The sequence below is a fragment of the Petromyzon marinus genome, chromosome 23 (assembly GCF_048934315.1).
Source record: "Petromyzon marinus isolate PM22_M1 ecotype Great Lakes invasive population chromosome 23, UKy_Petmar_22M1.pri1.0, whole genome shotgun sequence".
NCBI classification, from domain to species: Eukaryota; Metazoa; Chordata; class Hyperoartia; order Petromyzontiformes; family Petromyzontidae; genus Petromyzon; species Petromyzon marinus.
In genome coordinates this window covers 31,208,308-31,352,486 of record NC_133689.1, presented here as the reverse complement: position 1 = coordinate 31,352,486, position 144,179 = coordinate 31,208,308, and positions in this window count along the sequence as shown.

Genomic DNA, 144,179 nt, shown 5'->3' with positions numbered 1-144,179 from the left:
AGGGAACGATCTCGGCTCGGGGGGTCGGGCCGACTCGCCAGGCCAGATCCTGGTTGTCCTCGGGGCAGCCAGGGTCTTCCGCCCAGAGTGCAAACACCGAGTCGTTAGAATGGCGCGCGTGCAGGGGGTGTATGGTGGCTACCGTGGTGCGTCGTCGTAGAATTTCCGGGGTACTGTGTGGGTTAAACACCCGCATAAACAGTCGGCCCTCATCTGCGTTTACCAGTGTGGCTGACCCCACAACTCCGTACGGGTCCGCCAGCTCCGGGTGAGGAGTTAGCATTACCTCGCCCGATGGTCGGTGTGTAGGGTCGGCGGAGGGTGTTGCTACGGGCACCAGCATCTCGGCAAGCGGGCCGATGGTGACGGCCGACACCAGGGTGGCGGCCATGGGTGTGAAGTGAGGGCGATTCCGTTCTTGTCCCAGGAGCGGGATCCTCTCCCCGCTGTCCTCCACGGTGGCGCATCGCTGGCCTGGCTAGTCGTTGAGCCCCAGTTTCTCCAGGAGGTCCGTACCCGCAATACACTCATGGCACAACACACTCGAGACATAGAATTCCTGTGTACACACCTGGTGTCCGAGACGGACCTCGAGGGAGATCCTTCCCAGCAACCCCATCCCGGCTCTGCTCGCTGTGTGCCTGCAGGCGGCTCACGTCAACCCCGAGCACGCTGCAGTGTGTGGCGCTCACGAGTGAAGCCACTGCCCCCGTGTCGAGTAGGATCCAGGTGCGCTGCCCGTTCACCTGTCCTACCAGTGATGTGGCCCCCGTGATCGCCGCCACCAGCTCCCATAGCCAGTCACCTGTCCTCACCGCGTCCTTGGGTGTTGTGGTCGGAATCTGTGCGGGGGTCACTCGCTCACCATTATTACTATCGTTGTTTTGTTTTGGGACCTCGTCGATTGCACCCTTAGGTGGTCCACTCTCTAGGGGGCGTTGGCGTTTAACCCTGGCGCCTGTCTAGTGCGGGCGATTTGAGGACAGTCTCTCACGAGGTTCCCGCGGCGGTCGCACAGGTAACACGCTCGGGGAAGGGCGGTGGCCCCGTAGGAGCTTCCCCGCACGCTCCCTCTTTCCCCTCCCATACGCCGCTGCTCAGACTCTGCCTCTAGTCGGGCCACCCTCCCGGCTAGCCCCCCTACCGTGGAGCGCATTTCCCCCATTTCCGACTGAATGGTCTCCACTGTGGACTGTAGTTTGGTGATATGGCCACCAACTTGGGTCACCTGGCCGACTATATCACCCATGCCGGTCTGTAGCCCTGCTACCCATCCCGGGGTTGTCTCGCGGGCTACCGGGGGCTCCCTTTCCCGACCCCTTACCGTCGTGGCGAGCTCCTGTTCCTCCTCTTCCTACTCTAACGACAGGCTTGCGATGGTGCGCTCTCTTCCCAGCCCCCGGAGCTCCGCGCGTTCGCTGGAAATTCCTTCACATTTGCGCGCGCGCTCGACAAGGGCGTTAAAGGGGAGACGTGTATAGCTCATGTCTGGCTGCCACCACGACGTGCGAGTCAAGTATCGCTGGATCTTCTCAGCGGCAAGCTCCTCAATCATCTCTGTCGTGTATCCCAGGTGTGCGATCTTTGTTAGCTCGCGCACATCCTCGGCATAATCACGCAGGTCCTCGCCGGGTTGGCGGTAGCGTGCCTCTAAGGCTGCTTTTGCCTACTCCTCATCACGCGTACCGAAACGCAGATCAAGTCGGCGCATCAGTTCCTCTAGCTGTGTCTGCGCGCTTGTGGGTAGGGCTTCCACAAAATTGGCTGCCCGCCCATCCAGGTTCATAATAAGTTGGCGTAACGCCTGCGCGTCCGTCCACCCATTAATCTCTTTAGCCCCTATGACGTTGCGGGCGAATGCCTTCCACCAAGGAGCCCCCCGGCTGGTAAATATATGCCATATTTTTGCGTGGGGTAACGCGGGGGTTCGTACCGCTTCTGACGCCAAACTGTGGGGGCTGCCGTCCCCCGCCATCACTGAATTGTCGGGGCCGTTGCCCCCTGACTCCCCCATTACATTTGTACTACTACCACCTGGCAGTTCTGTAGGGTTCGGGTTAGCGACCTCCAACTCCTCGCCTCCCGGGGCCCCTGACTTTGTTACCGACCGCGTTGGCATGGCTCAATTAGTGGGCTTGTACGCTTTACTCTTGCGGCGCGCTACGCGGGTTCAGTGGCGGCGTGCTGCGGTGAGCGCGCTCGCGAAGCAAGACTCTGTCCCGTACGTAAAAAAATGGGTACGGCGCACTGATGCGTGACTCACGTACGTAAACAAATGGGTACGGTGCGCCGACGCGTGATTTCAGTACGTAAACAAATGGGTACGGTATGCTGACACATGACTCCCTCACACACACGCTCTACGCGCCTAGGCAATAACAAACCCAACACCGATACCTGCCCAGCCCCATACACCAATCACACGCGAGGGAGTTGGGTTCGGGGGTGAGAGGGCAGGGGTGTCTGCCGTGCGCGCGCCGCTTATTGGAGGGAGTCACTCCGCTCTGATTTAAAAGGGCCGTTTAAACAGCCGCGCGTGTACGCGCACACCAGGCGCTTAGCTCTCTGCTTCGCTAGAAACAACCGCGCATGCACGCGACCGCAAGACACTCCCGTAAATAGTCGCCCAGGTATGCGAACGCTAAGCACTCCCGTAAACAGTCGCACAGGTACGCAAGCGCTAAGCACTCCCGTAAACAATCGCCCAGGTACGTGAACGCTAAGCGCTCCCGTAAACAGCCGCACGGGCACGCGAATGCTAAGCACTCCCGTAAACAGTCGCCCAGGTACGCGAACGATAAGCACTCCCGTAAACAGTCGCCCAGGCACGCGAACGCTAAGCACTCCCGTAAACAGTCGCCCAGGTACGCGAACGCTAAGCACTCCGGTAAACAGTCGCCCAGGTACGCAAACGCTAAGCACTCCCGTAAACAGTCGCCCAGGTACGCAAACGCTAAGCACTCCGGTAAACAGCCGCACGGGCACGCGAACGCTAAGCACTCCCGTAAACAGTCGCCCAGGTACGCAAACGCTAAGCACTCCGGTAAACAGCCGCACGGGCACGCGAATGCTAAGCACTCCGCCTTCCTCTTCACACTCACAAAGACCACACGACACAGTTTATCCCCCTACTAGCTATTTTATTCACCGCGAGTAACCCGCTAAACTACTCGTGATTGTGTGGGTCAGCAGACTTTAGCTTATCCCTCGGGGATCCTGGGCTGAACTTATCCTGCCTGCCTCTCCGCTTTCTTCCCTCTGATCAATTAGCCCGCACTCACCTTAGTCCCAATCTGATGCTGCAGAAGCTGTGGAACGGTGATGTTCCCGCACCCCGTGCCCCCCTGTCCAATCAGAGGTCTGGATTTTCCCGCCCTCGGATCACCGCTCTGGTGACGTCACCGCAGTGGTTTATTGGACGTCCGCTTTCCGTTCTTCCCGCTATCCGCCCACTGACTCGTGTTTGTGTGTGTGTGGTTCCACTCGCGGTGGCTAAACAGCCCCTGCCATGACCATGCCATTACAATCCCAGGTCACAGCACCGCGGTGCTCTTCAGCCTCGGGGGTAGGTCGCCCAATTTCCCGGCTGCAGGAAACCATGAAGCTTGATCTCATTAGGGGCTTCTGGATAAAAACCTGTTGGCCAGGTGACCTTCCCTCCCGGCTCTACGTGGGGTGTGTGTGCATTCGTGTGATGGGCGCGCCACGTCGGCGCCGTCACTCCCCGGTGGCTGCGTCACGGCGGTGGGCACGGCCCCGATGGAGCGGCTCCGCTGCCGCGGCACCACAACCTCTGGGTCACTGAGCCGCTTCCAAACACCCCCCATGTCAAATACATAAGCAGGAACCTGTATCGTGAGCAGCAGCATTATTTGAATACTCTGCCAAAACAATTTGAATTGTGGAGTGGTGGCACAATTCCGCAATAGCTTTATCATATCTCTGGTGATAGGAAGAATTTCTACAAGACCGAGTTCTAGAGAACCCCTTTACGCGATGTTTTGGTCTACTCTTCCACACTGGGCGGATGTTTCAGTAGAGGAAGGAGTACCCACAATTTAACGCACCGCATCCACGGCCCCTCTCCTAAGTGGGCGTCCCCAGCCCGAATGCTCGCAGGAAGCCCTCCCAGCCTCCCTGCTCGACGAACCAGGCCCCGCACACGTTCACCAACAAGGCGGCCACCACGTCCGTCACGGCCGACTTCTCCGCGTCGCTCAGACGTACGCAGTCCACCAGCCTCTTCGCGAGGGAGGAGCGAGCAGAGCACCACCAGGACCACCACGCGGCCCCAGCTCGCAGAGCCATCGCGGATGACTTCCCAGGCCACGTCCATGAGCAGCCGGCGGTGCCCTCGGTGCTCCACCCACTCCGTGTGAGGAACAGGTCCCCCAGGCAGTTGACCACCTCCTGCACCAGCTGTGCTGGCTAAACCTTCTGCAGCTGCTGGACCTGCAGCTGCTCCTGCACCTGCAGCTACTCCGTCTGTGTCACCAGGTGAGCCATGTAGCCGACGATCAGATCCGCTGTCAAGACGGTCAGCAGCTGCAGCACCTCCTTTTCCTCCCCCTCATCTTCTTCCTCCTCCTGCCCGTGTCTCATTCCTCCTCCCCGTGTCCCACTCCCTCCCCCTGTCTCCCTCCACCTCCCTGTGTCTCCCTCCTACTGTAATGTTTTGCTTTTGCAAAACACGTACTAATTTGTCAGTTACTCCCGAGATATATGGTATTTTAATTGTTTTAACAATCTTATCGATTTCAGCATTGTTGCTTTGCCATCGTGATTTGGCATTCAATGCTCTGTTAATTTGAGCATTATTGTAGCCATTCTGTCGTAGTGCTTCTTTAACGTGTTTAATCTCTCTCACGAGACTTTCACCATCTGACACTGCTTTAGCCTGATATATCAGCGTCTTGATAAGAGAGGATGTCTGAGCTGGGTGATGATGTGATTCTGCATTCAAATAGCATCAGTGTGTGCGTTCGCTTTCTGTAAACGCTGTGTGCTATTTTACCATTTAGGCCATGTCCAAGCAAAATATCTAGGAACGGGAATGTGTTATTCACCTCCATTTCCATGGTGAACTGGATGGCCGGGTTTTGTGCATTGAGATGATTTAGAAAATCATTAAGTGTATCTTTACCATGTGGCCAGGCAACCAAAGTGTCATCCACATATCTAAACCAAAAACATGGTTTCAATGTGCTCGAGACAAGTGCTCTTGTTTCAGAGTTTTCCATGTGCATATTTGCTATAGCCGGAGATAAAGGAGAGCCCATTGCTGCTCCTTCCTTTTGTTTAAATAAATCACCTCCAAAAGAAGTAAGTGTTATTTAAACAATGATGAGCCAGTTTCAGAATATATTTTGGTAAACCTGTATTCTTTACTAGTGTATCAAGTAATTTAAGTGACTCGTTCACTGGAACCTTAGTGAATAGAGAAATCACATCAAAACTCACCAGAATATCATTAGGGTAAAGTTTAATATCTTTATTCACATTCACAAGATGTTCTGAATTTCTTATGTATGAAGATGTCCTCCCGATGTAGGGATGTAATTGTTTAGTTATATGTTTTGCTAATTTATATGTGGCAGAGCGAATTGTACTGACTATGGGTCGTAATGGGATGCCGATTTCATGAATCTTTGGTAGCCCATACAGTCTAGATGGTTTTGAGGCCCTTGGAATTATTCGGTATTGCTCATTCTTAGGGATTAATGAATTTGCAATTATTGCAGTAGTCTGACGTTCTAAAGTATTAATAGGATCTCGTTTAACTTTAATGTGGGTACTTTTCTCTAGTAAATCTTTAATTTTATTATCATAATTGGCTCGTGGCATCACCACAGTAGTGCGGCCTTCATCAGCTGCCAGGATTTTAAAATCTTTATTTAAATGAATCTCTCTTAAGGCTTTTGCTTCGTTCGAGCTAATATTTATTTTTGGTACTTTGCTATTTTCAATTATTTTTTCAACCTCGTGTCTAGTCATCTCTGCCTCATTATGTGGAAGGAGTCTAACTGCTGATTCTACCTCAGCAATTATCTCATCCACTGGAATTGTGCGTGGGGTAACGGCAAAGTTAAGGCCTTTAGAAAGGACAGAGATCATGTCACTGGTTAAAACAGTGTTAGTCAAGTTCATTACGGGTTTGTTTTTAAATTGTTCGTTTTTAGTGGGTATTTGTTTATTATGAAGTCTAGATAATTTATTCATTTGGCTAGTTTTGGTTAGATTAAACACATTATCAGCCGATTGTTGTGTTATGGTCTCGATTATATTCCAATAATGCATTGATCTACTTGCTTATATCTAAGTGCAACTGCCTTAGAGATTCTGAAATGTAAGATAATTCACTCCTGTTGTGCTGTATTCTCTCTATTAATAATCATTTGCTAGCTTTGTGTAGTATTTGGTTAGCTTTAGCAGACTTTGTGATGTGTTATTTTAACTGCGTTTGGTATTAACTTCGAATCTCTGCACCTTTTGAGGAACGTCAGTGAAGATATCAATTCCATCCGCTTGATGCGGAGCTTCTCCAACTTTCTGGTTTTAAGAAAAGTATCCTCCCCATAGAGGTTAGTCAGTTTAACACGTAGGCTTTCGCGACCAATATTATTCATAATAAACGTGTTTGGGTTAGATCGCGTTATTAATAAATGTGTCGTAACCCTCCACCACCCGACACGGCCAATCAGTAAAAAAGTGTCATGTTGACAAAAGACAAAATAGTTCACTACTTTAGCCCACTGGTGTGTTGAAGAGTGAATCCACAACATTTACAATTTTTTAGTATGACGTTTCGCTGGTAATTACATCCAGCATCATCGGGCAATTCGCCAGAATGGTGAAGCCCTCACTCACTCGCGGTCTTAAATAGAGCAGCAGGGTGACATCATTTAACTCATTCAGGTGCAGTGATTTGAGGCGGAGTGGGGGGTATTTTAATTATATAATAGATTAGTAATCAGTCAAATGTTATGATCAGTAATAAGTTGTAGATTAGTAATTAGGTGTAATGTGTATTATTGTAATTATATACTACGTTAGTAATCAGTTAATTAGTATGTTTCCCCACAACGAGGGTATACAGCTGCTCTGACATGGGACGACCCTGTCGTACACCTCTTCTGAAGCTGACAGGGGCAGTGAGCGTACCGTTGACTTTGATTAGACACTGGACTTCAGTGTAGAGCAGGCGGTTCAGTCCCAGGAAGCTGGTCCCAAAACCAAACGCCCTCGGTGGTCCCATTAGGTACCCGTGGTCAAACGCCTTCTCTTGGTCGAGGGAGAGAAGCGCGAGTGGGAGCCCCCTTTCTCTCGAAGAGGGTGCTGAGGTCTCTGACGAGGAAGACGCCATCATGAATTGTTCTCACTGGGACCGTGTGGGCCTGGTCACTGCCCACCACCTGAGCCAATACAGTCTTCATCTTGGAGAATAGCGCTTTGGCCAGAATTCTTCTCTCCTTATAAACGTCTATGCCTGCCCAAGATGAAATCTGGAGAGACCTACCGCGCAGTCAGGGCCGCAGTCGCGACAGCAGCTCCCTGCGTCCCGGGAGCCGGTGCGGGTTGCCGGACCGCGTCACCGGCGCCGTTCGGAGCGCCGCGGGCGCTGTGTCGGGCGGAGTGGCGCAGCGCGTGCCCGTGGTGCCGTCGCCGGGCATTGCGCGCAAGCAGCATCACGTGTCGTGCAGTCAGGGCGGCATGGGTCGGTGGGTGGGTGTGTGGGTCGGTTTGGGTGGGTGGGTCGGTTTGGGTGGGTGGGTCGGTTTGGGTCAGTGGGTGGATGGGTGGGTCGGTGTGGGTGGGTGGGTTGGTTTGGGTCGGTGGGTGGGTTGGTCGGTCGGTGTGTGGGTCGGTGGGTGGGTGGGTCGGTCGATGGGTGGGTGGCCACTCACATTGATTGACAAACATAGAAGCTGCAACCAATATCGGTGACTCTCATGTGGCCGGCCTGAGAGAGCATCACGTTGTCCTGGACGCACACGGGGAGGCAAGGGGAGGTCACGCTCAGAGGCTGCCCTGTGAGCGGTCAGCCAGCAGTGGATCGACCCACGAACAACGACAATTACAAAGGTCCCCTCGTGTAGCCGCTAGCAGGCTGTAGGGCCAAGTGCTGTTAGAAGTAGCTAGTAGCAGCACTGCCTATGCAAGCTGACAACGTGGCACACACAGAGGGAGTGGGTGGCCAGTACCACGGCCGGCCGCCTTTGTCTCCCCCATTGGGCGATGTTTACTACACACCACCGCTACAACAGGAGCGAGCGCGAGTGCGTCGTGGGGAGCGTGCGCGCCCCCAGAGTGCCCTCCGCTATCACCGGCTTTGATGACCGCGTGGACGATGCCGCGGGACTTGGTCTGGGCCAGGAAGCGGACGATTCCACTGGTGTATGACCTCAACGCGGCGTCGTTGATGCGCCAGATCACCGCTCGCTTGCTCAAGTCGTAGAGGCAATCCCGGCGGCGGCAGCAGCAGCAACGACGACGATAGCGATGATGACGGTAATGAAGATGATGATGACGATGATGATAATGACGATAATGATGACAATGACGATGGTGATAATCACGATGACGATGGTGATGATGACGATAGTGATAATGACGATAATGATGACGATAATAACAATGGTGATGATGCGTACTTCAACAGCTGCAGCACGAGGCAGTTGTGTCCGCGGAAGTGGAACGAGTGCAGGACGCGGATGACGCCGTGCAGCTCAGCACTGCCCTCCCCTGCAGCTCCGTGATCACCTTCATCTCCATCCTCTGCATCTCCATCTTGGTAGGGCTGCGTGCACACAGCAAGTCTGTGGGTCTCTGGGTCTCTGTGGGTCTCTGTGGGTTTCTACGTGTGTCTATGGATCTCTATGGGTGTTTGGGGGTCATAGTAGTTTTACGGAGGTTATTATTATTTTTTACTATTTAACTCATTATTTTGTAACCATGTATTTACTTCCATTATCTATTATTTTCTTCATTTATAATTATTACGACTGCGGCCGCTTTGTTAAGACCACCACCACCCACACCATTTCCAACCACACCAAAACACCACCACCCACCCACACCACCATCCCCATCACCCCCGCAACAACCCACTTGATGGGCAGTGCCAGCATCTTCACAGCCACCAGGAATCCCATCTTGTGGTCCACACACCGCAGCACTACTCCCTGCCCTTCCTCGCCAAATTATTCTCTCGCACCTCGAAGTGGTATTGGAGCTGCTCCTGGGGAATATAAAATGGAGCAGATGAGGCAGCAGCGCCGCCACAAGCCAGTCAGTCACAATCACGATGTGAATGTTTAACGCTTAGTGGTAGGAGCAGCAGTGGTAGTAGTGGTTAGTAGTAGCAGTAGTGTGTGTGTGTCTGTATGTGCGAGTCTCACAGGGATATAGTTGTGGGTCTCTGTGGGTGTCTCTGTGTCTGTGCGTCTCACTGGGATGTAGCTGTGGGTCTCTATTGGTGCCTCTTTGAGTCTCAATGGGTATCTGTAGATCTCTATGGGTGTCTGTGAGTCTCACAGGGATGTAGTTGTGGGTCGTTATGGGTGTATCTATGGGTGTCTCAATGGGTGTCTCAATGAGTGTGTCTATGAGTGTCTGTCTTTGTGAGCCTCACAGGGATATATTTGTGTTCTTGGTTGTCGTAGCCATCGTTGTTGATGCAACCGCGGGATTTGCCCTCGTCCATAGAGACAAAACAAACTTGACAGACGTCGGCCAGCTCCTCCTGTCGCTCGGTCAGGCGAGGCAGGAAGAGTGCCAGGATCACTGCACACCTGACAACAACTATGGGTTTTTTTTCTTTACCGACAGAACCAGAGTGTTTCTTACACACCAATAAGCCCAGTAAATTGGCACAGTAGGGGGCACAGGTGGTGCATCAGCCACTCGTCTCAGTCGGTCGACCCGTGGCACCTGTTGGGTCTGCCCCGTGACCTCCTGCCAGCGGGAGTTCGACACTTCACTTGGCTTAAAAGTGCACATAGCCTGGCACAAGCGTCGTTATGATGTCACCGCCACTTAGTGGCGAATGGCGGTTGTTGTGTGTGTGTGTATATTCAATCAGGCCAAGAATGTGTGCACCACAGAGTGAATCTCACTGCGGTACAGTGGACAGGCCATGCCGCGCCGCTGCAACTCGAAGATGCAGCGGCGGCACGTGGCAAGGTGGCCGCCGTCGCCGTGAACCAACGTGCAGCTACGCGGCTCACACTGGCACACCACGCACCCACCCACAACACCACCACTACCCACACCACAACCACCACCCACAACACCACCACCACCCACAACACCACGCACCCACCCACAAGACCACCACCATCAGCCACACCAACACCACCCACACCACCAACACCACCAACCACACTTCCAGCACCACCACCCATGCCACCACCACCTATACCAACACCCGCACCAAAACCACCCACACCACCAGCACCACCCACAACAACACCACCACCCACAACACCACCACCACCCACACCACCACCCACACCAACGCCACCCGCACCACCAACACCACCAACCACACTACCAGCAGCACTACCCAGGCCACAACCACCCATGCCACCACTACCTACATCACCACCACCCACACCACCACCACCAACCACACCACCACCACCACCCACACCACGCACCCACCCACAACACCACCACCCACACCATCACCACCACCCACACCACCACCGCTACCGGCTGGAGTGTAAGAAGGAGAGGCAGTGGTGGAGGTGGTGTTGACGCTGGCACCTGCTCGCCTGTTGTCGGCTGTCACTACGGAGAATATCTTCATGAGCAGCGCTAATACTGAGTGTCTGAGATCTCTGAGTGAGAATCCCTCCACACCAAACACCTCCCCCAGGGGGTCCCCCGCCACACCTCACCAGGTACTGCCTCTCTTCATCGTAAAGTCGCCTCCGCTTGATGTACTGTTCCACGTAGTGGAACACCTGCTCCACAGTGAATGTGTCGCCCTCGGCACCGACCGACTGCAGCAGTGGAAGCATCCGAGGCACCGGCTTCAGGAGTGTTCCTCCGAGCTTGTCAGAGACATGGACAATTCCATGCACTGTATGTGTTCTGTATTTGTACGTGGATAGTAACGACAGTGGATGTACATTCACTCCGAGTCTTTACTGGGTCGTTAAACAGCATGGGGTACACAATGACGTGAAACTTCACATCTACCCTACCTCCGTGCTCCATGCCGAAAAGCCACTGCAGTGGTAATAAAACTGCAACGTATTTTATTCATCAACCTGCATTTTCTTATTTTTCCCAAATTTTAACCCGGGTTGGGCTGTCGCCATCCTGCCCTGGAACCAATTATTCATTCGTGTCTCTAGCAGACCATTGCAAGCCTTGTGTTAGAGAATGGCTCACTGAAGCTGATATCACAGAGCTACTTCTGAGTACCCTTCAAGTGCCCTCTGGTCCACAGTAAAGAGCAGCACCCTCCCACCTGTCCTTTAAGTCGGAGTAACGTTGGTCATAACAATGTTCTTTTCGTTGAAATTTATCCAAATTAAGTGCAGAACCACATTGCAGCAATGTGATGGTTTATTTTGTGCTGTCAATGACGACAAGGCTGAGATCATTTACTCGCTAGACTTGAGAACCCGTTTTAATCACTTGCGGGTGCCTGTATTCAAACCCAAGTACTCCGTGGTGCCAGTTCCGTGCTATGACCTCTTGGCCACTGGGCCGCCTCTAAACACCCCCCATGTCAAATACATAAGCAGCAACCTGTACCGTGAGCAGCAGCATTCTTTGAATACTCTGCCAAAATAATTTTTATCGTGGAGTGCTGACACAATTCCTCTCCTCAGTGGGCGTCCCCAGCCCAAATGCTCGCAGGAAGCGCCCCCAGCCTCCCTGCTCGACGAGCCAGTTCCCGCACGCGTTCACCAGCAGGGCGGCCACCGCGTCCGTCACGGCCGACGTCTCCTCCGCGTTGCTCAGACGTACGCATTCCACCAGCCTCTTCGCGAGGGAGGAGCGAGCAGACCACCACCAGGACCACCACGCGGCCCCAGCTCGCGGAGCCATCGCGGAGGACCTCCCAGGCCACGTCCACGAGCAGCCGGCGGGGCCCTCGGTGCTCCACCCGCTCCTCCGTGTAGCTCACCAAGTCCAGAACGGAGTCTCTGAACCGCGCGAGGGACAGGTCTCCCAGGCAGTTGACCACCTCCTGCACCAGCTGCGTTGGCTGAACCTCCTGCAGCTGCTGAACCTTCTGCACCTTCTGCAGCTGCTCCTGCACCTGCAGCCACTCCGTCTGTGTCGCTAGGTGAGCCATGAAGCCGGCGACCAGATTCGCTGGCAAGACGGTCAGCAGCTGCAGCGCCTCCTTCTCTTCCTCCCCCTCGTCTTCCTCCTCCACCTCATCATCTTCCTCCTCCCCCTCCTTAGACTCCTTCTCCTCTGTCTCCCTCTAACTCCCTGTGTGACCCTCCTCCCCCGGTCTCCTTCCTCGTCCCCGTGCGTCCCTCCTCCTTCCCCCGTCTCCCTCTTCCCTGTGTCTCCCTCTTTTTTCTTTTTGCTGATGAAGTTTTTTTTTTATTTCCACAAGGTGTAAACGCCGTATCCCTTATTTTGTAATTGTAATTCTGGGCCAAAGAGGTCCCACAAACGTAAACGTTTTGTATTTAAAATATAACACAACAACAATGAATGGCTTAGTGGGTAAAGTAAGACGCACGCCAAAACGGGTGAGTTAAATAAATCCAATCTCTCCTACCGGATTATAGGACGCAAACCAAACTTTGTTGTAACAAGAACATAAAAAAACTGATTCTCTTAATCAGGTGAATACGGTAAAGGGGCTGAGTCTGTGGTTGCCGGTGTGGTGAGTCTGTGGGTCTCTGTGTGGTGACGATGTCTATGGGTCTCTGTGGTGATGGCAATGTCGGGTGGTGGCGGGTTTAACCACACAACATTTATATATTCACGCGATCTAACCCAAACAAAACCTGTACTACGGAGTCAACAACAACGACGTGAGGGCTCTCCGACGCGCGTCTCGGTTGGGGTGAGGGTGCTTTCTGTTGTATATGTAGGTTATGAAAATTTGATGTAAATAATAAAAATTAAATGAAATTTGCATAATAATCCGACATTATGCTAATTGATGTAAGTGCATAGACTATGCTAATTCGAGAGATAATCGTATTAATTTATGCTAGTGTATGTGTGATTATGCTACTGCGAGCCGTTATGATAATTAGGCCCCGCCTCGTTGACGAGGGTCGTTTATCAATCTGGATAATGCAATTAATCGTATGCAGTTATGCAGGTACTGTGAGCATGTCACATTAAACTCGGCTGTGTTGTTTAACTTCGTATTATCGATGGGTATAATACAATTATTCTCGCTTTAACATTTACTGAGTATGTGTTAGTGTGTTCAGCCAGGTCTCCAAGTTCAGATCTCAGCACAGAATACAGTTCTTATGCATAAATTTCAGGAAAGAACACACAACACTTCCGTGTTAATCAATTTTAATGACGATAGTGATAATGACGATAATGATGACGATGGTGATAATGATGACGATGGTGATAATGATGACGATAATAACAATGGTGATGATGCGTACTTCAACAGCTCCAGCACGAGACAGTTGTGTCCGCGGAAGTGGAACGAGTGCAGGACGCGGATGACGCCGTGCAGCTCAGCACTGCCCTCCCCCTGCAGCTCCGTGATCACCTTCAGCTCCATCCTCTGCATCTCCATCTTGGTAGGGCTGCGTGCACACAGCAATTCTTTGGGTCAGTTTAACACGTAGGCTTTCGCGACCAATATCATTCATAATAAAGGTTTTTGGGTTAGATCGCGTTTATTTATAAATGCGTCGCAACCCTCCACCACCCGACACGGCCAATCAGCAAAAAAGTGTCACGTTGACAAAAGACAAACAATTCACTACTTCAGCCCACCGGTGTGTTGAAGAGTCAATCCACATTTACAGTTTGAGTACGACGTTTCGCTGGTAAATACATCCAGCATCATCAATTGCTTGATGATGGTAAATACATCCAGCATCATCAATTGCTTGATGATGCTGGATGTATTTACCAGCGAAACGTCGTACTCAAACTGTAAATGTGGATTGACTCTTCAACACACCGGTGGGCTGAAGTAGTGAATTGTTTGTCTTTTGTCAACGTGACACTTTTTTGCTGATTGGCCGTGTCGGGTGGTGGAGGGTTGCGACACATTTATAAATAAACGCGATCTAACCCAAACACCTTTATTATGAATTATTTGGGTCTCTGTGGGTCTCTATGAGTGTCTAAGGGTGTCTATGGATCTCTATGGTTGTCTCTAGTTTATAGTAGTCTTAAGAGGGTTATTATTTTAGTGAGATAGTTTCAGTTTATATTTAGAGAGTTTTACGGAGGTTATTATCATTGCTGTTTACTATTATACTCATTATTTTGTAACCATGTTGTATTTACTACCATTTATGATCTATTATTATTTTATTCATGTATAATTATTACGACTGCTCCCACTGTGTTAAGACCACCACCACCCACACCATTTCCAACCACGCCACATCACCACTACCCACCCACCCCCCCACCAACCCCATCACCCCTGCCCCAACCCACTTTCCGTGCAGTACCAGCATCTTGACAGCCACCAGGAATCCCATCTTGTGGTCCACGCACTGCAGCACCACACCCTGCCCTCTCTAGCCAATCTTCTCTTGCACCTCGAAGCCCTATTGGTGCTGATCCTGGGGTATCTAAAAAGCAGCCGAAGCAGCAGCAGCGCCGCCACAGCCAGTCAGAGTCACAATCACGATGGGAATATTTAACGCTTAGTGGTAGGAGCAGCAGTGGTCGTAGTGGTTAGTAGTTAGTAGTAGCAGTAGTGCCTGTGTGTCTGTGTGCCTTTGTGTGTGTGCCTGTGTTTGTGTGTCTGTCTGTGCGAGTCTCACAGGGATATAGTTGTGGGTCTCTGTGGGTATCTCTGTGTCTGTGCATCTCACTGATATATAGCTGTGGGTCTCGATTGGTGCCTCTGTGAGTCTCTATGAGTGTCTCTGTGGATCTCTATGGGTGTCTGAATGGGCTCTGTGGGTGTCTCTGTGAGCCTCACAGGGATGTAGTTGTGGGTCGTTATGGGTGTTATCTATGGGTCTCTATAGGTGTCTCAATGGGTGTATCTATGGATGTCTGGGTCTCTGTGAGCCTCACAGGGATGTATTTGTTTTCTTGGTCGTCGTAGCCATCGTTGTAGATGCCACCGCGGGATTTGCCCTCGTCCATAGAGAAAAACCAAACTTGACAGACGTCGGCCAGCTCCTCCTCCTGGCGCTCGGTCAGGCGAGGCTCGAAGAGAGCCAGGATCGCTGCAGACGTGACAACAACAACTTAAATCATTAACTATGTTTTTTTTATTTACCGAAACAACCAAAGAGTGTTTTTACACACACCAAAAAGCCCAGCAAGTTGGCGGTTGTTGTGTGTCTGTGTGTGTGTCTGTGTGTGTGTTCTGTAGCGGTTAGCGCGCTGCGCTATGAACCTGGCGACCCGGGTTTGATTCCCGCTCACGGCCAACACCAGTGACGATTTTCTGAACCGGTCCCGGGCTTCCCCTAGGTCGACTCAGCCTCAAATGAGTACCTGGTGCGGTGTGTAAACATTGCCACTGGGGAGACAAAGGCGGTCGGGCGTGGTGCTGGCCACCCACCCCCTCGTGTACCGTTCCGGCCTTCATAGGTGCTCGCTAACAGCACTTGCCCCTACAGTCTGTTAAGGCTATATGGGGGATCTTTATCTTTGTGTTCTGTCAGACCAGGAATGTGTGCACCACAGAGTGAATCTCCCTGCGGCACAGGGGACAGGCCATGCAGCGCCGCTGCAACTCGAAGACGCAGTGGCGGCATGTGGCAAGGTTTTCGCTGTCGCCGTGAACCAACGTGCAGCTACGTGGCTCACACCGGCACACCACGCACCCACCCACAACACCACCACCACCCACAACACCACCCACAACACCACCAGCACCACCACCCATGCCACCACTACCTACACCACCACCAACCACACCACCCACACCATCACCATCCACCACCGCTACCGGCTGGAGTGTAAGAAGGAGAGGCAGTGGTGGAGGTGGTGTTGACGCTGGCACCGGCTCGCCTGTTGTCGGCCGTCACTACGGAGAATAACTTAATGAGCAGCGCTGCCACCGAGTGTCTGAGATCTCTGAGTGAGAATCCCTCCAGACAAAACACCTCCTCCAGGGGGTCCCTGCCACACCTCACCAGGTACTGCCTCTCTTCATCGTAAAGTCGCCTCCGCTTGATGTACTGTTCCACGTAGTGGAACACCTGTACCACCGTGAATGTGTCGCCCTAGGCACCGACCGAATGCAGCAGAGGAATCATCCGAGGCACCGGCTTCAGGAGAATGTTCCTGCGAGCTTGTCAGAGACATGGACAATTCCATGCACTGTATGTGTTCTGTATTTGTACGTGGATAGTAACGAGAGTGGATGTGCATTCACTCCGAGTCTTTACTGTGTCGTTAAACAGCATGGGGTACACAATGACGTGAAACTTTACATCTACCCTACCTCTGTGCTCCATGCCGAAAAGCCACTGCAGTGGTAATAAAACTGCAACGCATTTTATTCATCAACCTGCATTTTCTTATTTTTCCCAAATTTTAACCTGGGTTGGGCTGTCGCCATCCTGCCCTGGAACCAATTATTAATTCGTGTCTCTAGCAGACCATTGCAGGCCTTGTGTTAGAGAATGGCTCACTGAAGCTGATATCACAGAGCTACTTCTAATTACCCTTCAAACGCCCTCTGGTCCACAGTAAAGAGCAGCACCCTCCCACCTGTCCTTTAAGTAGGAGTAACGTTGGTCATAACAACGTTCTTTTCGATGAAATTTATCCAAATTAAGTGCAGAACCACATTGCAGCCATGTAATGGTTTATTTTGTGCTGTCAATGACGACTGGGCTGAGATCATTAGCTCGCTAGAATTGAGAACCTGCTTTGATCACAGGCGGTGTGGATTCAAACCCAAGTACTCCGTGGTGCCTGGTCAGTGCTATGACCTCTGGGTCACTTAGCCGCCTCCAAACACCCCCCATGTCAAATACATAAGCAGCAACCTGTATCGTGGGCAGCAGCATTCTTTGAATACTCTGTCAAAAAATGTTTATTGTGGAGTGGTGGCACAATTCCGCAATTGCTTTCTCATACCTCTGGTGACAGGAAGAATTTCTACAAGACGGAGTTCTAGAGAACCCCTTTACTCGATGTTTTGGTCTACTCTTCCACACTGGGCAGATGAAGAGGAAGTAGTACCTACACTTTAACACACCGCATCCGCAGCCCCTCTCCTAAGTGGGCGTCCCCAGCCCGAATGCTCGCAGGAAGCCCTCCTAGCCTCCCTGCTCGACGAGCCAGGCCCCGCACGCGTTCACCAGCAGGGCGTCCACCGCGTCCATCACGGCCGCCGTCTTCTCCACGTCGCGCAGACGTATGCAGTCGACCAGCCTCTTTGCGAGGGAGGAGCGAGCAGAGCACCACCAGGACCACCACGCGGCTCCGGCTCGCAGAGCCGTCGTGGAGGACTTCCCAGGCCACGTCCACGAGCAGCCGGCGGGGCCCTCGGTGCTCCACCCGCTCCTCCGCGTGGCTCACCAGAACGGAGTTTCTGAACCACGCGAGGAACAGGTCTCCCAGGCAGTTGACCACCTCCTGCGCCAGCTGTGCTGGCTGAACCTTCTGCAGCTGCTGGAGCTGCAGCTGCTCCTGCACCTGCAGCTACTCCTGCACCTACATCTACTCCGTCTGTGTCGCCATGTGAGCCATGTAGCCGGCGATCAGATTCGCTATCAAGACGCTCAACAGCTGCAGCGCCTCCTTCTTTTCCTCACCTTCCTCCTCCCCCTCGTTTTCCTCCTCCCCCTCCTCCTCCTCCTCCTCCCCCTCCTCCTCCACTTTCAAAACAAAGAGTGAGGACATAATATCAATAACCCGGGAATTTTATAGTGACCTCTTCTTTCCTGATAAAACGTCTATGCCTGCCCAGAATTTCCTAAAGAGCTCGGTGAAAGTACTGTCCTCCAGCAGGGCGTTGTTGAAGTGCCAGTAGGCCTCACCACTTGGTGTTCCACGCAGCCTGAGGTCCAGCAGGATCAGGCTGTGGTCTGTTAGTGATGCAGCCCCTGATGTCAGCAGTCAGAATGCTCGAGACAAGACTTCTGGAGATGTAGAAACGGTCGATCCTGGACTGTGTAGCTGGTTCATTGCCCCGTGTCCGCGTGAAGGTGAAGCTTCGCCGCCTAGGGTGGTGCAGCCGCCACACGTCCACCAGATCGGAGGCGTCCAGAAGGGCTTGGAGCTCTCCCCGGAGATTGGCGTTGCAGTGCCCCTTCCCTGTGTGGTCGAGAGCATCCAGCGTGCAGTTGTAGTCACCTCCCGTGACCACAAACTCGTCCCCTGGAATGCCACCGAGGTGGTTCCGCAGAAGTTGCAGGAACCCGGGTCTCTCACTGTCAGTGGTGGGAGCGTACACGTTGACGAGGTGGATGGCGGTGACGCCGACCTGCACCGTGAGGTCCAGGATCCTCCCCTTGATCACCTCCACCTGGCTGACGGTGTCGGGGGAAAAGTTTGGTGACAGCACGGTTGCTACTCCTGAGGAGGTGTTGCTGAAGTGGCTGATGAAGGGCTTCGCTCTCCACTCCGTCCTCCAGGCAACGTCATTGTCCATGGCGAGATGGGTCTCCTGCACGAACAGCACGGAGACCTTATGCTGCTTTGCAAGGTATCCTACGTAGTATATTCTCAGCGCCCCTCTGCACCCATTCATGTTCAGGGAGGCGTTGCGCAACGTCATTGTGAGTGAGTCGCCCGCCTGTTCCAATGAGTCACCTTGCTGAGGAGGCTCCTTACCCTGAACGTCTCCAGGTCTCTCGATTGTTTTCCTTCCTGCTGGAGCTCTGTGAGGATGCGTCAGAGGGAGACCTCTATGGCGTCTGGCTCGCCATCTTGTCAAGGCCTCCATCACCTTGTTTGGTTTCCTGGGGGTCTCTTTGAAGAATCTCCACAGGTCTTCCTGGCAGAAGATGGGTGCCCGCGAAGATGACCTCTTTGAGACCTGGTTGGTTTCGCTACCCACACGGAGGTCATCATCCGAGTCCCCCTTCTTGCTTCCATGCCCTGCATGTGGGGGCCAAGAGTCGGGGGCCCATGGTTGGCTCCATGTGGCCTCCCCCAGGGGCCGTGGCAGGTGGAATGCTACCGCACGCCTCTTCCACATTAGCAGGGCACTCTGCGAGGCTTGCAGGGTGTCCTTATTCTGTCTTTTTAATTCTGGGCCAAAGAGGTCCCATAAACGTAAACGTGTTGTATTTAAAATATAACACAAACAACAGCAATGAATGGCTTAGTGGGTAAAGTAAGACGCACCCCAAAACCGGTGAGTTAAATAAATCTGATCTTTCCTATTACCGGATTATAGGACGCAAACCAAACTTTGTTGTAACAAGAACATAGAAAAAACTGAGTCTCTTAATCAGGTGAATACGGTAAAGGGGCTGAGTCTGTGGGTGTCAGTGTGGTGAGTCTGTGGGTCTCTGTGTGGTGATGGCCATGTCGGGTGGTGGCGGGTTTAACGACACAAAATTAATATATTCACGCGATCTAACCCAAACAAAGCCTGTACTACGGATTCAACAACAATGACATGAGGGTTCTCCGACGCGCGTCTCGGTTGGGGTGAGGGTGCGGTCGCGCCGTCTCCTCCGTACGGATTGTTTCTTCCTTTCCCAACTGCGATGTTCTCGCTCTCTCCTCTCTTTTTGTCTCCACCGTCGCCAACCGTCGGAGCTCGGCATCCGCGGCCCCTCTCCTAGGTGGGCGTCCCCAGCCCGAATTCTCGCAGGAAGCCCTCCCAGCCTCCCTGCTCGACGAACCAGGCCCAGCACGCGTTCACCAGCAGGGCGGCCACCACGTCCGTCACTGCCGCCGTCTTCTCCGCGTCACTCAGACGTACGCAGTCCACCAGCCTCTTCGCGAGGGAGGAGCGAGCAGAGCACCACCAGGACCACCACGCGGCCCCAGCTCGCGAAGACGTCACGGAGGACCTCCCAGGCCACGTCCACGAGCAGCCGGCGGGGCCCTCGGTGCTCCACGCGCTCCTCCGCGTGGCTCACCAGAACAGAGTCTCTGAACCGCGCGAGGAACAGGTCCCCAGGCAGTTGACCACCTCCTGCACCAGCTGTGCTGGCTGAACCTTCTGCAGCTGCTGGACCTGCAGCTGCTCCTGCACCTGCAGCTACTCTGTCTGTTTCGCTAGGTGAGCCATGAAGCCCGCGATCAGATTCGCTGTCAAGACAGTCAACAGCTGCAGCGCCTCCTTTTTCTTCCTCCCCCTCACCTTCTTCTTCCTCCTCCTCCACTCATAAAACAAAGAGTGAGGACATAATATCAATAACCTGGGAATTTTATAGTGACCTCTTCTCTCCTGATAAAACGTCTATGCCTGCCCAGAATTTCCTAAAGAGGTCGGTGAACGTACTGTCCTCCAGCAGGGCGTTGTTGAAGTGCCAGTAGGCCGCAGCACTTGGTGTTCCACGCAGCCTAAGGTCCAGCAGGATCAGGCTGTGGTCTGTTAGTGGTGCAGCCCTGATGTCAGCAGGCAGAATGCTCGAGACAAGACTTCTGGAGATATAGAAGCGGTCGATCCTGGACTGGGTAGCTGGTTCATTGCCCCTTGTCCTCGTGTAGGTGAAGCTTCGCCGCCTCGGGTGGTGAAGCTGCCACACGTCCACCAGATCGGAGGGGTCCAGAAGGGCTTGGAGCTCTCCCCAGAGCTTGGCGTTGCAGTGACCCTTCCCTGTACGGTCGAGAGCATCCAGCGTGCAGTTGTAGTCACCTCCCATGACCACAAACTCGTCCTCTGGAATGCCACCGAGGTGGTTCCGCAGAAGTTGCAGGAACCCGGGTCTCTCACTGTCAGTGGTGGGAGCGTACACGTTGATGAGGTGGATGGCGGTGTTGCCGACCTGCGCCCGGACGTCCAGGACCCTCCCCTTGATCACCTCCACCTGGCTGACGGTGTCAGGAGTGAAGTTTGGTGACAGCACGGTTGCTACTCCTGAGGAGGTGTTGCTGAAGTGGCTGAAAAAAGGCTCCCATTTTCCACTCCGTCCTCCAGGCAACCTCATCGTCCATGTCGAGATGGGTCTCCTGCACGAACAGCACAGAGACATTATGCTGCTTTGCAAGGGACGCTGCGTAGTATCTTCTCAGCGCCTCTCGGCACCCATTCATGTTCAGGGAGGCGATGCGCAGTGTCATTGTGAGCGAGTGGCCCGCCTGTTCCAATCAGTCACCTTGCTGAGAAGGCTCCTTACCCTGGACCTCTCCAGGTCTCTCGATTGTTGTCCTTCCTGCTGGAGCTCCCCTAGGATGCGTCTGAGGGAGACTTCTATGGCGTCTGGCTCGCCATCCTGACAAGGCCTCCATCACTTTGTTTGGTTTCCTGTGGGTCTCTTCGAAGAATCTCCACAGGTCTTCCTGGCAGAAGATGGTGCCCGCGAAGATGACCTCTTTGAGACCTGGCTGGTTTCGCTACCCACACGGAGGTCATAATCCGAGTCCCCCTTCTTGCTTCCATGCCCTGCATGTGGGGGCCAAGAGTCGGGTGCCCATGGTTGGCTCCATGTGGCCTCTGTTGTATATGTGGGTGTGTGAAAATTGATGAAAAATAATTAAAATTAAATGAAATTCGAAATTTGCATAATTAATCCGAAATTATGCTAATTTGTGTACTTATGCGTGTAACTATGCTAATTAGAGAGGTAATCGTATTAATTTATACGAGTGGGTGTGGCTGTGTTAATGATAGCCTTTATGATAATCAGGCCCCGCCTCGTTGACGAGGTTGGGTTATCAATCAGGATAACGCAATCAATCGTGTGCCGTTACGCTAGTGTCAATTCGGCCTCGTTGTCTAACTTCGTATTATTGATCAGCATAATACAATGATTCTCGCTTTAACACTCCCCGAGTGTTCATATTTTAGGTCCCATGTTCACATCGTTCGTTTTAGTTTAATGAGTGTGGATTGGTGTGTTTATAGTTTAGGTTCCCGAGTTCATATCTCGTCGCAGGATACAGATCTTATGCAAAAACTTCAGGAAAGAATCACACGACCACTTCTGTATTAATCAATTTATTTTCTAATTAAACCTTAACTATAATATGTATGTGACTCTCAATCTCGGAACTTCAAAACGGTATCCACAAGGTATCAAGACAGTATCATCAACGACTGTACGATTTCACTTTGATAACACATGGACCCCGCATAAAGCGATTGCTGTTAGTGAGAGAGAGAGTCAGAATATGCAAATGCTATGTTACACAAAAGCTTATACATTATAATATGAACGATCATTATGCTTGAAATAGTCAGCACATTATCACAGGCGACTGATTAACATGCAACGGTATTCATATAAAAAAGACAATCAAACAGTTATTATTTCCAAAGGCATGAATGTAACAACAGATCCACCGGACAGACTATAAGATTATCGAAATGGCTTAGTGTGAGGGTATGCGGCGGAATGTGTTATCTCACGGGAGATTAATTAATTAATTCGTGAATAAGAATGTATGATCAGAAAATCGGTTTAGCACGATTCCTCCCCGGGAGCGTAGCTCCGTGGCGAAGGTGCCAAGGGTTAATTCGTATTGATGGATCGGTTGGTAACTTATGCGATTAGAAGTACAGTCCAAAACAAAATATTAAAGAGGGAAATTATGAATATACTTATAAATGACGGACTGTTATCACACGATCGATGCTTCCACAGCCAGATGGTTCACGGACTTGAGTGTTCGCTTCTGGTTAAGGACTTGTGTATGTTTGAGTGATATGAATTGTTTTGAATAGTCAGTGTTTGGAATTAATTATTTGCGTTGCCATATGCTGAAGTTGGCATCGCTTGTAGGAGAAGTAGCCTCGCTCCCTTTAGAGCGGTGAGGTGTGTGGGAGTGCATCATACGAATCGCCGCCCTCCTCCACGCAGCAGCCAGCCTCTGTCCACGGGGGAGAGTTGCTTGATCGCTCTCAGTTCTGCTCAGTGGACACCTCTCTCCACTGCTGGATGAGCTGCGCGATCACGCTCGTGCTGGTTCGCTGACAGCAGTTTCTCTCCGCTGTTGGATGAGCTGCATCGGCACACTCCCTCTCTCTGGGTGGAGAACTCGAACGTGCTCGTTGCTGGTTTGCTGAAAGCAGGTTTTTCTCCACTGCTGGATGACTCAAGTCGCACCTGCTCTTGCTCTGGTTTGCAGAAGCTCTTGCTTGGTGCGTCGGTCGCTCTGCAGCTGGACTCAATGTAGAATAATCTTTCAGCAATACTCTGTCTTTCAGCTCTTGGAAATCACACTAGGTGACGCCTCACTACCTTGCGAGTCTTGCCAACGTCAGTGGGTAGCGACGGGGCCACTTTGGCTTCTGCTCGCCGCCTCCTGCTCTGCAGCTCGCCGGCTGGCGACCTGTTGCTCTCGTTCCCGATTGGAACTGCTCCTGAGCCGGCCCACTGGTCGAACTCCCCGCGTTCCGACCTCCTCCGATTCGAACTCCCCGAGTTCCGATCCCCCTGGTAGAACTCCCCGAGTTCCGACCCCTCCGAGTCGAACTGTCTCCCGAGAGTCGACCCCCCCCTGTCGAACTCTGGTGAGCCGACCCCCCCCGGGTCGAACTCTTCCGAGTTGCTCCTCCGAGGCGAACTGTCTCCCGAGAGTCGACCCCCCGGTCGAACTCTGGTGAGCCGACCCCCCCCCCCCCCCCCCCAGTCGAACTGAGGTTTCAATGCTCAGGATCCTCTTTTTATGCCCAAAAATCCTGCCCACAAGGCGAGGTTTCTTTCGATTTTTGCTGTGTCAGGGTTTGTCCGTATGTATCTGCGTCCGTGTGTGTGTCCGTACATGTGTCAGTGTGTGTCCTTGTGTGGATCACCCACGGTATATTCCGTTGTCATACTCCTACCATAAAACCCACAATTAAAACAATCAAATGTTATAAATTGTCTCGAAGGCGCCTTTCTGTCTGGGTGCACAACCTGAGGGAGGGGCGATATTCCCTCCGACTTTCACCGACGCACAAAGAAATGGTTAAAAAGTTTTAAGTTAACATTTCATTTCATCAGAGTTCCATAGTTATGATTCTGTATTAATCCAAGGTCTGAGTCAGCTTCTCGTTGTGGTGTTTGACTCGTGTTTCCCCAAGCGTATACACACTCCTACCCCGCGCTGCAGGGATACAAAGACGGTCGGGATTTGTCTTTCTCTCCGACCCTGGGTTTAACATCACCCTTTGCTTACGTTGCAGTTTTGCTGTGCGCTTGCATTTATTTTCCTCTCTACTCTTACTTTAACCCTGCATATTATTTGCGTATGGGTGGAGGCTAGAGCATTTATGTTGACTTAGGAAAACCTGATTGTTATAGGCTTCGGGTCAAGTCGTATAGACATTATTAAAATATGGAAATACATTTCATATTAAATTAATAGACGGGTGATGGTTACATTGACGTAGCTTGTGGCAGGGTTCAATTGAAGTGGGTGTGAAGATCAATAACTTTAGCCTACCCTGTCGTTAAATTCCGACTTTAAGTTACTTTAATAGTAATGCAGAACCAATTAGCTTTTTTTGACTTAACTAGATCTAGGCTAACGCAACCTCCCAGTGACCCTGGCTTTGTGTTTACGTCAGCCCTTTGCAATCCACTGCGCTCTGCTCTCTATCTGCTCCCTCTGACCCTGGGAGGGCTCTGAACGTCAAAATCGTGTTAGTGGGTCAAGGTAAATATGACCCCCACATGCCATGCTGAGGCCTGGTTTGGTGTTTTTATTCATTATTAAAATTAAAAGAAACAATAGAAATATGTATCTATATGTATTGAAAAATTACTTGTTAATATTAAGATGGAAAAGGTGCCTAGATACAACATTCCGCCCTTTTAAAAATGATCGGTGGTCAATTGGCCACGGGTCATTTTTAAAACAAAGAATCTATGTACTTTTCCATCATGAATCATCAATATTACTCAAGTAATTTTTCCTTACAATGCGCGCACGTCACAACTTATGATTACATTTGAAATAAGAAAAGAAATACTAAAAGGAAGGTAAAACAAGGGGAAATTGTTTAACTGGCTACATGTTATAGGAGATGTCGTTATTCCATGTACCCACGTTCAATACTGTCCGCAATCGAAATACATTTTCGGGTTTGACCAGTGGGAAATTCAACAAAAATCCCACCTGTCCGGTCTGGGAGTCCCCATGTATGGGTGTGGCTGTACCCATTTTAAAGTCAATTTGTATCTGTGTTGTACTGATTGTTTCCAGGGATGCTAATGGTATCACATTTTTTTTTAGTGTTGGAGTTACCAGATATGAAGGAAATTGTCCTTGGAGAAGATCACTGATGCTGCCGCTGGTGCAATGCAACAAGTCTTTGGATCAACTATTGAATTTGCTGTCGAGTATTATCTTCTTCGTACAGATCTCGGATTGCGAAACCCAATTCTTGGATTGTTAAGTTAACCATGGCGGAGTGCAGGTTAACGAGAACCACGGTGTCTCTCTGACTTTCTCATGTTACCTCTCTGCCACCTTGTACCAAGTCATTGATAACCTGACTGACTCTTTTAGTCACGAGTGTATCATATCTCTCATGGCCAGGTATCTTAGAGTTACCGATGACCCTTCCATGCAACATCATCACATCATCGTCCCGGCTCATCGTCGTGATGGCTTTGGCCTAATGAACATGGCTCACTGGTTCGTATCGGTAATTTATTTTATCACTCCCTTTCCATGTGAGATTGTGTGGCGTGAAGTTATGCTGTGCGTAACCAGGATCAACATACACCACGAGTTTCCGTACTCGACTGTTGGGGTCATTTGTATTCTCCGCAGCCCTGTGCACATCTGCTGCCTCTGGGAGTCGATTTGACTCTGGGCCACGATTCCCTTCTGCGCTACGATTCGATTCCGTGCCACGATTCGATTCTGGGTCACGATTCGATTCCGTGCTTTTGAGTATGCTGTGTTTCAACACAATTCCCGATCCGTCACGGATATTCTTCTCCTCCACTTCAACACTCTGATCTCCATCCCTCCTTAGTGTGCCCGAGCACAATTTAACATCCAAAGGCTGATGTCTGCATTCATCTGCCTCTTCCACAGTACACTCACGCACTTCCGCGACACAAGGGATGGCATTTATATTTACCAGACAATCAGGTTTTCCTTCCCCTCCCTGCGGTTGGTTATCATCTCCTGTAGGATCACACTTTAATGCAGTTATGTTTCCCTGCTCGATAGGTGTGTCAATTACGGGAGCAACACTTGCGCTCTCCACCACATTATCAGAACTGGTGCCCGACGCATTTATTGTTTCCCAATCATTGGGACCCTCCTGGTTTACCTTGTCAACCGCAGCCTGCTTAATTTTTTTAACGAGTCCATAATTTCCCTGCAGCTCCACGGACACCACTCTCACTGAAAGCTCCCTCTCAACCAATGTGATTGATTCATCACGTGCCCGTGTCATTTTTTGTGTCTCAGCCAAGCTCACGCCTGTCTCCCTATTCCTCATGCCTCTGCTCTCTCCTGGTAAAACTGGTGGGGGAATCGATCGGAAGTGGGCCGATTGTGTTTGATCCCTCGTGTGTCGTGGCATTGGGACCCGGCATGATTCTGCTCTTGGTCTACACACACCGCGATTCTCGCAAATATGCGTCCCTGCACACTGCGATCGCTCCCAGCCTGCGGGCCATTGCCTCGCTGGTGGTGCTGTGTTTCTGCTCACGTGATTTTTATTTCCCTCTGAAACGCTGGTTACATCATCCCTCTCTCTGGGTGTCGTAGAACTATTGTCTTTAGCTCTGTACAGCCAAGCTCTGTGCGCCTTATCCTCTATATGGTGTAAGGAGGCTGTTTCTGGATTCAATACCATTCCCACAATTTCTGTAATCTCTGGACTCAAAGACCCGAAAAACATAACTTTGAACCTTTTGTCACCTTCGTGATACTGATCCACATCACCCGCGTAGTACGCTCTTTTAAACCGTAGGAGGTAATCTCGCGGATCCTCGTCTGCGCACTGGGTCATAGATTTTGCAGCATTAAATCCCTCAGACCATGTTAAATATTCTCCAAACTTCCGGCTCACTGCCAGGCTCAGCTTTTTGAAATCGTTCCGAACCTTGTATGAAAGCGACTTTACCCATGGTATAGACTGCTCGTGCAAGCTTCGTCTCAGTAAACTGGCTTTCTCATTCGTTTTCCTCAAACCCCTGATCACTGCTTCTGCTTCTACCGTTGCGATGTGAGCGTGTATGTCTCTGTTCCTATCGTGTGGATCAAAGTAGGGAATTCTGACGAGAGCCTTGTCCATCAATTTCAGAGTTTTACTACTGAATGAGTATTCGGACAGTTGATCATCGTCAGAGGCGTCTGTTCCTGAGGAGTGCTCACTCGAGCTGTCACCATCACGGTGGCGCTGCTTAACATAACTTTTGTAGTGCCTTTTGCACCTGCAACGTGAGTCAACTTTGCTCGGTGACTCCTGCTTATCCCATGGCTCATGCTTGTGTGATGTGCGTCTTTCTGGAAAGTAATCTCTGCCATAGGTTCCACGTCGGTCGTGCTTGCGTGGAATGTGTCTACCAAATGAGCTGTCTCTGTCATGTCGCTCGTCTTGCCCCAGCTCCGCCCTTTTTTGCTCGATCAGTACAGAATATCCTGCTGACTTAGTGTTAATATTTTTTTCCTCTCTACCCTCGAAGTTGTCAGTCCTATGTTTTCCTATTTTCATCCGTATCTCTCCCTCCCCTCTCTCGAGTCGCGAGGGGGAATCTCTGTCAAAACCACTTTGATTGGTAGCCACACCTCCTGTGTGACCTGTCTCTGGTTTACGTCCGCGTGGCTCGGAGTGTGGTAAACTGTTACTCCCGTATGTGTTATGTGTATCAACATCTGGGGGTTTCGCTGGTGCATTCAGCGCCGACTCTTTTTCTCTCACGAGGGCGTGCAGACGCTCAACCTCCTCTATTAGGGACAGTTTCTCCTTCCTTTCCCTGTCAAATTTTTCCCCAGTCCATAATCTTTCTCTGTATGTCTGTGTGAGGAGATACGAGTCTAACCTTGCTATTTCTGCAATTTTTACGTCACGTTTGGCTTTGCTACATTTCATCACATCCTTAAGTAGTTTCCTCCTATGTGCCTTAACATCTTCTATATGTCTCCCCTCCCATACGTCTCTCTGCTCTGTCTGCTGTCTAGCAGTCCGTCCAGTACGTTTTAACACAAATTCACGATATTGTTTTTCCATAGATTCTATCTCCTCTTCGGAGGTCCATTCTGTATCAGTGTTATGCGTTGGGATGTCACCCTCAGAACGTTGCGGGTCATGTGCCATCTCTATTACGTAGTGTAGTTAATAGACCTAAGAGTGTATCTTAACTCTAGTCTCTTATGTGTGGCGTGAGTTACTCTGGAATTCCACTTCAGAGTACATATAAAAACATTCGTATCACAGGATGTGTTGGTTCAACTCGAGCAAATAATCTTACCCCCACTGTCTTTGTTATCCACTGCTACTCTGGTATTTTCCTTCAGAGTGCGTTTTTTTGTTTGTTTACACCGTTTACAGTCACAGGGCAATGTTAGTTCACAATACCTTGATTAATACAACAGTGATTCGTTCCTTAATTTAAGCATAAACTGTCTGCGAGAGATCCCGGATACGAGCCCCCAATTTGTTGTATATGTGGGTGTGTGAAAATTGATGAAAAATAATTAAAATTAAATGAAATTCGAAATTTGCATAATTAATCCGAAATTATGCTAATTTGTGTACTTATGCGTGTAACTATGCTAATTAGAGAGGTAATCGTATTAATTTATACGAGTGGGTGTGGTTGTGTTAATGATAGCCTTTATGATAATCAGGCCCCGTCTCGTTGACGAGGTGGGGTTATCAATCAGGATAACGCAATCAATCGTGTGCCGTTACGCTAGTGTCAATTCGGCCTCGTTGTCTAACTTCGTATTATTGATCAGCATAATACAATGATTCTCGCTTTAACACTCCCCGAGTGTTCATATTTTAGGTCCCATGTTCACATCGTTCGCATTAGTTTAATGAGTGTGGATTGGTGTGTTTATAGTTTAGGTTCCCGAGTTCATATCTCGTCGCAGGATACAGATCTTATGCAAAAACTTCAGGAAAGAATCACACGACCACTTCTGTATTAATCAATTTATTTTCTAATTAAACCTTAACTATAATATGTATGTGACTCTCAATCTCGGAACTTCAACACGGTATCCACACGGTATCAAGACAGTATCATCAACGACTGTACGATTTCACTTTGATAACACATGGACCCCGCATAAAGCGATTGCTGTTAGTGAGAGAGAGAGAGTCAGAACATGCAAATGCTATGTTACACAAAAGCTTATACATTATAATATGAACGATCATTATGCTTGAAATGGTCAGCACATTATCACAGGCGACTGATTAACATGCAACGGTATTCATATAAAAAGACAATCAAACAGTTATTATTTCCAAAGGCATAAATGTAACAACAGATCCACCGGACAGACTATAAGATTACCGAAATGGCTTAGTGTGAGGGTATGCGGCGGAACGTGTTATCTCACGGGAGATTAATTAATTAATTAATTCGTGAATAAGAATGTATGATCAGAAAATCGGTTTAGCACGATTCCTCCCCGGGACCGTAGCTCCGTGGCGAAGGTGCCAAGGGTTAATTCGTATTGATAGATCGGTTGGTAACTTATGCGATTAGAAGTACAGTCCAAAACAAAATATTAAAGAGGGAAATTATGAATATACTTATAAATGACGGACTGTTATCACACGATCGATGCTTCCACAGCCAGATGGTTCACGGACTTGAGTGTTCGCTTCTGGTTAAGGACCTGTGTATGTTTGAGTGATATGAATTGTTTTGAATAGTCAGTGTTTGGAATTAATTATTTGCGTTGCCATATGCTGAAGTTGGCATCGCTTGTAGGAGAAGTAGCCTCGCTCCCTTTAGAGCGGTGAGGTGTGTGGGAGTGCATCATACGAATCGCCGCCCTCCTCCACGCAGCAGCCAGCCTCTGTCCACGGGGGAGAGTTGCTTGATCGCTCTCAGTTCTGCTCAGTGGACACCTCTCTCCACTGCTGGATGAGCTGCGCGATCACGCTCGTGCTGGTTCGCTGACAGCAGTTTCTCTCCGCTGTTGGATGAGCTGCATCGGCACGCTCCCTCTCTCTGGGTGGAGAACTCGAACGTGCTCGTTGCTGGTTTGCTGAAAGCAGGTTTTTCTCCACTGCTGGATGACTCAAGTCGCACGTGCTCTTGCTCTGGTTTGCAGAAGCTCTTGCTTGGTGCGTCGGTCGCTCTGCAGCTGGACTCAATGTAGAATAATCTTTCAGCAATACTCTGTCTTTCAGCTCTTGGAAATCACACTAGATGACGCCTCACTACCTTGCGAGTCTTGCCAACGTCAGTGGGTAGCGACGGGGCCACTTTGGCTTCTGCTCGCCGCCCCCTGCTCTGCAGCTCGCCGGCTGGCGACCTGTTGCTCTCGTTCCCGATTGGAACTGCTCCTGAGCCGGCCCACTGGTCGAACTCCCTGCGTTCCGACCTCCTCCGATTCGAACTCCCCGAGTTCCGACCCCCCTGGTAGAACTCCCCGAGTTCCGACCCCTCCGAGTCGAACTGTCTCCCGAGAGTCGACCCCCCCCGGTCGAACTCTGGTGAGCCGACCCCCCCCGGGTCGAACTCTTCCGAGTTGCTCCTCCGAGTCGAACTGTCTCCCGAGAGTCGACCCCCCGGTCGAACTCTGGTGAGCCGACCCCCCCCCCAAGTCGAACTGAGGTTTCAATGCTCAGGATCCTCTTTTTATGCCCAAAAATCCCTTCACTCGGATCCTGCCCACAAGGCGAGGTTTCTTTCGATTTTTGCTGTGTAAGGATTTGTCCGTATGTATCTGCGTCCGTGTGTGTGTGTCCGTACATGTGTCAGTGTGTGTCCTTGTGTAGATCACCCACGGTATATTCCGTTGTCATACTCCTACCATAAAACCCACAAGTAAAACAATCAAATGTTATAAATTGTCTCGAAGGCGCCTCTCTGTCTGGGTGCACAACCTGGAGGGAGGGGTGATATTCCCTCCGACTTTCACCGACGCACAAAGAAATGGTTAAAAAGTTTTAAGTTAACATTTCATTTCATCAGAGTTCCATAGTTATGATTCTGTATTAATCCAAGGTCTGAGTCAGCTTCTCGTTGTGGTGTTTGACTCGTGTTTCCCCAAGCGTATACACACTCCTACCCCGCGCTGCAGGGATACAAAGACGGCCGGGATTTCCCTTTCTCTCCGACCCTGGGTTTAACATCGCCCTTTGCTTACGTTGCAGTTTTGCTGTGCGCTTGCATTTCTTTTCCTCTCTACTCTTACTTTAACCCTGCTTATTATTTGCGTATGGGTGGAGGCTAGAGCATTTATGTTGACTTAGGAAAACCTGATTGTTATAGGCTTCGGGTCAAGTCGTATAGACATTATTAAAATATGGAAATACATTTCATATTAAATTAATAGACGGGTGATGGTTACATTGACGTAGCTTGTGGCAGGGTTCAATTGAAGTGGGTGTGAAGATCAATAACTTTAGCCTACCCTGTCGTTAAATTCCGACTTTAAGTTGCTTTAATAGTAATGCAGCACCAATTAGCTTTTTTGACTTAACTAGATCTAGGCTAACGCAACCTCCCAGTGACCCTGGCTTTGTGTTTACGTCAGCCCTTTGCAATCCACTGCGCTCTGCTCTCTATCTGCTCCCTCTGACCCTGGGAGGGCTCTGAACGTCAAAATCGTGTTAGTGGGTCAAGGTAAATATGACCCCCACATGCCATGCTGAGGCCTGGTTTGGTGTTTTTATTCATTATTAAAATTAAAAGAAACAATAGAAATATGTATCTATATGTATTGAAAAATTACTTGTTAATATTAAGATGGAAAAGGGGCCTAGATACAACACCTCCCCCAGGGGCCGTGGCAGGTGGAATGCTACCACACGCCTCTTCCACAGTAGCAGAGCACTCTGCGAGGCTTGCAGTGTGTCCTTATTCTGTCTTTTTAATTCTGGGCCAAAGAGGTCCCATAAACGTAAACGTGTTGTATTTAAAATATAACACAAACATAACAACAATGATGAATGGCTTAGTGGGTAAAGTAAGACGCACCCCAAAACGGGTGAGCTTAATAAATCCGATATCTCCTATTACCGGATTATAGGATGCAAACCAAACTTTGTTGTATCAGTGTGGTGAGTCTGTGGGTCTTTGTGTGGTGACGATCTCTCTGGGTCTCTGTGTGATGATGGCCGTGTCGGGTGGTGGCGGGTTTAACAACACAACATTATGAGATTCACGAGATCTAACCCAAACAAGACCTGTACTACGGAGTCAACAACAACGACATGAGGGCTCTCCGACGCGCGTCGCGGTTGGGGTGAGGGTGAGGTCGCGCCGTCTCCTCCGTACGGATTGTTTCTTCTTTTCCCAACTGCGACGTTCTCGCTCTCTCCTCTCTTTTTGTCTCCACCGTCGCCAATCGTCGGAGCTCGGCATCCGCGGCCGCTCTCCTAGGTGGGCGACCCCAGCCCGAATTCTCGCCTGAAGCCCTCCCAGCCTCCCTGCTCAACGAGCCAGGCCCCGCACGCGTTCACCAGCAGGGCGGCCACCGCGTCCGTCACGGCCACCGTCTTCTCCGCGTCGCTCAGACGTAAGCAGTCCACCAGCCTCTTCGCGAGGGAGGAGCGAGCAGAGCACCACCAGGACCACCACGCGGCCCCAGCTCGCGGAGCCATCGCGGAGGACCTCCCAGGCCACGTCCACGAGCAGCCGGAGGAGCCCTCGGTGCACCACCCGCTCCTCCGTGTGGCTCACCAAGTCCAGAACGGAGTCTCTGAACCGCACGAGGAACAGGTCTGCCAGGCAGTTGACCACCTCCTGCACCAGCTGTGCTGGCTGAACCTCCTGCAGCTGCTGAACCTTCTGCACCTTCTGCAGCTGCTCCTGCAACTGCAGCCACTCCGTCTGTGTCGCTAGGTGAGCCATGAAACCGGCGATCAGATTCGCTGTCAAGAAGGTCAGCAGCTGCAGCACCTCCTTCTCTTCCTCCCCCTCATTTCCCTCCTCCTCCTCCTCCCCCTGTCTCCTTCCACCTCCCTGTGTCTCCCTCCTCCCCCGGTCTCCTTCCTGCTCCCCGTGTTTCCCTCCTTCCCCCGTCTCCCTCCTCCCTGTGTCTCCCTCCTCCTTTTCCTTTTTTGCTGATGAAGTTTTTCTATTTCCACGAGGTGGTAACACCATATCCCTTATTCTGTAATTGTAATTCTGGGCCAAAGAGGTCCCCCAAATGTAAACATTTTGTATTTAAAATATAACACAAACATAACAACAATGAATAGCTTAGTGGGTAAAGTAAGACGCACCCCAAAACGGGTGAGTTAAATCAATCCGATCTATCCTACTACCGGATTATAGGACGCAAACCATACTTTGTTGTAACAAGAACATAAAAAAACTGAGTCTCTTAATCAGGTGAATACGGTAAAGGGGCTGAGTCTGTGGTTGACAGTGTGGTGAGTCTGTGGGTCTCTGTGTGGTGACGATGTCTATGGGTCTCTGTGTGGTGATGGCCGTGTCGGGTGGTGGCGAGGTATAACAACACAACATTTATATATTCACGCGATCTAACCCAAACAAAACCTGTACTACGGAGTCAACAACAACGACATGAGGGCTCTCCGACACGCGTCACGGTTGGGGTGAGGTTGCGGTCTGTTGTATATGTAGGTTATGAAAATTTGATGAAAATAATAAAAATTAAATCAAATTTGAAATTTGCATAATTATCCGAAAAAATGTTAATTTGCTGTAATTTATGCGCATAAACTATGCGAATGCGAGAGAGAATCGTATTAATTTATGCTAGTGTATGTGTGATTATGCTACTGCGAGCCGTTATGATAATTAGGCCCCGCCTCGTTGACGAGGGTCGGTTTTCAATCGGGATAATGCAATTAATCATATGCAGTTATGCAGGTACTTGAGCATGTCAGATTAAACTCGGCTGTGTTGTTTAACTTTGTACTATCGATCAGTATAATACAATTATTCCCGCTTTAACATTTACTGAGTATGTGGTAGTGTGTTCAGCCAGGTCTCCAAGTTCAGATCTCAGCACAGAATACAGTTCTTATGCATAAATGTCACGAAAGAACACAACACTTCTGTGTTAATCAATTTTAATGACGATAGTGATAATGACGATAATGATGACGATGGTGATAATGATGATAATGATGACAATAATAACAATGGTGATGATGCGTACTTCAACAGCTCCAGCACGAGACAGTTGTGTCCGCGGAAGTGGAACGAGTGCAGGACGCGGATGACGCCGTGCAGCTCAGCACTGCCCTCCCCCTGCAGCTCCGTGATCACCTTCAACTCCATCCTCTGCATCTCTATTTTGGTAGGGCTGTGTGCACACAGCAAGTCTGTGGGTCTCTGTGGGTCTCTAGTTCATAGTAGTTTTACGACGGTTAATTTTTTAGTGAGATAGTTTCAGTTTATAGTTAGAGATAGTTTTGCAGAGGTTATTATCATTGTTGTTTACTATTATACTCATTATTTTGTAACCATGTTGTATTTACTTGCATTTATTATCTATTATTGTATTCATTTATAATTATGACCATGGCCGCTGTGTTAAGACCACCAGCACCCACCCACACCACCACCACCACCAACCCAATCACCCCTGCCCCAACCTACTGGATGGGCAGTGCCAGCATCTTGACAGCCACCAGGAATCCCATATTGTGGTCCACGCACCGCAGCACCACTCCCTGCTCTCCCTCGCCAATCTTCTCTCGCACCTCGAAGCGGCATTGGAGCTGCTCCTGGGGTATCTAAGAAGCAGCAGCAGCAGCGCCGCAACGGCCAGTCAGAGTCACAATCACGATGGGAATGTTTTACGCTTAGTGGTAGCAGCAGTGGTAGTACTGAGTAGTAGTTAGTAGCAGTAGTGTCTGTGTGCGCCTGTGTGCCTGTTTGTGTGCGCATCTGCGTGTGTGTGTGTCTGTCTGTGCGAGTTTCACAGGGATATTTCTGCTTGCAAGCTTTGACTTTAACATAGCCATTTCTGTGACCAGACACAAGCTAATCACTCAGCAATTTCAATGCTAAATTATCCTGTTTGATTTGTACTAGGTGCCTCTGTGGATGTGTAGGCTTTGACTTTAACATAGCCATTTCTGTGACCAGTCACAAGCTAATCACTCAGCTCTTTCAATGCTAAATTTTATGCTAATTCGTTTGTCAAGGCGCTCTGTTTCTTCTCACACAGCTTAAAGGTCGCGGTCTGAGCTTGGCTGTGTTCACTCCAGCGCTTTCCTCCAGACAGTCTCGTCCCTTCACCTGATGAAGGCCGCTTGTGTTGTGGCCGAAACGTCGTGAGAATTTTATTGTGTTATTTTATTTGATCAATGTATTATTTTATTCTCATTCTACGCTACTTTACCGAAAGAACCAAAGAAGATGAATCCTTGCAGCCAAGATAGCTTTAAATCGAAATTTAACAGAATGGTATTGAACCTTTTTCTTTACAGGGTGGCCCTGGGGCTTGCCACGTGGCAGGTGTCGTCCATTGTCCATACCAGACCCCTCCAGCTCTCTCACCCTGGGTCAGCTGCCCCTTCCATGTCCTGGAAACCATGGCAAGGTCATCCTATGAGGACTGCCTGGATGAAAACCAGCATGGAAGGGGCCCAGGGTGGGACCGGCTATGCTTTTGGGCTAGTCCCGTTTGTGTGTGGTGTGCGGTGTCTTCGTAGCAATCGTTCTCCACTGTAGTCCTGGCATCTGCTGCTCAGCTTCATTCCACAGCTGTGGTTCCAGTGGCGCGGTCTCTCCGGGGACCCATGTGGTGTGTGTGTGGGTGTGACATGTATCACGGGGTGGGTGGATAGTATCGTGATAGTGGTCATGGTAGGCACCGATCCACGACCTCCATCACCCCTACTGAGTGGTGGACATGCCACCACAAAGCAGCATGCGGCGGAGGAGTGAGGTGACCGCTCTCGCCTCACGAGCGAGGCCCTCTCGCTTCCTCTTCATTCCCTGCATCACCACCTCCATCTCCTCCTTTGTCTCATCCTCCTCCACCTCCTCTTAATCCTCCACCACCATCTTCTCCCCCTCTTCTGTTTTCTCCATTCTCTCTTCATGCTCCTCAACCTCCGAGGTGGCGTCGGTGGCATCGGTGGTGGCAGCGGAGGTGCTGGAGGTGATGGCCGTGGTGGCGGTGGCAATGGTGGTGATGGTGGCAGCGGAGGTGGCGGTGGCGGCAGCGGTAATGGCGGTGGCGCCAGCGGTGGTGGGGCGGAGGTGGCAGCGTTGGTGGTGGTGATGGTAGTAGTCCTGGCGAGGCACCGCTCTTCCTCCATGAGGCGCTTCTCCTCCTCGACGCTCTTCACGTTGGCGAGACACTTCTCCTCCACCAGACGCTTCTCTTCCGTGAAGCACTTCACTTTAACGAGGCGCTTCTTGAGGAAATAGTCTCTGAAGCAGTTCTCCTCTGTGCGGCGCTTCACCCTGGCAAGGCGCTGCACCTCAAAGAGGTGCTCCTCTACCATGTGGCGTTTCTCTGTCGCATGGTCCTTCTCCTCCTGGAGATGCTTCACCCCGCTGAGATCCTTCAACTCCCCAATTATCCTCTGTTCAAGCAAAGATAATCACATGAATATACAGACATGCAAGCAGAAATTCATTTAAGTTTTTCAGATTCATTTATTTGGTATAACCCTGTGAGCTATGTTGCTCTTGACTCGGGTGCAACCGCAACAAACAAAAACATGATCAAGGAATATCTTAAAGCGACTACACGCAACAGAAAAATCCAGGAAAAGACAGCAAAGTCTTCCAGAAAAGCACCGTATATCAACACTGTGTGCAAAAATCCCGGTGGGATGCAAGTCGAATAATAACAATCATAAGACAATTTAGATTAAAGTTATCAGGCTAACTCTGTACTACAAAAAACAAACATGGCTAAACCAAAACGTTTTCAAAATCACCAAAATAAAGCTATAAAAACAATGTAACAGTGATCATAGGAACTGTGATTCAAATTTAACAATTAACGATATATACATAACATGTACGACCAAACTTTGCAGCCATAGCTGGCTGTATGAGTCACTCCATAACAGCAGGATTATGAGTCGCAGTATGTAAAAAAATATTCAATACACCTTTAAAGATCAGCACACTATTCAAGTGTACATCTATGGTACAATTTAGTGAAAATAAGTTTTGGGAACAGAAACTTATTTCTTTTAAACAACAGACAAATATTAACAAGCACTGTTTATTACATTAACTTTGTTTAACTTTTTTGGTCCCAGTTGAGACATTCAGAACTATGACAAAACAAATAATTGTGCTCTGATCTAATGTGCAATCTGTGGCATATGAATTTGTTAAGGTGATGTTGTCCGGTCCTGTACATATCAAGTACAGTGAGGGAAAAAAATATTTGATCCCCTGCTGATTTTGTACATTTGCCCACTGACAAAGAAATGAACAGAATATAATTTTAATGGTAGGTTTATTTGAACAGTGAGAGGCAGAATAACAACAAAAACATCCAGAAAAACATGTCAAAAATGTTATAATTTGATTTCCATTATCCTCCTAGCGAGGCCACGCTAGGAGGATAAAAGGGGACCCCGGGCAAAGGTTTGGGGCTGTTGCTTGGAGTGGAATCTCGTCGGACTGCTGGAGTCATCGTCACCATCTGCATTTTCTCGGCGGTGTCAGACAGGCAGTCTGTTAGCTCTCTTGACTGAAAGTGTAGTGACCCCTTGTACCCTGTGAAGGCTATAATAAATAGAGTACCTCCTGCTCCTCGTGTCTCTGCGTGTATCGCTAGACGTGGATCATAACGACAGTAGATGTACACTCACTCTGAGTTTTTACTCAATGACGTTAAACTTCACATCTACCCTACCTCCATGCTACATGCCGACAACCCACTGCTTTGGTAACCAAACTGCAACGTATTTTATTAGTAAACCTGCATTTTCTAATTTTACCCAAATCTTAACCTCGGTTGGATGTTGCCATCCTGCCGTGGAAACAACGAATCATTCGTGTCTCGAGCAGAAGATTGCAAGCCTTGTGTTAGAGAATGGCCCACTGAAGCTGTAATCACGGAGCTACTTCTGAGTACATTTCAAGTGCCCTCTCATCCACGTAATAAAGAGCAGGATCCTCCCTCCTGTAACGTTGGTCGTAACAATGTTCTTACTTCTTTGTGCTGTCAAGGACAACCGGGCTCACCTTGGTCTGTCTCACTGTCACACTCACCTCTATTCGTACACTCACTCATCTGGGTCTGTCTCACTGTCATACTCACCTCATCCACACGCACTGACGTAGGTCTGTCTCACTGTCACACTCACATCACTAGTCACACTCACCCACCTGGGTCTGTCTCACTGTTACACTCACCTCTCTACCACACTCACCTGGGTTTGTCTTACTTTAACACCACATTCCACAGACACTTACATTGGTCTGTCTCAATGTCACACTCACCTCTACCCACACACACTCACCAGAGTCTGTTTCACTCTCTCACTCATTTGTCTTCCTACACTCACTCACTTGGGTCTGTCTTACTGTCACACTCACCACTCTACCCACACTAACCTGGGTCTCACTGTCTCACCTCTCTTCAAAAACACTGAATTCCTGCTGAACAACACGCGGTTCAACCCACAAGCACTTGGGAGAGCTACAGGGCTCACATGCCATGTCCTTCACAGTCCTGTAATTCGTTTTATTATTATTGCTGCCATAATTGAGTTTGGCAAAAGCCTGTGCGAGACTTTGAACAATGTACACACAGGACCGTCCATAAGGGTGCTAGGCCAGGGGAAAATCCCAGCATGTGGGCCTCCGACGCGTTCAAATTCCACCGCAAGTATTACATCTGACACCCCCGTGACATTGAAGCGCAGGGCCCCCCCAATGCCCGCGGACCTGGGCGGTCGCTCCGATTCTCCGTATCCAAGGGGCGATTCTATGTGCACAATGCAGACCTTCTTGTAAAAACATGGTTTTACGAGGGCCTCCTCACGCAAATTAAGTAGAGAACCACATTACTGCCATGTGATGGTTTATGTTTCGCAGTCATTGACGACCAGGCTGAGATCATGAACTCGCTAGACTTGACAACCCACTTTGATCACAGGCGGGTGCCTGGATTCAGACCCAGTTACTCCGTGGTCCCACTTCAGTGCTCTGACCTCTCGGTCACTGGGCCGCCTCTAAACACCCCCCATGTTAAATACATAAGTAGCAAACCTGTATCGTGAGCAGCAGCATTCTTTGAATACTCTGCCAAAACAATTTGAATTGTGGAGTGTTGACCCAATTTCGCAATTGCTTTATCATACCTCTGGTTGCAGGAATAATTTCTACAAGACCGAGTTCTATAGAGCCCCTTTACACGATGTTTTGTTCTACTCTTACACACTGAGCAGATATTTTAGAAGATGGAGTACCCACACTTTAACACACCACATGCACCTTGCTGCTCGATTGTGGCTTACCCATTTCTACTGATTGGTGGACAGAGGCAGGGGGGGTTAAGAAACTCAAACGTTTGTTTCAACTGCTGTTACAGAAGGGGAACAGATGGGCAGTGGAGCAGGGAGGTAGAGGGGCAGTGGAGTAGAAGGGCAGTGGAGCATTGGAGTAGTTGAGCAGTAGGGCAATTGAGCAGATGGGCAGTGGGACAGCGGAGCAGAAGAGCAGTGGGCCAAATGGGTAGTAGGGCAGTGGAGTAGTGGAGCAAAGGGACAGTTGGGCAGAGGGGCAATGGATCAATTGAGCAGTGGGACAGTGGGACAGTGGGGCAGTGGAGCAGTGGATCAGTGGGGCAGTGGAGTAGAGTGGCAGTGTTGTGAAGGAGGCGAATCACCTGAATATCTTTTCCCACCGACATTTGTATGTGCTCTAAAGAAGGACCATCTCTCAAAACGGCGATCATTCTATATTTGTCCTTGTACCTCCACACACAGCTGGAAAACCGCACACCTGAGCCAAGGCACATTTAACCAACTCAGGCAGCACTTGCAAGCAATTCAAATATATTTTTTGTCATCATGGGTTTATTTCAAAGAGTTTATAGTACCAATAAGAACAATGGTATTTAACCGTATTATTTGCAGGGTGGCCCTGGGGCTTGCCATGTGGCAGGTGTCGTCCATTGGCCGATCCAGACCCCTCCAGCTCTCTCACCCTGGCTTTTCTGCCCCTTCCATGTCCTGGAAACCATAGCAAGGTCATCCCATGAGGACTGCCTGGATAAAAACCAGCATGGAAGGGGCCCAGAGTGGGGCCGGCTATGCTTTTGGGCTAGTCCCGTGTGTGTGTGGTGTGCGTGGTGTCTTGGTAGCAATCGTTCTCCACTTCAACAGCTGTGGTCCCACTGGCAACGTTTCTCTGGGGAACCGTGTGGTAAGTGTGTTTCATGTATCACGGGGTGGGTGGGTGTGGCATGTATCACAGGGTGGGTGGGTAGTATGGTGATAGTGGTCATGGTTGGCACCAATCCACGACCACCACCATCACCCCTACTGAGTGGTTGACATGCTACCACAAAGCAGCACGCGGCGGAGGAGTGAGGTGATCGCTCTTGCAACGCGAGCGAGGCCCCCTCGCTTCCTCTTCTTTCCCTGCATCACCACCTCCACCACCTGCACCTCTTCCATCTCCTGCTCCTTTGTCTCGTCCTCCATTTCATCTTCATCCTCCACCACCATCGTATCCCCCTTCTCTGTTTTCTCAATTCTCTCCTCATCCTCCTCAACCTCCTCGTCCTCGGAGGTGGCAGAAGTGGTGGCAGTGGTGTCGGTGGTGGTGGTGTTGGCTGAGGTGGCAGTGCTGGTGATGTCAGTGGCGGTGGTGGTGGTGGTGGCGGTAGTGGTGGTGTTGGTTGCGTTGGTAGCGGCAGAGGTGGTGGTTGCCATGGTGGTGGCAGTGGTGGTGGCGTTAGCGGCAGGGCGGTCGGTGGTGATGATGGCGGTGGACGTGGTGGAGTTGGTGGAGGTGGTTGCGGTAGCGTCAAAGGTGTCGGTGGTGGCGGTGGCAGCAGTGGTGGTGGCGCTGGCAGTGGAGTAAGTTGTGGTGGTGGCAGAGGTGGTGGTTGCCGCGGTGGTGGCGGTGACGGTGACGGTGGCGGTGGTGGCAGTCGTGTCAGTGGTGGCAGTGATGGCGGGGGTGGCAGCGGTGGTGGTGGTTGCAGCGTTGCTGGCAGTGGTGGTGATGGCAGCGGTCCTGACGGGGCACTGCTCCTCCTCAAGGTACTTCTCATCCTCCTCCAGACGCTTCTCCTCAAGATGCTTCATCTCACGAAGTCGCTTCTCCTCCGCGAAGCACTGCACTATAACGAGTCGCTTCTTGAGGAGATGGTCTCTGAAGCAATGCTCCACTGTGCGGCACTTTTCCCTGGCCAGGCGCTGCACCTCAAAGAGGCGCTCCTCTACCAGGAGGCGTTTCAGCGTCCCAAGGTCCTTCTCCTGAAGACGCTTCACCCCGCTGAAGTCTTTTAACTCCCCAATTATCCTCTGTTCAAGCAAAGATCACCACATTAATATTCAGACATGCACATGCAAACAAAAATTAATACCCACATGCATGCAAACATAAACGTGCACATAAACCCAACACAAATGCATACTCACACATCTTTGTACAGATGCAGACATCCACGTTCACTCATTCAAACTCGCTTTTTACACTCGCATGAATATACACAGTCAAGAAAATTTCAAATCAAGATTGAATATATAAAATCACCTGATAACATAACACCTTATCCATCAATACTTTTATCACATTGTACGTGTAGCCCTAACCCTTAATAATCCCAACCCCTACATAATCAAAATACATGTTACATCCTCATATATCCTCACACACCCCATACATGCACTTAAGTCTGTGATCGACTGGGAATATTTCATAGCAATTGTTGGCAACAATCATCACTGGCAATAGTTTCCACAGAATGTTACATTATAAAGATCTCGTAGCCCATAATCTCGACAAATTTCACGCAGTGCCCATAGTGGGCAACTGGAATGGCTACTTCCAATCAACTGAACTAGCAGACGTAATTAATGTGACTGATTTATATCATTTCGTCCTCAATGGTAATAAATGACCAATGCATGAGTGGGATGGTGGAGAGATTGGCTGATGGTGTCTGGAGCTGGTTTTGATATACAGAGAGGTGAAGCAGAGGAATGTTCCAGAGAGATGGTGTCTTGTGATGTTATAGATTCATGATAAGGCTATATGATGGTCTATTTAATTGGTGGTGGTGTGGTGAGAAAGGTAATGTGGAGAGATGGTGTGCCAGTTTTGTAGATAATGTGTATTTGACCCCCACAGACCCCATACACACCTTTGGGGAGCGATGCTTGTAACCTTGGCCTGGGAAAGGGTCCACTTTATCCATAATGTCACCCCAGGTGGTCGACTGGCGCGACGATTCCCGGCCTGCGAAGAGCAGACAGGTAATTCAAAGGACGAGTAATGAATTAGAGAACGAAGAACATGGAGTTTCACAGAACGAATTTTAAGATCCCTGTAATTAGCTCTTTCCACACAACAGGAGCTGCTATTGAGAAATATTCATCACATGGCAGTAAAACTTTACAAGTCATGTTTTTGTGGGCATGCTGAGACCATTAATTCCATAAGCTTGAGACCCCAGTTTAAACAAAAATGGCTGAAATTCAGATATAAACCCATCGTTTCTGGAACACTCGATCATTACGTCTTCCCATCACAACCAAGCCATGTCTTCTCAAAGTAATTGATAAAGGAGCCTCCTTCTCTGTATATAAGCCACGTGATGCAGGTATCTGGGACTTACCCTCATAGTCATCCACAATCTCAGCCCACTTGATATGGCTATCCATGTTGTTGGGAAAGAGTAGATTCTGCGTGAAGTTGGATGGCCTGTGGAGTTTGGAACAACGCTAAGATTTAGCAACAATTTGAATCACTCATCCTCTAAAATATTACATATTTGGCCACTCACTGTACCAATCCCATCACTTCCATGCCTGTTGCTTTCAAGCCAACGCCCGCACTTGTTTGCCACTCATACGTGCTTCTGATCACTCACTCATCGATCCACACAAACATGTTTATTCCACCAGCCTATTACATTAAACATAATCGCCAAACTTAATGATATTTAATCCACACATGCATGTTAATGTACAGCCCATTTGCATTAATCGAATTCTTGATAAACACCCCCCCCCCCCCTATGCCTTGTAGGTCATGAGGGTCATATGACCTTACTTAAATTATTTGTTATAAACCGAGCATGACGTCGTGGGTCACGTGATGTCAGAGACACCACCCATGTGGCTGTGACATCACAGATTAGAGACAACTATGGCAGCAGCTGGGGTCTGAACAAGAAGGCAGACTCCTCCCCAATGTTGAATAACATTCAATACATAAAATGTAGGGCACAATTGTGCCAGCAATCAGAAAACAATAATTGTAGACATGTTATTCATACTCTGAGATTTAAACAAGTTAGTTATTAATTTTAAAATGCTGACTCGCTTATGTCTAAACAGTGACAGTAAAAGCAACATATCAGGGCATGCCAAGTAACCTATCTAGCAGTCCTAATTTGATTGCAGAAAATAAAAATACCAACATATCAACAATAATGAGGCTTTAATTTGCGGTCAAAATGTAAAATAAAGATAAACAACACTCATAGTCAACAGGGACGCTCACCTCGTTGAGGATTCGCTCTCCAACGTCGTCTGCAGCTGCTCCCTCGTGCGCATTCCTCTCGACTGGCGGTGGAGGCGTGGCTATGACGTACCAGAAAAGACGTCACTTCTGCGAGGCTCCGCCCCCACGCGCACAGCTGCCGCACCACGTGGTGCAGTGCGGGTGGTGGCCGTGGGTGGTGATGATGATGGGTGATGATGATGGGTGGTGGTGGTTGATGATGGTGGGTGGTGATGATGGTTATAGATGACGATGGGTGGTGATTATGATGGGTGCTGATGGCTGTTGATGATGATGGTTGATGGGTGATGATGTGTGTTGATGATGGTCGGTGGTGGTGGTGTTGATAGGTGGTTGATGATGATCGGTGGTGATGATTGTGATAGATGGTGATAATGATGGTTGGTGATGATGGTGGGTGTTCATGCTGATAATTGGTGTTAATGATGTAAGGTGGTGATCACGATGGGTGGTGATTATGATGGGTGATGATGCTGATTTGTGGTGAGGATAATGATGGGTGATGGTGATGTTGGGTGGTTGGTGGCAATGATGATGATGGTGGTCCGTGATAATGGGTGGTGGTGATGATTAGTCATGGTGATGATCATGGTTTATGGGTGGTGGTTATGATAGGTAAAAGTGATGATGGGTGGTGCTGATGATTGGTCATGGTGATAATGATGGTTGATTGGTGGTGGTTTTGATAGTTGGAAGTGATGAAGGGTGGTAGTGATGAAGGGTGGTGATCATGATGGGTGGTGATGATGGGTGATGATGATGATTGGTGGTGATTGGTGGTGATTGGAGATTGGTGGTGATTGGAGATTGGTGGTGATTGGAGATTGGTGGTGATTAGTGGTGATTGGTGATTGTTGTGATTGGTGGTGATTGGTGATGATTGGTGATTGGTGGTGATTTGTGATTGGTGGTGATTGGTGATTGGTGGTGAAAGGTGATTGGAGATTGGTGGTTATGGATGGTGTTTGGTGGTGATTGATGGTGATTGGTGATTCATGGTGATTGGTGGTGATTGATGGTGATTGGTGATTCATGATGAGTGGTGGTGATTGGTGATTGTTTTTGATTGGTGATTCGTGGTGAATGTTTGTTATTGGTGTTTGGAGATTGGTGTTGTTTGGTGGTGATTGGTGATTAACAGTGATTGGTGGTGATTGGTGTTTGGCGGTTGGTGGTTATTGGTTGTGATTGGTGATTAACGGTGATTGGTAATTTGTGGTATTTAGCGATTAGTGGTGATTGGTGGTTCTTGGGTGGCGGTTGTGGTTGCTTGGGGGTGGTGGTGGGTGGTGGTGGTTGGAGGGTGGTGGTGGGTGGGTGGTTGTGGGTGAGTGGTTGTGGGTGGTGGTGGTGGTTGGTGGTGGTGGTTGGTGATATTGGGTGATTGATCATGATGGGTGGTGGTGATGATGGGTCTGTGGTGGTGGTGATGATAGGTGATGGGTGGTTGTGATGAAGGATGCTGGTCATGATGGGTGGTGATGTGTGACGATGATGTTGGGTGGCGATGATGATGGATGATGATGATGGATGATGATTATGTGATGATGAGGGTAGGTGGTGGTTGTGGTTGGTGGTGGTTGTAGTTGCTGGTGGTTGTGGTTGGATGAGTTGGTCGTTGGTTGTGGATGGTGGTGGTTGGTGGTGATTGGTTGTGGGTGGTGGGTGGGGGTGGGTGGTGGTGGGGATGGGTGGTGGTGGGTGGTGGTGGGTGGTGGTGGTTGGTGGGTGGGGATGGGTGGTGGTGGGTGGTGGTGGTTGGTGGGTGGTGGTGGTGGTAGTGTTTGGTGGGTGGTGGTGGTTGGTGGTAGGTGGTAGTTGGTGGGTGTTTGTGGGTAGTGGTGGTTATGGTGGTTGGTGGGTGGTGGTTTGTGGGTGGTGGTTTGTGGGTGGTGTTGGTGGATGGTAGTGGTTGGTGGGTGGTGGTGGTGGGTGGTGGTGGTTGGTGGTAGGTGGTAGTTGGTGGGTGTTTGTGGGTAGTGGTGGTTATGGTGGTTGGTGGGTGGTGGTTTGTGGGTGGTGGTTTGTGGGTGGTGGTTGGTGGATGGTAGTGGTTGGTGGGTGGTGGTGGTGGTTGGTGGGTGAGGGAGGTGGTTGGAGGGTGGTGGTGGTGGTTTGTGGGTGGTGGTTGGTGGATGGTAGTGGTTGGTGGGTGGTTGTGGTGGTTGGTGGGTGGTGGAGGTGGTAGTGGGTGGTGGTGGGTGGTTGGTGGATGTGGGTGGTTGGTGGTTTGGTGGTGGTGGGCGGTGGGTGGTTGGTGGAGATCGGTGGTGGGTGATGGTGGGTGGTGGGTGGTGATGCGTGGTGGTGGGTGGTGCTGGGTGGTGCGTGGTGCTAGGTGGTGGTGGATGGTGGTGGGTAGTGGTGGGTGGTGGGTGGTCGTGGGTGGTGGTTAGTGGTGGTGGGTGGTGGGTGGCGGGTGGTGGTGGAGGTGCGTGGTTGGTAGTGGGTTGTCGTGGCTCGTGGTTGGTGGTGGGTGGTGGTGGGTGGTGGCTAGTGGTTGGTGGGTAGTGGGTGGTGGTGGTGGTTGGTGGTGAGTGGTGGATGGTGGAGGTGAGTGGTGGTGGGTGGTGTTGGGTGGTGGTGGGTGGTTGGTGATGATGATTTATAATTGGTGCTGTTGATGATAATGATGATTGGTGCTGGTGATGATGATTGCTGCTGGTGATGATGATGATTGGTGCTGGTGCTGGTCATAACGCTGATTCGTGCTGGTGATAATGATGATGATTGGTGCTGGTGATGACGACTGATGATTGGTGATGACAATGATGATTATTGGTGATGCTGGTGATGATGATTGGTGCTGGTGATGATGATTGGTAATGAAGATGATGATTGTTGCTGGTGATGATGATTGGTGCTGGTGATGAGCATGATGATGAGTGCTGGTGCTGGTTATGATGATGATGATGATGATTCGTGCTGGTGAAGATGATCATGATTGGTGCTGGTGATGATGATTATTTGTGCTGGTCATGATGATGATGGTTCGTGCTGGTCATGGTGATGATGATGATTGGTCCTGGTGCTGGGGATGATGATGATGATTGGTGCTGGCCATGATGATGATTATTGGTGCTGGTTATGATGATAATGGTTCGTGCTGGTGCTGGTGATGATTATTGGTGCTGGTGATAATGAAAGGTTGGGTTCATAATTGCCCGGTAGAATGAGTATATAATGGCCAGGTAGGGTGGGGTCACTCACTAACTCATCCACTCATCTTGTGTGTGGTGATCCACCAACCCCCGCCTAGATTTCAGGCGCCTTCCCAAAACCGCAATTCAATCACTCACGCACCCACTCCTTTACTCACCCACCCCCTCATTCACTCACCCACGCACTCATTCACTCGCCCATGCACTCATCAACGTACACACCCACTCATTCACTCACCCATACACTCATCAACTTACAGACCCACTCATTCACTCGCCCACGAACTCATTCACTCACTCACCCACTCATTAACTCACCCACCCACTCATTCACTCACCCACCCACTCACTCATTCACTCACCCATACACTCATCAACTTATCCACCTACTATTTCACTCACCCACTACTCATCCACTCACTCACCAACTCGTTCACTCACCCATTAATCATTAACTCACCCACCCACTCATTCACCCCCCCCCCCCACTCATTCGCTCACCCACCCACCCACACATTCACTCACCCAACTATTCATTCACTCACCTACCCACTCATTCACTAACTCAACCACTCACCCACCCACTCATTCACTCACCCACCCACTCACTTATTCACCAACCCATCCACTCATTCACACAACTGCCCTTCTGTCCACTAACCCACCCTATCCACTCATTCACTCACCCACCCATTCACTCACCCACCCTTTCACTCACACACCCATCTACTCATTCACCATCACATCTACTCATTAACTCAACCACCCACCCATTCACTCACCCAACCACTCATCCACTCACTCATTCACCCAACCACTCATTCCTCGACATCAGGAGGAAACAAGGAGGTGGAAAGGTGCTGATGCAGGCCGTTTTAAAAGTCTTTGATGACCGCTTTTGTTGCAATCGAAACGTCGTAGTTTTTTGTTATTTTTTGCTACTTTCTCTGAACCTATCTACGTGGTGACTTTACCGAAAGACCCAAAAATACAAATACAACTTATTGGGTAGTCAGAATTCATCAGCACCAACCTGTATGTTGAACCTCTTTCGCACCGTACGTAGCCAACCGTGCAAATCTGTAGGTCTCTCTGGGTGTCTATAATGAGTGACCCATTGTTACTTAAAACTATTTTGGCAATGAAGTGATACGTGATATAATTGAATAGATTTTAAGCACTACAATTTTGAAAAAAAAAAATATTGAATAAATTAAAAATAAAGAATAAAAGTAAGTACATGGTAATAAAAGCAACAGTTAAAATGTGTTGGATTTAGTAATAGCATGCCAAATGATGAGTTATTTAGCCTGAAAAATAGTGCAAATACAAATAGATTTTACAAGGAAAAGTGATTTATATTTACTAAATGTCTGAGCAATGGTAATTTAGATTTACTAAATATTTGGAGGAATCTGATTAATATTTATTAATGATCTGGCTGAAATTGATTTACATGTACTAATTGCCTGGGTGAAATTGATATAAGCTTACTAAATATCTGGTTCAATGATTTGGATTTACTAAATAAAATACTTATATTGAATGTCTGTTGCCATAACATTTATATTTCTAATCCACCCAATAGCATGCCTTCATGGTGCCACAATTCACTTACGTTAAGTCAACCGAGCACCATCAAAAAGATAAGAACTATGAAAAGGAACAGCAGATTGACATGTATTTGTGCAATTTTGTCTCAACATGTTTATCCAACATATTACAAGTACAAAAGAAAGAGTGGCTATGAAAAAACAAAGACAGAAACCATGTATCTGTACAATAGGGATACAATACCTGAAGTCTATTAATAATTTGTGGGCATTACAGGCACAGATTCCTTTTTTGGATGTGATTCAAGGTTTTAGTCTTGTTAGTGCATTTAAATTACGACAATTAAAAAAAATATGTAAAGATACTTTCATAATATTTCTTTCTTATGTGCGCAAATTGAAATCCTAAGGGCCAATATGTTTATAAAACAGCTAAAAGAGATTAAAACATCACGTGAATTGATCCACAATCCAGGTGGACCTATCTTTTTTAACATGCACAATTACAAGCATGGCTTCCTAACAAGTAAACTAGCACAACCTTCAGATGTTCCATGCATCTTACATCTATTCCTTTCGAAACGTCGTGAGAATTTTTATTGTTTTATATATATTTATTATTTTATTGTTTCCCTTCAACGTGACTTTACCGAAAGAGCTAAGAATATGAATTACTGCAGTCACGAAAGCTTTAAATGAAAATTTTACCGCCTCTACGGGGAGGGTTTCCACGTCACTTTAAGATCCTTCAACAAACTCCGGGATAAGAAGGCTCAGCTGATCGAGTCTCTCACCTTTCTGAAGAGATGCCGCGACTCTGGGGTAATTCCAATCGCATTTACACTGACCTCTGCTGCTGTAACTTCTTCTAATGCGAAACGAATTCTTTTCAAAACTAGCTTAGCTCTTATCTCAGAGAAAATCAGACTTATACGCACCGAACTAGATCAGTTAGACAAGACACTCTACAAATCACACTTATCATTGACGGCAACAATGTCCAGGTGACCGTCCCTCCCGCCTCTACATGGTGTGTGCGTGCATTCGTGCGAGGGGGGCGCCGCGTCGGCGCCGTCACTCCCAAGTGGCGGCGTCACGGCGGTGGGCACGGCCCCGACGGAGAGGCTCCGCTGCGGCAGCACCACAACTGTGTAGAGACTAAACAGCGGACGTCTGCGAGAGCACCGGCCTCGGGAGAGTGGCGGGAAATCCGAGGCACCGGTGGCGGCGTCACGGCGGTGGGTATGGCCCCGACGGAGTGGCTCAGATGTGGCAGCACCACACAGCCCCCCGAGGTGTCAGTCCTCGTCCCGGGTTGACTGGAGCACCTCGCCTGGGTTGCCCCTACAAGGTAGCGCCGCGGGGTCCGCGGGACTCGTCCGGCTCTCGTGGCTGGCCTTGGCGGTGGTGGCTCCACCTCTCGGGGTTCCGGCGGCGGTCTCCTCCTCCACTCCAGTGGTTCTCACCGGTCCTGGGTACGTGCGAGCTGGAAGACAAACTCGGTAGCGGTAGGGTGCAGGGGCCATCGTACCCGTCTCTCCTGGCTCGGGTCGGGACCCCCTGGGGCCCGGGGCTCCGTGGGGCCCATACACTGTGCAAGGCCCCCGGGTATGGGGGGGGGGGGGGGGTGTGGGGACCCCGGGGTATCGGGGTCCTCGAACGGCGGGGTTCTCCCTCGCTGGGGCCGCCCTCCATGGTTTTATTCGCCGGACATTGACCACCATCTCCCGGCCTCTCTCCCCCCCTTGAATCAGTACCGTCCAGGGGGAGATCTGTCGCCCCACGGTCCAGGGTCCCCGCCAGTAGGTGGTTAGCTTCCCCATCTGTCCGGCCCCGACGCGAGGGGTGTGCAGCCACACCTTGGAGCCCGCCGACTAGAAGGGGGCTCCATCCGGGGTCGGGCGCCCTGCTCCTGCCGCTGGTGTGCGGCCTCGCCTTGCAGGTAGGCCCGGACCCTAGCTCCGCATAGGGTCGAACTCACTACCCTGGTCAGTAATGACTCGTTCGGGGATCCCGTGCTTAAGTACGTAGTGTTCCACGAATGTTCGGGCCACTATGAGGGTTGTCTTATCGGGGATGGCCACCGCTATGGGATAGCGTGTGAAGTACAACACCGCTACAAGAATATATCGGTTGCCCCGGTGGGATCGCGGGAATGGCCCCTGCAGGTCGATCCCAACCAGCTGATTCGTCCGACTGACGCGGAACGGTCTCAGGGGGACCTGGTATCGCGCTGGTTTGGGCCCGCATTACTGACACGCGCGGCAGCCCTGCACCCAGGCGGCCACGTCTTGTGCTAACTTGGGCCAGAGATATTGGCGATGCAGGGTCTCCCCGTCGTGGCCCCCGAGCAGGTGGTCATGCACTAGTCTTAGCAGCTGGGGTCGCACCTGGGCGGGAACACAGATGCACCCAGGCTGGCCGGCTTCGGTGAGCTCCCATACCACCCCGTTCTGCATGCACAACCGGGCGTACAAACCACGCCAGGGTCCTGGTAGGGTGTCCCTCTTCTCCCGTAGGGCCGCTTCCACCGCCGCCAGATCTGGATCCTCGCAGCTGGGTCCGTCTCAGCTACTCGTCGTCCAGGCCTGGGAAGGCGCAGCCGATGTTCTCCTGGATCCGATTGGGTGGGATTAAGCGACCCGTTGGGCCCCGGGGCGTGGGCTCCGCGTCCGCCGGGTGGTCCCCCGGTTCCCTGGTTCCCCCTGCCGGGGTTTCTGTGGCACATATTGCACTCTCCCCCGCGAGGGGGGGTTTTAGTTTCGGCGCGCCCTCGGTGGTCCGCTGTTTGCTGGCAGCGTCCCCCCGTGAAGCACGGGCAGACTTCCTCCGCCCTTGTCTCGGCGCACACCGCGGGTCGCCTCGACAAGGCGTCCGCGTTTGCATGTGTACGCCCAGCTCTGTACTCGATTTGCAATTTGTACTCATGCAACTCCGCTAACCATCGGGCCATCTGCCCCCGTGGTTCCTTGAACGTAAGGAGGAAATGCAGGGCATGATGGTCGGTGCGCACCCGACATTTCCTGCCATACATATACGGTCGGAACTGTTTACACGCGAAGATCACGGCATACAGTTCTTGACGGGTCATGCAATAATTCAGCTCGGCCCCACTCAGGGTCCGACTGGCATATGCGATGACCCGCTCCGTCCCACCCTGCACCTGCGACAGCACCGCGCTCAGCCCACTGCTGCAGGCATCGGTGTCTAAAATAAAATTAGTGGTGAAATTGGGGAAAGCTAGAGTGGGGGTGTGGGCGAGGTGGTCTTTGAGGGTGGTGAAGGCCGTCTGGCAGGCCTCCGTCCACTGATAGGGGTTCTTAGGGGAGGTGAGTTGGGTGAGGGGGCATGCAATCTCGCTGAATCCCTTTACAGATCGACGATAATAGGTGGCGAGCCCCAAGAATGATCTCCGTCAGGTTCCTTGGCCGTGGCCATTCCACTACGGCGCGTACCTTCTCCGGATCGGTGCACACCCCGCCTCGCTGACTCGGTGTCCGAGGTATGCCACCTCGCACTGCGCAATGTAGCACTTACGCGGCTTGAGCTTGAGATGGGCTGCTCGCAATCGCTGGAACACCTCTCGCAGCCTGGACCAGTGTTCCGACAGATCTACTGAACACTGTCACCTCGTCCAGGTAAATCAGGCACTGTTCCCACTGCAAGCCCCGCATCACCAACTCCATCAATCGCTGGAACGTTGCGGGCGCGTTAGTGAGTCCGAACGGAAGCACTCGAAACTCGAACAGTCCAATTGGGGTGGTGAATGCGGTTTTTGGCCGATCCTCCTCTGCCATCTCCACCTGCCAGTACCCGGACCCCAGATCGAGGGTGGAAAAATACTGTGCTATTGCGAGGCTGTCAGAGGTGTCGTCGATGCACGGTATGGGGAAGGCGTCGCCGAGGGTGACTGCGTTCAACTTTCGGTAATCAACACAGAATCGGGTCGACCCATCCTTTTTCGTCACTAGCACTACCTGGGAAGACCAGGGGCTCGCCGAGGGCTGGATTATGTTATCACGTAGCATATCCGCGACTGCCTCTTTGATCTGGGTCCGATCAGGCGCGCCCACTCGGTATGCGGGGAGTTTGATGGGTCGGGCTGCACCTGTGTTAATTTGGTGCTTAACAAGGTCTGTCCGGCCCATATCTGAATCGTGCTCACTAAACACGTTGGCGTGCTCCTGCAACAATCCGCACAGTTGATCGGCCTCCCCCTTAGGTAAATCTGCCCAAGGCACATGTAACGCATCATGCAAGGGAACGATCTCGGCTCGGGGGGTCGGGCCGACTCGCCAGGCCAGATCCTGGTTGTCCTCGGGGCAGCCAGGGTCTTCCGCCCAGAGTGCAAACACCGAGTCGTTAGAATGGCGCGCGTGCAGGGGGTGTATGGTGGCTACCGTGGTGCGTCGTCGTAGAATTTCCGGGGTACTGTGTGGGTTAAACACCCGCATAAACAGTCGGCCCTCATCTGCGTTTACCAGTGTGGCTGACCCCACAACTCCGTACGGGTCCGCCAGCTCCGGGTGAGGAGTTAGCATTACCTCGCCCGATGGTCGGTGTGTGGGGTCGGCGGAGGGTGTTGCTACGGGCACCAGCATCTCGGCAAGCGGGCCGATGGTGACGGCCGACACCAGGGTGGCGGCCATGGGTGTGAAGTGAGGGCGATTCCGTTCTTGTCCCAGGAGCGGGATCCTCTCCCCGCTGTCCTCCACGGTGGCGCATCGCTGGCCTGGCTAGTCGTTGAGCCCCAGTTTCTCCAGGAGGTCCGTACCCGCAATACACTCATGGCACAACACACTCGAGACATAGAATTCCTGTGTACACACCTGGTGTCCGAGACGGACCTCGAGGGAGATCCTTCCCAGCAACCCCATCCCGGCTCTGCTCGCTGTGTGCCTGCAGGCGGCTCACGTCAACCCCGAGCACACTGCAGTGTGTGGCGCTCACGAGTGAAGCCACTGCCCCCGTGTCGAGTAGGATCCAGGTGCGCTGCCCGTTCACCTGTCCTACCAGTGATGTGGCCCCCGTGATCGCCGCCACCAGCTCCCATAGCCAGTCACCTGTCCTCACCGCGTCCTTGGGTGTTGTGGTCGGAATCTGTGCGGGGGTCACTCGCTCACCATTATTACTATCGTTGTTTTGTTTTGGGACCTCGTCGATTGCACCCTTAGGTGGTCCACTCTCTAGGGGGCGTTGGCGTTTAACCCTGGCGCCTGTCTAGTGCGGGCGATTTGAGGACAGTCTCTCACGAGGTTCCCGCGGCGGTCGCACAGGTAACACGCTCGGGGAAGGGCGGTGGCCCCGTAGGAGCTTCCCCGCACGCTCCCTCTTTCCCCTCCCGTACGCCGCTGCCCAGACTCTGCCTCTAGTCGGGCCACCCTCCCGGCTAGCCCCCCTACCGTGGAGCGCATTTCCCCCATTTCCGACTGAATGGTCTCCACTGTGGACTGTAGTTTGGTGATATGGCCACCAACTTGGGTCACCTGGCCGACTATATCACCCATGCCGGTCTGTAGCCCTGCTACCCATCCCGGGGTTGTCTCGCGGGCTACCGGGGGCTCCCTTTCCCGACCCCTTACCGTCGTGGCGAGCTCCTGTTCCTCCTCTTCCTACTCTAACGACAGGCTTGCGATGGTGCACTCTCTTCCCAGCCCCCGGAGCTGCGCGCGTTCGCTGGAAATTCCTTCACATTTGCGCGCGCGCTCGACAAGGGCGTTAAAGGGGAGACGTGTATAGCTCATGTCTGGCTGCCACCACGACGTGCGAGTCAAGTATCGCTGGATCTTCTCAGCGGCAAGCTCCTCAATCATCTCTGTCGTGTATCCCAGGTGTGCGATCTTTGTTAGCTCGCGCACATCCTCGGCATAATCACGCAGGTCCTCGCCGGGTTGGCGGTAGCGTGCCTCTAAGGCTGCTTTTGCCTACTCCTCATCACGCGTACCGAAACGCAGATCAAGTCGGCGCATCAGTTCCTCTAGCTGTGTCTGCGCGCTTGTGGGTAGGGCTTCCACAAAATTGGCTGCCCGCCCATCCAGGTTCATAATAAGTTGGCGTAACGCCTGCGCGTCCGTCCACCCATTAATCTCTTTAGCCCCTATGACGTTGCGGGCGAATGCCTTCCACCAAGGAGCCCCCCGGCTGGTAAATATATGCCATATTTTTGCGTGGGGTAACGCGGGGGTTCGTACCGCTTCTGACGCCAAACTGTGGGGGCTGCCGTCCCCCGCCATCACTGAATTGTCGGGGCCATTGCCCCCTGACTCCCCCATTACATTTGTACTACTACCACCTGGCAGTTCTGTAGGGTTCGGGTTAGCGACCTCCAACTCCTCGCCCCCCGGGGCCCCTGACTTTGTTACCGACCGCGTTGGCATGGCTCAATTAGTGGGCTTGTACGCTTTACTCTTGCGGCGCGCTACGCGGGTTCAGTGGCGGCGTGCTGCGGTGAGCGCGCTCGCGAAGCAAGACTCTGTCCCGTACGTAAAAAAATGGGTACGGCGCACTGATGCGTGACTCACGTACGTAAACAAATGGGTACGGTGCGCCGACGCATGATTTCAGTACGTAAACAAATGGGTACGGTATGCTGACACATGACTCCCTCACACACACGCTCTACGCGCCTAGGCAATAACAAACCCAACACCGATACCTGCCCAGCCCCATACACCAATCACACGCGAGGGAGTTGGGTTCGGGGGTGAGAGGGCAGGGGTGTCTGCCGTGCGCGCGCCGCTTATTGGAGGGAGTCACTCCGCTCTGATTTAAAAGGGCCGTTTAAACAGCCGCGCGTGTACGCGCACACCAGGCGCTTAGCTCTCTGCTTCGCTAGAAACAACCGCGCATGCACGCGACCGCAAGACACTCCCGTAAATAGTCGCCCAGGTATGCGAACGCTAAGCACTCCCGTAAACAGTCGCACAGGTACGCAAGCGCTAAGCACTCCCGTAAACAATCGCCCAGGTACGTGAACGCTAAGCGCTCCCGTAAACAGCCGCACGGGCACGCGAATGCTAAGCACTCCCGTAAACAGTCGCCCAGGTACGCGAACGATAAGCACTCCCGTAAACAGTAGCCCAGGCACGCGAACGCTAAGCACTCCCGTAAACAGTCGCCCAGGTACGCGAACGCTAAGCACTCCGGTAAACAGTCGCCCAGGTACGCAAACGCTAAGCACTCCCGTAAACAGTCGCCCAGGTACGCAAACGCTAAGCACTCCAGTAAACAGCCGCACGGGCACGCGAACGCTAAGCACTCCCGTAAACAGTCGCCCAGGTACGCAAACGCTAAGCACTCCGGTAAACAGCCGCACGGGCACGCGAATGCTAAGCACTCCGCCTTCCTCTTCACACTCACAAAGACCACACGACACAGTTTATCCCCCTACTAGCTATTTTATTCACCGCGAGTAACCCGCTAAACTACTCGTGATTGTGTGGGTCAGCAGACTTTAGCTTATCCCTCGGGGATCCTGGGCTGAACTTATCCTGCCTGCCTCTCCGCTTTCTTCCCTCTGATCAATTAGCCCGCACTCACCTTAGTCCCAATCTGATGCTGCAGAAGCTGTGGAACGGTGATGTTCCCACACCCCGTGCCCCCCTGTCCAATCAGAGGTCTGGATTTTCCCGCCCTCGGATCACCGCTCTGGTGACGTCACCGCAGTGGTTTATTGGACGTCCGCTTTCCGTTCTTCCCGCTATCCGCCCACTGACTCGTGTTTGTGTGTGTGTGGTTCCACTCGCGGTGGCTAAACAGCCCCTGCCATGACCATGCCATTACAATCCCAGGTCACAGCACCGCGGTGCTCTTCAGCCTCGGGGGTAGGTCGCCCAATTTCCCGGCTGCAGGAAACCATGAAGCTTGATCTCATTAGGGGCTTCTGGATAAAAACCTGTTGGCCAGGTGACCTTCCCTCCCGGCTCTACGTGGGGTGTGTGTGCATTCGTGTGATGGGCGCGCCACGTCGGCGCCGTCACTCCCCGGTGGCTGCGTCACGGCGGTGGGCACGGCCCCGATGGAGCGGCTCCGCTGCCGCGGCACCACAACCTCTGGGTCACTGAGCCGCTTCCAAACACCCCCCATGTCAAATACATAAGCAGGAACCTGTATCGTGAGCAGCAGCATTATTTGAATACTCTGCCAAAACAATTTGAATTGTGGAGTGGTGGCACAATTCCGCAATAGCTTTATCATATCTCTGGTGATAGGAAGAATTTCTACAAGACCGAGTTCTAGAGAACCCCTTTACGCGATGTTTTGGTCTACTCTTCCACACTGGGCGGATGTTTCAGTAGAGGAAGGAGTACCCACAATTTAACGCACCGCATCCACGGCCCCTCTCCTAAGTGGGCGTCCCCAGCCCGAATGCTCGCAGGAAGCCCTCCCAGCCTCCCTGCTCGACGAACCAGGCCCCGCACACGTTCACCAACAAGGCGGCCACCACGTCCGTCACGGCCGACTTCTCCGCGTCGCTCAGACGTACGCAGTCCACCAGCCTCTTCGCGAGGGAGGAGCGAGCAGAGCACCACCAGGACCACCACGCGGCCCCAGCTCACAGAGCCATCGCGGATGACTTCCCAGGCCACGTCCATGAGCAGCCGGCGGTGCCCTCGGTGCTCCACCCACTCCGTGTGAGGAACAGGTCCCCCAGGCAGTTGACCACCTCCTGCACCAGCTGTGCTGGCTAAACCTTCTGCAGCTGCTGGACCTGCAGCTGCTCCTGCACCTGCAGCTACTCTGTCTGTGTCACCAGGTGAGCCATGTAGCCGACGATCAGATCCGCTGTCAAGATGGTCAGCAGCTGCAGCACCTCCTTTTCCTCCCCCTCATCTTCTTCCTCCTCCTGCCCGTGTCTCATTCCTCCTCCCCGTGTCCCACTCCCTCCCCCTGTCTCCCTCCACCTCCCTGTGTCTCCCTCCTACTGTAATGTTTTGCTTTTGCAAAACACGTACTAATTTGTCAGTTACTCCCGAGATATATGGTATTTTAATTGTTTTAACAATCTTATCGATTTCAGCATTGTTGCTTTGCCATCGTGATTTGGCATTCAATGCTCTGTTAATTTGAGCATTATTGTAGCCATTCTGTCGTAGTGCTTCTTTAACGTGTTTAATCTCTCTCACGAGACTTTCACCATCTGACACTGCTTTAGCCTGATATATCAGCGTCTTGATAAGAGAGGATGTCTGAGCTGGGTGATGATGTGATTCTGCATTCAAATAGCATCAGTGTGTGCGTTCGCTTTCTGTAAACGCTGTGTGCTATTTTACCATTTAGGCCATGTCCAAGCAAAATATCTAGGAACGGGAATGTGTTATTCACCTCCATTTCCATGGTGAACTGGATGGCCGGGTTTTGTGCATTGAGATGATTTAGAAAATCATTAAGTGTATCTTTACCATGTGGCCAGGCAACCAAAGTGTCATCCACATATCTAAACCAAAAACATGGTTTCAATGTGCTCGAGACAAGTGCTCTTGTTTCAGAGTTTTCCATGTGCATATTTGCTATAGCCGGAGATAAAGGAGAGCCCATTGCTGCTCCTTCCTTTTGTTTAAATAAATCACCTCCAAAAGAAGTAAGTGTTATTTAAACAATGATGAGCCAGTTTCAGAATATATTTTGGTAAACCTGTATTCTTTACTAGTGTATCAAGTAATTTAAGTGACTCGTTCACTGGAACCTTAGTGAATAGAGAAATCACATCAAAACTCACCAGAATATCATTAGGGTAAAGTTTAATATCTTTATTCACATTCACAAGATGTTCTGAATTTCTTATGTATGAAGATGTCCTCCCGATGTAGGGATGTAATTGTTTAGTTATATGTTTTGCTAATTTATATGTGGCAGAGCGAATTGTACTGACTATGGGTCGTAATGGGATGCCGATTTCATGAATCTTTGGTAGCCCATACAGTCTAGATGGTTTTGAGGCCCTTGGAATTATTCGGTATTGCTCATTCTTAGGGATTAATGAATTTGCAATTATTGCAGTAGTCTGACGTTCTAAAGTATTAATAGGATCTCGCTTAACTTTAATGTGGGTACTTTTCTCTAGTAAATCTTTAATTTTATTATCATAATTGGCTCGTGGCATCACCACAGTAGTGCGGCCTTCATCAGCTGCCAGGATTTTAAAATCTTTATTTAAATGAATCTCTCTTAAGGCTTTTGCTTCGTTCGAGCTAATATTTATTTTTGGTACTTTGCTATTTTCAATTATTTTGGCAACCTCGTGTCTAGTCATCTCTGCCTCATTATGTGGAAGGAGTCTAACTGCTGATTCTACCTCAGCAATTATCTCATCCACTGGAATTGTGCGTGGGGTAACGGCAAAGTTAAGGCCTTTAGAAAGGACAGAGATCATGTCACTGGTTAAAACAGTGTTAGTCAAGTTCATTACGGGTTTGTTTTTAAATTGTTCGTTTTTAGTGGGTATTTGTTTATTATGAAGTCTAGATAATTTATTCATTTGGCTAGTTTTGGTTAGATTAAACACATTATCAGCCGATTGTTGTGTTATGGTCTCGATTATATTCCAATAATGCATTGATCTACTTGCTTATATCTAAGTGCAACTGCCTTAGAGATTCTGAAATGTAAGATAATTCACTCCTGTTGTGCTGTATTCTCTCTATTAATAATCATTTGCTAGCTTTGTGTAGTATTTGGTTAGCTTTAGCAGACTTTGTGATGTGTTATTTTAACTGCGTTTGGTATTAACTTCGAATCTCTGCACCTTTTGAGGAACGTCAGTGAAGATATCAATTCCATCCGCTTGATGCGGAGCTTCTCCAACTTTCTGGTTTTAAGAAAAGTATCCTCCCCATAGAGGTTAGTCAGTTTAACACGTAGGCTTTCGCGACCAATATTATTCATAATAAACGTGTTTGGGTTAGATCGCGTTATTAATAAATGTGTCGTAACCCTCCACCACCCGACACGGCCAATCAGTAAAAAAGTGTCATGTTGACAAAAGACAAAATAGTTCACTACTTTAGCCCACTGGTGTGTTGAAGAGTGAATCCACAACATTTACAATTTTTTAGTATGACGTTTCGCTGGTAATTACATCCAGCATCATCGGGCAATTCGCCAGAATGGTGAAGCCCTCACTCACTCGCGGTCTTAAATAGAGCAGCAGGGTGACATCATTTAACTCATTCAGGTGCAGTGATTTGAGGCGGAGTGGGGGGTATTTTAATTATATAATAGATTAGTAATCAGTCAAATGTTATGATCAGTAATAAGTTGTAGATTAGTAATTAGGTGTAATGTGTATTATTGTAATTATATACTACGTTAGTAATCAGTTAATTAGTATGTTTCCCCACAACGAGGGTATACAGCTGCTCTGACATGGGACGACCCTGTCGTACACCTCTTCTGAAGCTGACAGGGGCAGTGAGCGTACCGTTGACTTTGATTAGACACTGGACTTCAGTGTAGAGCAGGCGGTTCAGTCCCAGGAAGCTGGTCCCAAAACCAAACGCCCTCGGTGGTCCCATTAGGTACCCGTGGTCAAACGCCTTCTCTTGGTCGAGGGAGAGAAGCGCGAGTGGGAGCCCCCTTTCTCTCGAAGAGGGTGCTGAGGTCTCTGACGAGGAAGACGCCATCATGAATTGTTCTCACTGGGACCGTGTGGGCCTGGTCACTGCCCACCACCTGAGCCAATACAGTCTTCATCTTGGAGAATAGCGCTTTGGCCAGAATTCTTCTCTCCTTATAAACGTCTATGCCTGCCCAAGATGAAATCTGGAGAGACCTACCGCGCAGTCAGGGCCGCAGTCGCGACAGCAGCTCCCTGCGTCCCGGGAGCCGGTGCGGGTTGCCGGACCGCGTCACCGGCGCCGTTCGGAGCGCCGCGGGCGCTGTGTCGGGCGGAGTGGCGCAGCGCGTGCCCGTGGTGCCGTCGCCGGGCATTGCGCGCAAGCAGCATCACGTGTCGTGCAGTCAGGGCGGCATGGGTCGGTGGGTGGGTGTGTGGGTCGGTTTGGGTGGGTGGGTCGGTTTGGGTGGGTGGGTCGGTTTGGGTCAGTGGGTGGATGGGTGGGTCGGTGTGGGTGGGTGGGTTGGTTTGGGTCGGTGGGTGGGTTGGTCGGTCGGTGTGTGGGTCGGTGGGTGGGTGGGTCGGTCGATGGGTGGGTGGCCACTCACATTGATTGACAAACATAGAAGCTGCAACCAATATCGGTGACTCTCATGTGGCCGGCCTGAGAGAGCATCACGTTGTCCTGGACGCACACGGGGAGGCAAGGGGAGGTCACGCTCAGAGGCTGCCCTGTGAGCGGTCAGCCAGCAGTGGATCGACCCACGAACAACGACAATTACAAAGGTCCCCTCGTGTAGCCGCTAGCAGGCTGTAGGGCCAAGTGCTGTTAGAAGTAGCTAGTAGCAGCACTGCCTATGCAAGCTGACAACGTGGCAAACACAGAGGGAGTGGGTGGCCAGTACCACGGCCGGCCGCCTTTGTCTCCCCCATTGGGCGATGTTTACTACACACCACCGCTACAACAGGAGCGAGCGCGAGTGCGTCGTGGGGAGCGTGCGCGCCCCCAGAGTGCCCTCCGCTATCACCGGCTTTGATGACCGCGTGGACGATGCCGCGGGACTTGGTCTGGGCCAGGAAGCGGACGATTCCACTGGTGTATGACCTCAACGCGGCGTCGTTGATGCGCCAGATCACCGCTCGCTTGCTCAAGTCGTAGAGGCAATCCCGGCGGCGGCAGCAGCAGCAACGACGACGATAGCGATGATGACGGTAATGAAGATGATGATGACGATGATGATAATGACGATAATGATGACAATGACGATGGTGATAATCACGATGACGATGGTGATGATGACGATAGTGATAATGACGATAATGATGACGATAATAACAATGGTGATGATGCGTACTTCAACAGCTGCAGCACGAGGCAGTTGTGTCCGCGGAAGTGGAACGAGTGCAGGACGCGGATGACGCCGTGCAGCTCAGCACTGCCCTCCCCTGCAGCTCCGTGATCACCTTCAGCTCCATCCTCTGCATCTCCATCTTGGTAGGGCTGCGTGCACACAGCAAGTCTGTGGGTCTCTGGGTCTCTGTGGGTCTCTGTGGGTTTCTACGTGTGTCTATGGATCTCTATGGGTGTTTGGGGGTCATAGTAGTTTTACGGAGGTTATTATTATTTTTTACTATTTTACTCATTATTTTGTAACCATGTATTTACTTCCATTATCTATTATTTTCTTCATTTATAATTATTACGACTGCGGCCGCTTTGTTAAGACCACCACCACCCACACCATTTCCAACCACACCAAAACACCACCACCCACCCACACCACCATCCCCATCACCCCCGCAACAACCCACTTGTTGGGCAGTGCCAGCATCTTCACAGCCACCAGGAATCCCATCTTGTGGTCCACACACCGCAGCACTACTCCCTGCCCTTCCTCGCCAAATTATTCTCTCGCACCTCGAAGTGGTATTGGAGCTGCTCCTGGGGAATATAAAATGGAGCAGATGAGGCAGCAGCGCCGCCACAAGCCAGTCAGTCACAATCACGATGTGAATGTTTAACGCTTAGTGGTAGGAGCAGCAGTGGTAGTAGTGGTTAGTAGTAGCAGTAGTGTGTGTGTGTCTGTATGTGCGAGTCTCACAGGGATATAGTTGTGGGTCTCTGTGGGTGTCTCTGTGTCTGTGCGTCTCACTGGGATGTAGCTGTGGGTCTCTATTGGTGCCTCTTTGAGTCTCAATGGGTATCTGTAGATCTCTATGGGTGTCTGTGAGTCTCACAGGGATGTAGTTGTGGGTCGTTATGGGTGTATCTATGGGTGTCTCAATGGGTGTCTCAATGAGTGTGTCTATGAGTGTCTGTCTTTGTGAGCCTCACAGGGATATATTTGTGTTCTTGGTTGTCGTAGCCATCGTTGTTGATGCAACCGCGGGATTTGCCCTCGTCCATAGAGACAAAACAAACTTGACAGACGTCGGCCAGCTCCTCCTGTCGCTCGGTCAGGCGAGGCAGGAAGAGTGCCAGGATCACTGCACACCTGACAACAACTATGGGTTTTTTTTCTTTACCGACAGAACCAGAGTGTTTCTTACACACCAATAAGCCCAGTAAATTGGCACAGTAGGGGGCACAGGTGGTGCATCAGCCACTCGTCTCAGTCGGTCGACCCGTGGCACCTGTTGGGTCTGCCCCGTGACCTCCTGCCAGCGGGAGTTCGACACTTCACTTGGCTTAAAAGTGCACATAGCCTGGCACAAGCGTCGTTATGATGTCACCGCCACTTAGTGGCGAATGGCGGTTGTTGTGTGTGTGTGTATATTCAATCAGGCCAAGAATGTGTGCACCACAGAGTGAATCTCACTGCGGTACAGTGGACAGGCCATGCCGCGCCGCTGCAACTCGAAGATGCAGCGGCGGCACGTGGCAAGGTGGCCGCCGTCGCCGTGAACCAACGTGCAGCTACGCGGCTCACACTGGCACACCACGCACCCACCCACAACACCACCACTACCCACACCACAACCACCACCCACAACACCACCACCACCCACAACACCACGCACCCACCCACAAGACCACCACCATCAGCCACACCAACACCACCCACACCACCAACACCACCAACCACACTTCCAGCACCACCACCCATGCCACCACCACCTATACCAACACCCGCACCAAAACCACCCACACCACCAGCACCACCCACAACAACACCACCAACCACAACACCACCACCACCCACACCACCACCCACACCAACGCCACCCGCACCACCAACACCACCAACCACACTACCAGCAGCACTACCCAGGCCACAACCACCCATGCCACCACTACCTACATCACCACCACCCACACCACCACCACCAACCACACCACCACCACCACCCACACCACGCACCCACCCACAACACCACCACCCACACCATCACCACCACCCACACCACCACCGCTACCGGCTGGAGTGTAAGAAGGAGAGGCAGTGGTGGAGGTGGTGTTGACGCTGGCACCTGCTCGCCTGTTGTCGGCTGTCACTACGGAGAATATCTTCATGAGCAGCGCTAATACTGAGTGTCTGAGATCTCTGAGTGAGAATCCCTCCACACCAAACACCTCCCCCAGGGGGTCCCCCGCCACACCTCACCAGGTACTGCCTCTCTTCATCGTAAAGTCGCCTCCGCTTGATGTACTGTTCCACGTAGTGGAACACCTGCTCCACAGTGAATGTGTCGCCCTCGGCACCGACCGACTGCAGCAGTGGAAGCATCCGAGGCACCGGCTTCAGGAGTGTTCCTCCGAGCTTGTCAGAGACATGGACAATTCCATGCACTGTATGTGTTCTGTATTTGTACGTGGATAGTAACGACAGTGGATGTACATTCACTCCGAGTCTTTACTGGGTCGTTAAACAGCATGGGGTACACAATGACGTGAAACTTCACATCTACCCTACCTCCGTGCTCCATGCCGAAAAGCCACTGCAGTGGTAATAAAACTGCAACGTATTTTATTCATCAACCTGCATTTTCTTATTTTTCCCAAATTTTAACCCGGGTTGGGCTGTCGCCATCCTGCCCTGGAACCAATTATTCATTCGTGTCTCTAGCAGACCATTGCAAGCCTTGTGTTAGAGAATGGCTCACTGAAGCTGATATCACAGAGCTACTTCTGAGTACCCTTCAAGTGCCCTCTGGTCCACAGTAAAGAGCAGCACCCTCCCACCTGTCCTTTAAGTCGGAGTAACGTTGGTCATAACAATGTTCTTTTCGTTGAAATGTATCCAAATTAAGTGCAGAACCACATTGCAGCAATGTGATGGTTTATTTTGTGCTGTCAATGACGACAAGGCTGAGATCATTTACTCGCTAGACTTGAGAACCCGTTTTAATCACTTGCGGGTGCCTGTATTCAAACCCAAGTACTCCGTGGTGCCAGTTCCGTGCTATAACCTCTTGGCCACTGGGCCGCCTCTAAACACCCCCCATGTCAAATACATAAGCAGCAACCTGTACCGTGAGCAGCAGCATTCTTTGAATACTCTGCCAAAATAATTTTTATCGTGGAGTGCTGACACAATTCCTCTCCTCAGTGGGCGTCCCCAGCCCAAATGCTCGCAGGAAGCGCCCCCAGCCTCCCTGCTCGACGAGCCAGTTCCCGCACGCGTTCACCAGCAGGGCGGCCACCGCGTCCGTCACGGCCGACGTCTCCTCCGCGTTGCTCAGACGTACGCATTCCACCAGCCTCTTCGCGAGGGAGGAGCGAGCAGACCACCACCAGGACCACCACGCGGCCCCAGCTCGCGGAGCCATCGCGGAGGACCTCCCAGGCCACGTCCACGAGCAGCCGGCGGGGCCCTCGGTGCTCCACCCGCTCCTCCGTGTAGCTCACCAAGTCCAGAACGGAGTCTCTGAACCGCGCGAGGGACAGGTCTCCCAGGCAGTTGACCACCTCCTGCACCAGCTGCGTTGGCTGAACCTCCTGCAGCTGCTGAACCTTCTGCACCTTCTGCAGCTGCTCCTGCACCTGCAGCCACTCCGTCTGTGTCGCTAGGTGAGCCATGAAGCCGGCGACCAGATTCGCTGGCAAGACGGTCAGCAGCTGCAGCGCCTCCTTCTCTTCCTCCCCCTCGTCTTCCTCCTCCACCTCATCATCTTCCTCCTCCCCCTCCTTAGACTCCTTCTCCTCTGTCTCCCTCTAACTCCCTGTGTGACCCTCCTCCCCCGGTCTCCTTCCTCGTCCCCGTGCGTCCCTCCTCCTTCCCCCGTCTCCCTCTTCCCTGTGTCTCCCTCTTTTTTCTTTTTGCTGATGAAGTTTTTTTTTTATTTCCACAAGGTGTAAACGCCGTATCCCTTATTTTGTAATTGTAATTCTGGGCCAAAGAGGTCCCACAAACGTAAACGTTTTGTATTTAAAATATAACACAACAACAATGAATGGCTTAGTGGGTAAAGTAAGACGCACGCCAAAACGGGTGAGTTAAATAAATCCAATCTCTCCTACCGGATTATAGGACGCAAACCAAACTTTGTTGTAACAAGAACATAAAAAAACTGATTCTCTTAATCAGGTGAATACGGTAAAGGGGCTGAGTCTGTGGTTGCCGGTGTGGTGAGTCTGTGGGTCTCTGTGTGGTGACGATGTCTATGGGTCTCTGTGGTGATGGCAATGTCGGGTGGTGGCGGGTTTAACCACACAACATTTATATATTCACGCGATCTAACCCAAACAAAACCTGTACTACGGAGTCAACAACAACGACGTGAGGGCTCTCCGACGCGCGTCTCGGTTGGGGTGAGGGTGCTTTCTGTTGTATATGTAGGTTATGAAAATTTGATGTAAATAATAAAAATTAAATGAAATTTGCATAATAATCCGACATTATGCTAATTGATGTAAGTGCATAGACTATGCTAATTCGAGAGATAATCGTATTAATTTATGCTAGTGTATGTGTGATTATGCTACTGCGAGCCGTTATGATAATTAGGCCCCGCCTCGTTGACGAGGGTCGTTTATCAATCTGGATAATGCAATTAATCGTATGCAGTTATGCAGGTACTGTGAGCATGTCACATTAAACTCGGCTGTGTTGTTTAACTTCGTATTATCGATGGGTATAATACAATTATTCTCGCTTTAACATTTACTGAGTATGTGTTAGTGTGTTCAGCCAGGTCTCCAAGTTCAGATCTCAGCACAGAATACAGTTATTATGCATAAATTTCAGGAAATAACACACAACACTTCCGTGTTAATCAATTTTAATGACGATAGTGATAATGACGATAATGATGACGATGGTGATAATGATGACGATGGTGATAATGATGACGATAATAACAATGGTGATGATGCGTACTTCAACAGCTCCAGCACGAGACAGTTGTGTCCGCGGAAGTGGAACGAGTGCAGGACGCGGATGACGCCGTGCAGCTCAGCACTGCCCTCCCCCTGCAGCTCCGTGATCACCTTCAGCTCCATCCTCTGCATCTCCATCTTGGTAGGGCTGCGTGCACACAGCAATTCTTTGGGTCAGTTTAACACGTAGGCTTTCGCGACCAATATCATTCATAATAAAGGTTTTTGGGTTAGATCGCGTTTATTTATAAATGCGTCGCAACCCTCCACCACCCGACACGGCCAATCAGCAAAAAAGTGTCACGTTGACAAAAGACAAACAATTCACTACTTCAGCCCACCGGTGTGTTGAAGAGTCAATCCACATTTACAGTTTGAGTACGACGTTTCGCTGGTAAATACATCCAGCATCATCAATTGCTTGATGATGGTAAATACATCCAGCATCATCAATTGCTTGATGATGCTGGATGTATTTACCAGCGAAACGTCGTACTCAAACTGTAAATGTGGATTGACTCTTCAACACACCGGTGGGCTGAAGTAGTGAATTGTTTGTCTTTTGTCAACGTGACACTTTTTTGCTGATTGGCCGTGTCGGGTGGTGGAGGGTTGCGACACATTTATAAATAAACGCGATCTAACCCAAACACCTTTATTATGAATTATTTGGGTCTCTGTGGGTCTCTATGAGTGTCTAAGGGTGTCTATGGATCTCTATGGTTGTCTCTAGTTTATAGTAGTCTTAAGAGGGTTATTATTTTAGTGAGATAGTTTCAGTTTATATTTAGAGAGTTTTACGGAGGTTATTATCATTGCTGTTTACTATTATACTCATTATTTTGTAACCATGTTGTATTTACTACCATTTATGATCTATTATTATTTTATTCATGTATAATTATTACGACTGCTCCCACTGTGTTAAGACCACCACCACCCACACCATTTCCAACCACGCCACATCACCACTACCCACCCACCCCCCCACCAACCCCATCACCCCTGCCCCAACCCACTTTCCGTGCAGTACCAGCATCTTGACAGCCACCAGGAATCCCATCTTGTGGTCCACGCACTGCAGCACCACACCCTGCCCTCTCTAGCCAATCTTCTCTTGCACCTCGAAGCCCTATTGGTGCTGATCCTGGGGTATCTAAAAAGCAGCCTAAGCAGCAGCAGCGCCGCCACAGCCAGTCAGAGTCACAATCACGATGGGAATATTTAACGCTTAGTGGTAGGAGCAGCAGTGGTCGTAGTGGTTAGTAGTTAGTAGTAGCAGTAGTGCCTGTGTGTCTGTGTGCCTTTGTGTGTGTGCCTGTGTTTGTGTGTCTGTCTGTGCGAGTCTCACAGGGATATAGTTGTGGGTCTCTGTGGGTATCTCTGTGTCTGTGCATCTCACTGATATATAGCTGTGGGTCTCGATTGGTGCCTCTGTGAGTCTCTATGAGTGTCTCTGTGGATCTCTATGGGTGTCTGAATGGGCTCTGTGGGTGTCTCTGTGAGCCTCACAGGGATGTAGTTGTGGGTCGTTATGGGTGTTATCTATGGGTCTCTATAGGTGTCTCAATGGGTGTATCTATGGATGTCTGGGTCTCTGTGAGCCTCACAGGGATGTATTTGTTTTCTTGGTCGTCGTAGCCATCGTTGTAGATGCCACCGCGGGATTTGCCCTCGTCCATAGAGAAAAACCAAACTTGAAAGACGTCGGCCAGCTCCTCCTCCTGGCGCTCGGTCAGGCGAGGCTCGAAGAGAGCCAGGATCGCTGCAGACGTGACAACAACAACTTAAATCATTAACTATGTTTTTTTTATTTACCGAAACAACCAAAGAGTGTTTTTACACACACCAAAAAGCCCAGCAAGTTGGCGGTTGTTGTGTGTCTGTGTGTGTGTCTGTGTGTGTGTTCTGTAGCGGTTAGCGCGCTGCGCTATGAACCTGGCGACCCGGGTTTGATTCCCGCTCACGGCCAACACCAGTGACGATTTTCTGAACCGGTCCCGGGCTTCCCCTAGGTCGACTCAGCCTCAAATGAGTACCTGGTGCGGTGTGTAAACATTGCCACTGGGGAGACAAAGGCGGTCGGGCGTGGTGCTGGCCACCCACCCCCTCGTGTACCGTTCCGGCCTTCATAGGTGCTCGCTAACAGCACTTGCCCCTACAGTCTGTTAAGGCTATATGGGGGATCTTTATCTTTGTGTTCTGTCAGACCAGGAATGTGTGCACCACAGAGTGAATCTCCCTGCGGCACAGGGGACAGGCCATGCCGCGCCGCTGCAACTCGAAGACGCAGTGGCGGCATGTGGCAAGGTTTTCGCTGTCGCCGTGAACCAACGTGCAGCTACGTGGCTCACACCGGCACACCACGCACCCACCCACAACACCACCACCACCCACAACACCACCCACAACACCACCAGCACCACCACCCATGCCACCACTACCTACACCACCACCAACCACACCACCCACACCATCACCATCCACCACCGCTACCGGCTGGAGTGTAAGAAGGAGAGGCAGTGGTGGAGGTGGTGTTGACGCTGGCACCGGCTCGCCTGTTGTCGGCCGTCACTACGGAGAATAACTTAATGAGCAGCGCTGCCACCGAGTGTCTGAGATCTCTGAGTGAGAATCCCTCCAGACAAAACACCTCCTCCAGGGGGTCCCTGCCACACCTCACCAGGTACTGCCTCTCTTCATCGTAAAGTCGCCTCCGCTTGATGTACTGTTCCACGTAGTGGAACACCTGTACCACCGTGAATGTGTCGCCCTAGGCACCGACCGAATGCAGCAGAGGAATCATCCGAGGCACCGGCTTCAGGAGAATGTTCCTGCGAGCTTGTCAGAGACATGGACAATTCCATGCACTGTATGTGTTCTGTATTTGTACGTGGATAGTAACGAGAGTGGATGTGCATTCACTCCGAGTCTTTACTGTGTCGTTAAACAGCATGGGGTACACAATGACGTGAAACTTTACATCTACCCTACCTCTGTGCTCCATGCCGAAAAGCCACTGCAGTGGTAATAAAACTGCAACGCATTTTATTCATCAACCTGCATTTTCTTATTTTTCCCAAATTTTAACCTGGGTTGGGCTGTCGCCATCCTGCCCTGGAACCAATTATTAATTCGTGTCTCTAGCAGACCATTGCAGGCCTTGTGTTAGAGAATGGCTCACTGAAGCTGATATCACAGAGCTACTTCTAATTACCCTTCAAACGCCCTCTGGTCCACAGTAAAGAGCAGCACCCTCCCACCTGTCCTTTAAGTAGGAGTAACGTTGGTCATAACAACGTTCTTTTCGATGAAATTTATCCAAATTAAGTGCAGAACCACATTTCAGCCATGTAATGGTTTATTTTGTGCTGTCAATGACGACTGGGCTGAGATCATTAGCTCGCTAGAATTGAGAACCTGCTTTGATCACAGGCGGTGTGGATTCAAACCCAAGTACTCCGTGGTGCCTGGTCAGTGCTATGACCTCTGGGTCACTTAGCCGCCTCCAAACACCCCCCATGTCAAATACATAAGCAGCAACCTGTATCGTGGACAGCAGCATTCTTTGAATACTCTGTCAAAAAATGTTTATTGTGGAGTGGTGGCACAATTCCGCAATTGCTTTCTCATACCTCTGGTGACAGGAAGAATTTCTACAAGACGGAGTTCTAGAGAACCCCTTTACTCGATGTTTTGGTCTACTATTCCACACTGGGCAGATGAAGAGGAAGTAGTACCTACACTTTAACACACCGCATCCGCAGCCCCTCTCCTAAGTGGGCGTCCCCAGCCCGAATGCTCGCAGGAAGCCCTCCTAGCCTCCCTGCTCGACGAGCCAGGCCCCGCACGCGTTCACCAGCAGGGCGTCCACCGCGTCCATCACGGCCGCCGTCTTCTCCACGTCGCGCAGACGTATGCAGTCGACCAGCCTCTTTGCGAGGGAGGAGCGAGCAGAGCACCACCAGGACCACCACGCGGCTCCGGCTCGCAGAGCCGTCGTGGAGGACTTCCCAGGCCACGTCCACGAGCAGCCGGCGGGGCCCTCGGTGCTCCACCCGCTCCTCCGCGTGGCTCACCAGAACGGAGTTTCTGAACCACGCGAGGAACAGGTCTCCCAGGCAGTTGACCACCTCCTGCGCCAGCTGTGCTGGCTGAACCTTCTGCAGCTGCTGGAGCTGCAGCTGCTCCTGCACCTGCAGCTACTCCTGCACCTACATCTACTCCGTCTGTGTCGCCATGTGAGCCATGTAGCCGGCGATCAGATTCGCTATCAAGACGCTCAACAGCTGCAGCGCCTCCTTCTTTTCCTCACCTTCCTCCTCCCCCTCGTTTTCCTCCTCCCCCTCCTCCTCCTCCCCCTCCTCCTCCACTTTCAAAACAAAGAGTGAGGACATAATATCAATAACCCGGGAATTTTATAGTGACCTCTTCTTTCCTGATAAAACGTCTATGCCTGCCCAGAATTTCCTAAAGAGCTCGGTGAAAGTACTGTCCTCCAGCAGGGCGTTGTTGAAGTGCCAGTAGGCCTCACCACTTGGTGTTCCACGCAGCCTGAGGTCCAGCAGGATCAGGCTGTGGTCTGTTAGTGATGCAGCCCCTGATGTCAGCAGTCAGAATGCTCGAGACAAGACTTCTGGAGATGTAGAAACGGTCGATCCTGGACTGTGTAGCTGGTTCATTGCCCCGTGTCCGCGTGAAGGTGAAGCTTCGCCGCCTAGGGTGGTGCAGCCGCCACACGTCCACCAGATCGGAGGCGTCCAGAAGGGCTTGGAGCTCTCCCCGGAGATTGGCGTTGCAGTGCCCCTTCCCTGTGTGGTCGAGAGCATCCAGCGTGCAGTTGTAGTCACCTCCCGTGACCACAAACTCGTCCCCTGGAATGCCACCGAGGTGGTTCCGCAGAAGTTGCAGGAACCCGGGTCTCTCACTGTCAGTGGTGGGAGCGTACACGTTGACGAGGTGGATGGCGGTGACGCCGACCTGCACCGTGAGGTCCAGGATCCTCCCCTTGATCACCTCCACCTGGCTGACGGTGTCGGGGGAAAAGTTTGGTGACAGCACGGTTGCTACTCCTGAGGAGGTGTTGCTGAAGTGGCTGATGAAGGGCTTCGCTCTCCACTCCGTCCTCCAGGCAACGTCATTGTCCATGGCGAGATGGGTCTCCTGCACGAACAGCACGGAGACCTTATGCTGCTTTGCAAGGTATCCTACGTAGTATATTCTCAGCGCCCCTCTGCACCCATTCATGTTCAGGGAGGCGTTGCGCAACGTCATTGTGAGTGAGTCGCCCGCCTGTTCCAATGAGTCACCTTGCTGAGGAGGCTCCTTACCCTGGACGTCTCCAGGTCTCTCGATTGTTTTCCTTCCTGCTGGAGCTCTGTGAGGATGCGTCAGAGGGAGACCTCTATGGCGTCTGGCTCGCCATCTTGTCAAGGCCTCCATCACCTTGTTTGGTTTCCTGGGGGTCTCTTTGAAGAATCTCCACAGGTCTTCCTGGCAGAAGATGGGTGCCCGCGAAGATGACCTCTTTGAGACCTGGTTGGTTTCGCTACCCACACGGAGGTCATCATCCGAGTCCCCCTTCTTGCTTCCATGCCCTGCATGTGGGGGCCAAGAGTCGGGGGCCCATGGTTGGCTCCATGTGGCCTCCCCCAGGGGCCGTGGCAGGTGGAATGCTACCGCACGCCTCTTCCACATTAGCAGGGCACTCTGCGAGGCTTGCAGGGTGTCCTTATTCTGTCTTTTTAATTCTGGGCCAAAGAGGTCCCATAAACGTAAACGTGTTGTATTTAAAATATAACACAAACAACAGCAATGAATGGCTTAGTGGGTAAAGTAAGACGCACCCCAAAACCGGTGAGTTAAATAAATCTGATCTTTCCTATTACCGGATTATAGGACGCAAACCAAACTTTGTTGTAACAAGAACATAGAAAAAACTGAGTCTCTTAATCAGGTGAATACGGTAAAGGGGCTGAGTCTGTGGGTGTCAGTGTGGTGAGTCTGTGGGTCTCTGTGTGGTGAGTCTGTGGGTCTCTGTGTGGTGATGGCCATGTCGGGTGGTGGCGGGTTTAACGACACAAAATTAATATATTCACGCGATCTAACCCAAACAAAGCCTGTACTACGGATTCAACAACAATGACATGAGGGTTCTCCGACGCGCGTCTCGGTTGGGGTGAGGGTGCGGTCGCGCCGTCTCCTCCGTACGGATTGTTTCTTCCTTTCCCAACTGCGATGTTCTCGCTCTCTCCTCTCTTTTTGTCTCCACCGTCGCCAACCGTCGGAGCTCGGCATCCGCGGCCCCTCTCCTAGGTGGGCGTCCCCAGCCCGAATTCTCGCAGGAAGCCCTCCCAGCCTCCCTGCTCGACGAACCAGGCCCAGCACGCGTTCACCAGCAGGGCGGCCACCACGTCCGTCACTGCCGCCGTCTTCTCCGCGTCACTCAGACGTACGCAGTCCACCAGCCTCTTCGCGAGGGAGGAGCGAGCAGAGCACCACCAGGACCACCACGCGGCCCCAGCTCGCGAAGACGTCACGGAGGACCTCCCAGGCCACGTCCACGAGCAGCCGGCGGGGCCCTCGGTGCTCCACGCGCTCCTCCGCGTGGCTCACCAGAACAGAGTCTCTGAACCGCGCGAGGAACAGGTCCCCAGGCAGTTGACCACCTCCTGCACCAGCTGTGCTGGCTGAACCTTCTGCAGCTGCTGGACCTGCAGCTGCTCCTGCACCTGCAGCTACTCTGTCTGTTTCGCTAGGTGAGCCATGAAGCCCGCGATCAGATTCGCTGTCAAGACAGTCAACAGCTGCAGCGCCTCCTTTTTCTTCCTCCCCCTCACCTTCTTCTTCCTCCTCCTCCACTCATAAAACAAAGAGTGAGGACATAATATCAATAACCTGGGAATTTTATAGTGACCTCTTCTCTCCTGATAAAACGTCTATGCCTGCCCAGAATTTCCTAAAGAGGTCGGTGAACGTACTGTCCTCCAGCAGGGCGTTGTTGAAGTGCCAGTAGGCCGCAGCACTTGGTGTTCCACGCAGCCTAAGGTCCAGCAGGATCAGGCTGTGGTCTGTTAGTGGTGCAGCCCTGATGTCAGCAGGCAGAATGCTCGAGACAAGACTTCTGGAGATATAGAAGCGGTCGATCCTGGACTGGGTAGCTGGTTCATTGCCCCTTGTCCTCGTGTAGGTGAAGCTTCGCCGCCTCGGGTGGTGAAGCTGCCACACGTCCACCAGATCGGAGGGGTCCAGAAGGGCTTGGAGCTCTCCCCAGAGCTTGGCGTTGCAGTGACCCTTCCCTGTACGGTCGAGAGCATCCAGCGTGCAGTTGTAGTCACCTCCCATGACCACAAACTCGTCCTCTGGAATGCCACCGAGGTGGTTCCGCAGAAGTTGCAGGAACCCGGGTCTCTCACTGTCAGTGGTGGGAGCGTACACGTTGACGAGGTGGATGGCGGTGTTGCCGACCTGCGCCCGGACGTCCAGGACCCTCCCCTTGATCACCTCCACCTGGCTGACGGTGTCAGGAGTGAAGTTTGGTGACAGCACGGTTGCTACTCCTGAGGAGGTGTTGCTGAAGTGGCTGAAAAAAGGCTCCCATTTTCCACTCCGTCCTCCAGGCAACCTCATCGTCCATGTCGAGATGGGTCTCCTGCACGAACAGCACAGAGACATTATGCTGCTTTGCAAGGGACGCTGCGTAGTATCTTCTCAGCGCCTCTCGGCACCCATTCATGTTCAGGGAGGCGATGCGCAGTGTCATTGTGAGCGAGTGGCCCGCCTGTTCCAATCAGTCACCTTGCTGAGAAGGCTCCTTACCCTGGACCTCTCCAGGTCTCTCGATTGTTGTCCTTCCTGCTGGAGCTCCCCTAGGATGCGTCTGAGGGAGACTTCTATGGCGTCTGGCTCGCCATCCTGACAAGGCCTCCATCACTTTGTTTGGTTTCCTGTGGGTCTCTTCGAAGAATCTCCACAGGTCTTCCTGGCAGAAGATGGTGCCCGCGAAGATGACCTCTTTGAGACCTGGCTGGTTTCGCTACCCACACGGAGGTCATAATCCGAGTCCCCCTTCTTGCTTCCATGCCCTGCATGTGGGGGCCAAGAGTCGGGTGCCCATGGTTGGCTCCATGTGGCCTCTGTTGTATATGTGGGTGTGTGAAAATTGATGAAAAATAATTAAAATTAAATGAAATTCGAAATTTGCATAATTAATCCGAAATTATGCTAATTTGTGTACTTATGCGTGTAACTATGCTAATTAGAGAGGTAATCGTATTAATTTATACGAGTGGGTGTGGCTGTGTTAATGATAGCCTTTATGATAATCAGGCCCCGCCTCGTTGACGAGGTTGGGTTATCAATCAGGATAACGCAATCAATCGTGTGCCGTTACGCTAGTGTCAATTCGGCCTCGTTGTCTAACTTCGTATTATTGATCAGCATAATACAATGATTCTCGCTTTAACACTCCCCGAGTGTTCATATTTTAGGTCCCATGTTCACATCGTTCGTTTTAGTTTAATGAGTGTGGATTGGTGTGTTTATAGTTTAGGTTCCCGAGTTCATATCTCGTCGCAGGATACAGATCTTATGCAAAAACTTCAGGAAAGAATCACACGACCACTTCTGTATTAATCAATTTATTTTCTAATTAAACCTTAACTATAATATGTATGTGACTCTCAATCTCGGAACTTCAACACGGTATCCACACGGTATCAAGACAGTATCATCAACGACTGTACGATTTCACTTTGATAACACATGGACCCCGCATAAAGCGATTGCTGTTAGTGAGAGAGAGAGTCAGAACATGCAAATGCTATGTTACACAAAAGCTTATACATTATAATATGAACGATCATTATGCTTGAAATGGTCAGCACATTATCACAGGCGACTGATTAACATGCAACGGTATTCATATAAAAAGACAATCAAACAGTTATTATTTCCAAAGGCATAAATGTAACAACAGATCCACCGGACAGACTATAAGATTACCGAAATGGCTTAGTGTGAGGGTATGCGGCGGAACGTGTTATCTCACGGGAGATTAATTAATTAATTAATTCGTGAATAAGAATGTATGATCAGAAAATCGGTTTAGCACGATTCCTCCCCGGGACCGTAGCTCCGTGGCGAAGGTGCCAAGGGTTAATTCGTATTGATAGATCGCTTGGTAACTTATGCGATTAGAAGTACAGTCCAAAACAAAATATTAAAGAGGGAAATTATGAATATACTTATAAATGACGGACTGTTATCACACGATCGATGCTTCCACAGCCAGATGGTTCACGGACTTGAGTGTTCGCTTCTGGTTAAGGACCTGTGTATGTTTGAGTGATATGAATTGTTTTGAATAGTCAGTGTTTGGAATTAATTATTTGCGTTGCCATATGCTGAAGTTGGCATCGCTTGTAGGAGAAGTAGCCTCGCTCCCTTTAGAGCGGTGAGGTGTGTGGGAGTGCATCATACGAATCGCCGCCCTCCTCCACGCAGCAGCCAGCCTCTGTCCACGGGGGAGAGTTGCTTGATCGCTCTCAGTTCTGCTCAGTGGACACCTCTCTCCACTGCTGGATGAGCTGCGCGATCACGCTCGTGCTGGTTCGCTGACAGCAGTTTCTCTCCGCTGTTGGATGAGCTGCATCGGCACGCTCCCTCTCTCTGGGTGGAGAACTCGAACGTGCTCGTTGCTGGTTTGCTGAAAGCAGGTTTTTCTCCACTGCTGGATGACTCAAGTCGCACGTGCTCTTGCTCTGGTTTGCAGAAGCTCTTGCTTGGTGCGTCGGTCGCTCTGCAGCTGGACTCAATGTAGAATAATCTTTCAGTAATACTCTGTCTTTCAGCTCTTGGAAATCACACTAGGTGACGCCTCACTACCTTGCGAGTCTTGCCAACGTCAGTGGGTAGCGACGGGGCCACTTTGGCTTCTGCTCGCCGCCCCCTGCTCTGCAGCTCGCCGGCTGGCGACCTGTTGCTCTCGTTCCCGATTGGAACTGCTCCTGAGCCGGCCCACTGGTCGAACTCCCCGCGTTCCGACCTCCTCCGATTCGAACTCCCCGAGTTCCGACCCCCCTGGTAGAACTCCCCGAGTTCCGACCCCTCCGAGTCGAACTGTCTCCCGAGAGTCGACCCCCCCCGGTCGAACTCTGGTGAGCCGACCCCCCCCGGGTCGAACTCTTCCGAGTTGCTCCTCCGAGTCGAACTGTCTCCCGAGAGTCGACCCCCCGGTCGAACTCTGGTGAGCCGACCCCCCCCCCCCAAGTCGAACTGAGGTTTCAATGCTCAGGATCCTCTTTTTATGCCCAAAAATCCCTTCACTCGGATCCTGCCCACAAGGCGAGGTTTCTTTCGATTTTTGCTGTGTAAGGATTTGTCCGTATGTATCTGCGTCCGTGTGTGTGTGTCCGTACATGTGTCAGTGTGTGTCCTTGTGTAGATCACCCACGGTATATTCCGTTGTCATACTCCTACCATAAAACCCACAAGTAAAACAATCAAATGTTATAAATTGTCTCGAAGGCGCCTCTCTGTCTGGGTGCACAACCTGGAGGGAGGGGTGATATTCCCTCCGACTTTCACCGACGCACAAAGAAATGGTTAAAAAGTTTTAAGTTAACATTTCATTTCATCAGAGTTCCATAGTTATGATTCTGTATTAATCCAAGGTCTGAGTCAGCTTCTCGTTGTGGTGTTTGACTCGTGTTTCCCCAAGCGTATACACACTCCTACCCCGCGCTGCAGGGATACAAAGACGGCCGGGATTTCCCTTTCTCTCCGACCCTGGGTTTAACATCGCCCTTTGCTTACGTTGCAGTTTTGCTGTGCGCTTGCATTTCTTTTCCTCTCTACTCTTACTTTAACCCTGCTTATTATTTGCGTATGGGTGGAGGCTAGAGCATTTATGTTGACTTAGGAAAACCTGATTGTTATAGGCTTCGGGTCAAGTCGTATAGACATTATTAAAATATGGAAATACATTTCATATTAAATTAATAGACGGGTGATGGTTACATTGACGTAGCTTGTGGCAGGGTTCAATTGAAATGGGTGTGAAGATCAATAACTTTAGCCTACCCTGTCGTTAAATTCCGACTTTAAGTTGCTTTAATAGTAATGCAGCACCAATTAGCTTTTTGACTTAACTAGATCTAGGCTAACGCAACCTCCCATTGACCCTGGCTTTGTGTTTACGTCAGCCCTTTGCAACCCACTGCGCTCTGCTCTCTATCTGCTCCCTCTGACCCTGGGAGGGCTCTGAACGTCAAAATCGTGTTAGTGGGTCAAGGTAAATATGACCCCCACATGCCATGCTGAGGCCTGGTTTGGTGTTTTTATTCATTATTAAAATTAAAAGAAACAATAGAAATATGTATCTATATGTATTGAAAAATTACTTGTTAATATTAAGATGGAAAAGGGGCCTAGATACAACACCTCCCCCAGGGGCCGTGGCAGGTGGAATGCTACCACACGCCTCTTCCACAGTAGCAGAGCACTCTGCGAGGCTTGCAGTGTGTCCTTATTCTGTCTTTTTAATTCTGGGCCAAAGAGGTCCCATAAACGTAAACGTGTTGTATTTAAAATATAACACAAACATAACAACAATGATGAATGGCTTAGTGGGTAAAGTAAGACGCACCCCAAAACGGGTGAGCTTAATAAATCCGATATCTCCTATTACCGGATTATAGGATGCAAACCAAACTTTGTTGTATCAGTGTGGTGAGTCTGTGGGTCTTTGTGTGGTGACGATCTCTCTGGGTCTCTGTGTGATGATGGCCGTGTCGGGTGGTGGCGGGTTTAACAACACAACATTATGAGATTCACGAGATCTAACCCAAACAAGACCTGTACTACGGAGTCAACAACAACGACATGAGGGCTCTCCGACGCGCGTCGCGGTTGGGGTGAGGGTGAGGTCGCGCCGTCTCCTCCGTACGGATTGTTTCTTCTTTTCCCAACTGCGACGTTCTCGCTCTCTCCTCTCTTTTTGTCTCCACCGTCGCCAATCGTCGGAGCTCGGCATCCGCGGCCGCTCTCCTAGGTGGGCGACCCCAGCCCGAATTCTCGCCTGAAGCCCTCCCAGCCTCCCTGCTCAACGAGCCAGGCCCCGCACGCGTTCACCAGCAGGGCGGCCACCGCGTCCGTCACGGCCACCGTCTTCTCCGCGTCGCTCAGACGTAAGCAGTCCACCAGCCTCTTCGCGAGGGAGGAGCGAGCAGAGCACCACCAGGACCACCACGCGGCCCCAGCTCGCGGAGCCATCGCGGAGGACCTCCCAGGCCACGTCCACGAGCAGCCGGAGGAGCCCTCGGTGCACCACCCGCTCCTCCGTGTGGCTCACCAAGTCCAGAACGGAGTCTCTGAACCGCACGAGGAACAGGTCTGCCAGGCAGTTGACCACCTCCTGCACCAGCTGTGCTGGCTGAACCTCCTGCAGCTGCTGAACCTTCTGCACCTTCTGCAGCTGCTCCTGCAACTGCAGCCACTCCGTCTGTGTCGCTAGGTGAGCCATGAAACCGGCGATCAGATTCGCTGTCAAGAAGGTCAGCAGCTGCAGCACCTCCTTCTCTTCCTCCCCCTCATTTCCCTCCTCCTCCTCCTCCCCCTGTCTCCTTCCACCTCCCTGTGTCTCCCTCCTCCCCCGGTCTCCTTCCTGCTCCCCGTGTTTCCCTCCTTCCCCCGTCTCCCTCCTCCCTGTGTCTCCCTCCTCCTTTTCCTTTTTTGCTGATGAAGTTTTTCTATTTCCACGAGGTGGTAACACCATATCCCTTATTCTGTAATTGTAATTCTGGGCCAAAGAGGTCCCACAAATGTAAACATTTTGTATTTAAAATATAACACAAACATAACAACAATGAATAGCTTAGTGGGTAAAGTAAGACGCACCCCAAAACGGGTGAGTTAAATCAATCCGATCTATCCTACTACCGGATTATAGGACGCAAACCATACTTTGTTGTAACAAGAACATAAAAAAACTGAGTCTCTTAATCAGGTGAATACGGTAAAGGGGCTGAGTCTGTGGTTGACAGTGTGGTGAGTCTGTGGGTCTCTGTGTGGTGACGATGTCTATGGGTCTCTGTGTGGTGATGGCCGTGTCGGGTGGTGGCGAGGTATAACAACACAACATTTATATATTCACGCGATCTAACCCAAACAAAACCTGTACTACGGAGTCAACAACAACGACATGAGGGCTCTCCGACACGCGTCACGGTTGGGGTGAGGTTGCGGTCTGTTGTATATGTAGGTTATGAAAATTTGATGAAAATAATAAAAATTAAATCAAATTTGAAATTTGCATAATTATCCGAAAAAATGTTAATTTGCTGTAATTTATGCGCATAAACTATGCGAATGCGAGAGAGAATCGTATTAATGTATGCTAGTGTATGTGTGATTATGCTACTGCGAGCCGTTATGATAATTAGGCCCCGCCTCGTTGACGAGGGTCGGTTTTCAATCGGGTTAATGCAATTAATCATATGCAGTTATGCAGGTACTTGAGCATGTCAGATTAAACTCGGCTGTGTTGTTTAACTTTGTACTATCGATCAGTATAATACAATTATTCCCGCTTTAACATTTACTGAGTATGTGGTAGTGTGTTCAGCCAGGTCTCCAAGTTCAGATCTCAGCACAGAATACAGTTCTTATGCATAAATGTCACGAAAGAACACAACACTTCTGTGTTAATCAATTTTAATGACGATAGTGATAATGACGATAATGATGACGATGGTGATAATGATGATAATGATGACAATAATAACAATGGTGATGATGCGTACTTCAACAGCTCCAGCACGAGACAGTTGTGTCCGCGGAAGTGGAACGAGTGCAGGACGCGGATGACGCCGTGCAGCTCAGCACTGCCCTCCCCCTGCAGCTCCGTGATCACCTTCAACTCCATCCTCTGCATCTCCATTTTGGTAGGGCTGTGTGCACACAGCAAGTCTGTGGGTCTCTGTGGGTCTCTAGTTCATAGTAGTTTTACGACGGTTAATTTTTTAGTGAGATAGTTTCAGTTTATAGTTAGAGATAGTTTTGCAGAGGTTATTATCATTGTTGTTTACTATTATACTCATTATTTTGTAACCATGTTGTATTTACTTGCATTTATTATCTATTATTGTATTCATTTATAATTATGACCATGGCCGCTGTGTTAAAACCACCAGCACCCACCCACACCACCACCACCACCAACCCCATCACCCCTGCCCCAACCTACTGGATGGGCAGTGCCAGCATCTTGACAGCCACCAGGAATCCCATATTGTGGTCCACGCACCGCAGCACCACTCCCTGCCCTCCCTCGCCAATCTTCTCTCGCACCTCGAAGCGGCATTGGAGCTGCTCCTGGGGTATCTAAGAAGCAGCAGCAGCAGCGCCGCAACGGCCAGTCAGAGTCACAATCACGATGGGAATGTTTTACGCTTAGTGGTAGCAGCAGTGGTAGTACTGAGTAGTAGTTAGTAGCAGTAGTGTCTGTGTGCGCCTGTGTGCCTGTTTGTGTGCGCATCTGCGTGTGTGTGTGTCTGTCTGTGCGAGTTTCACAGGGATATTTCTGCTTGCAAGCTTTGACTTTAACATAGCCATTTCTGTGACCAGACACAAGCTAATCACTCAGCAATTTCAATGCTAAATTATCCTGTTTGATTTGTACTAGGTGCCTCTGTGGATGTGTAGGCTTTGACTTTAACATAGCCATTTCTGTGACCAGTCACAAGCTAATCACTCAGCTCTTTCAATGCTAAATTTTATGCTAATTCGTTTGTCAAGGCGCTCTGTTTCTTCTCACACAGCTTAAAGGTCGCGGTCTGAGCTTGGCTGTGTTCACTCCAGCGCTTTCCTCCAGACAGTCTCGTCCCTTCACCTGATGAAGGCCGCTTGTGTTGTGGCCGAAACGTCGTGAGAATTTTATTGTGTTATTTTATTTGATCAATGTATTATTTTATTCTCATTGCAGCCAAGATAGCTTTAAATCGAAATTTAACAGAATGGTATTGAACCTTTTTCTTTACAGGGTGGCCCTGGGGCTTGCCACGTGGCAGGTGTCGTCCATTGTCCATACCAGACCCCTCCAGCTCTCTCACCCTGGGTCAGCTGCCCCTTCCATGTCCTGGAAACCATGGCAAGGTCATCCTATGAGGACTGCCTGGATGAAAACCAGCATGGAAGGGGCCCAGGGTGGGACCGGCTATGCTTTTGGGCTAGTCCCGTTTGTGTGTGGTGTGCGGTGTCTTCGTAGCAATCGTTCTCCACTGTAGTCCTGGCATCTGCTGCTCAGCTTCATTCCACAGCTGTGGTTCCAGTGGCGCGGTCTCTCCGGGGACCCATGTGGTGTGTGTGTGGGTGTGACATGTATCACGGGGTGGGTGGATAGTATCGTGATAGTGGTCATGGTAGGCACCGATCCACGACCTCCATCACCCCTACTGAGTGGTGGACATGCCACCACAAAGCAGCATGCGGCGGAGGAGTGAGGTGACCGCTCTCGCCTCACGAGCGAGGCCCTCTCGCTTCCTCTTCATTCCCTGCATCACCACCTCCATCTCCTCCTTTGTCTCATCCTCCTCCACCTCCTCTTAATCCTCCACCACCATCTTCTCCCCCTCTTCTGTTTTCTCCATTCTCTCTTCATGCTCCTCAACCTCCGAGGTGGCGTCGGTGGCATCGGTGGTGGCAGCGGAGGTGCTGGAGGTGATGGCCGTGGTGGCGGTGGCAATGGTGGTGATGGTGGCAGCGGAGGTGGCGGTGGCGGCAGCGGTAATGGCGGTGGCGCCAGCGGTGGTGGGGCGGAGGTGGCAGCGTTGGTGGTGGTGATGGTAGTAGTCCTGGCGAGGCACCGCTCTTCCTCCATGAGGCGCTTCTCCTCCTCGACGCTCTTCACGTTGGCGAGACACTTCTCCTCCACCAGACGCTTCTCTTCCGTGAAGCACTTCACTTTAACGAGGCGCTTATTGAGGAAATAGTCTCTGAAGCAGTTCTCCTCTGTGCGGCGCTTCACCCTGGCAAGGCGCTGCACCTCAAAGAGGTGCTCCTCTACCATGTGGCGTTTCTCTGTCGCATGGTCCTTCTCCTCCTGGAGATGCTTCACCCCGCTGAGATCCTTCAACTCCCCAATTATCCTCTGTTCAAGCAAAGATAATCACATGAATATACAGACATGCAAGCAGAAATTCATTTAAGTTTTTCAGATTCATTTATTTGGTATAACCCTGTGAGCTATGTTGCTCTTGACTCGGGTGCAACCGCAACAAACAAAAACATGATCAAGGAATATCTTAAAGCGACTACACGCAACAGAAAAATCCAGGAAAAGACAGCAAAGTCTTCCAGAAAAGCACCGTATATCAACACTGTGTGCAAAAATCCCGGTGGGATGCAAGTCGAATAATAACAATCATAAGACAATTTAGATTAAAGTTATCAGACTAACTCTGTACTACAAAAAACAAACATGGCTAAACCAAAACGTTTTCAAAATCACCAAAATAAAGCTATAAAAACAATGTAACAGTGATCATAGGAACTGTGATTCAAATTTAACAATTAACGATATATACATAACATGTACGACCAAACTTTGCAGCCATAGCTGGCTGTATGAGTCACTCCATAACAGCAGGATTATGAGTCGCAGTATGTAAAAAAATATTCAATACACCTTTAAAGATCAGCACACTATTCAAGTGTACATCTATGGTACAATTTATTGAAAATAAGTTTTGGGAACAGAAACTTATTTCTTTTAAACAACAGACAAATATTAACAAGCACTGTTTATTACATTAACTTTGTTTAACTTTTTTGGTCCCAGTTGAGACATTCAGAACTATGACAAAACAAATAATTGTGCTCTGATCTAATGTGCAATCTGTGGCATATGAATTTGTTAAGGTGATGTTGTCCGGTCCTGTACATATCAAGTACAGTGAGGGAAAAAAATATTTGATCCCCTGCTGATTTTGTACATTTGCCCACTGACAAAGAAATGAACAGAATATAATTTTAATGGTAGGTTTATTTGAACAGTGAGAGGCAGAATAACAACAAAAACATCCAGAAAAACATGTCAAAAATGTTATAATTTGATTTCCATTATCCTCCTAGCGAGGCCACGCTAGGAGGATAAAAGGGGACCCCGGGCAAAGGTTTGGGGCTGTTGCTTGGAGTGGAATCTCGTCGGACTGCTGGAGTCATCGTCACCATCTGCATTTTCTCGGCGGTGTCAGACAGGCAGTCTGTTAGCTCTCTTGACTGAAAGTGTAGTGACCCCTTGTACCCTGTGAAGGCTATAATAAATAGAGTACCTCCTGCTCCTCGTGTCTCTGCGTGTATCGCTAGACGTGGATCATAACGACAGTAGATGTACACTCACTCTGAGTTTTTACTCAATGACGTTAAACTTCACATCTACCCTACCTCCATGCTACATGCCGACAACCCACTGCTTTGGTAACCAAACTGCAACGTATTTTATTAGTAAACCTGCATTTTCTAATTTTACCCAAATCTTAACCTCGGTTGGATGTTGCCATCCTGCCGTGGAAACAACGAATCATTCGTGTCTCGAGCAGAAGATTGCAAGCCTTGTGTTAGAGAATGGCCCACTGAAGCTGTAATCACGGAGCTACTTCTGAGTACATTTCAAGTGCCCTCTCATCCACGTAATAAAGAGCAGGATCCTCCCTCCTGTAACGTTGGTCGTAACAATGTTCTTACTTCTTTGTGCTGTCAAGGACAACCGGGCTCACCTTGGTCTGTCTCACTGTCACACTCACCTCTATTCGTACACTCACTCATCTGGGTCTGTCTCACTGTCATACTCACCTCATCCACACGCACTGACGTAGGTCTGTCTCACTGTCACACTCACATCACTAGTCACACTCACCCACCTGGGTCTGTCTCACTGTTACACTCACCTCTCTACCACACTCACCTGGGTTTGTCTTACTTTAACACCACATTCCACAGACACTTACATTGGTCTGTCTCAATGTCACACTCACCTCTACCCACACACACTCACCAGAGTCTGTTTCACTCTCTCACTCATTTGTCTTCCTACACTCACTCACTTGGGTCTGTCTTACTGTCACACTCACCACTCTACCCACACTAACCTGGGTCTCACTGTCTCACCTCTCTTCAAAAACACTGAATTCCTGCTGAACAACACGCGGTTCAACCCACAAGCACTTGGGAGAGCTACAGGGCTCACATGCCATGTCCTTCACAGTCCTGTAATTCGTTTTATTATTATTGCTGCCATAATTGAGTTTGGCAAAAGCCTGTGCGAGACTTTGAACAATGTACACACAGGACCGTCCATAAGGGTGCTAGGCCAGGGGAAAATCCCAGCATGTGGGCCTCCGACGCGTTCAAATTCCACCGCAAGTATTACATTTGACACCCCCGTGACATTGAAGCGCAGGGCCCCCCCAATGCCCGCGGACCTGGGCGGTCGCTCCGATTCTCCGTATCCAAGGGGCGATTCTATGTGCACAATGAAGACCTTCTTGTAAAAACATGGTTTTACGAGGGCCTCCTCACGCAAATTAAGTAGAGAACCACATTACTGCGATGTGATGGTTTATGTTTCGCAGTCATTGACGACCAGGCTGAGATCATGAACTCGCTAGACTTGACAACCCACTTTGATCACAGGCGGGTGCCTGGATTCAGACCCAGTTACTCCGTGGTCCCACTTCAGTGCTCTGACCTCTCGGTCACTGGGCCGCCTCTAAACACCCCCCATGTTAAATACATAAGTAGCAAACCTGTATCGTGAGCAGCAGCATTCTTTGAATACTCTGCCAAAACAATTTTAATTGTGGAGTGTTGACCCAATTTCGCAATTGCTTTATCATACCTCTGGTTGCAGGAATAATTTCTACAAGACCGAGTTCTAGAGAGCCCCTTTACACGATGTTTTGTTCTACTCTTCCACACTGAGCAGATATTTTAGAAGATGGAGTACCCACACTTTAACACACCACATGCACCTTGCTGCTCGATTGTGGCTTACCCATTTCTACTGATTGGTGGACAGAGGCAGGGGGGGTTAAGAAACTCAAACGTTTGTTTCAACTGCTGTTACAGAAGGGGAACAGATGGGCAGTGGAGCAGGGAGGTAGAGGGGCAGTGGAGTAGAAGGGCAGTGGAGCATTGGAGTAGTTGAGCAGTAGGGCAATTGAGCAGATGGGCAGTGGGACAGCGGAGTAGAAGAGCAGTGGGCCAAATGGGTAGTAGGGCAGTGGAGTAGTGGAGCAAAGGGACAGTTGGGCAGAGGGGCAATGGATCAATTGAGCAGTGGGACAGTGGGACAGTGGGGCAGTGGAGCAGTGGATCAGTGGGGCAGTGGAGTAGAGTGGCAGTGTTGTGAAGGAGGCGAATCACCTGAATATCTTTTCCCACCGACATTTGTATGTGCTCTAAAGAAGGACCATCTCTCAAAACGGCGATCATTCTATATTTGTCCTTGTACCTCCACACACAGCTGGAAAACCGCACACCTGAGCCAAGGCACATTTAACCAACTCAGGCAGCACTTGCAAGCAATTCAAATATATTTTTTGTCATCATGGGTTTATTTCAAAGAGTTTATAGTACCAATAAGAACAATGGTATTTAACCGTATTATTTGCAGGGTGGCCCTGGGGCTTGCCATGTGGCAGGTGTCGTCCATTGGCCGATCCAGACCCCTCCAGCTCTCTCACCCTGGCTTTTCTGCCCCTTCCATGTCCTGGAAACCATAGCAAGGTCATCCCATGAGGACTGCCTGGATAAAAACCAGCATGGAAGGGGCCCAGAGTGGGGCCGGCTATGCTTTTGGGCTAGTCCCGTGTGTGTGTGGTGTGCGTGGTGTCTTGGTAGCAATCGTTCTCCACTTCAACAGCTGTGGTCCCACTGGCAACGTTTCTCTGGGGAACCGTGTGGTAAGTGTGTTTCATGTATCACGGGGTGGGTGGGTGTGGCATGTATCACAGGGTGGGTGGGTAGTATGGTGATAGTGGTCATGGTTGGCACCAATCCACGACCACCACCATCACCCCTACTGAGTGGTTGACATGCTACCACAAAGCAGCACGCGGCGGAGGAGTGAGGTGATCGCTCTTGCAACGCGAGCGAGGCCCCCTCGCTTCCTCTTCTTTCCCTGCATCACCACCTCCACCACCTGCACCTCTTCCATCTCCTGCTCCTTTGTCTCGTCCTCCATTTCATCTTCATCCTCCACCACCATCGTATCCCCCTTCTCTGTTTTCTCAATTCTCTCCTCATCCTCCTCAACCTCCTCGTCCTCGGAGGTGGCAGAAGTGGTGGCAGTGGTGTCGGTGGTGGTGGTGTTGGCTGAGGTGGCAGTGCTGGTGATGTCAGTGGCGGTGGTGGTGGTGGCGGTAGTGGTGGTGTTGGTTGCGTTGGTAGCGGCAGAGGTGGTGGTTGCCATGGTGGTGGCAGTGGTGGTGGCGTTAGCGGCAGGGCGGTCGGTGGTGATGATGGCGGTGGACGTGGTGGAGTTGGTGGAGGTGGTTGCGGTAGCGTCAAAGGTGTCGGTGGTGGCGGTGGCAGCAGTGGTGGTGGCGCTGGCAGTGGAGTAAGTTGTGGTGGTGGCAGAGGTGGTGGTTGCCGCGGTGGTGGCGGTGACGGTGACGGTGGCGGTGGTGGCAGTCGTGTCAGTGGTGGCAGTGATGGCGGGGGTGGCAGCGGTGGTGGTGGTTGCAGCGTTGCTGGCAGTGGTGGTGATGGCAGCGGTCCTGACGGGGCACTGCTCCTCCTCAAGGTACTTCTCATCCTCCTCCAGACGCTTCTCCTCAAGATGCTTCATCTCACGAAGTCGCTTCTCCTCCGCGAAGCACTGCACTATAACGAGTCGCTTCTTGAGGAGATGGTCTCTGAAGCAATGCTCCACTGTGCGGCACTTTTCCCTGGCCAGGCGCTGCACCTCAAAGAGGCGCTCCTCTACCAGGAGGCGTTTCAGCGTCCCAAGGTCCTTCTCCTGAAGACGCTTCACCCCGCTGAAGTCTTTTAACTCCCCAATTATCCTCTGTTCAAGCAAAGATCACCACATTAATATTCAGACATGCACATGCAAACAAAAATTAATACCCACATGCATGCAAACATAAACGTGCACATAAACCCAACACAAATGCATACTCACACATCTTTGTACAGATGCAGACATCCACGTTCACTCATTCAAACTCGCTTTTTACACTCGCATGAATATACACAGTCAAGAAAATTTCAAATCAAGATTGAATATATAAAATCACCTGATAACATAACACCTTATCCATCAATACTTTTATCACATTGTACGTGTAGCCCTAACCCTTAATAATCCCAACCCCTACATAATCAAAATACATGTTACATCCTCATATATCCTCACACACCCCATACATGCACTTAAGTCTGTGATCGACTGGGAATATTTCATAGCAATTGTTGGCAACAATCATCACTGGCAATAGTTTCCACAGAATGTTACATTATAAAGATCTCGTAGCCCATAATCTCGACAAATTTCACGCAGTGCCCATAGTGGGCAACTGGAATGGCTACTTCCAATCAACTGAACTAGCAGACGTAATTAATGTGACTGATTTATATCATTTCGTCCTCAATGGTAATAAATGACCAATGCATGAGTGGGATGGTGGAGAGATTGGCTGATGGTGTCTGGAGCTGGTTTTGATATACAGAGAGGTGAAGCAGAGGAATGTTCCAGAGAGATGGTGTCTTGTGATGTTATAGATTAATGATAAGGCTATATGATGGTCTATTTAATTGGTGGTGGTGTGGTGAGAAAGGTAATGTGGAGAGATGGTGTGCCAGTTTTGTAGATAATGTGTATTTGACCCCCACAGACCCCATACACACCTTTGGGGAGCGATGCTTGTAACCTTGGCCTGGGAAAGGGTCCACTTTATCCATAATGTCACCCCAGGTGGTCGACTGGCGCGACGATTCCCGGCCTGCGAAGAGCAGACAGGTAATTCAAAGGACGAGTAATGAATTAGAGAACGAAGAACATGGAGTTTCACAGAACGAATTTTAAGATCCCTGTAATTAGCTCTTTCCACACAACAGGAGCTGCTATTGAGAAATATTCATCACATGGCAGTAAAACTTTACAAGTCATGTTTTTGTGGGCATGCTGAGACCATTAATTCCATAAGCTTGAGACCCCAGTTTAAACAAAAATGGCTGAAATTCAGATATAAACCCATCGTTTCTGGAACACTCGATCATTACGTCTTCCCATCACAACCAAGCCATGTCTTCTCAAAGTAATTGATAAAGGAGCCTCCTTCTCTGTATATAAGCCACGTGATGCAGGTATCTGGGACTTACCCTCATAGTCATCCACAATCTCAGCCCACTTGATATGGCTATCCATGTTGTTGGGAAAGAGTAGATTCTGCGTGAAGTTGGATGGCCTGTGGAGTTTGGAACAACGCTAAGATTTAGCAACAATTTGAATCACTCATCCTCTAAAATATTACATATTTGGCCACTCACTGTACCAATCCCATCACTTCCATGCCTGTTGCTTTCAAGCCAACGCCCGCACTTGTTTGCCACTCATACGTGCTTCTGATCACTCACTCATCGATCCACACAAACATGTTTATTCCACCAGCCTATTACATTAAACATAATCGCCAAACTTAATGATATTTAATCCACACATGCATGTTAATGTACAGCCCATTTGCATTAATCGAATTCTTGATAAACACCCCCCCCCCCCCCCTATGCCTTGTAGGTCATGAGGGTCATATGACCTTACTTAAATTATTTGTTATAAACCGAGCATGACGTCGTGGGTCACGTGATGTCAGAGACACCACCCATGTGGCTGTGACATCACAGATTAGAGACAACTATGGCAGCAGCTGGGGTCTGAACAAGAAGGCAGACTCCTCCCCAATGTTGAATAACATTCAATACATAAAATGTAGGGCACAATTGTGCCAGCAATCAGAAAACAATAATTGTAGACATGTTATTCATACTCTGAGATTTAAACAAGTTAGTTATTAATTTTAAAATGCTGACTCGCTTATGTCTAAACAGTGACAGTAAAAGCAACATATCAGGGCATGCCAAGTAACCTATCTAGCAGTCCTAATTTGATTGCAGAAAATAAAAATACCAACATATCAACAATAATGAGGCTTTAATTTGCGGTCAAAATGTAAAATAAAGATAAACAACACTCATAGTCAACAGGGACGCTCACCTCGTTGAGGATTCGCTCTCCAACGTCGTCTGCAGCTGCTCCCTCGTGCGCATTCCTCTCGACTGGCGGTGGAGGCGTGGCTATGACGTACCAGAAATGACGTCACTTCTGCGAGGCTCCGCCCCCACGCGCACAGCTGCCGCACCACGTGGTGCAGTGCGGGTGGTGGCCGTGGGTGGTGATGATGATGGGTGATGATGATGGGTGGTGGTGGTTGATGATGGTGGGTGGTGATGATGGTTATAGATGACGATGGGTGGTGATTATGATGGGTGCTGATGGCTGTTGATGATGATGGTTGATGGGTGATGATGTGTGTTGATGATGGTCGGTGGTGGTGGTGTTGATAGGTGGTTGATGATGATCGGTGGTGATGATTGTGATAGATGGTGATAATGATGGTTGGTGATGATGGTGGGTGTTCATGCTGATAATTGGTGTTAATGATGTAAGGTGGTGATCACGATGGGTGGTGATTATGATGGGTGATGATGCTGATTTGTGGTGAGGATAATGATGGGTGATGGTGATGTTGGGTGGTTGGTGGCAATGATGATGATGGTGGTCCGTGATAATGGGTGGTGGTGATGATTAGTCATGGTGATGATCATGGTTTATGGGTGGTGGTTATGATAGGTAAAAGTGATGATGGGTGGTGCTGATGATTGGTCATGGTGATAATGATGGTTGATTGGTGGTGGTTTTGATAGTTGGAAGTGATGAAGGGTGGTAGTGATGAAGGGTGGTGATCATGATGGGTGGTGATGATGGGTGATGATGATGATTGGTGGTGATTGGTGGTGATTGGAGATTGGTGGTGATTGGAGATTGGTGGTGATTGGAGATTGGTGGTGATTAGTGGTGATTGGTGATTGTTGTGATTGGTGGTGATTGGTGATGATTGGTGATTGGTGGTGATTTGTGATTGGTGGTGATTGGTGATTGGTGGTGAAAGGTGATTGGAGATTGGTGGTTATGGATGGTGTTTGGTGGTGATTGATGGTGATTGGTGATTCATGGTGATTGGTGGTGATTGATGGTGATTGGTGATTCATGATGAGTGGTGGTGATTGGTGATTGTTTTTGATTGGTGATTCGTGGTGAATGTTTGTTATTGGTGTTTGGAGATTGGTGTTGTTTGGTGGTGATTGGTGATTAACAGTGATTGGTGGTGATTGGTGTTTGGCGGTTGGTGGTTATTGGTTGTGATTGGTGATTAACGGTGATTGGTAATTTGTGGTATTTAGCGATTAGTGGTGATTGGTGGTTCTTGGGTGGCGGTTGTGGTTGCTTGGGGGTGGTGGTGGGTGGTGGTGGTTGGAGGGTGGTGGTGGGTGGGTGGTTGTGGGTGAGTGGTTGTGGGTGGTGGTGGTGGTTGGTGGTGGTGGTTCGTGATATTGGGTGATTGATCATGATGGGTGGTGGTGATGATGGGTCTGTGGTGGTGGTGATGATAGGTGATGGGTGGTTGTGATGAAGGATGCTGGTCATGATGGGTGGTGATGTGTGACGATGATGTTGGGTGGCGATGATGATGGATGATGATGATGGATGATGATTATGTGATGATGAGGGTAGGTGGTGGTTGTGGTTGGTGGTGGTTGTAGTTGCTGGTGGTTGTGGTTGGATGAGTTGGTCGTTGGTTGTGGATGGTGGTGGTTGGTGGTGATTGGTTGTGGGTGGTGGGTGGGGGTGGGTGGTGGTGGGGATGGGTGGTGGTGGGTGGTGGTGGGTGGTGGTGGTTGGTGGGTGGGGATGGGTGGTGGTGGGTGGTGGTGGTTGGTGGGTGGTGGTGGTGGTAGTGTTTGGTGGGTGGTGGTGGTTGGTGGTAGGTGGTAGTTGGTGGGTGTTTGTGGGTAGTGGTGGTTATGGTGGTTGGTGGGTGGTGGTTTGTGGGTGGTGGTTTGTGGGTGGTGTTGGTGGATGGTAGTGGTTGGTGGGTGGTGGTGGTGGGTGGTGGTGGTTGGTGGTAGGTGGTAGTTGGTGGGTGTTTGTGGGTAGTGGTGGTTATGGTGGTTGGTGGGTGGTGGTTTGTGGGTGGTGGTTTGTGGGTGGTGGTTGGTGGATGGTAGTGGTTGGTGGGTGGTGGTGGTGGTGGTTGGTGGGTGAGGGAGGTGGTTGGAGGGTGGTGGTGGTGGTTTGTGGGTGGTGGTTGGTGGATGGTAGTGGTTGGTGGGTGGTTGTGGTGGTTGGTGGGTGGTGGAGGTGGTAGTGGGTGGTGGTGGGTGGTTGGTGGATGTGGGTGGTTGGTGGTTTGGTGGTGGTGGGCGGTGGGTGGTTGGTGGAGATCGGTGGTGGGTGATGGTGGGTGATGGTGGGTGGTGGGTGGTGATGCGTGGTGGTGGGTGGTGCTGGGTGGTGCGTGGTGCTAGGTGGTGGTGGATGGTGGTGGGTAGTGGTGGGTGGTGGGTGGTCGTGGGTGGTGGTTAGTGGTGGTGGGTGGTGGGTGGCGGGTGGTGGTGGAGGTGCGTGGTTGGTAGTGGGTTGTCGTGGCTCGTGGTTGGTGGTGGGTGGTGGTGGGTGGTGGCTAGTGGTTGGTGGGTAGTGGGTGGTGGTGGTGGTTGGTGGTGAGTGGTGGATGGTGGAGGTGAGTGGTGGTGGGTGGTGTTGGGTGGTGGTGGGTGGTTGGTGATGATGATTTATAATTGGTGCTGTTGATGATAATGATGATTGGTGCTGGTGATGATGATTGTTGCTGGTGATGATGATGATTGGTGCTGGTCATAACGCTGATTCGTGCTGGTGATAATGATGATGATTGGTGCTGGTGATGACGACTGATGATTGGTGATGACAATAATGATTATTGGTGATGCTGGTGATGATGATTGGTGCTGGTGATGATGATTGGTAATGAAGATGATGATTGTTGCTGGTGATGATGATTGGTGCTGGTGATGAGCATGATGATGAGTGCTGGTGCTGGTTATGATGATGATGATGATTCGTGCTGGTGAAGATGATCATGATTGGTGCTGGTGATGATGATTATTTGTGCTGGTCATGATGATGATGGTTCGTGCTGGTCATGGTGATGATGATGATTGGTCCTGGTGCTGGGGATGATGATGATGATTGGTGCTGGCCATGATGATGATTATTGGTGCTGGTTATGATGATAATGGTTCGTGCTGGTGCTGGTGATGATTATTGGTGCTGGTGATAATGAAAGGTTGGGTTCATAATTGCCCGGTAGAATGAGTATATAATGGCCAGGTAGGGTGGGGTCACTCACCAACTCATCCACTCATCTTGTGTGTGGTGATCCACCAACCCCCGCCTAGATTTCAGGCGCCTTCCCAAAACCGCAATTCAATCACTCACGCACCCACTCCTTTACTCACCCACCCCCTCATTCACTCACCCACGCACTCATTCACTCGCCCATGCACTCATCAACGTACACACCCACTCATTCACTCACCCATACACTCATCAACTTACAGACCCACTCATTCACTCGCCCACGAACTCATTCACTCACTCACCCACTCATTAACTCACCCACCCACTCATTCACTCACCCACCCACTCACTCATTCACTCACCCATACACTCATCAACTTATCCACCTACTATTTCACTCACCCACTACTCATCCACTCACTCACCAATCGTTCACTCACCCATTAATCATTAACTCACCCACCCACTCATTCACCCCCCCCCCCACTCATTCGCTCACCCACCCACCCACACATTCACTCACCCAACTATTCATTCACTCACCTACCCACTCATTCACTAACTCAACCACTCACCCACCCACTCATTCACTCACCCACCCACTCACTTATTCACCAACCCATCCACTCATTCACACAACTGCCCTTCTGTTCACTAACCCACCCTATCCACTCATTCACTCACCCACCCATTCACTCACCCACCCTTTCACTCACACACCCATCTACTCATTCACCATCACATCTACTCATTAACTCAACCACCCACCCATTCACTCACCCAACCACTCATCCACTCACTCATTCACCCACCCACTCATTCCTCGACATCAGGAGGAAACAAGGAGGTGGAAAGGTGCTGATGCAGGCCGTTTTAAAAGTCTTTGATGACCGCTTTTGTTGCAATCGAAACGTCGTAGTTTTTTGTTATTTTTTGCTACTTTCTCTGAACCTATCTACGTGGTGACTTTACCGAAAGACCCAAGAATACAAATACAACTTATTGGGTAGTCAGAATTCATCAGCACCAACCTGTATGTTGAACCTCTTTCGCACCGTACGTAGCCAACCGTGCAAATCTGTAGGTCTCTCTGGGTGTCTATAATGAGTGACCCATTGTTACTTAAAACAATTTTGGCAATGAAGTGATACGTGATATAATTGAATAGATTTTAAGCACTACAATTTTGAAAAAAAAAATATTGAATAAATTAAAAATAAAGAATAAAAGTAAGTACATGGTAATAAAAGCAACAGTTAAAATGTGTTGGATTTAGTAATAGCATGCCAAATGATGAGTTATTTAGCCTGAAAAATAGTGCAAATACAAATAGATTTTACAAGGAAAAGTGATTTATATTTACTAAATGTCTGAGCAATGGTAATTTAGATTTACTAAATATTTGGAGGAATCTGATTAATATTTATTAATGATCTGGCTGAAATTGATTTACATGTACTAATTGCCTGGGTGAAATTGATATAAGCTTACTAAATATCTGGTTCAATGATTTGGATTTACTAAATAAAATACTTATATTGAATGTCTGTTGCCATAACATTTATATTTCTAATCCACCCAATAGCATGCCTTCATGGTGCCACAATTCACTTACGTTAAGTCAACCGAGCACCATCAAAAAGATAAGAACTATGAAAAGGAACAGCAGATTGACATGTATTTGTGCAATTTTGTCTCAACATGTTTATCCAACATATTACAAGTACAAAAGAAAGAGTGGCTATGAAAAAACAAAGACAGAAACCATGTATCTGTACAATAGGGATACAATACCTGAAGTCTATTAATAATTTGTGGGCATTACAGGCACAGATTCCTTTTTTGGATGTGATTCAAGGTTTTAGTCTTGTTAGTGCATTTAAATTACGACAATTAAAAAAATATGTAAAGATACTTTCATAATATTTCTTTCTTATGTGCGCAAATTGAAATCCTAAGGGCCAATATGTTTATAAAACAGCTAAAAGAGATTAAAACATCACGTGAATTGATCCACAATCCAGGTGGACCTATCTTTTTTAACATGCACAATTACAAGCATGGCTTCCTAACAAGTAAACTAGCACAACCTTCAGATGTTCCATGCATCTTACATCTATTCCTTTCGAAACGTCGTGAGAATTTTTATTGTTTTATATATATTTATTATTTTATTGTTTCCCTTCAACGTGACTTTACCGAAAGAGCTAAGAATATGAATTACTGCAGTCACGAAAGCTTTAAATGAAAATTTTACCGCCTCTACGGGGAGGGTTTCCACGTCACTTTAAGATCCTTCAACAAACTCCGGGATAAGAAGGCTCAGCTGATCGAGTCTCTCACCTTTCTGAAGAGATGCCGCGACTCTGGGGTAATTCCAATCGCATTTACACTGACCTCTGCTGCTGTAACTTCTTCTAATGCGAAACGAATTCTTTTCAAAACTAGCTTAGCTCTTATCTCAGAGAAAATCAGACTTATACGCACCGAACTAGATCAGTTAGACAAGACACTCTACAAATCACACTTATCATTGACGGCAACAATGTCCAGGTGACCGTCCCTCCCGCCTCTACATGGTGTGTGCGTGCATTCGTGCGAGGGGGGCGCCGCGTCGGCGCCGTCACTCCCAAGTGGCGGCGTCACGGCGGTGGGCACGGCCCCGACGGAGAGGCTCCGCTGCGGCAGCACCACAACTGTGTAGAGACTAAACAGCGGACGTCTGCGAGAGCACCGGCCTCGGGAGAGTGGCGGGAAATCCGAGGCACCGGTGGCGGCGTCACGGCGGTGGGTATGGCCCCGACGGAGTGGCTCAGCTGTGGCAGCACCACACAGCCCCCCGAGGTGTCAGTCCTCGTCCCGGGTTGACTGGAGCACCTCGCCTGGGTTGCCCCTACAAGGTAGCGCCGCGGGGTCCGCGGGACTCGTCCGGCTCTCGTGGCTGGCCTTGGCGGTGGTGGCTCCACCTCTCGGGGTTCCGGCGGCGGTCTCCTCCTCCACTCCAGTGGTTCTCACCGGTCCTGGGTACGTGCGAGCTGGAAGACAAACTCGGTAGCGGTAGGGTGCAGGGGCCATCGTACCCGTCTCTCCTGGCTCGGGTTGGGACCCCCTGGGGCCCGGGGCTCCGTGGGGCCCATACACTGTGCAAGGCCCCCGGGTATGGGGGGGGGGGGGGGTGTGGGGACCCCGGGGTATCGGGGTCCTCGAACGGCGGGGTTCTCCCTCGCTGGGGCCGCCCTCCATGGTTTTATTCGCCGGACATTGACCACCATCTCCCGGCCTCTCTCCCCCCCTTGAATCAGTACCGTCCAGGGGGAGATCTGTCGCCCCACGGTCCAGGGTCCCCGCCAGTAGGTGGTTAGCTTCCCCATCTGTCCGGCCCCGACGCGAGGGGTGTGCAGCCACACCTTGGAGCCCGCCGACTAGAAGGGGGCTCCATCCGGGGTCGGGCGCCCTGCTCCTGCCGCTGGTGTGCGGCCTCGCCTTGCAGGTAGGCCCGGACCCTAGCTCCGCATAGGGTCGAACTCACTACCCTGGTCAGTAATGACTCGTTCGGGGATCCCGTGCTTAAGTACGTAGTGTTCCACGAATGTTCGGGCCACTATGAGGGTTGTCTTATCGGGGATGGCCACCGCTATGGGATAGCGTGTGAAGTACAACACCGCTACAAGAATATATCGGTTGCCCCGGTGGGATCGCGGGAATGGCCCCTGCAGGTCGATCCCAACCAGCTGATTCGTCCGACTGACGCGGAACGGTCTCAGGGGGACCTGGTATCGCGCTGGTTTGGGCCCGCATTACTGACACGCGCGGCAGCCCTGCACCCAGGCGGCCACGTCTTGTGCTAACTTGGGCCAGAGATATTGGCGATGCAGGGTCTCCCCGTCGTGGCCCCCGAGCAGGTGGTCATGCACTAGTCTTAGCAGCTGGGGTCGCACCTGGGCGGGAACACAGATGCACCCAGGCTGGCCGGCTTCGGTGAGCTCCCGTACCACCCCGTTCTGCATGCACAACCGGGCGTACAAACCAGGCCAGGGTCCTGGTAGGGTGTCCCTCTTCTCCCGTAGGGCCGCTTCCACCGCCGCCAGATCTGGATCCTCGCAGCTGGGTCCGTCTCAGCTACTCGTCGTCCAGGCCTGGGAAGGCGCAGCCGATGTTCTCCTGGATCCGATTGGGTGGGGTTAAGCGACCCGTTGGGCCCCGGGGCGTGGGCTCCGCGTCCGCCGGGTGGTCCCCCGGTTCCCTGGTTCCCCCTGCCGGGGTTTCTGTGGCACATATTGCACTCTCCCCCGCGAGGGGGGGGTTTAGTTTCGGCGCGCCCTCGGTGGTCCGCTGTTTGCTGGCAGCGTCCCCCCGTGAAGCACGGGCAGACTTCCTCCGCCCTTGTCTCGGCGCACACCGCGGGTCGCCTCGACAAGGGCGTCCGCGTTTGCATGTGTACGCCCAGCTCTGTACTCGATTTGCAATTTGTACTCATGCAACTCCGCTAACCATCAGGCCATCTGCCCCCGTGGTTCCTTGAACGTAAGGAGGAAATGCAGGGCATGATGGTCGGTGCGCACCCGACATTTCCTGGCATACATATACGGTCGGAACTGTTTACACGCGAAGATCACGGCATACAGTTCTTGACGGGTCATGCAATAATTCAGCTCGGCCCCACTCAGGGTCCGACTGGCATATGCGATGACCCGCTCCGTCCCACCCTGCACCTGCGACAGCACCGCGCTCAGCCCACTGCTGCAGGCATCGGTGTCTAAAATAAAATTAGTGGTGAAATTGGGGAAAGCTAGAGTGGGGGTGTGGGCGAGGTGGTCTTTGAGGGTGGTGAAGGCCGTCTGGCAGGCCTCCGTCCACTGATAGGGGTTCTTAGGGGAGGTGAGTTGGGTGAGGGGGCATGCAATCTCGCTGAATCCCTTTACAGATCGACGATAATAGGTGGCGAGCCCCAAGAATGATCTCCGTCAGGTTCCTTGGCCGTGGCCATTCCACTACGGCGCGTACCTTCTCCGGATCGGTGCACACCCCGCCTCGCTGACTCGGTGTCCGAGGTATGCCACCTCGCACTGCGCAATGTAGCACTTACGCGGCTTGAGCTTGAGATGGGCTGCTCGCAATCGCTGGAACACCTCTCGCAGCCTGGACCAGTGTTCCGACAGATCTACTGAACACTGTCACCTCGTCCAGGTAAATCAGGCACTGTTCCCACTGCAAGCCCCGCATCACCAACTCCATCAATCGCTGGAACGTTGCGGGCGCGTTAGTGAGTCCGAACGAAAGCACTCGAAACTCGAACAGTCCAATTGGGGTGGTGAATGCGGTTTTTGGCCGATCCTCCTCTGCCATCTCCACCTGCCAGTACCCGGACCCCAGATCGAGGGTGGAAAAATACTGTGCTATTGCGAGGCTGTCAGAGGTGTCGTCGATGCACGGTATGGGGAAGGCGTCGCCGAGGGTGACTGCGTTCAACTTTCGGTAATCAACACAGAATCGGGTCGACCCATCCTTTTTCGTCACTAGCACTACCTGGGAAGACCAGGGGCTCGCCGAGGGCTGGATTATGTTATCACGTAGCATATCCGCGACTGCCTCTTTGATCTGGGTCCGATCAGGCGCGCCCACTCGGTATGCGGGGAGTTTGATGGGTCGGGCTGCACCTGTGTTAATTTGGTGCTTAACAAGGTCTGTCCGGCCCATATCTGAATCGTGCTCACTAAACACGTTGGCGTGCTCCTGCAACAATCCGCACAGTTGATCGGCCTCCCCCTTAGGTAAATCTGCCCAAGGCACATGTAACGCATCATGCAAGGGAACGATCTCGGCTCGGGGGGTCGGGCCGACTCGCCAGGCCAGATCCTGGTTGTCCTCGGGGCAGCCAGGGTCTTCCGCCCAGAGTGCAAACACCGAGTCGTTAGAATGGCGCGCGTGCAGGGGGTGTATGGTGGCTACCGTGGTGCATCGTCGTAGAATTTCCGGGGTACTGTGTGGGTTAAACACCCGCATAAACAGTCGGCCCTCATCTGCGTTTACCAGTGTGGCTGACCCCACAACTCCGTACGGGTCCGCCAGCTCCGGGTGAGGAGTTAGCATTACCTCGCCCGATGGTCGGTGTGTGGGGTCGGCGGAGGGTGTTGCTACGGGCACCAGCATCTCGGCAAGCGGGCCGATGGTGACGGCCGACACCAGGGTGGCGGCCATGGGTGTGAAGTGAGGGCGATTCCGTTCTTGTCCCAGGAGCGGGATCCTCTCCCCGCTGTCCTCCACGGTGGCGCATCGCTGGCCTGGCTAGTCGTTGAGCCCCAGTTTCTCCAGGAGGTCCGTACCCGCAATACACTCATGGCACAACACACTCGAGACATAGAATTCCTGTGTACACACCTGGTGTCCGAGACGGACCTCGAGGGAGATCCTTCCCAGCAACCCCATCCCGGCTCTGCTCGCTGTGTGCCTGCAGGCGGCTCACGTCAACCCCGAGCACGCTGCAGTGTGTGGCGCTCACGAGTGAAGCCACTGCCCCCGTGTCGAGTAGGATCCAGGTGCGCTGCCCGTTCACCTGTCCTACCAGTGATGTGGCCCCCGTGATCGCCGCCACCAGCTCCCATAGCCAGTCACCTGTCCTCACCGCGTCCTTGGGTGTTGTGGTCGGAATCTGTGCGGGGGTCACTCGCTCACCATTATTACTATCGTTGTTTTGTTTTGGGACCTCGTCGATTGCACCCTTAGGTGGTCCACTCTCTAGGGGGCGTTGGCGTTTAACCCTGGCGCCTGTCTAGTGCGGGCGATTTGAGGACAGTCTCTCACGAGGTTCCCGCGGCGGTCGCACAGGTAACACGCTCGGGGAAGGGCGGTGGCCCCGTAGGAGCTTCCCCGCACGCTCCCTCTTTCCCCTCCCGTACGCCGCTGCCCAGACTCTGCCTCTAGTCGGGCCACCCTCCCGGCTAGCCCCCCTACCGTGGAGCGCATTTCCCCCATTTCCGACTGAATGGTCTCCACTGTGGACTGTAGTTTGGTGATATGGCCACCAACTTGGGTCACCTGGCCGACTATATCACCCATGCCGGTCTGTAGCCCTGCTACCCATCCCGGGGTTGTCTCGCGGGCTACCGAGGGCTCCCTTTCCCGACCCCTTACCGTCGTGGCGAGCTCCTGTTCCTCCTCTTCCTACTCTAACGACAGGCTTGCGATGGTGCGCTCTCTTCCCAGCCCCCGGAGCTGCGCGCGTTCGCTGGAAATTCCTTCACATTTACGCGCGCGCTCGACAAGGGCGTTAAAGGGGAGACGTGTATAGCTCATGTCTGGCTGCCACCACGACGTGCGAGTCAAGTATCGCTGGATCTTCTCAGCGGCAAGCTCCTCAATCATCTCTGTCGTGTATCCCAGGTGTGCGATCTTTGTTAGCTCGCGCACATCCTCGGCATAATCACGCAGGTCCTCGCCGGGTTGGCGGTAGCGTGCCTCTAAGGCTGCTTTTGCCTACTCCTCATCACGCGTACCGAAACGCAGATCAAGTCGGCGCATCAGTTCCTCTAGCTGTGTCTGCGCGCTTGTGGGTAGGGCTTCCACAAAATTGGCTGCCCGCCCATCCAGGTTCATAATAAGTTGGCGTAACGCCTGCGCGTCCGTCCACCCATTAATCTCTTTAGCCCCTATGACGTTGCGGGCGAATGCCTTCCACCAAGGAGCCCCCCGGCTGGTAAATATATGCCATATTTTTGCGTGGGGTAACGCGGGGGTTCGTACCGCTTCTGACGCCAAACTGTGGGGGCTGCCGTCCCCCGCCATCACTGAATTGTCGGGGCCGTTGCCCCCTGACTCCCCCATTACATTTGTACTACTACCACCTGGCAGTTCTGTAGGGTTCGGGTTAGCGACCTCCAACTCCTCGCCCCCCGGGGCCCCTGACTTTGTTACCGACCGCGTTGGCATGGCTCAATTAGTGGGCTTGTACGCTTTACTCTTGCGGCGCGCTACGCGGGTTCAGTGGCGGCGTGCTGCGGTGAGCGCGCTCGCGAAGCAAGACTCTGTCCCGTACGTAAAAAAATGGGTACGGCGCACTGATGCGTGACTCACGTACGTAAACAAATGGGTACGGTGCGCCGACGCATGATTTCAGTACGTAAACAAATGGGTACGGTATGCTGACACATGACTCCCTCACACACACGCTCTACGCGCCTAGGCAATAACAAACCCAACACCGATACCTGCCCAGCCCCATACACCAATCACACGCGAGGGAGTTGGGTTCGGGGGTGAGAGGGCAGGGGTGTCTGCCGTGCGCGCGCCGCTTATTGGAGGGAGTCACTCCGCTCTGATTTAAAATGGCCGTTTAAACAGCCGCGCGTGTACGCGCACACCAGGCGCTTAGCTCTCTGCTTCGCTAGAAACAACCGCGCATGCACGCGACCGCAAGACACTCCCGTAAATAGTCGCCCAGGTATGCGAACGCTAAGCACTCCCGTAAACAGTCGCACAGGTACGCAAGCGCTAAGCACTCCCGTAAACAATCGCCCAGGTACGTGAACGCTAAGCGCTCCCGTAAACAGCCGCACGGGCACGCGAATGCTAAGCACTCCCGTAAACAGTCGCCCAGGTACGCGAACGATAAGCACTCCCGTAAACAGTCGCCCAGGCACGCGAACGCTAAGCACTCCCGTAAACAGTCGCCCAGGTACGCGAACGCTAAGCACTCCGGTAAACAGTCGCCCAGGTACGCAAACGCTAAGCACTCCCGTAAACAGTCGCCCAGGTACGCAAACGCTAAGCACTCCGGTAAACAGCCGCACGGGCACGCGAACGCTAAGCACTCCCGTAAACAGTCGCCCAGGTACGCAAACGCTAAGCACTCCGGTAAACAGCCGCACGGGCACGCGAATGCTAAGCACTCCGCCTTCCTCTTCACACTCACAAAGACCACACGACACAGTTTATCCCCCTACTAGCTATTTTATTCACCGCGAGTAACCCGCTAAACTACTCGTGATTGTGTGGGTCAGCAGACTTTAGCTTATCCCTCGGGGATCCTGGGCTGAACTTATCCTGCCTGCCTCTCCGCTTTCTTCCCTCTGATCAATTAGCCCGCACTCACCTTAGTCCCAATCTGATGCTGCAGAAGCTGTGGAACGGTGATGTTCCCGCACCCCGTGCCCCCCTGTCCAATCAGAGGTCTGGATTTTCCCGCCCTCGGATCACCGCTCTGGTGACGTCACCGCAGTGGTTTATTGGACGTCCGCTTTCCGTTCTTCCCGCTATCCGCCCACTGACTCGTGTTTGTGTGTGTGTGGTTCCACTCGCGGTGGCTAAACAGCCCCTGCCATGACCATGCCATTACAATCCCAGGTCACAGCACCGCGGTGCTCTTCAGCCTCGGGGGTAGGTCGCCCAATTTCCCGGCTGCAGGAAACCATGAAGCTTGATCTCATTAGGGGCTTCTGGATAAAAACCTGTTGGCCAGGTGACCTTCCCTCCCGGCTCTACGTGGGGTGTGTGTGCATTCGTGTGATGGGCGCGCCACGTCGGCGCCGTCACTCCCCGGTGGCTGCGTCACGGCGGTGGGCACGGCCCCGATGGAGCGGCTCCGCTGCCGCGGCACCACAACCTCTGGGTCACTGAGCCGCTTCCAAACACCCCCCATGTCAAATACATAAGCAGGAACCTGTATCGTGAGCAGCAGCATTATTTGAATACTCTGCCAAAACAATTTGAATTGTGGAGTGGTGGCACAATTCCGCAATAGCTTTATCATATCTCTGGTGATAGGAAGAATTTCTACAAGACCGAGTTCTAGAGAACCCCTTTACGCGATGTTTTGGTCTACTCTTCCACACTGGGCGGATGTTTCAGTAGAGGAAGGAGTACCCACAATTTAACGCACCGCATCCACGGCCCCTCTCCTAAGTGGGCGTCCCCAGCCCGAATGCTCGCAGGAAGCCCTCCCAGCCTCCCTGCTCGACGAACCAGGCCCCGCACACGTTCACCAACAAGGCGGCCACCACGTCCGTCACGGCCGACTTCTCCGCGTCGCTCAGACGTACGCAGTCCACCAGCCTCTTCGCGAGGGAGGAGCGAGCAGAGCACCACCAGGACCACCACGCGGCCCCAGCTCGCAGAGCCATCGCGGATGACTTCCCAGGCCACGTCCATGAGCAGCCGGCGGTGCCCTCGGTGCTCCACCCACTCCGTGTGAGGAACAGGTCCCCCAGGCAGTTGACCACCTCCTGCACCAGCTGTGCTGGCTAAACCTTCTGCAGCTGCTGGACCTGCAGCTGCTCCTGCACCTGCAGCTACTCCGTCTGTGTCACCAGGTGAGCCATGTAGCCGACGATCAGATCCGCTGTCAAGACGGTCAGCAGCTGCAGCACCTCCTTTTCCTCCCCCTCATCTTCTTCCTCCTCCTGCCCGTGTCTCATTCCTCCTCCCCGTGTCCCACTCCCTCCCCCTGTCTCCCTCCACCTCCCTGTGTCTCCCTCCTACTGTAATGTTTTGCTTTTGCAAAACACGTACTAATTTGTCAGTTACTCCCGAGATATATGGTATTTTAATTGTTTTAACAATCTTATCGATTTCAGCATTGTTGCTTTGCCATCGTGATTTGGCATTCAATGCTCTGTTAATTTGAGCATTATTGTAGCCATTCTGTCGTAGTGCTTCTTTAACGTGTTTAATCTCTCTCACGAGACTTTCACCATCTGACACTGCTTTAGCCTGATATATCAGCGTCTTGATAAGAGAGGATGTCTGAGCTGGGTGATGATGTGATTCTGCATTCAAATAGCATCAGTGTGTGCGTTCGCTTTCTGTAAACGCTGTGTGCTATTTTACCATTTAGGCCATGTCCAAGCAAAATATCTAGGAACGGGAATGTGTTATTCACCTCCATTTCCATGGTGAACTGGATGGCCGGGTTTTGTGCATTGAGATGATTTAGAAAATCATTAAGTGTATCTTTACCATGTGGCCAGGCAACCAAAGTGTCATCCACATATCTAAACCAAAAACATGGTTTCAATGTGCTCGAGACAAGTGCTCTTGTTTCAGAGTTTTCCATGTGCATATTTGCTATAGCCGGAGATAAAGGAGAGCCCATTGCTGCTCCTTCCTTTTGTTTAAATAAATCACCTCCAAAAGAAGTAAGTGTTATTTAAACAATGATGAGCCAGTTTCAGAATATATTTTGGTAAACCTGTATTCTTTACTAGTGTATCAAGTAATTTAAGTGACTCGTTCACTGGAACCTTAGTGAATAGAGAAATCACATCAAAACTCACCAGAATATCATTAGGGTAAAGTTTAATATCTTTATTCACATTCACAAGATGTTCTGAATTTCTTATGTATGAAGATGTCCTCCCGATGTAGGGATGTAATTGTTTAGTTATATGTTTTGCTAATTTATATGTGGCAGAGCGAATTGTACTGACTATGGGTCGTAATGGGATGCCGATTTCATGAATCTTTGGTAGCCCATACAGTCTAGATGGTTTTGAGGCCCTTGGAATTATTCGGTATTGCTCATTCTTAGGGATTAATGAATTTGCAATTATTGCAGTAGTCTGACGTTCTAAAGTATTAATAGTATCTCGTTTAACTTTAATGTGGGTACTTTTCTCTAGTAAATCTTTAATTTTATTATCATAATTGGCTCGTGGCATCACCACAGTAGTGCGGCCTTCATCAGCTGCCAGGATTTTAAAATCTTTATTTAAATGAATCTCTCTTAAGGCTTTTGCTTCGTTCGAGCTAATATTTATTTTTGGTACTTTGCTATTTTCAATTATTTTGGCAACCTCGTGTCTAGTCATCTCTGCCTCATTATGTGGAAGGAGTCTAACTGCTGATTCTACCTCAGAAATTATCTCATCCACTGGAATTGTGCGTGGGGTAACGGCAAAGTTAAGGCCTTTAGAAAGGACAGAGATCATGTCACTGGTTAAAACAGTGTTAGTCAAGTTCATTACGGGTTTGTTTTTAAATTGTTCGTTTTTAGTGGGTATTTGTTTATTATGAAGTCTAGATAATTTATTCATTTGGCTAGTTTTGGTTAGATTAAACACATTATCAGCCGATTGTTGTGTTATGGTCTCGATTATATTCCAATAATGCATTGATCTACTTGCTTATATCTAAGTGCAACTGCCTTAGAGATTCTGAAATGTAAGATAATTCACTCCTGTTGTGCTGTATTCTCTCTATTAATAATCATTTGCTAGCTTTGTGTAGTATTTGGTTAGCTTTAGCAGACTTTGTGATGTGTTATTTTAACTGCGTTTGGTATTAACTTCGAATCTCTGCACCTTTTGAGGAACGTCAGTGAAGATATCAATTCCATCCGCTTGATGCGGAGCTTCTCCAACTTTCTGGTTTTAAGAAAAGTATCCTCCCCATAGAGGTTAGTCAGTTTAACACGTAGGCTTTCGCGACCAATATTATTCATAATAAACGTGTTTGGGTTAGATCGCGTTATTAATAAATGTGTCGTAACCCTCCACCACCCGACACGGCCAATCAGTAAAAAAGTGTCATGTTGACAAAAGACAAAATAGTTCACTACTTTAGCCCACTGGTGTGTTGAAGAGTGAATCCACAACATTTACAATTTTTTAGTATGACGTTTCGCTGGTAATTACATCCAGCATCATCGGGCAATTCGCCAGAATGGTGAAGCCCTCACTCACTCGCGGTCTTAAATAGAGCAGCAGGGTGACATCATTTAACTCATTCAGGTGCAGTGATTTGAGGCGGAGTGGGGGGTATTTTAATTATATAATAGATTAGTAATCAGTCAAATGTTATGATCAGTAATAAGTTGTAGATTAGTAATTAGGTGTAATGTGTATTATTGTAATTATATACTACGTTAGTAATCAGTTAATTAGTATGTTTCCCCACAACGAGGGTATACAGCTGCTCTGACATGGGACGACCCTGTCGTACACCTCTTCTGAAGCTGACAGGGGCAGTGAGCGTACCGTTGACTTTGATTAGACACTGGACTTCAGTGTAGAGCAGGCGGTTCAGTCCCAGGAAGCTGGTCCCAAAACCAAACGCCCTCGGTGGTCCCATTAGGTACCCGTGGTCAAACGCCTTCTCTTGGTCGAGGGAGAGAAGCGCGAGTGGGAGCCCCCTTTCTCTCGAAGAGGGTGCTGAGGTCTCTGACGAGGAAGACGCCATCATGAATTGTTCTCACTGGGACCGTGTGGGCCTGGTCACTGCCCACCACCTGAGCCAATACAGTCTTCATCTTGGAGAATAGCGCTTTGGCCAGAATTCTTCTCTCCTTATAAACGTCTATGCCTGCCCAAGATGAAATCTGGAGAGACCTACCGCGCAGTCAGGGCCGCAGTCGCGACAGCAGCTCCCTGCGTCCCGGGAGCCGGTGCGGGTTGCCGGACCGCGTCACCGGCGCCGTTCGGAGCGCCGCGGGCGCTGTGTCGGGCGGAGTGGCGCAGCGCGTGCCCGTGGTGCCGTCGCCGGGCATTGCGCGCAAGCAGCATCACGTGTCGTGCAGTCAGGGCGGCATGGGTCGGTGGGTGGGTGTGTGGGTCGGTTTGGGTGGGTGGGTCGGTTTGGGTGGGTGGGTCGGTTTGGGTCAGTGGGTGGATGGGTGGGTCGGTGTGGGTGGGTGGGTTGGTTTGGGTCGGTGGGTGGGTTGGTCGGTCGGTGTGTGGGTCGGTGGGTGGGTGGGTCGGTCGATGGGTGGGTGGCCACTCACATTGATTGACAAACATAGAAGCTGCAACCAATATCGGTGACTCTCATGTGGCCGGCCTGAGAGAGCATCACGTTGTCCTGGACGCACACGGGGAGGCAAGGGGAGGTCACGCTCAGAGGCTGCCCTGTGAGCGGTCAGCCAGCAGTGGATCGACCCACGAACAACGACAATTACAAAGGTCCCCTCGTGTAGCCGCTAGCAGGCTGTAGGGCCAAGTGCTGTTAGAAGTAGCTAGTAGCAGCACTGCCTATGCAAGCTGACAATGTGGCACACACAGAGGGAGTGGGTGGCCAGTACCACGGCCGGCCGCCTTTGTCTCCCCCATTGGGCGATGTTTACTACACACCACCGCTACAACAGGAGCGAGCGCGAGTGCGTCGTGGGGAGCGTGCGCGCCCCCAGAGTGCCCTCCGCTATCACCGGCTTTGATGACCGCGTGGACGATGCCGCGGGACTTGGTCTGGGCCAGGAAGCGGACGATTCCACTGGTGTATGACCTCAACGCGGCGTCGTTGATGCGCCAGATCACCGCTCGCTTGCTCAAGTCGTAGAGGCAATCCCGGCGGCGGCAGCAGCAGCAACGACGACGATAGCGATGATGACGGTAATGAAGATGATGATGACGATGATGATAATGACGATAATGATGACAATGACGATGGTGATAATCACGATGACGATGGTGATGATGACGATAGTGATAATGACGATAATGATGACGATAATAACAATGGTGATGATGCGTACTTCAACAGCTGCAGCACGAGGCAGTTGTGTCCGCGGAAGTGGAACGAGTGCAGGACGCGGATGACGCCGTGCAGCTCAGCACTGCCCTCCCCTGCAGCTCCGTGATCACCTTCAGCTCCATCCTCTGCATCTCCATCTTGGTAGGGCTGCGTGCACACAGCAAGTCTGTGGGTCTCTGGGTCTCTGTGGGTCTCTGTGGGTTTCTACGTGTGTCTATGGATCTCTATGGGTGTTTGGGGGTCATAGTAGTTTTACGGAGGTTATTATTATTTTTTACTATTTTACTCATTATTTTGTAACCATGTATTTACTTCCATTATCTATTATTTTCTTCATTTATAATTATTACGACTGCGGCCGCTTTGTTAAGACCACCACCACCCACACCATTTCCAACCACACCAAAACACCACCACCCACCCACACCACCATCCCCATCACCCCCGCAACAACCCACTTGTTGGGCAGTGCCAGCATCTTCACAGCCACCAGGAATCCCATCTTGTGGTCCACACACCGCAGCACTACTCCCTGCCCTTCCTCGCCAAATTATTCTCTCGCACCTCGAAGTGGTATTGGAGCTGCTCCTGGGGAATATAAAATGGAGCAGATGAGGCAGCAGCGCCGCCACAAGCCAGTCAGTCACAATCACGATGTGAATGTTTAACGCTTAGTGGTAGGAGCAGCAGTGGTAGTAGTGGTTAGTAGTAGCAGTAGTGTGTGTGTGTCTGTATGTGCGAGTCTCACAGGGATATAGTTGTGGGTCTCTGTGGGTGTCTCTGTGTCTGTGCGTCTCACTGGGATGTAGCTGTGGGTCTCTATTGGTGCCTCTTTGAGTCTCAATGGGTATCTGTAGATCTCTATGGGTGTCTGTGAGTCTCACAGGGATGTAGTTGTGGGTCGTTATGGGTGTATCTATGGGTGTCTCAATGGGTGTCTCAATGAGTGTGTCTATGAGTGTCTGTCTTTGTGAGCCTCACAGGGATATATTTGTGTTCTTGGTTGTCGTAGCCATCGTTGTTGATGCAACCGCGGGATTTGCCCTCGTCCATAGAGACAAAACAAACTTGACAGACGTCGGCCAGCTCCTCCTGTCGCTCGGTCAGGCGAGGCAGGAAGAGTGCCAGGATCACTGCACACCTGACAACAACTATGGGTTTTTTTTCTTTACCGACAGAACCAGAGTGTTTCTTACACACCAATAAGCCCAGTAAATTGGCACAGTAGGGGGCACAGGTGGTGCATCAGCCACTCGTCTCAGTCGGTCGACCCGTGGCACCTGTTGGGTCTGCCCCGTGACCTCCTGCCAGCGGGAGTTCGACACTTCACTTGGCTTAAAAGTGCACATAGCCTGGCACAAGCGTCGTTATGATGTCACCGCCACTTAGTGGCGAATGGCGGTTGTTGTGTGTGTGTGTATATTCAATCAGGCCAAGAATGTGTGCACCACAGAGTGAATCTCACTGCGGTACAGTGGACAGGCCATGCCGCGCCGCTGCAACTCGAAGATGCAGCGGCGGCACGTGGCAAGGTGGCCGCCGTCGCCGTGAACCAACGTGCAGCTACGCGGCTCACACTGGCACACCACGCACCCACCCACAACACCACCACTACCCACACCACAACCACCACCCACAACACCACCACCACCCACAACACCACGCACCCACCCACAAGACCACCACCATCAGCCACACCAACACCACCCGCACCACCAACACCACCAACCACACTACCAGCAGCACCACCCATGCCACCACCACCTATACCAACACCCGCACCAAAACCACCCACACCACCAGCACCACCCACAACAACACCACCACCCACAACACCACCACCACCCACACCACCACCCACACCAACGCCACCCGCACCACCAACACCACCAACCACACTACCAGCAGCACTACCCAGGCCACAACCACCCATGCCACCACTACCTACATCACCACCACCCACACCACCACCACCAACCACACCACCACCACCACCCACACCACGCACCCACCCACAACACCACCACCCACACCATCACCACCACCCACACCACCACCGCTACCGGCTGGAGTGTAAGAAGGAGAGGCAGTGGTGGAGGTGGTGTTGACGCTGGCACCTGCTCGCCTGTTGTCGGCTGTCACTACGGAGAATATCTTCATGAGCAGCGCTAATACTGAGTGTCTGAGATCTCTGAGTGAGAATCCCTCCACACCAAACACCTCCCCCAGGGGGTCCCCCGCCACACCTCACCAGGTACTGCCTCTCTTCATCGTAAAGTCGCCTCCGCTTGATGTACTGTTCCACGTAGTGGAACACCTGCTCCACAGTGAATGTGTCGCCCTCGGCACCGACCGACTGCAGCAGTGGAAGCATCCGAGGCACCGGCTTCAGGAGTGTTCCTCCGAGCTTGTCAGAGACATGGACAATTCCATGCACTGTATGTGTTCTGTATTTGTACGTGGATAGTAACGACAGTGGATGTACATTCACTCCGAGTCTTTACTGGGTCGTTAAACAGCATGGGGTACACAATGACGTGAAACTTCACATCTACCCTACCTCCGTGCTCCATGCCGAAAAGCCACTGCAGTGGTAATAAAACTGCAACGTATTTTATTCATCAACCTGCATTTTCTTATTTTTCCCAAATTTTAACCCGGGTTGGGCTGTCGCCATCCTGCCCTGGAACCAATTATTCATTCGTGTCTCTAGCAGACCATTGCAAGCCTTGTGTTAGAGAATGGCTCACTGAAGCTGATATCACAGAGCTACTTCTGAGTACCCTTCAAGTGCCCTCTGGTCCACAGTAAAGAGCAGCACCCTCCCACCTGTCCTTTAAGTAGGAGTAACGTTGGTCATAACAATGTTCTTTTCGTTGAAATTTATCCAAATTAAGTGCAGAACCACATTGCAGCAATGTGATGGTTTATTTTGTGCTGTCAATGACGACAAGGCTGAGATCATTTACTCGCTAGACTTGAGAACCCGTTTTAATCACTTGCGGGTGCCTGTATTCAAACCCAAGTACTCCGTGGTGCCAGTTCCGTGCTATGACCTCTTGGCCACTGGGCCGCCTCTAAACACCCCCCATGTCAAATACATAAGCAGCAACCTGTACCGTGAGCAGCAGCATTCTTTGAATACTCTGCCAAAATAATTTTTATCGTGGAGTGCTGACACAATTCCTCTCCTCAGTGGGCGTCCCCAGCCCAAATGCTCGCAGGAAGCGCCCCCAGCCTCCCTGCTCGACGAGCCAGTTCCCGCACGCGTTCACCAGCAGGGCGGCCACCGCGTCCGTCACGGCCGACGTCTCCTCCGCGTTGCTCAGACGTACGCATTCCACCAGCCTCTTCGCGAGGGAGGAGCGAGCAGACCACCACCAGGACCACCACGCGGCCCCAGCTCGCGGAGCCATCGCGGAGGACCTCCCAGGCCACGTCCACGAGCAGCCGGCGGGGCCCTCGGTGCTCCACCCGCTCCTCCGTGTAGCTCACCAAGTCCAGAACGGAGTCTCTGAACCGCGCGAGGGACAGGTCTCCCAGGCAGTTGACCACCTCCTGCACCAGCTGCGTTGGCTGAACCTCCTGCAGCTGCTGAACCTTCTGCACCTTCTGCAGCTGCTCCTGCACCTGCAGCCACTCCGTCTGTGTCGCTAGGTGAGCCATGAAGCCGGCGACCAGATTCGCTGGCAAGACGGTCAGCAGCTGCAGCGCCTCCTTCTCTTCCTCCCCCTCGTCTTCCTCCTCCACCTCATCATCTTCCTCCTCCCCCTCCTTAGACTCCTTCTCCTCTGTCTCCCTCTATCTCCCTGTGTGACCCTCCTCCCCCGGTCTCCTTCCTCGTCCCCGTGCGTCCCTCCTCCTTCCCCCGTCTCCCTCTTCCCTGTGTCTCCCTCTTTTTTCTTTTTGCTGATGAAGTTTTTTTTTTATTTCCACAAGGTGTAAACGCCGTATCCCTTATTTTGTAATTGTAATTCTGGGCCAAAGAGGTCCCACAAACGTAAACGTTTTGTATTTAAAATATAACACAACAACAATGAATGGCTTAGTGGGTAAAGTAAGACGCACGCCAAAACGGGTGAGTTAAATAAATCCAATCTCTCCTACCGGATTATAGGACGCAAACCAAACTTTGTTGTAACAAGAACATAAAAAAACTGATTCTCTTAATCAGGTGAATACGGTAAAGGGGCTGAGTCTGTGGTTGCCGGTGTGGTGAGTCTGTGGGTCTCTGTGTGGTGACGATGTCTATGGGTCTCTGTGGTGATGGCAATGTCGGGTGGTGGCGGGTTTAACCACACAACATTTATATATTCACGCGATCTAACCCAAACAAAACCTGTACTACGGAGTCAACAACAACGACGTGAGGGCTCTCCGACGCGCGTCTCGGTTGGGGTGAGGGTGCTTTCTGTTGTATATGTAGGTTATGAAAATTTGATGTAAATAATAAAAATTAAATGAAATTTGCATAATAATCCGACATTATGCTAATTGATGTAAGTGCATAGACTATGCTAATTCGAGAGATAATCGTATTAATTTATGCTAGTGTATGTGTGATTATGCTACTGCGAGCCGTTATGATAATTAGGCCCCGCCTCGTTGACGAGGGTCGTTTATCAATCGGGATAATGCAATTAATCGTATGCAGTTATGCAGGTACTGTGAGCATGTCACATTAAACTCGGCTGTGTTGTTTAACTTCGTATTATCGATGGGTATAATACAATTATTCTCGCTTTAACATTTACTGAGTATGTGTTAGTGTGTTCAGGAAGGTCTCCAAGTTCAGATCTCAGCACAGAATACAGTTCTTATGCATAAATTTCAGGAAAGAACACACAACACTTCCGTGTTAATCAATTTTAATGACGATAGTGATAATGACGATAATGATGACGATGGTGATAATGATGACGATGGTGATAATGATGACGATAATAACAATGGTGATGATGCGTACTTCAACAGCTCCAGCACGAGACAGTTGTGTCCGCGGAAGTGGAACGAGTGCAGGACGCGGATGACGCCGTGCAGCTCAGCACTGCCCTCCCCCTGCAGCTCCGTGATCACCTTCAGCTCCATCCTCTGCATCTCCATCTTGGTAGGGCTGCGTGCACACAGCAATTCTTTGGGTCAGTTTAACACGTAGGCTTTCGCGACCAAAATCATTCATAATAAAGGTTTTTGGGTTAGATCGCGTTTATTTATAAATGTGTCGCAACCCTCCACCACCCGACACGGCCAATCAGCAAAAAAGTGTCACGTTGACAAAAGACAAACAATTCACTACTTCAGCCCACCGGTGTGTTGAAGAGTCAATCCACATTTACAGTTTGAGTACGACGTTTCGCTGGTAAATACATCCAGCATCATCAATTGCTTGATGATGGTAAATACATCCAGCATCATCAATTGCTTGATGATGCTGGATGTATTTACCAGCGAAACGTCGTACTCAAACTGTAAATGTGGATTGACTCTTCAACACACCGGTGGGCTGAAGTAGTGAATTGTTTGTCTTTTGTCAACGTGACACTTTTTTGCTGATTGGCCGTGTCGGGTGGTGGAGGGTTGCGACACATTTATAAATAAACGCGATCTAACCCAAACACCTTTATTATGAATTATTTGGGTCTCTGTGGGTCTCTATGAGTGTCTAAGGGTGTCTATGGATCTCTATGGTTGTCTCTAGTTTATAGTAGTCTTAAGAGGGTTATTATTTTAGTGAGATAGTTTCAGTTTATATTTAGAGAGTTTTACGGAGGTTATTATCATTGCTGTTTACTATTATACTCATTATTTTGTAACCATGTTGTATTTACTACCATTTATGATCTATTATTATTTTATTCATGTATAATTATTTCGACTGCTCCCACTGTGTTAAGACCACCACCACCCACACCATTTCCAACCACGCCACATCACCACTACCCACCCACCCCCCCACCAACCCCATCACCCCTGCCCCAACCCACTTTCCGTGCAGTACCAGCATCTTGACAGCCACCAGGAATCCCATCTTGTGGTCCACGCACTGCAGCACCACACCCTGCCCTCTCTAGCCAATCTTCTCTTGCACCTCGAAGCCCTATTGGTGCTGATCCTGGGGTATCTAAAAAGCAGCCTAAGCAGCAGCGCCGCCACAGCCAGTCAGAGTCACAATCACGATGGGAATATTTAACGCTTAGTGGTAGGAGCAGCAGTGGTCGTAGTGGTTAGTAGTTAGTAGTAGCAGTAGTGCCTGTGTGTCTGTGTGCCTTTGTGTGTGTGCCTGTGTTTGTGTGTCTGTCTGTGCGAGTCTCACAGGGATATAGTTGTGGGTCTCTGTGGGTATCTCTGTGTCTGTGCATCTCACTGATATATAGCTGTGGGTCTCGATTGGTGCCTCTGTGAGTCTCTATGAGTGTCTCTGTGGATCTCTATGGGTGTCTGAATGGGCTCTGTGGGTGTCTCTGTGAGCCTCACAGGGATGTAGTTGTGGGTCGTTATGGGTGTTATCTATGGGTCTCTATAGGTGTATCAATGGGTGTATCTATGGATGTCTGGGTCTCTGTGAGCCTCACAGGGATGTATTTGTTTTCTTGGTCGTCGTAGCCATCGTTGTAGATGCCACCGCGGGATTTGCCCTCGTCCATAGAGAAAAACCAAACTTGACAGACGTCGGCCAGCTCCTCCTCCTGGCGCTCGGTCAGGCGAGGCTCGAAGAGAGCCAGGATCGCTGCAGACGTGACAACAACAACTTAAATCATTAACTATGTTTTTTTTCTTTACCGAAACAACCAAAGAGTGTTTTTACACACACCAAAAAGCCCAGCAAGTTGGCGGTTGTTGTGTGTCTGTGTGTGTGTCTGTGTGTGTGTTCTGTAGCGGTTAGCGCGCTGCGCTATGAACCTGGCGACCCGGGTTTGATTCCCGCTCACGGCCAACACCAGTGACGATTTTCTGAACCGGTCCCGGGCTTCCCCTAGGTCGACTCAGCCTCAAATGAGTACCTGGTGCGGTGTGTAAATATTGCCACTGGGGAGACAAAGGCGGTCGGGCGTGGTGCTGGCCACCCACCCCCTCGTGTACCGTTCCGGCCTTCATAGGTGCTCGCTAACAGCACTTGCCCCTACAGTCTGTTAAGGCTATATGGGGGATCTTTATCTTTGTGTTCTGTCAGACCAGGAATGTGTGCACCACAGAGTGAATCTCCCTGCGGCACAGGGGACAGGCCATGCCGCGCCGCTGCAACTCGAAGACGCAGTGGCGGCATGTGGCAAGGTTTTCGCTGTCGCCGTGAACCAACGTGCAGCTACGTGGCTCACACCGGCACACCACGCACCCACCCACAACACCACCACCACCCACAACACCACCCACAACACCACCAGCACCACCACCCATGCCACCACTACCTACACCACCACCAACCACACCACCCACACCATCACCATCCACCACCGCTACCGGCTGGAGTGTAAGAAGGAGAGGCAGTGGTGGAGGTGGTGTTGACGCTGGCACCGGCTCGCCTGTTGTCGGCCGTCACTACGGAGAATAACTTAATGAGCAGCGCTGCCACCGAGTGTCTGAGATCTCTGAGTGAGAATCCCTCCAGACAAAACACCTCCTCCAGGGGGTCCCTGCCACACCTCACCAGGTACTGCCTCTCTTCATCGTAAAGTCGCCTCCGCTTGATGTACTGTTCCACGTAGTGGAACACCTGTACCACCGTGAATGTGTCGCCCTAGGCACCGACCGAATGCAGCAGAGGAATCATCCGAGGCACCGGCTTCAGGAGAATGTTCCTGCGAGCTTGTCAGAGACATGGACAATTCCATGCACTGTATGTGTTCTGTATTTGTACGTGGATAGTAACGAGAGTGGATGTGCATTCACTCCGAGTCTTTACTGTGTCGTTAAACAGCATGGGGTACACAATGACGTGAAACTTTACATCTACCCTACCTCTGTGCTCCATGCCGAAAAGCCACTGCAGTGGTAATAAAACTGCAATGCATTTTATTCATCAACCTGCATTTTCTTATTTTTCCCAAATTTTAACCTGGGTTGGGCTGTCGCCATCCTGCCCTGGAACCAATTATTAATTCGTGTCTCTAGCAGACCATTGCAGGCCTTGTGTTAGAGAATGGCTCACTGAAGCTGATATCACAGAGCTACTTCTAATTACCCTTCAAACGCCCTCTGGTCCACAGTAAAGAGCAGCACCCTCCCACCTGTCCTTTAAGTAGGAGTAACGTTGGTCATAACAACGTTCTTTTCGATGAAATTTATCCAAATTAAGTGCAGAACCACATTGCAGCCATGTAATGGTTTATTTTGTGCTGTCAATGACGACTGGGCTGAGATCATTAGCTCGCTAGAATTGAGAACCTGCTTTGATCACAGGCGGTGTGGATTCAAACCCAAGTACTCCGTGGTGCCTGGTCAGTGCTATGACCTCTGGGTCACTTAGCCGCCTCCAAACACCCCCCATGTCAAATACATAAGCAGCAACCTGTATCGTGGGCAGCAGCATTCTTTGAATACTCTGTCAAAAAATGTTTATTGTGGAGTGGTGGCACAATTCCGCAATTGCTTTCTCATACCTCTGGTGACAGGAATAATTTCTACAAGACGGAGTTCTAGAGAACCCCTTTACTCGATGTTTTGGTCTACTCTTCCACACTGGGCAGATGAAGAGGAAGTAGTACCTACACTTTAACACACCGCATCCGCAGCCCCTCTCCTAAGTGGGCGTCCCCAGCCCGAATGCTCGCAGGAAGCCCTCCTAGCCTCCCTGCTCGACGAGCCAGGCCCCGCACGCGTTCACCAGCAGGGCGTCCACCGCGTCCGTCACGGCCGCCGTCTTCTCCACGTCGCGCAGACGTATGCAGTCGACCAGCCTCTTTGCGAGGGAGGAGCGAGCAGAGCACCACCAGGACCACCACGCGGCTCCGGCTCGCAGAGCCGTCGTGGAGGACTTCCCAGGCCACGTCCACGAGCAGCCGGCGGGGCCCTCGGTGCTCCACCCGCTCCTCCGCGTGGCTCACCAGAACGGAGTTTCTGAACCGCGCGAGGAACAGGTCTCCCAGGCAGTTGACCACCTCCTGCGCCAGCTGTGCTGGCTGAACCTTCTGCAGCTGCTGGAGCTGCAGCTGCTCCTGCACCTGCAGCTACTCCTGCACCTACATCTACTCCGTCTGTGTCGCCATGTGAGCCATGTAGCCGGCGATCAGATTCGCTATCAAGACGCTCAACAGCTGCAGCGCCTCCTTCTTTTCCTCACCTTCCTCCTCCCCCTCGTTTTCCTCCTCCCCCTCCTCCTCCTCCTCCCCCTCCTCCTCCACTTTCAAAACAAAGAGTGAGGACATAATATCAATAACCCGGGAATTTTATAGTGACCTCTTCTTTCCTGATAAAACGTCTATGCCTGCCCAGAATTTCCTAAAGAGCTCGGTGAAAGTACTGTCCTCCAGCAGGGCGTTGTTGAAGTGCCAGTAGGCCTCACCACTTGGTGTTACACGCAGCCTGAGGTCCAGCAGGATCAGGCTGTGGTCTGTTAGTGATGCAGCCCCTGATGTCAGCAGTCAGAATGCTCGAGACAAGACTTCTGGAGATGTAGAAACGGTCGATCCTGGACTGTGTAGCTGGTTAATTGCCCCGTGTCCGCGTGAAGGTGAAGCTTCGCCGCCTAGGGTGGTGAAGCCGCCACACGTCCACCAGATCGGAGGCGTCCAGAAGGGCTTGGAGCTCTCCCCGGAGATTGGCGTTGCAGTGCCCCTTCCCTGTGTGGTCGAGAGCATCCAGCGTGCAGTTGTAGTCACCTCCCGTGACCACAAACTCGTCCCCTGGAATGCCACCGAGGTGGTTCCGCAGAAGTTGCAGGAACCCGGGTCTCTCACTGTCAGTGGTGGGAGCGTACACGTTGACGAGGTGGATGGCGGTGACGCCGACCTGCACCGTGAGGTCCAGGATCCTCCCCTTGATCACCTCCACCTGGCTGACGGTGTCAGGGGAAAAGTTTGGTGACAGCACGGTTGCTACTCCTGAGGAGGTGTTGCTGAAGTGGCTGATGAAGGGCTTCGCTCTCCACTCCGTCCTCCAGGCAACGTCATTGTCCATGGCGAGATGGGTCTCCTGCACGAACAGCACGGAGACCTTATGCTGCTTTGCAAGGTATCCTACGTAGTATATTCTCAGCGCCCCTCTGCACCCATTCATGTTCAGGGAGGCGTTGCGCAACGTCATTGTGAGTGAGTCGCCCGCCTGTTCCAATGAGTCACCTTGCTGAGGAGGCTCCTTACCCTGGACGTCTCCAGGTCTCTCGATTGTTTTCCTTCCTGCTGGAGCTCTGTGAGGATGCGTCAGAGGGAGACCTCTATGGCGTCTGGCTCGCCATCTTGTCAAGGCCTCCATCACCTTGTTTGGTTTCCTGGGGGTCTCTTTGAAGAATCTCCACAGGTCTTCCTGGCAGAAGATGGGTGCCCGCGAAGATGACCTCTTTGAGACCTGGTTGGTTTCGCTACCCACACGGAGGTCATCATCCGAGTCCCCCTTCTTGCTTCCATGCCCTGCATGTGGGGGCCAAGAGTCGGGGGCCCATGGTTGGCTCCATGTGGCCTCCCCCAGGGGCCGTGGCAGGTGGAATGCTACCGCACGCCTCTTCCACATTAGCAGGGCACTCTGCGAGGCTTGCAGGGTGTCCTTATTCTGTCTTTTTAATTCTGGGCCAAAGAGGTCCCATAAACGTAAACGTGTTGTATTTAAAATATAACACAAACAACAGCAATGAATGGCTTAGTGGGTAAAGTAAGACGCACCCCAAAACCGGTGAGTTAAATAAATCTGATCTTTCCTATTACCGGATTATAGGACGCAAACCAAACTTTGTTGTAACAAGAACATAGAAAAAACTGAGTCTCTTAATCAGGTGAATACGGTAAAGGGGCTGAGTCTGTGGGTGTCAGTGTGGTGAGTCTGTGGGTCTCTGTGTGGTGATGGCCATGTCGGGTGGTGGCGGGTTTAACGACACAAAATTAATATATTCACGCGATCTAACCCAAACAAAGCCTGTACTACGGATTCAACAACAATGACATGAGGGTTCTCCGACGCGCGTCTCGGTTGGGGTGAGGGTGCGGTCGCGCCGTCTCCTTCGTACGGATTGTTTCTTCCTTTCCCAACTGCGATGTTCTCGCTCTCTCCTCTCTTTTTGTCTCCACCGTCGCCAACCGTCGGAGCTCGGCATCCGCGGCCCCTCTCCTAGGTGGGCGTCCCCAGCCCGAATTCTCGCAGGAAGCCCTCCCAGCCTCCCTGCTCGACGAACCAGGCCCAGCACGCGTTCACCAGCAGGGCGGCCACCACGTCCGTCACTGCCGCCGTCTTCTCCGCGTCACTCAGACGTACGCAGTCCACCAGCCTCTTCGCGAGGGAGGAGCGAGCAGAGCACCACCAGGACCACCACGCGGCCCCAGCTCGCGAAGACGTCACGGAGGACCTCTCAGGCCACGTCCACGAGCAGCCGGCGGGGCCCTCGGTGCTCCACGCGCTCCTCCGCGTGGCTCACCAGAACAGAGTCTCTGAACCGCGCGAGGAACAGGTCCCCAGGCAGTTGACCACCTCCTGCACCAGCTGTGCTGGCTGAACCTTCTGCAGCTGCTGGACCTGCAGCTGTTCCTGCACCTGCAGCTACTCTGTCTGTTTCGCTAGGTGAGCCATGAAGCCCGCGATCAGATTCGCTGTCAAGACAGTCAACAGCTGCAGCGCCTCCTTTTTCTTCCTCCCCCTCACCTTCTTCTTCCTCCTCCTCCACTCATAAAACAAAGAGTGAGGACATAATATCAATAACCTGGGAATTTTATAGTGACCTCTTCTCTCCTGATAAAACGTCTATGCCTGCCCAGAATTTCCTAAAGAGGTCGGTGAACGTACTGTCCTCCAGCAGGGCGTTGTTGAAGTGCCAGTAGGCCGCAGCACTTGGTGTTCCACGCAGCCTAAGGTCCAGCAGGATCAGGCTGTGGTCTGTTAGTGGTGCAGCCCTGATGTCAGCAGGCAGAATGCTCGAGACAAGACTTCTGGAGATATAGAAGCGGTCGATCCTGGACTGGGTAGCTGGTTCATTGCCCCTTGTCCTCGTGTAGGTGAAGCTTCGCCGCCTCGGGTGGTGAAGCTGCCACACGTCCACCAGATCGGAGGGGTCCAGAAGGGCTTGGAGCTCTCCCCAGAGCTTGGCGTTGCAGTGACCCTTCCCTGTACGGTCGAGAGCATCCAGCGTGCAGTTGTAGTCACCTCCCATGACCACAAACTCGTCCTCTGGAATGCCACCGAGGTGGTTCCGCAGAAGTTGCAGGAACCCGGGTCTCTCACTGTCAGTGGTGGGAGCGTACACGTTGACGAGGTGGATGGCGGTGTTGCCGACCTGCGCCCAGACGTCCAGGACCCTCCCCTTGATCACCTCCACCTGGCTGACGGTGTCAGGAGTGAAGTTTGGTGACAGCACGGTTGCTACTCCTGAGGAGGTGTTGCTGAAGTGGCTGAAAAAAGGCTCCCATTTTCCACTCCGTCCTCCAGGCAACCTCATCGTCCATGTCGAGATGGGTCTCCTGCACGAACAGCACAGAGACATTATGCTGCTTTGCAAGGGACGCTGCGTAGTATCTTCTCAGCGCCTCTCGGCACCCATTCATGTTCAGGGAGGCGATGCGCAGTGTCATTGTGAGCGAGTGGCCCGCCTGTTCCAATCAGTCACCTTGCTGAGAAGGCTCCTTACCCTGGACCTCTCCAGGTCTCTCGATTGTTGTCCTTCCTGCTGGAGCTCCCCTAGGATGCGTCTGAGGGAGACTTCTATGGCGTCTGGCTCGCCATCCTGACAAGGCCTCCATCACTTTGTTTGGTTTCCTGTGGGTCTCTTCGAAGAATCTCCACAGGTCTTCCTGGCAGAAGATGGTGCCCGCGAAGATGACCTCTTTGAGACCTGGCTGGTTTCGCTACCCACACGGAGGTCATAATCCGAGTCCCCCTTCTTGCTTCCATGCCCTGCATGTGGGGGCCAAGAGTCGGGTGCCCATGGTTGGCTCCATGTGGCCTCTGTTGTATATGTGGGTGTGTGAAAATTGATGAAAAATAATTAAAATTAAATGAAATTCGAAATTTGCATAATTAATCCGAAATTATGCTAATTTGTGTACTTATGCGTGTAACTATGCTAATTAGAGAGGTAATCGTATTAATTTATACGAGTGGGTGTGGCTGTGTTAATGATAGCCTTTATGATAATCAGGCCCCGCCTCGTTGACGAGGTTGGGTTATCAATCAGGATAACGCAATCAATCGTGTGCCGTTACGCTAGTGTCAATTCGGCCTCGTTGTCTAACTTCGTATTATTGATCAGCATAATACAATGATTCTCGCTTTAACACTCCCCGAGTGTTCATATTTTAGGTCCCATGTTCACATCGTTCGTTTTAGTTTAATGAGTGTGGATTGGTGTGTTTATAGTTTAGGTTCCCGAGTTCATATCTCGTCGCAGGATACAGATCTTATGCAAAAACTTCAGGAAAGAATCACACGACCACTTCTGTATTAATCAATTTATTTTCTAATTAAACCTTAACTATAATATGTATGTGACTCTCAATCTCGGAACTTCAAAACGGTATCCACAAGGTATCAAGACAGTATCATCAACGACTGTACGATTTCACTTTGATAACACATGGACCCCGCATAAAGCGATTGCTGTTAGTGAGAGAGAGAGTCAGAATATGCAAATGCTATGTTACACAAAAGCTTATACATTATAATATGAACGATCATTATGCTTGAAATAGTCAGCACATTATCACAGGCGACTGATTAACATGCAACGGTATTCATATAAAAAAGACAATCAAACAGTTATTATTTCCAAAGGCATGAATGTAACAACAGATCCACCGGACAGACTATAAGATTATCGAAATGGCTTAGTGTGAGGGTATGCGGCGGAATGTGTTATCTCACGGGAGATTAATTAATTAATTCGTGAATAAGAATGTATGATCAGAAAATCGGTTTAGCACGATTCCTCCCCGGGAGCGTAGCTCCGTGGCGAAGGTGCCAAGGGTTAATTCGTATTGATGGATCGGTTGGTAACTTATGCGATTAGAAGTACAGTCCAAAACAAAATATTAAAGAGGGAAATTATGAATATACTTATAAATGACGGACTGTTATCACACGATCGATGCTTCCACAGCCAGATGGTTCACGGACTTGAGTGTTCGCTTCTGGTTAAAGACCTGTGTATGTTTGAGTGATATGAATTGTTTTGAATAGTCAGTGTTTGGAATTAATTATTTGCGTTGCCATATGCTGAAGTTGGCATCGCTTGTAGGAGAAGTAGCCTCGCTCCCTTTAGAGCGGTGAGGTGTGTGGGAGTGCATCATACGAATCGCCGCCCTCCTCCACGCAGCAGCCAGCCTCTGTCCACGGGGGAGAGTTGCTTGATCGCTCTCAGTTCTGCTCAGTGGACACCTCTCTCCACTGCTGGATGAGCTGCGCGATCACGCTCGTGCTGGTTCGCTGACAGCAGTTTCTCTCCGCTGTTGGATGAGCTGCATCGGCACGCTCCCTCTCTCTGGGTGGAGAACTCGAACGTGCTCGTTGCTGGTTTGCTGAAAGCAGGTTTTTCTCCACTGCTGGATGACTCAAGTCGCACGTGCTCTTGCTCTGGTTTGCAGAAGCTCTTGCTTGGTGCGTCGGTCGCTCTGCAGCTGGACTCAATGTAGAATAATCTTTCAGCAATACTCTGTCTTTCAGCTCTTGGAAATCACACTAGGTGACGCCTCACTACCTTGCGAGTCTTGCCAACGTCAGTGGGTAGCGACGGGGCCACTTTGGCTTCTGCTCGCCGCCTCCTGCTCTGCAGCTCGCCGGCTGGCGACCTGTTGCTCTCGTTCCCGATTGGAACTGCTCCTGAGCCGGCCCACTGGTCGAACTCCCCGCGTTCCGACCTCCTCCGATTCGAACTCCCCGAGTTCCGATCCCCCTGGTAGAACTCCCCGAGTTCCGACCCCTCCGAGTCGAACTGTCTCCCGAGAGTCGACCCCCCCCGGTCGAACTCTGGTGAGCCGACCCCCCCCGGGTCGAACTCTTCCGAGTTGCTCCTCCGAGGCGAACTGTCTCCAGAGAGTCGACCCCCCGGTCGAACTCTGGTGAGCCGACCCCCCCCCCCCCCAGTCGAACTGAGGTTTCAATGCTCAGGATCCTCTTTTTATGCCCAAAAATCCTGCCCACAAGGCGAGGTTTCTTTCGATTTTTGCTGTGTCAGGGTTTGTCCGTATGTATCTGCGTCCGTGTGTGTGTCCGTACATGTGTCAGTGTGTGTCCTTGTGTGGATCACCCACGGTATATTCCGTTGTCATACTCCTACCATAAAACCCACAATTAAAACAATCAAATGTTATAAATTGTCTCGAAGGCGCCTCTCTGTCTGGGTGCACAACCTGAGGGAGGGGCGATATTCCCTCCGACTTTCACCGACGCACAAAGAAATGGTTAAAAAGTTTTAAGTTAACATTTCATTTCATCAGAGTTCCATAGTTATGATTCTGTATTAATCCAAGGTCTGAGTCAGCTTCTCGTTGTGGTGTTTGACTCGTGTTTCCCCAAGCGTATACACACTCCTACCCCGCGCTGCAGGGATACAAAGACGGTCGGGATTTGTCTTTCTCTCCGACCCTGGGTTTAACATCACCCTTTGCTTACGTTGCAGTTTTGCTGTGCGCTTGCATTTCTTTTTCTCTCTACTCTTACTTTAACCCTGCATATTATTTGCGTATGGGTGGAGGCTAGAGCATTTATGTTGACTTAGGAAAACCTGATTGTTATAGGCTTCGGGTCAAGTCGTATAGACATTATTAAAATATGGAAATACATTTCATATTAAATTAATAGACGGGTGATGGTTACATTGACGTAGCTTGTGGCAGGGTTCAATTGAAGTGGGTGTGAAGATCAATAACTTTAGCCTACCCTGTCGTTAAATTCCGACTTTAAGTTACTTTAATAGTAATGCAGAACCAATTAGCTTTTTTTGACTTAACTAGATCTAGGCTAACGCAACCTCCCAGTGACCCTGGCTTTGTGTTTACGTCAGCCCTTTGCAATCCACTGCGCTCTGCTCTCTATCTGCTCCCTCTGACCCTGGGAGGGCTCTGAACGTCAAAATCGTGTTAGTGGGTCAAGGTAAATATGACCCCCACATGCCATGCTGAGGCCTGGTTTGGTGTTTTTATTCATTATTAAAATTAAAAGAAACAATAGAAATATGTATCTATATGTATTGAAAAATTACTTGTTAATATTAAGATGGAAAAGGTGCCTAGATACAACATTCCGCCCTTTTAAAAATGATCGGTGGTCAATTGGCCACGGGTCATTTTTAAAACAAAGAATCTATGTACTTTTCCATCATGAATCATCAATATTACTCAAGTAATTTTTCCTTACAACGCGCGCACGTCACAACTTATGATTACATTTGAAATAAGAAAATAAATACTAAAAGGAAGGTAAAACAAGGGGAAATTGTTTAACTGGCTACATGTTATAGGAGATGTCGTTATTCCATGTACCCACGTTCAATACTGTCCGCAATCGAAATACATTTTCGGGTTTGACCAGTGGGAAATTCAACAAAAATCCCACCTGTCCGGTCTGGGAGTCCCCATGTATGGGTGTGGCTGTACCCATTTTAAAGTCAATTTGTACCTCTGTTGTACTGATTGTTTCCAGGGATGCTAATGGTATCACATTTTTTTTTAGTGTTGGAGTTACCAGATATGAAGGAAATTGTCCTTGGAGAAGATCACTGATGCTGCCGCTGGTGCAATGCAACAAGTCTTTGGATCAACTATTGAATTTGCTGTCGAGTATTCTCTTCTTTGTACAGATCTCGGATTGCGAAACCCAATTCTTGGATTGTTAAGTTAACCATGGCGGAGTGCAGGTTAACGAGAACCACGGTGTCTCTCTGACTTTCTCATGTTACCTCTCTGCCACCTTGTACCAAGTCATTGATAACCTGACTGACTCTTTTAGTCACGAGTGTATCATATCTCTCATGGCCAGGTATCTTAGAGTTACCGATGACCCTTCCATGCAACATCATCACATCATCGTCCCGGCTCATTGTCGTGATGGCTTTGGCCTAATGAACATGGCTCACTGGTTCGTATCGGTAATTTATTTTATCACTCCCTTTCCATGTGAGATTGTGTGGCGTGAAGTTATGCTGTGCGTAACCAGGATCAACATACACCACGAGTTTCCGTACTCGACTGTTGGGGTCATTTGTATTCTCCGCAGCCCTGTGCACATCTGCTGCCTCTGGGAGTCGATTTGACTCTGGGCCACGATTCCTTTCTGCGCTACGATTCGATTCCGTGCCACGATTCGATTCTGGGTCACGATTCGATTCCGTGCTTTTGAGTATGCTGTGTTTCAACACAATTCCCGATCCGTCACGGATATTCTTCTCCTCCACTTCAACACTCTGATCTCCATCCCTCCTTAGTGTGCCCGAGCACAATTTAACATCCAAAGGCTGATGTCTGCATTCATCTGCCTCTTCCACAGTACACTCACGCACTTCCGCGACACAAGGGATGGCATTTATATTTACCAGACAATCAGGTTTTCCTTCCCCTCCCTGCGGTTGGTTATCATCTCCTGTAGGATCACACTTTAATGCAGTTATGTTTCCCTGCTCGATAGGTGTGTCAATTACGGGAGCAACACTTGCGCTCTCCACCACATTATCAGAACTGGTGCCCGACGCATTTATTGTTTCCCAATCATTGGGACCCTCCTGGTTTACCTTGTCAACCGCAGCCTGCTTAATTTTTTTAACGGGTCCATAATTTCCCTGCAGCTCCACGGACACCACTCTCACTGAAAGCTCCCTCTCAACCAATGTGATTGATTCATCACGTGCCCGTGTCATTTTTTGTGTCTCAGCCAAGCTCACGCCTGTCTCCCTATTCCTCATGCCTCTGCTCTCTCCTGGTAAAACTGGTGGGGGAATCGATCGGAAGTGGGCCGATTGTGTTTGATCCCTCGTGTGTCGTGGCATTGGGACCCGGCATGATTCTGCTCTTGGTCTACACACACCGCGATTCTCGCAAATATGCGTCCCTGCACACTGCGATCGCTCCCAGCCTGCGGGCCATTGCCTCGCTGGTGGTGCTGTGTTTCTGCTCACGTGATTTTTATTTCCCTCTGAAACGCTGGTTACATCATCCCTCTCTCTGGGTGTCGTAGAACTATTGTCTTTAGCTCTGTACAGCCAAGCTCTGTGCGCCTTATCCTCTATATGGTGTAAGGAGGCTGTTTCTGGATTCAATATCATTCCCACAATTTCTGTAATCTCTGGACTCAAAGACCCGAAAAACATAACTTTGAACCTTTTGTCACCTTCGTGATACTGATCCACATCACCCGCGTAGTACGCTCTTTTAAACCGTAGGAGGTAATCTCGCGGATCCTCGTCTGCGCACTGGGTCATAGATTTTGCAGCATTAAATCCCTCAGACCATGTTAAATATTCTCCAAACTTCCGGCTCACTGCCAAGCTCAGCTTTTTGAAATCGTTCCGAACCTTGTATGAAAGCGACTTTACCCATGGTATAGACTGCTCGTGCAAGCTTCGTCTCAGTAAACTGGCTTTCTCATTCGTTTTCCTCAAACCCCTGATCACTGCTTCTGCTTCTACCGTTGCGATGTGAGCGTGTATGTCTCTGTTCCTATCGTGTGGATCAAAGTAGGGAATTCTGACGAGAGCCTTGTCCATCAATTTCAGAGTTTTACTACTGAATGAGTATTCGGACAGTTGATCATCGTCAGAGGCGTCTGTTCCTGAGGAGTGCTCACTCGAGCTGTCACCATCACGGTGGCGCTGCTTAACATAACTTTTGTAGTGCCTTTTGCACCTGCAACGTGAGTCAACTTTGCTCGGTGACTCCTGCTTATCCCATGGCTCATGCTTGTGTGATGTGCGTCTTTCTGGAAAGTAATCTCTGCCATAGGTTCCACGTCGGTCGTGCTTGCGTGGAATGTGTCTACCAAATGAGCTGTCTCTGTCATGTCGCTCGTCTTGCCCCAGCTCCGCCCTTTTTTGCTCGATCAGTACAGAATATCCTGCTGACTTAGTGTTAATATTTTTTTCCTCTCTACCCTCGAAGTTGTCAGTCCTATGTTTTCCTATTTTCATCCGTATCTCTCCCTCCCCTCTCTCGAGTCGCGAGGGGGAATCTCTGTCAAAACCACTTTGATTGGTAGCCACACCTCCTGTGTGACCTGTCTCTGGTTTACGTCCGCGTGGCTCGGAGTGTGGTAAACTGTTACTCCCGTATGTGTTATGTGTATCAACATCTGGGGGTTTCGCTGGTGCATTCAGCGCCGACTCTTTTTCTCTCACGAGGGCGTGCAGACGCTCAACCTCCTCTATTAGGGACAGTTTCTCCTTCCTTTCCCTGTCAAATTTTCCCCCAGTCCATAATCTTTCTCTGTATGTCTGTGTGAGGAGATACGAGTCTAACCTTGCTATTTCTGCAATTTTTACGTCACGTTTGGCTTTGCTACATTTCATCACATCCTTAAGTAGTTTCCTCCTATGTGCCTTAACATCTTCTATATGTCTCCCCTCCCATACGTCTCTCTGCTCTGTCTGCTGTCTAGCAGTCCGTCCAGTACGTTTTAACACAAATTCACGATATTGTTTTTCCATAGATTCTATCTCCTCCTCGGAGGTCCATTCTGTATCAGTGTTATGCGTTGGGATGTCACCCTCAGAACGTTGCGGGTCATGTGCCATCTCTATTACGTAGTGTAGTTAATAGACCTAAGAGTGTATCTTAACTCTAGTCTCTTATGTGTGGCGTGAGTTACTCTGGAATTCCACTTCAGAGTACATATAAAAACATTCGTATCACAGGATGTGTTGGTTCAACTCGAGCAAATAATCTTACCCCCACTGTCTTTGTTATCCACTGCTACTCTGGTATTTTCCTTCAGAGTGCGTTTTTTTGTTTGTTTACACCGTTTACAGTCACAGGGCAATGTTAGTTCACAATACCTTGATTAATACAACAGTGATTCGTTCCTTAATTTAAGCATAAACTGTCTGCGAGAGATCCCGGATACGAGCTCCCAATTTGTTGTATATGTGGGTGTGTGAAAATTGATGAAAAATAATTAAAATTAAATGAAATTCGAAATTTGCATAATTAATCCGAAATTATGCTAATTTGTGTACTTATGCGTGTAACTATGCTAATTAGAGACGATAGTAATAATGACGATAATGATGACGATGGTGATAATGATGATAATGATGACAATAATAACAATGGTGATGATGCGTACTTCAACAGCTCCAGCACGAGACAGTTGTGTCCGCGGAAGTGGAACGAGTGCAGGACGCGGATGACGCCGTGCAGCTCAGCACTGCCCTCCCCCTGCAGCTCCGTGATCACCTTTAACTCCATCCTCTGCATCTCCATTTTGGTAGGGCTGTGTGCACACAGCAAGTCTGTGGGTCTCTGTGGGTCTCTAGTTCATAGTAGTTTTACGACGGTTAATTTTTTAGTGAGATAGTTTCAGTTTATAGTTAGAGATAGTTTTGCAGAGGTTATTATCATTGTTGTTTACTATTATACTCATTATTTTGTAACCATGTTGTATTTACTTGCATTTATTATCTATTATTGTATTCATTTATAATTATGACCATGGCCGCTGTGTTAAGACCACCAGCACCCACCCACACCACCACCACCACCAACCCCATCACCCCTGCCCCAACCTACTGGATGGGCAGTGCCAGCATCTTGACAGCCACCAGGAATCCCATATTGTGGTCCACGCACCGCAGCACCACTCCCTGCCCTCCCTCGCCAATCTTCTCTCGCACCTCGAAGCGGCATTGGAGCTGCTCCTGGGGTATCTAAGAAGCAGCAGCAGCAGCGCCGCAACGGCCAGTCAGAGTCACAATCACGATGGGAATGTTTTACGCTTAGTGGTAGCAGCAGTGGTAGTACTGAGTAGTAGTTAGTAGCAGTAGTGTTTGTGTGCGCCTGTGTGCCTGTTTGTGTGCGCATCTGCGTGTGTGTGTGTCTGTCTGTGCGAGTTTCACAGGGATATTTCTGCTTGCAAGCTTTGACTTTAACATAGCCATTTCTGTGACCAGACACAAGCTAATCACTCAGCAATTTCAATGCTAAATTATCCTGTTTGATTTGTACTAGGTGCCTCTGTGGATGTGTAGGCTTTGACTTTAACATAGCCATTTCTGTGACCAGTCACAAGCTAATCACTCAGCTCTTTCAATGCTAAATTTTATGCTAATTCGTTTGTCAAGGCGCTCTGTTTCTTCTCACACAGCTTAAAGGTCGCGGTCTGAGCTTGGCTGTGTTCACTCCAGCGCTTTCCTCCAGACAGTCTCGTCCCTTCACCTGATGAAGGCCGCTTGTGTTGTGACCGAAACGTCGTGAGAATTTTATTGTGTTATTTTATTTGATCAATGTATTATTTTATTCTCATTCTACGCTACTTTACCGAAAGAACCAAAGAAGATTAATCCTTGCAGCCAAGATAGCTTTAAATCGAAATTTAACAGAATGGTATTGAACCTTTTTCTTTACAGGGTGGCCCTGGGGCTTGCCACGTGGCAGGTGTCGTCCATTGTCCATACCAGACCCCTCCAGCTCTCTCACCCTGGGTCAGCTGCCCCTTCCATGTCCTGGAAACCATGGCAAGGTCATCCTATGAGGACTGCCTGGATGAAAACCAGCATGGAAGGGGCCCAGGGTGGGACCGGCTATGCTTTTGGGCTAGTCCCGTTTGTGTGTGGTGTGCGGTGTCTTCGTAGCAATCGTTCTCCACTGTAGTCCTGGCATCTGCTGCTCAGCTTCATTCCACAGCTGTGGTTCCAGTGGCGCGGTCTCTCCGGGGACCCATGTGGTGTGTGTGTGGGTGTGACATGTATCACGGGGTGGGTGGATAGTATCGTGATAGTGGTCATGGTAGGCACCGATCCACGACCTCCATCACCCCTACTGAGTGGTGGACATGCCACCACAAAGCAGCATGCGGCGGAGGAGTGAGGTGACCGCTCTCGCCTCACGAGCGAGGCCCTCTCGCTTCCTCTTCATTCCCTGCATCACCACCTCCATCTCCTCCTTTGTCTCATCCTCCTCCACCTCCTCTTAATCCTCCACCACCATCTTCTCCCCCTCTTCTGTTTTCTCCATTCTCTCTTCATGCTCCTCAACCTCCGAGGTGGCGTCGGTGGCATCGGTGGTGGCAGCGGAGGTGCTGGAGGTGATGGCCGTGGTGGCGGTGGCAATGGTGGTGATGGTGGCAGCGGAGGTGGCGGTGGCGGCAGCGGTAATGGCGGTGGCGCCAGCGGTGGTGGGGCGGAGGTGGCAGCGTTGGTGGTGGTGATGGTAGTAGTCCTGGCGAGGCACCGCTCTTCCTCCATGAGGCGCTTCTCCTCCTCGACGCTCTTCACGTTGGCGAGACACTTCTCCTCCACCAGACGCTTCTCTTCCGTGAAGCACTTCACTTTAACGAGGCGCTTCTTGAGGAAATAGTCTCTGAAGCAGTTCTCCTCTGTGCGGCGCTTCACCCTGGCAAGGCGCTGCACCTCAAAGAGGTGCTCCTCTACCATGTGGCGTTTCTCTGTCGCATGGTCCTTCTCCTCCTGGAGATGCTTCACCCCGCTGAGATCCTTCAACTCCCCAATTATCCTCTGTTCAAGCAAAGATAATCACATGAATATACAGACATGCAAGCAGAAATTCATTTAAGTTTTTCAGATTCATTTATTTGGTATAACCCTGTGAGCTATGTTGCTCTTGACTCGGGTGCAACCGCAACAAACAAAAACATGATCAAGGAATATCTTAAAGCGACTACACGCAACAGAAAAATCCAGGAAAAGACAGCAAAGTCTTCCAGAAAAGCACCGTATATCAACACTGTGTGCAAAAATCCCGGTGGGATGCAAGTCGAATAATAACAATCATAAGACAATTTAGATTAAAGTTATCAGGCTAACTCTGTACTACAAAAAACAAACATGGCTAAACCAAAACGTTTTCAAAATCACCAAAATAAAGCTATAAAAACAATGTAACAGTGATCATAGGAACTGTGATTCAAATTTAACAATTAACGATATATACATAACATGCACGACCAAACTTTGCAGCCATAGCTGGCTGTATGAGTCACTCCATAACAGCAGGATTATGAGTCGCAGTATGTAAAAAAATATTCAATACACCTTTAAAGATCAGCACACTATTCAAGTGTACATCTATGGTACAATTTATTGAAAATAAGTTTTGGGAACAGAAACTTATTTCTTTTAAACAACAGACAAATATTAACAAGCACTGTTTATTACATTAACTTTGTTTAACTTTTTTGGTCCCAGTTGAGACATTCAGAACTATGACAAAACAAATAATTGTGCTCTGATCTAATGTGCAATCTGTGGCATATGAATTTGTTAAGGTGATGTTGTCCGGTCCTGTACATATCAAGTACAGTGAGGGAAAAAAATATTTGATCCCCTGCTGATTTTGTACATTTGCCCACTGACAAAGAAATGAACAGAATATAATTTTAATGGTAGGTTTATTTGAACAGTGAGAGGCAGAATAACAACAAAAACATCCAGAAAAACATGTCAAAAATGTTATAATTTGATTTCCATTATCCTCCTAGCGAGGCCACGCTAGGAGGATAAAAGGGGACCCCGGGCAAAGGTTTGGGGCTGTTGCTTGGAGTGGAATCTCGTCGGACTGCTGGAGTCATCGTCACCATCTGCATTTTCTCGGCGGTGTCAGACAGGCAGTCTGTTAGCTCTCTTGACTGAAAGTGTAGTGACCCCTTGTACCCTGTGAAGGCTATAATAAATAGAGTACCTCCTGCTCCTCGTGTCTCTGCGTGTATCGCTAGACGTGGATCATAACGACAGTAGATGTACACTCACTCTGAGTTTTTACTCAATGACGTTAAACTTCACATCTACCCTACCTCCATGCTACATGCCGACAACCCACTGCTTTGGTAACCAAACTGCAACGTATTTTATTAGTAAACCTGCATTTTCTAATTTTACCCAAATCTTAACCTCGGTTGGATGTTGCCATCCTGCCGTGGAAACAACGAATCATTCGTGTCTCGAGCAGAAGATTGCAAGCCTTGTGTTAGAGAATGGCCCACTGAAGTTGTAATCACGGAGCTACTTCTGAGTACATTTCAAGTGCCCTCTCATCCACGTAATAAAGAGCAGGATCCTCCCTCCTGTAACGTTGGTCGTAACAATGTTCTTACTTCTTTGTGCTGTCAAGGACAACCGGGCTCACCTTGGTCTGTCTCACTGTCACACTCACCTCTATTCGTACACTCACTCATCTGGGTCTGTCTCACTGTCATACTCACCTCATCCACACGCACTGACGTAGGTCTGTCTCACTGTCACACTCACATCACTAGTCACACTCACCCACCTGGGTCTGTCTCACTGTTACACTCACCTCTCTACCACACTCACCTGGGTTTGTCTTACTTTAACACCACATTCCACAGACACTTACATTGGTCTGTCTCAATGTCACACTCACCTCTACCCACACACACTCACCAGAGTCTGTTTCACTCTCTCACTCATTTGTCTTCCTACACTCACTCACTTGGGTCTGTCTTACTGTCACACTCACCACTCTACCCACACTAACCTGGGTCTCACTGTCTCACCTCTCTTCAAAAACACTGAATTCCTGCTGAACAACACGCGGTTCAACCCACAAGCACTTGGGAGAGCTACAGGGCTCACATGCCATGTCCTTCACAGTCCTGTAATTCGTTTTATTATTATTGCCATAATTGAGTTTGGCAAAAGCCTGTGCGAGACTTTGGACAATGTACACACAGGACCGTCCATAAGGGTGCTAGGCCAGGGGAAAATCCCAGCATGTGGGCCTCCGACGCGTTCAAATTCCACCGCAAGTATTACATCTGACACCCCCGTGACATTGAAGCGCAGGGCCCCCCCAATGCCCGCGGACCTGGGCGGTCGCTCCGATTCTCCGTATCCAAGGGGCGATTCTATGTGCACAATGCAGACCTTCTTGTAAAAACATGGTTTTACGAGGGCCTCCTCACGCAAATTAAGTAGAGAACCACATTACTGCCATGTGATGGTTTATGTTTCGCAGTCATTGACGACCAGGCTGAGATCATGAACTCGCTAGACTTGACAATCCACTTTGATCACAGGCGGGTGCCTGGATTCAGACCCAGTTACTCCGTGGTCCCACTTCAGTGCTCTGACCTCTCGGTCACTGGGCCGCCTCTAAACACCCCCCATGTTAAATACATAAGTAGCAACCTGTATCGTGAGCAGCAGCATTCTTTGAATACTCTGCCAAAACAATTTGAATTGTGGAGTGTTGACCCAATTTCGCAATTGCTTTATCATACCTCTGGTTGCAGGAATAATTTCTACAAGACCGAGTTCTAGAGAGCCCCTTTACACGATGTTTTGTTCTACTCTTCCACACTGAGCAGATATTTTAGAAGATGGAGTACCCACACTTTAACACACCACATGCACCTTGCTGCTCGATTGTGGCTTACCCATTTCTACTGATTGGTGGACAGAGGCAGGGGGGGTTAAGAAACTCAAACGTTTGTTTCAACTGCTGTTACAGAAGGGGAACAGATGGGCAGTGGAGCAGGGAGGTAGAGGGGCAGTGGAGTAGAAGGGCAGTGGAGCATTGGAGTAGTTGAGCAGTAGGGCAATTGAGCAGATGGGCAGTGGGACAGCGGAGCAGAAGAGCAGTGGGCCAAATGGGTAGTAGGGCAGTGGAGTAGTGGAGCAAAGGGACAGTTGGGCAGAGGGGCAATGGATCAATTGAGCAGTGGGACAGTGGGACAGTGGGGCAGTGGAGCAGTGGATCAGTGGGGCAGTGGAGTAGAGTGGCAGTGTTGTGAAGGAGGCGAATCACCTGAATATCTTTTCCCACCGACATTTGTATGTGCTCTAAAGAAGGACCATCTCTCAAAACGGCGATCATTCTATATTTGTCCTTGTACCTCCACACACAGCTGGAAAACCGCACACCTGAGCCAAGGCACATTTAACCAACTCAGGCAGCACTTGCAAGCAATTCAAATATATTTTTTGTCATCATGGGTTTATTTCAAAGAGTTTATAGTACCAATAAGAACAATGGTATTTAACCGTATTATTTGCAGGGTGGCCCTGGGGCTTGCCATGTGGCAGGTGTCGTCCATTGGCCGATCCAGACCCCTCCAGCTCTCTCACCCTGGCTTTTCTGCCCCTTCCATGTCCTGGAAACCATAGCAAGGTCATCCCATGAGGACTGCCTGGATAAAAACCAGCATGGAAGGGGCCCAGAGTGGGGCCGGCTATGCTTTTGGGCTAGTCCCGTGTGTGTGTGGTGTGCGTGGTGTCTTGGTAGCAATCGTTCTCCACTTCAACAGCTGTGGTCCCAGTGGCAACGTTTCTCTGGGGAACCGTGTGGTAAGTGTGTTTCATGTATCACGGGGTGGGTGGGTGTGGCATGTATCACAGGGTGGGTGGGTAGTATGGTGATAGTGGTCATGGTTGGCACCAATCCACGACCACCACCATCACCCCTACTGAGTGGTTGACATGCTACCACAAAGCAGCACGCGGCGGAGGAGTGAGGTGATCGCTCTTGCAACGCGAGCGAGGCCCCCTCGCTTCCTCTTCTTTCCCTGCATCACCACCTCCACCACCTGCACCTCTTCCATCTCCTGCTCCTTTGTCTCGTCCTCCATTTCATCTTCATCCTCCACCACCATCGTATCCCCCTTCTCTGTTTTCTCAATTCTCTCCTCATCCTCCTCAACCTCCTCGTCCTCGGAGGTGGCAGAAGTGGTGGCAGTGGTGTCGGTGGTGGTGGTGTTGGCTGAGGTGGCAGTGCTGGTGGTGTCAGTGGCGGTGGTGGTGGTGGTGGCGGTAGTGGTGGTGTTGGTTGCGTTGGTAGCGGCAGAGGTGGTGGTTGCCATGGTGGTGGCAGTGGTGGTGGCGTTAGCGGCAGGGCGGTCGGTGGTGATGATGGCGGTGGACGTGGTGGAGTTGGTGGAGGTGGTTGCGGTAGCGTCAAAGGTGTCGGTGGTGGCGGTGGCAGCAGTGGTGGTGGCGCTGGCAGTGGAGTAAGTTGTGGTGGTGGCAGAGGTGGTGGTTGCCGCGGTGGTGGCGGTGACGGTGACGGTGGCGGTGGTGGCAGTCGTGTCAGTGGTGGCAGTGATGGCGGGGGTGGCAGCGGTGGTGGTGGTTGCAGCGTTGCTGGCAGTGGTGGTGATGGCAGCGGTCCTGACGGGGCACTGCTCCTCCTCAAGGTACTTCTCATCCTCCTCCAGACGCTTCTCCTCAAGATGCTTCATCTCACGAAGTCGCTTCTCCTCCGCGAAGCACTGCACTATAACGAGTCGCTTCTTGAGGAGATGGTCTCTGAAGCAATGCTCCTCTGTGCGGCACTTTTCCCTGGCCAGGCGCTGCACCTCAAAGAGGCGCTCCTCTACCAGGAGGCGTTTCAGCGTCCCAAGGTCCTTCTCCTGAAGACGCTTCACCCCGCTGAAGTCTTTTAACTCCCCAATTATCCTCTGTTCAAGCAAATATCACCACATTAATATTCAGACATGCACATGCAAACAAAAATTAATACCCACATGCATGCAAACATAAACGTGCACATAAACCCAACACAAATGCATACTCACACATCTTTGTACAGATGCAGACATCCACGTTCACTCATTCAAACTCGCTTTTTACACTCGCATGAATATACACAGTCAAGAAAATTTCAAATCAAGATTGAATATATAAAATCACCTGATAACATAACACCTTATCCATCAATACTTTTATCACATTGTACGTGTAGCCCTAACCCTTAATAATCCCAACCCCTACATAATCAAAATACATGTTACATCCTCATATATCCTCACACACCCCATACATGCACTTAAGTCTGTGATCGACTGGGAATATTTCATAGCAATTGTTGGCAACAATCATCACTGGCAATAGTTTCCACAGAATGTTACATTATAAAGATCTCGTAGCCCATAATCTCGACAAATTTCACGCAGTGCCCATAGTGGGCAACTGGAATGGCTACTTCCAATCAACTGAACTAGCAGACGTAATTAATGTGACTGATTTATATCATTTCGTCCTCAATGGTAATAAATGACCAATGCATGAGTGGGATGGTGGAGAGATTGGCTGATGGTGTCTGGAGCTGGTTTTGATATACAGAGAGGTGAAGCAGAGGAATGTTCCAGAGAGATGGTGTCTTGTGATGTTATAGATTCATGATAAGGCTATATGATGGTCTATTTAATTGGTGGTGGTGTGGTGAGAAAGGTAATGTGGAGAGATGGTGTGCCAGTTTTGTAGATAATGTGTATTTGACCCCCACAGACCCCATACACACCTTTGGGGAGCGATGCTTGTAACCTTGGCCTGGGAAAGGGTCCACTTTATCCATAATGTCACCCCAGGTGGTCGACTGGCGCGACGATTCCCGGCCTGCGAAGAGCAGACAGGTAATTCAAAGGACGAGTAATGAATTAGAGAACGAAGAACATGGAGTTTCACAGAACGAATTTTAAGATCCCTGTAATTAGCTCTTTCCACACAACAGGAGCTGCTATTGAGAAATATTCATCACATGGCAGTAAAACTTTACAAGTCATGTTTTTGTGGGCATGCTGAGACCATTAATTCCATAAGCTTGAGACCCCAGTTTAAACAAAAATGGCTGAAATTCAGATATAAACCCATCGTTTCTGGAACACTCGATCATTACGTCTTCCCATCACAACCAAGCCATGTCTTCTCAAAGTAATTGATAAAGGAGCCTCCTTCTCTGTATATAAGCCACGTGATGCAGGTATCTGGGACTTACCCTCATAGTCATCCACAATCTCAGCCCACTTGATATGGCTATCCATGTTGTTGGGAAAGAGTAGATTCTGCGTGAAGTTGGATGGCCTGTGGAGTTTGGAACAACGCTAAGATTTAGCAACAATTTGAATCACTCATCCTCTAAAATATTACATATTTGGCCACTCACTGTACCAATCCCATCACTTCCATGCCTGTTGCTTTCAAGCCAACGCCCGCACTTGTTTGCCACTCATACGTGCTTCTGATCACTCACTCATCGATCCACACAAACATGTTTATTCCACCAGCCTATTACATTAAACATAATCGCCAAACTTAATGATATTTAATCCACACATGCATGTTAATGTACAGCCCATTTGCATTAATCGAATTCTTGATAAACACCCCCCCCCCCTATGCCTTGTAGGTCATGAGGGTCATATGACCTTACTTAAATTATTTGTTATAAACCGAGCATGACGTCGTGGGTCACGTGATGTCAGAGACACCACCCATGTGGCTGTGACATCACAGATTAGAGACAACTATGGCAGCAGCTGGGGTCTGAACAAGAAGGCAGACTCCTCCCCAATGTTGAATAACATTCAATACATAAAATGTAGGGCACAATTGTGCCAGCAATCAGAAAACAATAATTGTAGACATGTTATTCATACTCTGAGATTTAAACAAGTTAGTTATTAATTTTAAAATGCTGACTCGCTTATGTCTAAACAGTGACAGTAAAAGCAACATATCAGGGCATGCCAAGTAACCTATCTAGCAGTCCTAATTTGATGGCAGAAAATAAAAATACCAACATATCAACAATAATGAGGCTTTAATTTGCGGTCAAAATGTAAAATAAAGATAAACAACACTCATAGTCAACAGGGACGCTCACCTCGTTGAGGATTCGCTCTCCAACGTCGTCTGCAGCTGCTCCCTCGTGCGCATTCCTCTCGACTGGCGGTGGAGGCGTGGCTATGACGTACCAGAAATGACGTCACTTCCGCGAGGCTCCGCCCCCACGCGCACAGCTGACGCACCACGTGGTGCAGTGCGGGTGGTGGCCGTGGGTGGTGATGATGATGGGTGATGATGATGGGTGGTGGTGGTTGATGATGGTGGGTGGTGATGATGGTTATAGATGACGATGGGTGGTGATTATGATGGGTGCTGATGGCTGTTGATGATGATGGTTGATGGGTGATGATGTGTGTTGATGATGGTCGGTGGTGGTGGTGTTGATAGGTGGTTGATGATGATCGGTGGTGATGATTGTGATAGATGGTGATAATGATGGTTGGTGATGATGGTGGGTGTTCATGCTGATAATTGGTGTTAATGATGTAAGGTGGTGATCACGATGGGTGGTGATTATGATGGGTGATGATGCTGATTTGTGGTGAGGATAATGATGGGTGATGGTGATGTTGGGTGGTTGGTGGCAATGATGATGATGGTGGTCCGTGATAATGGGTGGTGGTGATGATTAGTCATGGTGATGATCATGGTTTATGGGTGGTGGTTATGATAGGTAAAAGTGATGATGGGTGGTGCTGATGATTGGTCATGGTGATAATGATGGTTGATTGGTGGTGGTTTTGATAGTTGGAAGTGATGAAGGGTGGTAGTGATGAAGGGTGGTGATCATGATGGGTGGTGCTGATGGGTGATGATGATGATTGGTGGTGATTGGTGGTGATTGGAGATTGGTGGTGATTGGAGATTGGTGGTGATTGGAGATTGGTGGTGATTAGTGGTGATTGGTGATTGTTGTGATTGGTGGTGATTGGTGATGATTGGTGATTGGTGGTGATTTGTGATTGGTGGTGATTGGTGATTGGTGGTGAAAGGTGATTGGAGATTGGTGGTTATGGATGGTGTTTGGTGGTGATTGATGGTGATTGGTGATTCATGGTGATTGGTGGTGATTGGTGATTCATGATGAGTGGTGGTGATTGGTGATTGTTTTTGATTGGTGATTCGTGGTGAATGTTTGTTATTGGTGTTTGGAGATTGGTGTTGTTTGGTGGTGATTGGTGATTAACAGTGATTGGTGGTGATTGGTGTTTGGCGGTTGGTGGTTATTGGTTGTGATTGGTGATTAACGGTGATTGGTAATTTGTGGTATTTAGCGATTAGTGGTGATTGGTGGTTCTTGGGTGGCGGTTGTGGTTGCTTGGGGGTGGTGGTGGGTGGTGGTGGTTGGAGGGTGGTGGTGGGTGGGTGGTTGTGGGTGAGTGGTTGTGGGTGGTGGTGGTGGTTGGTGGTGGTGGTTGGTGATATTGGGTGATTGATCATGATGGGTGGTGGTGATGATGGGTCTTAGGTGGTGGTGATGATAGGTGATGGGTGGTTGTGATGAAGGATGCTGGTCATGATGGGTGGTGATGTGTGACGATGATGTTGGGTGGCGATAATGATGGATGATGATGATGGATGATGATTATGTGATGATGAGGGGAGGTGGTGGTTGTGGTTGGTGGTGGTTGTAGTTGCTGGTGGTTGTGGTTGGATGAGTTGGTCGTTGGTTGTGGATGGTGGTGGTTGGTGGTGATTGGTTGTGGGTGGTGGGTGGGGGTGGGTAGTGGTGGGGATGGGTGGTGGTGGGTGGTGGTGGGTGGTGGTGGTTGGTGGGTGGGGATGGGTGGTGGTGGGTGGTGGTGGTTGGTGGGTGGTGGTGGTGGTAGTGTTTGGTGGGTGGTGGTGGTTGGTGGTAGGTGGTAGTTGGTGGGTGTTTGTGGGTAGTGGTGGTTATGGTGGTTGGTGGGTGGTGGTTTGTGGGTGGTGGTTTGTGGGTGGTGTTGGTGGATGGTAGTGGTTGGTGGGTGGTGGTGGTGGGTGGTGGTGGTTGGTGGTAGGTGGTAGTTGGTGGGTGTTTGTGGGTAGTGGTGGTTATGGTGGTTGGTGGGTGGTGGTTTGTGGGTGGTGGTTTGTGGGTGGTGGTTGGTGGATGGTAGTGGTTGGTGGTGGTGGTTGGTGGGTGATGGAGGTGGTTGGAGGGTGGTGGTGGTGGTTTGTGGGTGGTGGTTGGTGGATGGTAGTGGTTGGTGGGTGGTTGTGGTGGTTGGTGGGTGGTGGAGGTGGTAGTGGGTGGTGGTGGGTGGTTGGTGGATGTGGGTGGTTGGTGGTTTGGTGGTGGTGGGCGGTGGGTGGTTGGTGGAGATCGGTGGTGGGTGATGGTGGGTGGTGGGTGATGGTGGGTGGTGGGTGGTGATGCGTGGTGGTGGGTGGTGCTGGGTGGTGCGTGGTGCTAGGTGGTGGTGGATGGTGGTGGGTAGTGGTGGGTGGTGGGTGGTCGTGGGTGGTGGTTAGTGGTGGTGGGTGGTGGGTGGCGGGTGGTGGTGGAGGTGCGTGGTTGGTAGTGGGTTGTCGTGGCTCGTGGTTGGTGGTGGGTGGTGGTGGGTGGTGGCTAGTGGTTGGTGGGTAGTGGGTGGTGGTGGTGGTTGGTGGTGAGTGGTGGATGGTGGAGGTGAGTGGTGGTGGGTGGTGTTGGGTGGTGGTGGGTGGTTGGTGATGATGATTTATAATTTGTGCTGTTGATGATAATGATGATTGGTGCTGGTGATGATGATTGCTGCTGGTGATGATGATGATTGGTGCTGGTGCTGGTCATAACGCTGATTCGTGCTGGTGCTGGTGATAATGATGATGATTGGTGCTGGTGATGACGACTGATGATTGGTGATGACAATGATGATTATTGGTGATGCTGGTGATGATGATTGGTGCTGGTGATGATGATTGGTAATGAAGATGATGATTGTTGCTGGTGATGATGATTGGTGCTGGTGATGAGCATGATGATGAGTGCTGGTGCTGGTTATGATGATGATGATGATTCGTGCTGGTGAAGATGATCATGATTGGTGCTGGTGATGATGATTATTTGTGCTGGTCATGATGATGATGGTTCGTGCTGGTCATGGTGATGATGATGATTGGTCCTGGTGCTGGGGATGATGATGATGATTGGTGCTGGCCATGATGATGATTATTGGTGCTGGTTATGATGATAATGGTTCGTGCTGGTGCTGGTGATGATTATTGGTGCTGGTGATAATGAAAGGTTGGGTTCATAATTGCCCGGTAGAATGAGTATATAATGGCCAGGTAGGGTGGGGTCACTCACCAACTCATCCACTCATCTTGTGTGTGGTGATCCACCAACCCCCGCCTAGATTTCAGGCGCCTTCCCAAAACCGCAATTCAATCACTCACGCACCCACTCCTTTACTCACCCACCCCCTCATTCACTCACCCACGCACTCATTCACTCGCCCATGCACTCATCAACGTACACACCCACTCATTCACTCACCCATACACTCATCAACTTACAGACCCACTCATTCACTCGCCCACGAACTCATTCACTCACTCACCCACTCATTAACTCACCCACCCACTCATTCACTCACCCACCCACTCACTCATTCACTCACCCATACACTCATCAACTTATCCACCTACTATTTCACTCACCCACTACTCATCCACTCACTCACCAACTCGTTCACTCACCCATTAATCATTAACTCACCCACCCACTCATTCACCCCCCCCCCCCACTCATTCGCTAACCCACCCACCCACCCACACATTCACTCACCCAACTATTCATTCACTCACCTACCCACTCATTCACTAACTCAACCACTCACCCACCCACTCATTCACTCACCCACCCACTCACTTATTCACCAACCCATCCACTCATTCACACAACTGCCCTTCTGTTCACTAACCCACCCTATCCACTCATTCACTCACCCACCCATTCACTCACCCACCCTTTCACTCACACACCCATCTACTCATTCACCATCACATCTACTCATTAACTCAACCACCCACCCATTCACTCACCCAACCACTCATCCACTCACTCATTCACCCACCCACTCATTCCTCGACATCAGGAGGAAACAAGGAGGTGGAAAGGTGCTGATGCAGGCCGTTTTAAAAGTCTTTGACGACCGCTTTTGTTGCAATCGAAACGTCGTAGTTTTTTGTTATTTTTTGCTACTTTCTCTGAACCTATCTACGTGGTGACTTTACCGAAAGACCCAAGAATACAAATACAACTTATTGGGTAGTCAGAATTCATCAGCACCAACCTGTATGTTGAACCTCTTTCGCACCGTACGTAGCCAACCGTGCAAATCTGTAGGTCTCTCTGGGTGTCTATAATGAGTGACCCATTGTTACTTAAAACAATTTTGGCAATGAAGTGATACGTGATATAATTGAATAGATTTTAAGCACTACAATTTTGAAAAACAAAATATTGAATAAATTAAAAATAAAGAATAAAAGTAAGTACATGGTAATAAAAGCAACAGTTAAAATGTGTTGGATTTAGTAATAGCATGCCAAATGATGAGTTATTTAGCCTGAAAAATAGTGCAAATACAAATAGATTTTACAAGGAAAAGTGATTTATATTTACTAAATGTCTGAGCAATAGTAATTTAGATTTACTAAATATTTGGAGGAATCTGATTAATATTTATTAATGATCTGGCTGAAATTGATTTACATGTACTAATTGCCTGGGTGAAATTGATATAAGCTTACTAAATATCTCGTTCAATGATTTGGATTTACTAAATAAAATACTTATATTGAATGTCTGTTGCCATAACATTTATATTTCTAATCCACCCAATAGCATGCCTTCATGGTGCCACAATTCACTTACGTTAAGTCAACCGAGCACCATCAAAAAGATAAGAACTATGAAAAGGAACAGCAGATTGACATGTATTTGTGCAATTTTGTCTCAACATGTTTATCCAACATATTACAAGTACAAAAGAAAGAGGGGCTATGAAAAAACAAAGACAGAAACCATGTATCTGTACAATAGGGATACAATACCTGAAGTCTATTAATAATTTGTGGGCATTACAGGCACAGATTCCTTTTTTGGATGTGATTCAAGGTTTTAGTCTTGTTAGTGCATTTAAATTACGACAATTAAAAAAAAATATGTAAAGATACTTTCATAATATTTCTTTCTTATGTGCGCAAATTGAAATCCTAAGGGCCAATATGTTTATAAAACAGCTAAAAGAGATTAAAACATCACGTGAATTGATCCACAATCCAGGTGGACCTATCTTTTTTAACATGCACAATTACAAGCATGGCTTCCTAACAAGTAAACTAGCACAGCCTTCAGATGTTCCATGCATCTTACATCTATTCCTTTCGAAACGTCGTGATAATTTTTATTGTTTTATATATATTTATTATTTTATTGTTTCCCTTCAACGTGACTTTACCGAAAGAGCTAAGAATATGAATTACTGCAGTCACGAAAGCTTTAAATGAAAATTTTACCGCCTCTACGGGGAGGGTTTCCACGTCACTTTAAGATCCTTCAACAAACTCCGGGATAAGAAGGCTCAGCTGATCGAGTCTCTCACCTTTCTGAAGAGATGCCGCGACTCTGGGGTAATTCCAATCGCATTTACACTGACCTCTGCTGCTGTAACTTCTTCTAATGCGAAACGAATTATTTTCAAAACTAGCTTAGCTCTTATCTCAGAGAAAATCAGACTTATACGCACCGAACTAGATCAGTTAGACAAGACACTCTACAAATCACACTTATCATTGACGGCAACAATGTCCAGGTGACCGTCCCTCCCGCCTCTACATGGTGTGTGCGTGCATTCGTGCGAGGGGGGCGCCGCGTCGGCGCCGTCACTCCCAAGTGGCGGCGTCACGGCGGTGGGCACGGCCCCGACGGAGAGGCTCCGCTGCGGCAGCACCACAACTGTGTAGAGGCTAAACAGCGGACGTCTGCGAGAGCACCGGCCTCGGGAGAGTGGCGGGAAATCCGAGGCACCGGTGGCGGCGTCACGGCGGTGGGTATGGCCCCGACGGAGTGGCTCAGCTGTAGCAGCACCACACAGCCCCCCGAGGTGTCAGTCCTCGTCCCGGGTTGACTGGAGCACCTCGCCTGGGTTGCCCCTACAAGGTAGCGCCGCGGGGTCCACGGGACTCGTCCGGCTCTCGTGGCTGGCCTTGGCGGTGGTGGCTCCACCTCTCGGGGTTCCGGCGGCGGTCTCCTCCTCCACTCCAGTGGTTCTCACCGGTCCTGGGTACGTGCGAGCTGGAAGACAAACTCGGTAGCGGTAGGGTGCAGGGGCCATCGTACCCGTCTCTCCTGGCTCGGGTCGGGACCCCCTGGGGCCCGGGGCTCCGTGGGGCCCATACACTGTGCAAGGCCCCCGGGTATGGGGGGGGGGGGTGTGGGGACTCCCGGGGTATCGGGGTCCTCGAACGGCGGGGTTCTCCCTCGCTGGGGCCGCCCTCCATGGTTTTATTCGCCGGACATTGACCACCATCTCCCGGCCTCTCTCCCCCCCTTGAATCAGTACCGTCCAGGGGGAGATCTGTCGCCCCACGGTCCAGGGTCCCCGCCAGTAGGTGGTTAGCTTCCCCATCTGTCCGGCCCCGACGCGAGGGGTGTGCAGCCACACCTTGGAGCCCGCCGAGTAGAAGGGGGCTCCATCCGGGGTCGGGCGCCCTGCTCCTGCCGCTGGTGTGCGGCCTCGCCTTGCAGGTAGGCCCGGACCCTAGCTCCGCATAGGGTCGAACT